The 144,179-nt window shown below is 36.4% G+C and overlaps 5 protein-coding genes and 1 long non-coding RNA gene across 16 annotated transcripts; 3 read left to right on the top strand and 3 right to left on the bottom strand.

Annotated features, from left to right (window-relative positions):
* The first annotated feature begins 27,992 nt into the window (after nucleotides 1–27,992).
* LOC129754402 (uncharacterized) lies at nucleotides 27,993–94,911 on the top strand. Of its 11 annotated transcripts, none has more exons than XM_055750456.1 (7): nucleotides 28,163–28,337; nucleotides 48,387–48,481; nucleotides 48,798–48,890; nucleotides 85,068–85,565; nucleotides 91,431–92,667; nucleotides 92,775–92,796; nucleotides 92,862–94,911. In XM_055750456.1, the coding sequence occupies exons 3-7, from the start codon at nucleotides 48,831–48,833 to the stop codon at nucleotides 92,890–92,892; spliced, it is 1,848 nt and encodes a 615-aa protein (XP_055606431.1). In that variant the 5' UTR covers nucleotides 28,163–28,337; nucleotides 48,387–48,481; nucleotides 48,798–48,830; the 3' UTR covers nucleotides 92,893–94,911. The 11 variants fall into 11 exon arrangements, 10 of the variants coding, with proteins under 10 accessions (XP_055606432.1, XP_055606427.1, XP_055606429.1 ...); XM_055750455.1 differs by having other exon boundaries at nucleotides 48,650–48,890; XM_055750457.1 differs by lacking the exons at nucleotides 28,163–28,337; nucleotides 48,387–48,481 and adding an exon at nucleotides 27,993–28,152.
* A 9,025-nt stretch (nucleotides 94,912–103,936) lies between these two features.
* LOC129756630 (ras-related protein Rab-4B) lies at nucleotides 103,937–115,233 on the bottom strand. Its single transcript, XM_055753546.1, has 3 exons — nucleotides 114,924–115,233; nucleotides 114,594–114,674; nucleotides 103,937–105,301 (listed from the first exon to the last, which is right to left on the bottom strand). Exons 1-3 carry the CDS (start codon nucleotides 114,937–114,939, stop codon nucleotides 104,715–104,717), a joined length of 684 nt encoding a protein of 227 aa, XP_055609521.1. The 5' UTR covers nucleotides 114,940–115,233; the 3' UTR covers nucleotides 103,937–104,714.
* Nucleotides 115,234–116,178: 945 nt separating this feature from the next.
* Nucleotides 116,179–117,965, top strand: LOC129755497 (uncharacterized). Its single transcript, XM_055752020.1, has 2 exons — nucleotides 116,179–116,304; nucleotides 116,378–117,965. Exons 1-2 carry the CDS (start codon nucleotides 116,278–116,280, stop codon nucleotides 117,830–117,832), a joined length of 1,482 nt encoding a protein of 493 aa, XP_055607995.1. The 5' UTR covers nucleotides 116,179–116,277; the 3' UTR covers nucleotides 117,833–117,965.
* LOC129755495 (exocyst complex component 8) lies at nucleotides 117,829–120,505 on the bottom strand. Its single transcript, XM_055752018.1, has 6 exons — nucleotides 120,318–120,505; nucleotides 120,093–120,248; nucleotides 119,825–120,024; nucleotides 119,627–119,763; nucleotides 118,262–119,564; nucleotides 117,829–118,159 (listed from the first exon to the last, which is right to left on the bottom strand). The coding sequence occupies exons 1-6, from the start codon at nucleotides 120,370–120,372 to the stop codon at nucleotides 117,983–117,985; spliced, it is 2,028 nt and encodes a 675-aa protein (XP_055607993.1). The 5' UTR covers nucleotides 120,373–120,505; the 3' UTR covers nucleotides 117,829–117,982.
* A 108-nt stretch (nucleotides 120,506–120,613) lies between these two features.
* Nucleotides 120,614–122,539, top strand: LOC129755496 (N-sulphoglucosamine sulphohydrolase). Its single transcript, XM_055752019.1, has 2 exons — nucleotides 120,614–120,881; nucleotides 120,946–122,539. Exons 1-2 carry the CDS (start codon nucleotides 120,788–120,790, stop codon nucleotides 122,415–122,417), a joined length of 1,566 nt encoding a protein of 521 aa, XP_055607994.1. The 5' UTR covers nucleotides 120,614–120,787; the 3' UTR covers nucleotides 122,418–122,539.
* A 331-nt stretch (nucleotides 122,540–122,870) lies between these two features.
* Nucleotides 122,871–124,511, bottom strand: LOC129757373 (uncharacterized). The gene is made up of 3 exons (XR_008739676.1): nucleotides 124,166–124,511; nucleotides 123,815–124,099; nucleotides 122,871–123,749 (listed from the first exon to the last, which is right to left on the bottom strand). It is a non-coding gene; the product is annotated as an uncharacterized LOC129757373 (long non-coding RNA).
* Nucleotides 124,512–144,179: the final 19,668 nt, after the last annotated feature.

Genomic DNA, 144,179 nt, shown 5'->3' with positions numbered 1-144,179 from the left:
AACATTTCATCTAGGTAGGGCATCCAAATCACAAAAAAAAAATGCACGAGCGAACGACAGACAGAAGACGTAATTTCCGGTTTGATAACAAACTTTTATTTTGGATTTAGTTCTTGTCAAAAAGGAAAATCCGAAAGCACACTGCAATCTCAACGAAATTTATTGTGTAGAGTGAAATACTGATCAGTTTTCTGTGGCCAGTTAGCTTCCCAGATAACCAGAAATCGTAAAGTAGTGTTCATTGTAGATTGTATAAGCATCCAGTTTAGATTGGAATTGTATAAACATCATGTTGTAGCTAAACCTGGTTATATTTTATCGTTTATGGTTTGTATAGTTCATTATATACGATAACATTTTGTTAATCGTATAGAAAGATAAATAAAGTTGTTTTTAATCGCAGTAGAGTTGTATAAAGCTCAATATTTAATCCCACTGCACAATTAAGCAATCTTTCATGCTGGCGATCTATGATGACATATTATTTCCATGACAGGTCGTACAGTAATTGTGAGAACATCGTATAATGGAATTTAAACAATCTGTTCGTACTTGTCATTCAAAGTCTTTTATAGATTGTAATAGAATCGTCTATGAGATAGGTTAATGTTGTATATAAAAAAACGGCATCTATAAATAGATTTAAAGTCCGAAATGAGTCAGTGGTATTTTATACGATCAACAGATTTTTAAACGGAACTCTCAACTGTACATGAACAAATTTGCTTGTTTGTATCAACATAAAATGACGCCGAGGAAGTATCGAAGGACAGGGATCGGAACGTTGTGTGTTCGAGACTAGGGAAAGATTGATCAACAACACATAAAGTTGTATATGATTAAATTTTTTTCGCAGTAAACATTAAATTCTATTGTATTTATGTTCATGGCGATTCATAGTAAAATCGTAATAAGGGAAAAATATAATTGCTTTGGGATACAGTAACAATAAATTGTATTAAATGGTGAAGAAAGTTGTACAAACCTCAGGCTACCTGCAAAAGGAAATTGTAATCAAATTGTAAGACAGGCAATAGAAAGTTGTAAGTTGTGCAATCCTAAGATTTTGTGCAAAGCAAAGTTGCTATCAAATTGTTGAAAACGCAATACAAAGTTTTATATTTTCAAGGTGAGCTAAATTTGGTCCGTATATTGCCTCCACTTTGGTACGTACAGACTCATATAGAATATTCTATACAACTTTTTCAGAATGTACAAAAGTTTGTATATCTCAGAAACAACTGAAATATACAGACCAAAATGTTCACTGGGTTAAGTTTAGGATCAAATTTTACAACACAACACAACTCACTTCAGGCGAATCAATAATTAGTTAAGAAAGTCCTTCATCATCAGTTCGGAGACAACAATTGATTTACCTTTTTGCTGAAAAAAATCATAGAAGATTACTATCATGATTACAAACTACTTTTGATTTACAAAATCCTTAACGTGGAGAAAAATTTTAAAAGAAATAAATTGCAACTACAGGAGCTGAAGAACTACATTTTCAGTACTTTCTTTTCGTTCTAGTTTTTAAACATTTCAACAATTTTTCCTTAATTTTGAAACATGTGAGAATTGTCTCATAGCTGTATTTTAAAGAATTTTTGTTTATATTGTTCAACAAATAACTGAGACATTACTTAGTATTTAACTATTTATTTATTTATTTTTTATTTGACTTTGTTAAGTAACGTTAGAATGAAATTCTATTTAATTGTTACATTTTGTTTTTTTTGTAGAACGTGTGATTCTAATGTCTTCATGACATGTGGTTATAATAATATTATTATTGAAAAATAAGAAAAGTTAAATTTATGAACATAAATGAAAGTGCTCAATCAATTTATTTTTGAAGGATATTTTCGATTTTTCTAAAGTGAGTGAATTAGGCAGAGAGTTCCAGTAGGTTACACCCCTTACAAAAAAGCTATGACCATAAAATACAGTTCGATGACGTGGTAATAAAAATTCAATAAACCTAGTACATCGTAATTTGATTAATTTGTTTAATATATAGGGGAGAATGAGGATACTTGATCCCTGGGGATACTTGATTCCTTAGTTATATCTCGAAACTGGAATGTCTTACAAAGATCAAATGTTCTAGAAAAATGTGCCAAAATTAGCAAAATAACAATGCTTGTAGTTTAAAAAAATTTAACAAAATAATTGTTTGAGTAATTTAACTTTGTTTGAAAAATTTCACAAAATGTAACTTGAAGATCTTTTTTCATCACTTTAAAATGTTCCTTACATGGGAAAATTATGAAAAACATATTTGTTCCAATGCATCAATCGTTCGAGCGTAAAATGAACTTCATAATGCCATATTTTCAAAGCAATGGAAAACTCTCAACTTTTTTCAGAAAAAGTTTTCTAAAATGTTGATTATGGGTACAATTGATCCCCTAGAGTTGGGTACAATTGATCCCCCTTCCAAACGGCATATTCTTCTTCTGAATTGATCGTTATGATTGCTGATTACGAAATTACTAATTTTTATCCAAAAACTAATATTTATCAAACAATTGTCTGGAGAAAAGAGCAAAAATAATTAATTTTCTCTTAATTATAAAAAATAGCGCCTTCAAGTATGCAATGTTATTAGCGTTGAGATAAAGTTATAGAATTTTCTTCTTATGTCTGCTATAAATTGTGAAATGAGAACAAACATGACCAAAATAGTCAATTAACATTCTATCTTGGGGTTTCGTTTGATTTTTATACAAGGACTAGGGCTTCCTGAATAAAAGAAGAAGCTTCAATAGGGGATCAAGTCTCCCCTAACTTCAGAAAAATCGCAATTTTTTTACTCCCACGAAAATGCTTCTAGTTCATCTACGGGTTCAAGTATCGTTTACATTTTGATACAAATTTGACTCATTTTTCATTTTTTACATGTAGTATTTAACTCAAACAAAATTCAAAAAATATAAAATATATAAATATTATGAAAATTTTTGGACCAAGAATTTATTTAAAATCAAATCTTTTGAAAGTGGACTTTTTTCAAAGATCGCGCTTGCGGAACCTCTAAACATGATTTTTTTTAGTCGACCCCATACAAAAGTTTGTTCTGCACTTCCTAATCTACCATTTTGAGGGTGAGCCCCCAGATTCCCAGAAGTTATGCAATTTTGGGTCACCCTAATGTTATAGATCAAAATTTAACCGCACATCCATAGTTTCTTCAGATTAGAACTTTCGAAATATAATTGAACGTCATCTGCGAAAATGTGAATTTTGCAATATTTCAGAACATTTGATAAATCATTTATATACATCGTAAAGAGAATCGGACCCAGTATAGAACCTTGGGGTACCTCTGATGTGATTGGTGAAAAACTAGAGTACTGTTTATTATTGAACACTGACAGAAATCGATTGCATAAATATGATCTGATTAAATTGATCGTGGAAGTTGAACAGCCGAAATTATTGGAAATTTTTTGAAGCAAAACACAACGGCTTATGCAATCGAAAGCTTTGGAAAAGTCTAATAAAATCAGGATAACCGATTGGGATTTATCAAGTTCAACACTTATGTCATCAAACACACTTATCATTGCAGTTTTGGTGCTATGGTTTTGGTGGTATCCAGATTGAAAATCACTAAATAATTTGTTTTCCATCAAGTAACTGCTGATTTGCTTCTTTAAAAAAATTTCGTTCACCTTCGATAATCCGCTTAGAATGCTAATTGGTCGCAAGTTCTCAAAAGTATTGCGAGTTGACTTTTTTCTAATCGGAAGACTTTTGGATGTTTTCCAACTTGTTGGATATTTGTTCGTTGTAATTATTTTGTTGAATAAGTTAGTTAGTTGTTGAATTATGCTAGGGATAATTTTTTTAATAAACTTTTGAGGAATATCGACTAATCCAACAGCGTTTGAATCGATTTCGGACTAACTTACAATAGCATCGGTTTCTTGAATCGGATTAAAAGAAAAAGAGTTCCAACTAGATTGTAAACTCGTCAAGTCAATTGTTGTATTGCTAGTGAATGATTTCAAAAACGTATCATTTAAATTGACAGCTGTAAAATTATTCAAAGGTTTAAAATTATTCAAAGGTTCATCGCTTCAACTTAACTTAGGATCATAAATACTTTACTCAAAAATCCAAACTGAATGATTGTTACTCTTGACCTTAACGTCAATAGTTTTTCATGAAGCTTCCAAAGTGATAATTTTGGAGATCTAAGTAGTCAATGATAGAAAAAGGACGTGTTTGACAGAGGCTCCGAAAATTTCAAGAGTTCTTAGGAACAATCGTGTGGGTGTAGAGAAAAAATAGTACCCCAAATGAGCGAGCTGCAACGATCTTCGATCAAGTGTTTTTTTCCAAACTGCTCTGTGGATCTAGGATATCAAGAGATGGAAATGCACCGTTGAACCTACGATATTTTCAACAAGGAATTGATGGAAGAGTTTGGTGTGATCGATCCTTGATTATTCTTACCAGTTAGGTTCCCGATTCCTGACTCGGACGGTTCCCTCCCGGAATGCTCTTTATTAGAAAAGCTGATACTATCAGCCTGATAGCACAAAGCTAAGTATTTTTTACGTACTTGAGTAAGGTAAGAATTGAATGAGTCACAGTTCTCAAATTGTGATACAATTTTAGCTTTTAGTGGAAATGGAAAACTTTGACTTCATTTTCGTCGGTTTTATTGATTTGAGTTAATTGTTTAGTGATGTTCCTGATTATCGGAAGTAAAATATTGGCAGAAACTTGCAGTTTTGATTGGAATTCAATTTTTTGTAGGATTATAAGCCTTGGATTCCATAATTTTGAAATTTGGCGCAACCTAAAACGGATAATACACTTTTTTGGTAACACAATAGTAATGTTTTCATAAAGTAAAATAAGTTTTGACAAAATTGAAAAGAACTAATCTGATACAAACTTTGTTATGTTTAGATTAAATTTAGTATGTTGATGGTTGAAGAAAAGAAAGACAGTCACCATTGTTTTATTCACAGGGGGTTTTTGCAATGATATCATTTTTTTAAATTTGATTCTTCAATAATAGAACTTAAAAATATAAGAACATTATGCATTTTCAAACTGTTGAGTGTCGTTATGAATCAACAGGAGCGTAGTACAAAGAAATTGGTTTTTCACATCATTACACTAGTCAAAAGTGTATCCTGCTTATATCCTTTTCTCCCAAACCTCTAACCTTGAATTATTTTGCTAGGATGCAGAGGTGACCTCGGTTCTAAAGCGCAAAATTGATCTTTCATCCCTTTTACCTTTTCCAATCTATCCATTGACTACTAGGACGTGGCCGGCACCGTTATTGATGTTCAAAGAGAGAGCATCTGTTTTGTACATTGAGAATGAGCTTTTAATCCCAAGAACCATTCTTTTGACCCTTGTTCAAAATTTGTGGCCTCGGTCAATCACAGAGTAGCAACCATTGGCGACGTGGAATTCGTTCTACTGAGCCACGCCTGCGACAATGGAGTTCGAAATGCATTAAAAGTAATGTGGAAACAATAATGGAATCACCTAATGATAAATAAATTCAAGATGAAGTATTTCGGGTTCCATAGTTGAAAAGTGGATGTGAGTAGTCAGTCAAGCTAAGCTAAGCTAAGCTAAGCTAAGCTTCCAAAGTGATAATTTTCTAAAAATAGGTCAATTTCCAGGTTTTCCATGTTTTTTTTAGTTTCTCTAAGCTGTAGCTTTTGTGAAGCTGCTATTTGTATGGATTGTAAAATTTACATGTTTATAGTAAACTCCATCCTAGGGTGGGTTTTCTTCAGGAGGTTTAATTAAATACAAAAATACCATAGTTTTATACTTAATTTTCATAAGCTAACGAAATAGTGCGTCCCATTCTATCCATATTGTCCAACCACTTATTATTATGTTCATGAGCTTTTAATAGCAAGTTTAATAACCCGGTTTGGGTGAGTGTTCCAAAATAAGCCTTAGGATATAAGTAAAAACTATTTTCGACATTGGTCAAATTTCTATGTAACTTTTTTTCTAATTCCTTGCAAATTAGTTTTTAAGAATTTTATCAAAGCCCATGTTTTAAGTTATTGAATTCATCACAACTATGAAGAAAATCTTTATGGGGGCTTGAAAATGACTTGATTCGGCTCAACTGTGAATAATAAAAACGATATTTTCAATGTTCGATCTCTTATCAGGCTTTTTAAATGAAATGTTAGACATGAATTAGATGTAAGATGTTAAATGTTAGACTTGAATCAAGAGTTAAATAATGAAAATAATAGCAAGGTAGTCAAAAATATGCACCACCGTCCGTGTTTTCTCTTTTCGGAAAATATGTAACAAAGATCAGAAAATAATCATTCGGAAATCCAGCAGATTTACAAAAAAATCAGCAAAAGTCTTTAAATTAATAAATTGATAGAAAATGACACCTTTTTCTAAAAACTTTGAAAGAGGAATATTTTTTATGAAGTTTATATCCAAAAGCCTTTAGATATCCTTCATCTATCAAATATAAAAAAATAAGTAAAAACTTGCAAATGTTACAGTTTTTTGTAGTTTTGAAAAACTAGTTGATGAATGATAAGAATGAAATTTTTTGAATGGCAATCTTTAGCGACAATTTCACTGAATAAAAGGAAAGCAAAACTTCTATGTTCAAACCATATAAATATTTCAGTAGATATAAACTTCCGAATAATCAGAAATTACATTCTTAGTGAGTTTGACAAAAATCTCTTGAGAGTGTATTAGTTATTAGTACACATAAAACTTCAAAACTACCGAAAGAGAAGTTACTTACAAAAATCACCTCGAATATTTTCCACAGTCCTACCAAGGCTGTTACAATCGGTCAAGAGTTGGTCAAACAGAAATGTAATTTATGACTATTTTCACCAAGAATATTTATCTCACAAATCAAAATCAATTAAGATTTCTTCTCTCATCTATGCTGTGCAGTACAATTGCCGAGCTTCCTCTGAGACGAATCATGAAATCACTGATTATGATATAGGGAGTATACCCAGTGCCCAAAAAATGACTTAAACACCTAATGTACAAATAGATACACGTGGGTTCAACTTCAACAATCCAACTTTTAAATCATATTTTAACCTTGAAATAAAAACTGTGGAAGAATAAACGTCATTTTTTCAACTCACACAGATGATCGAGTTCAAGCGCACCCACGATGATGGGTCGCCCAGTGATTGTTGCCGAGGTCATGGGTCAGACATAAATTATTAACGGATTAGGTTCGGAGAGGTTATTTTTTTCAATTCTTTTCTTTTTTTTCTCCCTGTAGGTGCTGCTGGCTAAGCTGCAGGACTATACTCAACACAAACATACTTATTCATCAAAGGGTTTTCTGCTTGAGAGCGTCCAGGTTTCTCATCGTTCCTACCTACCGAGATTCAGGGACCACAACGAAACGATAAAACAAATGATCGTTACGTTAGGTTTGATTCCATATGCGCATAGTCAAGATGGGGTGACTTAAATTATAACACTTCAAAATGCATCAGATAGTTCATTTTAAGGTTTTATAATCTCTAAAAAACATTTAAAATTGGTAATCGCTAACTTTATACTTAACATCTCAATGGCCAAAGGATCTAAATAAATGCAAAATTTTTTTCACCACTCAAAAATTAAGCCATTCTAATGCAGACGTCAAAGCGTAAAGTTAAAGAAAAGCTGCGGGAGTCAAAACGGATGAAATTTCCTGATGCGTTGATCTCTTTCCTTTCGGACAGTTGCTTCCTCTAGTTCTTTTCGTTTCCCCTCCTCCATTTCTTCTCTCCGGCAGCGATTAGGTTCCAATGGTGTTTTGATTGCAGGAGAATTAACATTCCTATTAATTTAATGGCTTATCGAAACCCAGCGCCATTAGGTTGTCTTTTTTTTGTTCCTGACTTCTAAGTCCTACATTTGTATAGATATATGGACTCGACCTAGCACAGAATTTTCGGCTCGTCACGTTCGGCTGATGGCTGGATGGAGGTCATCAACGTCCTGATAGATGAGTTTACAGTTGATAGCGAGCAATGCATTTCAAACCGGTTGAAGGAATGCTGTCTTTGGAGTCGGTTTTTTTTCCTTTCTGACGGGAAATAGACGATTACCGACCGAATCCTTCAATCATGAGAATTATTTAAAGCGAAGATCCGATCGCTGGATGGCGTTCATATGTGGCATGGAAGAAAACTTAAGTGCGTTTAAAATAATTTTGTCAATTTATCGATATTTCAGTTTTAGAATAAACAACCATACCATTTTTGATTACATTAAGTTTGAGAACAATTGGAAACATTATCCAGAACTTCCTTTTAACTTGTGTACTCGTCAACATGCCTAACAGGCAAAATAGAATAGGTTTTATTAAAGTTACACAGAAATCGAAAAATAAAAATCTTTATAATTCAGCTTAGATTAGTTTAGCTTAGCTTAGCTTGGTTCACTACCTTTTTTCAATTACCAAGCAAAAAGGTAAATTTTACCTTTTGGGGATTCACTAATCAAAAAGGTACATTCTACCGGTTTCTCATTCACAGTCTAAAAAGGTTCTGTTCTGGCTTGTCACCAAATAAAAAGAAAAAAAACAACATCATTCAAGATTTGATATTTTTATTTAAGATTGTTGATTGCTTTGGGGATCTACACTGCCGGCCAAAAGTTTGGGATCACCCACTAAAAAACATGCAAATTTTGATCGTTCAAATCTCAGCCGTCTTAGGACATATTGAAAATCTTCAGATCTCATTTGAAAGATAATGAGCAATAGCTATCTCGGAGGTATTTTTCCCAAATATAATGTTTTAGTTTTGAACTTAAAACTTAACCTAAAGTTATAACATTTTCAAACAATCGCACTCTATACTCAAAGCCGCTCATCTCGGGATAGGGTGGACCAAATCTCAAAATTTGAGTGGCATTAGAATTCCTGTTCTTTACTTCTCAAAACACAATCAAAAAAATTTGAGAAAAAATTCAAGAATGTATTTTTAATTAATAAAATATACACTTGAGTTATCGTCCAAAAGTTTGGGATCACCTCTTTGTATGGTGAGTTTGGGATCATTCTTATAAAAACATGCAAATTTGTTTTATTCATATCTTTCTCATCTTACATCGTATTGCAGATCTGAAGGGTTCATTTGGAAGCTTAGGAATTGTTGTTTTTTAATAAATTCATTCAAAAATTATATTTTGAAGTGATAACCATAAAAATATCACCTGAAATTAATTGTTTTTTTGAAAGTTCTCAGATTTTTTTTATAGTTCTCACCTTAAAATATAATTTTTGAATGAATTTATTAAAAACAACAATTCCTAAGCTTCCAAATGAACCCTTCAGCTCTGCAATACGATGTTAGATGAGAAAGATATGAATAAAACAAATTTGCATGTTTTCATAAGAATGATCCCAAACTCACCATACAAAGAGGTGATCCCAAACTTTTGGACGATAACTCGAGTGTCTATTTTATTTATTAAAAATACATTCTTGAATTTTTTCTCAAATTTTTTTGATTGTGTTTTGAGAAGTAAAGAACAGGAATTCTAATGCCACTCAAATTTTGAGATTTGGTCCACCCTATCCCGAGATGATCGGCTTTGAATATTGAGTGCGACTTTTTGAAAATGTTATAACTTTAGGTTAAGTTTTAAGTTCGAAACTAAAACATTATATTTGGGAAAAATACCTCCGAGATAGCTATTGCTCATTATCTTTCAAATGAGATCAGAAGATATTCAATATGTCCTAAGACGGCTGAGATATGAACGATCAAAATTTGCATGTTTTTTAGTGGGTGATCCCAAACTTTTGGCCGGCAGTGTATGTTTGAAATAAGGTTCTTCTTTTAACGATCCGGCTTGGTCAACTTCGTTTTCTGTTTAAACTTTTGCCACGGAGCTTTTGCTTCCTCTTCGTCTCCTTCCGTGCAACCATGGCCGCTGAATCCTTTTAAATTAGTTTGCACATTTATTCTTTTCTGACTCATCCGGCCAGCTCGAGGCTAATATCAATTGTCTGTGGCTGTTCCGACATGATGCTGCATGGGCCAATCTGGAATGGAAGCAAAGTTTATGAAGCACAACCAAATTAAATTTAAACTACATTTAACGTTCTTTCTGATTTTCACATTTCGCGCAACAATGCAATTGTTGCTCAATGAAAAAGCAGCTCAACCTCCATAACCGGTTTCAGACCTCGCCACGAGGTAAATTTTACCTTTCAAAGGTAGAAACTACCTTTTTTTTGGATTTACCTGTTTTCTCAGTGAATTGTATCTTTTTATGCTGCTCCACTCACTTCGCCACAAGGTAAGATTTACCATTTTTGTATTTACCTTTTTTCTAGGTTAACTTTTTTAGTCAGCTCGATTCAGGTAAACTTTACGTCGTTGTGAGGTGCGTTTCACCTCGACGAGGTAAAAGTTACCTTTTTGAACTTCACGAGCATTCACCTTTTTATCCTGGTAAATTTTCCCTTTTTATTATTTTCCGTGTATGTAGATGACGGATTTCGCGCCAACTCGGCACAGTATCTGGCATGACCATCTCAAAATTGAATGAAACATTGTGTGTGTCCTCAAGTAGTTAGGGCACTTGGCATACTTAGTTTTCCCGATAAAGATCTAGACTAAAATTTGAAAAGAGTAAAACTTTTCAAGCCACTTTTTCTTGAAAATTTTTAACTTTAAAAATACAATTCCTACACAAATGTGGTCTACGAGAAAGTTTTAGAAAAATGATAGAATTTAAAAAAAAAATTGAAAATATATTTTAAAATCCTACACTGAGAAAAGTGCATTTTAAAAACTTAAACTCAATTTCCCCAAAAAAAACGCCTTCTCAGAATTTGATGAAATTTTTTTCTAACACGGACAGTAATAATGCCTACAAGTCGTACATACATTGCATCTTGTGCATATTAAAGGGAAACAATTTTTTCTAACTAATACGTTTTCATAATCTTTTTTTTTTTGAAAATCATGTTGTAATTTTTTTCAGTGTAGATTTCCAACCTTTACTTCAAAAACTGCTTTGTTGAATTGATTGTACTTCTTTCGAAGAAATAAGAGCCTCAATTATAATACTTGATGGTAAAAATAAGTAAAATCCTACACTGAAAAAAAACCAACTAAAACCTTAAAGTCGATTTTAAAAAATGGCCATCTCAGAATTCGATGATTGTTTTTTTTTTTTGGTGCTGGGGAATAATGTGGCCACACATATAATCCACATGACACATAATCCACATGACGGCAAAAACAATTTTCACTAAAACTCTCTCATTTCTCATCCATATTATTTATTTTTATTTACATAGTATTCCGTCTCACGACATAACTTGACGAACATAATTCCTAAAATTCACTCGGTCCATGGCAACCGTTCTCCAATTCCTCGGACACCCCACGTTCGCCAGATCACGCTCCACTTGGTCTAACCACCTCGCTCGTTGCGCCCCCGCTCGTCTTGTTCCTACCGCATTCGTAGTGAACACCTGTTTTGCAGGACAGTCGTCCGGCATTCTCGCAACATGTCCCGCCCAGCGTATCCGGCCAGCTTTCACCACCTTCTGGATACTGGGTTCGCCGTAGAGTCGCGCGAGCTCGTTGTTCATCGTTCGCCTCCACACTCCGTTCTCCTGTACGCCACCAAAGATGGTTCTTAACACTCGTCGCTCGAATACTCCGAGTGTACGCAGGTCCTCCTCGAGCAATATCCATGTCTCGTGCCCGTAGAGAACAACCGGTCTAATGAGCGTCATATACAGGTTACACTTCGTGCGAGGGCTAAGTCTTATCGACCGCAGTTGCTTGTGGAGTCCATAGTAGGCACGACTTCCGCTGATAATTCGCCTCCGGATCTCACGGCTGGTGTCATTGTCTGCGGTCACCAGTGAGCCGAGATAGACAAAATCTTCGACTATCTCCAGCTCGTCGCCGTCGATCGTGACCTTGTTATTACTGGACAAGCGGATCCGCAGGCCAGCATGTACTTCGTCTTGGACGTATTAATCATCAACCCAATCCTTCCTGCTTCGCGTTTCAGTTTGCGGTAGATGTCTTCCACCACCTCAGATGATCTGCCGACTATATCAATGTCATCGGCAAAGCAGATAAGTTGACTGGATCTGTTGAAAATCGTGCCCCGCATTTCGCCCACCGCTCGTCGAATAACACCTTCTAGCGCCACGTTGAACATCATGCAGGATAGACCATCACCTTGTCGAAGCCCCCTGCGTGATTCGAATGATCTCGACAATTCACCCGAGATCCGCACACAGCACTGCGTTCCATCCATCGTCGCCTTGATCAGTCTGATCAGCTTCCCGGAAAAGCCGTTCTCGTCCATTATTTTCCATAGCTCGTTACGGTCGATCGTGTCGTATGCGGCTTTGAAGTCGATGAATAGATGGTGCGTGGGGACTTGGTGTTCCCGGCATTTTTGGAGGATTTGCCGTAATGCAAATATCTGGTCCGTCGTTGACCGTCCCTCCATGAAGCCGGCCTGATGACTTCCCACGAATCTGTTTGCTTGTGGCGTTAGGCAGCGGAGTAGGATTCGGGACAGCACTTTGTAGGCGGCATTGAGGACAGTGATCGCTCGGTAGTTCTCACAGTCCAGTTTGTCGCCCTTCTTGAAGATGGGGCATATTACCCCCTCCTTCCACTCCTCCGGTAGCTGTTCTATGTCCCAGGTCCGGACTATCAACCGGTGTAGGCAATCGGCCAACTCAACATTTCTCAACCGATTTCTACCAAATTTATAGTTTTGGAAAGCTTATTTATAATGTAACTCAAAAATGACTTTCAGACAATTTCCAGCTACAATAATTTATTTTAAAGAGTTATTTAAAGTTCTGAAGCAAAAACTTCTTCAGGAAAAAGGCTGTAAATTAGAGATGTACCGAATAGGGGTATTCGGCGAACGGCCGAACGACCTTTTCAATTATTCGGCCAAACGAATATTCGGCCGAATATTCGGTCGAATATTCTGTTGAGTTTTCAATAGAAGTTCCTTGATTTCTACTGCTATTTCTAATAGAAATTTTATTTTTTGTCATCTTATTGTCTTTCATGTTTTTAAGTCGATTATTTCCATCCAGATTTATCAGATCTTTTTTAAGAAGAGATCTCTTTGATCTTCAAAATGCCACCATTAGCTGAAATGACATCAGATGACTCGTCGCTTCTAGGACGTTTATTACAAAAGAGATTGAATTCCATTGAAATCTGGGACAAAACATGTGTTAAGCTATTTGAAATTGCATTATATCGAATTAGATGAATGTCAAATTTTTGCTATTTTTTGTTTCGATTATAGTCGTTTTACCATCTTTATGGCATTCGCGACTTTATCAACGTTGCAGTTGGCGGATCGTTATTGAAAAACTATCCGGTACAACTGTGTTCGATGTTTACTCTTGGGCTCGAACTCGCGGACATCGGCTCAGAAGACAACAGACTTGCCAACTGAGCTATATCACAAGCCCTCAAATTTTTGCTAGATGTCATCAAAATAGCTACCGAAAATAATGATGATTTTTAATCTTAAGCAAACAATACTTTCTACGACACTTATCCAAACGGCCGGGCCGTGTGCGATTTTTTGAAAACTTTCAAAAGCGGGATATCTGAACAGAAACATTATTATTCTCAAACACACAAGAGGAAAAAGAAAAAAAAATACTTGAAATTTAAAGTTTTCATCGAATTACAACAGCATCAACAGTTCAAATCGTATCTAACGAATAAATTGACTCTAAAAAATCGTTTTGTAACAGAAAATTTAAAAAATTTCAAAGAGATATTAAATTTTTCTATTTCTGAATAAGCCCGGGATAAATCCGGAAAATTTAAAAAAAAGTGGCCTCTCGGTCAGATTTAAGTTTTCTTCAATTTCCTATTCGATTTATTGGCAAGCCTGGATATATCAAGAAAATTTGGAATAAATGATAATCAAAGTATATAGCTATCAACAGTGAAAATGCACAGATACATCTAAAATAATAAGTTTTCGATGATTTAAGAGGTTTTTCAACATTACTTTTACAAATTTAATAAATTATCCAACATCAGTTGAAAAATTTGAGAAGTCTTTTTTTGTACAAATTTAAAAAAATAAATATTCGGCCTATTCAGCCTATTCGGCCGAATACCTAGCTCAACTATTCGGTGAGCCGAATATTCGGCTTAACGGTTTTTTGGCGGTATTCGGCGCCGAATATTCGGCCGACCGAATATTCGGTACATCTCTACTGTAAATCAAATCTTAGGTGCTCGAAAAAATTTCACTAAGTGCCTGAGAAAGCTGAAGTTAGAAAAGATATGTTGCATATGGAACTTTTTTTTTTAAATGTAAAAAAGTTGTGTAAAACTCGTACTTTTCAATCAATCAATGACCAAAGCTGTTCCAGTAACAGTGGAAAAATTTAAAAAAGTGAATTTGGCATCTTTAGATTTTAGAAATACGAAACACAAAATTTATGACGACTGAATGTTAAGCGGGCCATAGACTACACAAATGGCCTGTACAAATTCGATGATTCCACGACGATTGTTTGCTCGCCCACACACTATACAAACATATTTCACGCGAACACAAACGATTGCTGGCGAAAACAGCAACAGAAACAAAAAAACCATCTCCACCCCGGCTGGGAGGATGGTTTGTACAAAATATTTCGATCAAGACCGATTTTACTCCAACCGTTTGGGCGCTCATTCAAGCAGTGCCATACACTATGCAAATCGTGTTTACAGCGACAAAATTTCATCGAATTTCATCGAATTTCATCGCATTTGTACAAATGTTGTGTAGTCTGTGGCCCGCTTTACACATATGTGACAATTCCCAGCAAACATATTTGTAGGTATATTTCTCAACTAACTTTGTTATACGCTTCATATGCATTATAGAATCATCGCATAAAACTCGAAAAAACGTCATTTACCTACCAAAATGGAGGCAATATACAAACATATTTTGAAATTCTGACTTAAGCGATAAAAATTATACAAATTGGACGATATTCAACACCTTATTTGTACATCCTGAAAGTATGTGAGAGAGCGCAAGTTTTTCTCTCAATGCATGCAAACCGTTGCCAGCGACAATATTTGCTGCTTCTCTCATTGGACATTTTTTCCAAATAAACCATCTGATTTTAAGCAATCTGGTTACACTGCAGAGAGAGAGAGAACAACAAAGTTGTTTTATCACTTGAATCTCGCGTGGGAGAACAAATTTGCAAACATGGCGGACATTCTTTCATATCCGAATTAAAAAAAATTATACCGACTTTAAGTTTACCATTTTTAACGATCGTTCACTTATTTAGTAGGAATTGCGATTCGCATTAACATTGTTAACGATTTTAGCTTTGATTTCTAATGCGATTGGAAGATTTAATCATTTTATAAAATATGATTTTATTGCAAGAATAAGCTTGAAAGTAAAACCCTGGCATTTTAAAGGTATATACCGGAAAGTATGTTATAACAATTTAAAGGAATATTTTCTGAACCACAGTAGGGGGAGCATAAATCTTCATACTGGTCATTTTTTGAATATAATGTTTATAAAACTTATGAAGACGTGAAGACCAAATTTCGATAAGTGTTATGATAAAAAAACCAAGTTATTACGGTTCAACAATTATCTGCAACTCTGAAGGAACAACCAATAAAAAATACGTTCGAGCAGTTTACGTCAATAAGTGCCGGAGATACTCATAAATTTAAAATAGGAGGTTCACATAAAAATCATAAAACCTTTGAAGATGCCAGTAAATGAATTTGAAATTTAAAAATTTAAGCAAAAACTGAAACCTTGATTGAACAAATAACATCTCACTCATTCACAATCATTGTTCGTATTGAAGTACAGCTGACTGATTTCAACCAAAGCTGCTAAATTTTCAATCTTTGCCATATCACCAAAACTACAAGTTGTAGACAAAATCTGACATCTGAGATTAAATTTCAGGGCGTTGAGCATCAGTTGATTGTCATACCGATCTGGATGTTGAGACATTCATGCAGAAAATAAGTGCTTCGAAATTTTGTGTCCAATTCATTTTTATTTTTTCTTTATATTTTGGATCATTGGGATTTTACGATCTATGTGGTCTTTCATATCACGAATCCACGTCTTGTCAAAACTGAAAGTAGTGAAAAAATTATGTTCTGAAATATTTTTAACAATGATAAGAAATTTTCTGTTTCCATTTGTTGAAGTTTTTCATTTTTATTTTCAAGACATGAGGCAAAATAGCGATTTCTTAATGATTTTTATCGAAACAATCCTTTTAGGATTCAGTTGATAAAAAAAGAGTTTCCCGTGAATGGCTTAGATCACAATGTATCGGGAGTTTCAGATTGATTTTCTCTTATAAGTGTGAAAATATACAACTACAAATTAAAATAAGAAACGTCGTTTTGAATCTTCAGATATGAATAATTTATTTTCAAAATAATTTTGTGAAACTGTTTCTCACCAAATAACAAAACCATAACTTTATATACGTTATCTTCTCTATTCGGTGGCAACGCAGAACATCTCATCTTCTCGATAAGTAAACCCTTCTAGAAAAAATGATGCCTACAATGGTTTACATAATCTCGAACCGGATGAACTCCAGGACCAAACGAACGGTTGAAGTAACCACATAATAGTCATATTTACGTTTATCGACAGCTGGTGTACCAATTCTGCACAAGGGTACATCACTCAGGCATGCCCTAAGACGACTTGATAGCGCCGCCTTGCCTTATGAGTCAACACTAAACAGCTGAAGAAGCCAATTGGCACATTACCATGAGTAAGCAGCAGCAGCAGCAAGCAGCTGATGCAAGTAGGTAGCCAGCCAGTCAGTTCCAACTTTAAACATCCGTGACGGACTCCGACAGAAGGCAGGTTAGCGACAATAATTGGGACAACGTAACACTTCGTCCTCCGACAGTTAACATGTATGGCGCAATTCGGCCCAGATCAATTGTGGGTGTGGGTGGTTGGGAAAGTGGATGTGGATAATAGCAATTTTCAATGATTCATCCGTGTCGCAAGGAGGTCGAACGATAGCGAAACCAATCGTTATTACTCAATAAGGTTGGGCAAGTGAAACTGTCAGCGAAACCAAAATGCCTCGCGCTTTGACATGTGACAGACAGATGATCCTCTCTATGCGATTTTGGGTTCGAAATCGAAAGCAAAATTTATTCGGTTGTGACTCATAGAAGACGATGGCAAAGATGTGGCAAATATGTGTTTTTCAAAAGATTGATGGAGGCGGATGACAGCATCTTTCTTTTCGATCAAGTGAAAGTGGCTTGTATTCGGTAGGCAAATCCGTCGCAGACATTTTTCTAGCACACGGATGACTTCATTATCGATGGGTCGATAATTGAAATTATTATAATCGAATTTGGCGGATGTGAAAGCTGCGGCTGACCTTACGACTTTTGGGTTGAATAAGGCATTTTAAGTTGAATTATGAAATAATAATGATAAAATTTCTAATTTGTTCCATTTCATACGTCAGTGAATTCGTGAATTTATTTAACAGAGAAAGACACATTCCAAACGCCTTTATCAAGAGAACTGAATTAGATTTTAATTGCGAGTTAATGTTTTTTTACCAAAAATGCCTCTACCAAAAAGTAAATCGAAAAAAAAAAATGCACAAAATTGAACACGCTGCTAGCGTTTCTAACGAAACTAGAGTCGATTACATTTGACGAAAAGATGGATGCGACTTCCGACTCATACGCGATATTCCTATGATAGTGTCCACCTAAACAAGACCGACGAAGGAATAATTATTCCCGGCTTCAAAACATACTTCTCATCAAGATTCAGTTCAGCATTATGTTGAACACTTTTTCCAGCCCATGCGTACCCACAATATTTAATTAAACTGGTGCTTGCCAAATCCCGACGTGGGCTGGCTAAAGCAAATAAGTGAATTTCAGAGGCTCATGTCACAATATTAGAGTGTGTCACATTTTAAGAACTCCAAATTGAAGCTGCATTATTATTAGTATTTCAACAGAGAAATTAGTTTGGCATTTTCAGTATTGCCTTTAAAAATTACAAAGTTTCTATTTCAAAATTGGACCTCACAACTTGGACTATCCACTGAACCATCCTAGAATTTCACCTGCGAAAGAAAGACGGGTGTGCGGGTGTTAATTGGACTATGGCAGAGATGAAGTCATGGCTGGCGCAAGAACAGTCGGAGGATGCTTTCACTCAATTCCATCAACTTGGATTTTGGGATGGAGGCGTGACTGGAACCTTCCATACATCTCGGATTCAGCAGCAGCAGCAGCCTCAGTAGGATCATCATCAACATTCACCAATCATCACATCATCGTGTGCGGCGCAGACAGACTTTTCCGTCCAAATCCATCCGCGTGTGTAGACATGGATTGGGTTCGCCCAAACGAACGTCATGCTGTGCTGGCTACGGATTTCACCGATTTGTAATTTATCTTAAGACCTGCCAGCCTGCCAGATAGCTCGAACGTTTGTGAGTTTTGTCAGTTGTCTAACTTCCGCAGCGCGCCATGCCGTCACTTGTCGTTGCCCTTGAATTGGCGCGAACCGAGCAGAAGACTTTCGTAATCAACACCTGGACGGAAATGGGTGGCAGAGGCATCAGATCGTCGAGTATTTCGAATAATTTCAGAAGAATTTTTATTGATACTCTGGTTTAAGAACAATTTGTTAAGTTTATTTCAATCAGTTTATTTCGGCTCGGAGCCAAAACTTTTGCTATTAATCATGTTGGTTTTGTTGCCTAAATTCGAGTTTCTTGCAATTATCGTAAAATAACAGAACAAAATACAGAAACAAATTTCTATGGAAACATTTAGAAATGACGAGAATGCATATAATTTGGAATCAAACCATTCATCAGAATATGTCTCAAAGTGCAAATCGAAAAAAAACTATCCCTTGTCTTTCCAAACAAAAATCAAAACGATTAGATCTTATGCTTTAGCTTGAGTTAAAAGTTGAAATTTGCAAGTTTGAATAAGTGACGTGGTTTTTCACTATTTTGAAGGGTGTCCACGATGAAATTGCCACACACACAAACGCAAATGTGCGCACATTGTCCTTAACCCCCGCCATAAAATTCTGCACAATCTGTGAATCAACCGGTTTTTGCATGTAAACTCATACTTTCTTCAGTTCCTCGACTGTCTTCACTACCTTAGGTCATTTAAGAAGGTGCTGCTTCAAAATAACCCAGAACTTCTCGATGGGGCGGAGCTCCGGAGTGTTGGAAGGGTTGAACATTTTCGGCACGAAATTGACCATTATTGTCCGCATACCACTTCAGCATGTTCTTGGAGTAGTGGCATGAGGCCAAATCCGGCCAGAAGATTGTTGGGACGATGTGAGCCTTCAGAAGAGAAAGCAGCCGCTTCTGGAGGCAATCTTTCATGTACACCTGTTCGTTCATCGTATCCTGGGTCACGAAAGGAAACGGAGTCCCCGCGTGTGCAGATGGCTTGCCAAACCAACGCTGTACTTATCCTTGGCCGTGAAAAACAGGTTGCCAGGTATCTGTTTGAAGTTGGCCTTCTCATATGTTTCGTCGTCCATGATGCAGCATTCAACTTTCGTCAGCATCTTGAGGTACAACTTCCTGACACGGGTTTTGGCGGACTTGTTTTGCTTCTCGTCGCGATTAGGGGTCTTTTGTACCTTGAACGTTCAAATCCCAGCCTTAATTTTGGCCTTCTGGACAAATCTTCGGCTTAGGTGCAGCATCTTAGCCACATCCCGAACGAAGGCGTTCGGGTTTCGGTTGAAGGCCCCAACTACGCGGTTGTGATTTTTGGTGTTGTACGGAATACTTTTTTCTTCACTTCTGGGCATCCGGTCGGTGGTCAATTGTTCCTCGAACCGCTTCATCACTCAAGAAACCATGGAATTCGCGATTCTCAACGTTTTAGCGATGGAACGATGCGAGAGATCCTTGTTCTCGTGATGAATGCGCAAGAGCTGTTCTGTCGACTCCATTTCCGCGAGTTTTGATCACAGGCAACTTGCAGGATGTAAACAATGCACTATGAACAAAATCCACCCAAATTTTCATTAAATTCTATCCATTCAATCTATTGCAAGCAGTTACATATTCAACACAATTTACCTTTTTTTCGTTATACGGTTGCAGATAAGAATTTCAACTATTAAAAAAATGTGAAATTTTAAAAGGATTTTTTTTTTTTATAAAGAGTATTTTAAGGAGCTTAAGCAGTAGGTTTGTATTTTTTATTGAGTAATAGCAGGGCCATACGAAGAAATCGTCCATGGGGGGACTTCGAAATTCAAAGTTTGCTAGAAATAATAACGATACCAAAAATGCACAATATTAAAGGAAATTGATTTCTTAAACCATTTCCTTGCTCATGACCATCACACACACTCGAAAAATAATAAATTTCACTGATACGATCCAAAATAAAAAAAATGTATGTTCCAAATCAATGTTTTTTCCGGTAAGTTATTAATAAAATATTCAAAAATGATAATCCTTATTCTGAACAAGCAATTTAATATCAATGTTTTAAAAAAACCAAAAAATTAATGCAAATTAAAATCTAGAATAAATCCAGAAATAAAGCTTCAGACATGAAAATCAATGCACAGAAATAGAAAACATAAAATATAACACCACATTTAAAAACAAATTCATCACATTCACTGATACAGTGAATCAACTTATCAATCAAAATACTCCATCACCTCGCACTCGTCCCAAACCACCTTGGTCCAATCATCTGCTTAAAACTCTCAAGCGTAAGAGAGCTAGCGCCCTTAAACGTTACTGTAGAGATAAGAATCCATATTCAAAATCTGCCTTCACGTATGCAAGTAATGAATATAGAAAGTACAATCGCCTACTATACTCTAGATATTCGTTGCAAATGCAAACCAACTTAAAACAAAATCCTGAAAAATTCTGGAGATTCGTCAATGAAAAGAAAAAGGAAAGCGGTCTTCCTGCTATGATGTTTCTCGCAGATGAAAGTTGTGAAACTACTGCAGACCAGTGTGAATTATTCGCAAAACATTTCTCAAGTGTTTTTTCCACTGAGAATGTGAATGAGACCAACATTAGGCGTTTGTACCAGCTAACGCACTGAATATTGCTGTGAAACATTGTTCTTTGAGGCAGATTAATAACGCAATAAGGAAACTAAAGCCGTCTTACTCAGCCGTCTTCTGTTCAATCGCTCACTGTCATCATCTACGTTTCCCCTTCTGTGGAAAAATTCTACGATGTTTCCAGTATTCAAAAAAGGGAATAAACAGGACATACAGAACTATCGAGGGATTACATCTTTGTGCGCTGGCTCAAAGTTATTCGAGATATTCATTACCCAAAGCATCCTGAGTCAAATTAAAACGTACATTTCTTTTCCCGGAAGATCGATTTGTACTAACCTCACCCAGTTTACATCATTTTGCTTAAAAAATATTGAAAACGGACTTCTAATTGATACGATATACACAGATCTAAAGGAAGCATTTGATCGTGTGAACCACCACCTGCTATTAGCGAAGCTTGACAAACTCGGTGTTTCACAAGCTTTCATCACTTTGCTAGCGTCCTACCTCCAGAATAGACAAGTGACGGTTAAATTAGGATCTTATGAATCTACTGAACTTTGCAATCCATCTGGCGTGCCACAAGGCAGCAATCTAGGCCCGTTACTTTTCTCGCTCTTTTTTAATGATATACTGCTTAATTTACCGAATGAATGCCGACTTTGCTATGCAGATGACCTGAAGCTTTTCTACAAAATTAAATCCGAAAGCGACTGCACCATACTACAATCCATCATTGATACATTTGAGCATTGGTGCACGATTAATATGCTGACAATTAGTGTGTCAAAATGCGCTGTAATTTCATTCGCACGCAAAACTAATGTAATTCATTGGACATACAGAATCTCTGACGCGGCGCTAGAACGAGTATCCTCGTTTAAGGATCTAGGAGTAATTCTCGACGAAAAAATAACATTTCGTGAGCATTTGAACGGTCTTATATCGAAAGCCAACAGGAATTTGTGATTTATAACAAGACTATCGAAGGAGTTCAAGGACCCATACTGCCTTCGTTCGCTGTACTATTCGCTGGTTCGTTCCCACCTTGAAACAGCTGCAATTGTGTGGTGCCCTCATACAGCATACTGGTCTCAAAGAATCGAAGCAATTCAATCGAGATTTTTGAAGTATGCCCTACGATTTCTTCCATGGAACAACCCAAACGAGCTTCCAGACTACAAACACCGCTGCCTCCTTTTAGACATGGAAACACTCTACGAAAGGCGTGTGATAGCACGTACTATTTTTGTGAAAAAGCTGATCAATGCAGAAATCGACTTTCCAGCATTGCTTAGACAGGTCGATATCAATGTACGCCCTCGTACTTTTAGGAGTTCGGAATTTCATCGGATCAACTTTCAGCGGACCAACTACGGACAACAAGAGCCACTTCGCGCTATGTTTAAGGTGTTTAATTGGTTCTACGAGTCAAACGATTTTCACATGTCCACAGAGACTTTCAAATCAAACATAAGAAAATCTCATCTATTACGCAGCTTCACTCATGTAAATTGTTGATATTTATGATTGTATAGCTTTAAATTACCTTGGCTTGTTAAGAATTCATGTGGACTCAGAATGTCAGATGAAATAATAAGAATAATAATAATAATAATAATAATAATAATGTCTGGTAATCTAGGCGCTCAACCTTGGAACACTATCAAACCGTGACATTAGACTCCTGCAGTCCGTATTTTCAGACCAGAATGTTCTAAAAGTATTAATATCTAAGGATTCTTCGAAAAATCCCAACGTCGTTGGTCTCGAGAATTGCAGTATCACTTGCCACGCCACGCCAATGGCATCTATTTCTTCAATTCATAAGTCTGGAAAGGCTCATCGTTTGGAAAATTACCGACCAATATCCATTCTTTGCTGCTTTTTCAAAGTATTAGAAGTCCTGATGCACGAAAGATTTTATGCTGCAGATGTCTCGCTACTCATGGAGGTCCAGCACGGCTTTATCAATAAAATGTCAAAGTAGACAAACTTAATGTGCTGTGCCAGTGAATTGCACACCGCAACATATAAGAAAATGCAAGTGGACCCAATATAGATCGACTTACCCAAGGCCTTCGATAAAAATCTTCACAGAATCGTCATACTTAGATTAACTTACTCGCTACGGCTGGGGAACCAAATGGTTGTCGTTGTAACTGGTTAATCGTCGTGGTTTTATCAACATTCGTGGAACTCACTCTTCGGTTTTCAAGATGCTGTCTGGTGTACCGCAGGGAAACCACTTAGGACCGCTTATCTTCGTGCTGTTTATTTAGCAAAATTCCTTCAATCACCAAAATTAATGTTTGCTGATGATTTAAAAAAAATCGGAACATAGATTCGATAGTGGATTTCGCTGCGCTTCAAAATAACATCGACTGGCATCGCGCCATACATGGAATGGAAGTCAATGGTGGTAAGTGTAAGTGCATAAGCTTCTTCAGGAATAGAGCCTCAATCGTTTACGACTACGCTGTTAGTGGAAGCTCACCTCCATAAAAGATTTTGGGGTTACTTTTTATCAAAAGCTCACATTTGTTCAGCATGTCGAGACGACTACCCTCAAAGCCTTCGATTTGTTTGGTTTTCTTCGTCGAAATACGTCAAGACCCCTACGCATTGAAAACTTAATTCTGCTCGTTAGTACGCACCGTCTTATAATATGCGGTTTCGTCCACAGCGACACGTGATTGAAAGAATCCCGAAAAAATTCTGCGTTACGCATTACGCCGTTTGCCCTCGCAAGATCCCGTACCGTACGGTTACCTTCTTACATTGAGAGATGTGGCCAACTATCCAAGACGCCTATGAGTCAAAAAAGATACTATCTGCAACGAATGTTCTTCTACGATATTTTGACAAACGCTGTTACTCCGCAACTGCTCCACAGTTTGAACCTCTACGCTCCAGCTCCGATATTTGACAACAACTACGCAATCGGTTGATTTTTTGGTTGCCAATAAGCAAAACGGTTTTTCTACAATATCGCCCTTTAAACCGATGTTGCCAAGCTTTCAACGTTGTCTCGCAATTATTTGACTTTCATATATCCAAATCTTTGTCTTAAAGTGCAATACGTGATGTAAATTAATTTTAATGGTATTGTTTACATATTGGTCAGTAGACAGTTGCCAACGCTTTCAAAATAAAATAAAATAAAATTTAAAATATTAGATGAGGTTGTGACTTTTGTATGGGAAAATCTAAAAAAAAAGTTCAAAGGTTCCTCAAACGCTTTTTTTTTAAAAAAAGTTCTATTTTCAAAAATTTAATTTTGAAAAAAAAATAGAATTTCTTAATTTTCATAAAATAAATATTTTTACTTTTTTTCATTTTTTTTAGATTTAACCCGATACGTCAATATTGAAAAAAGTTCCAGGTTTGTATCAAAATTTTAAATCAACAAGCTTTTCTTTTAAAAAAAAGTGTTTTTGTCAAGTAAATTTATTTTCATTTGATAGAAATGTTTATCAACTGTTAGATTTTTAGAACATCGATACCATCAAGAGATGCGTATTTTTGTACTCTTAAACTTTTTTTTAACAAAGTACATTGATTCTATCAACGCGTGAAGAGATATTTACGTTTAAATCTTTACTAAAAATCATTTTTTTGTGACTTTTTAGGAAATATTGTATTTAATTTACCGAATTCGGCAAACTCACTGAGATGAATTAAGGGAATGTTTGTCTGGATTTAATGTTAAATAAAATTTAACTGACGTCAACAGTGGCCGAGAAGATAGCGTTAAAATCTTCTAACCCAGTTGTCATGAGATCGAATCTCGGTCACGCCGTACATACACCCATAGAAGGGATTGCAAAATCCAATGCCTATTAAGCAAATCTCTGTGCCGAAAATGGGCTGAAGCAAAACAAGAAAAACATTCTATGGGATTTTCATCCTATTGGATAATCCGCCCCAAAAAAAATAGGGAGAATCGAACTCACTGCAACATCTCATCTCGGCTTGCCAGTCCGATATCTTACCCAGTACACCATCCGAGTCGGTTAGCAAACAAAAGTTTATTGTCTTAATGCTTCTACCCCGCCGATTACCAAAAAAAAACGCATCGCATTGGCCTCTGCTTTAGCCGGTGTTTTTTTCAACCCGTTTTGTCTTTGATGGAAAAGGAAACTAGATACTGTTTTCAAATGCCGGCCGGTTTACACACGCACAGCACATCTCATCAAAAAACTGCCAGTTTTTGCAGCGGTTGCAATCAAAGAATTTTTTTTTCTAATGCCGGTTTGCATACACACACACTGCGCTCGCTAAATTATTCGACAATATCCTAGCTGGCAGATTGGTCCATCCTTCTTTGTCTTGTGATAGGATATGGGATATGTTTTATTTGTTTTTTTTTTTTAGACATTGTATATGCGATAGTGCTGGAAGGACAGTGCCAGTTATTGGAAAGCTTGTTTATGTCAGTCCGGCATAGCATCTTATACCGATAATTCCACCTCCAAGGAAGTTCATTATTGGGTGTTTTACTCTTTCTGTGGGCTGGTGGTGTCAACGATCTAAACGTGAATTTTTTCAGTGAGTCTCATACAAAAGTTTATTCTTCATACCATAATCTATCATTTGGGCCTCCAGATTACCGGACATTATGCAATCAACCTTATCTTCAACAACATATTGAAATAATTGAACACAATTTGAGGTACCATTAATAATGAGAATCTGGTAGACAAATCTAAGCAGATATTTCCTCCCCATGACTGCAAACATTTTTTTTAATTGTATCTTTTTGATCTCATCCTAATAAATCTTAAGAGCTTAATCCATGCCTAACTTGTCGAAATTCTTTCCATACACTCAAGGATCGCAAGAAATCAGGCTCATAAATCTTGAGAATTTAACCCATGTAACTTGTCGAAAATTTATTCATATACGCTCAAGGACCGCGAGAAATCTTTGACGAAAACCACCGATATTTGACAACGACTTGACAAAATTTAAGTAACAAGTTAAGTATTTTTGAGCTATTTAATGTTTAGTCTTCAATTTGTAGAGTATAGTTTCATTATTGAGTTTTTAACATTTGAGCTCGTAGCTCAAGGACCCTCAATTTTGGACCTCAAGGACCCTCAATGGGAATTTTCACCATTTGAATTTCTAGTGAAACTGCAAAATAACCTTGTTTGGCTCTAACTTATATGGACATGCACCGATTGCTTCACAAATTGAGTTTTCTTGGTCTAGATGTAACTTCACACATTCGGTTTCAATACCGTAAGACGAGCTACGACCAAAAAGTTATAAGGGGTCCAAGAAAAGTATGTCAATCAGTCAATCACAAAGGTGAGCGGTAGAAACATTTTGTTATTCCAAATTAAGCGCAAAAATAAGGTAGATTGATGTTAGAATAACATATCCTTGAGATGGACATAGCTCTTTCGTACCCTTAACAACTTATTTTGTCGTAACTCGTAGAATCTGACATTCTTTAAGGAAATGTTTCCTGGATTAAGAAAATCAAGTTTTAGAGCAATCGGTACAGGTGCATATAAGTTAAAGCAGTTAATTTAGTAGTTTCGCTAGAACAAATGGTATCAAATTTCCGTACAAACTGAAGGGTTCTTGAGTGACCCTGCAACTACGATCATGCTTTTAACTACAGGAATGTCTTATTCATAAAACAATGAAATGTTAGGAAAAAAGTATCCTCAAATTGCATTATGTAATAAAAAAAAAATGATGACTATTTCATGTAAACTAGAACACGATCAACATTTTTTTAATGCAACAATGGCGCATAACGATAAAGGGCTCATGATCAAACAGTAAAATTAATCACGACGGTGCGATCGGCTCAAGAAACGGTAGCGCTCACGATTAGTCACACCCGGTGCCGGTTGCAAAAGGTCGGCACAGCTCCATTTCAGAATCCGGCATTGCACAATCTCTCGTGGCCTACCCGTGCGCCGCGCAACTAAGCGCCAAAGAGAAAGAAGAAGGCAAGACAAAAATATTACCACTTCAAGAATTCCCCACGCAAATTGCAAAACACATTACCGTAACCGAGCCACCATTTGGCACAACGAGCCCACTAGATGTCATGTCATCTCACAGCCGGAATTTCTCCCGCGCGATCACCAACTCGATTCGCAGCTGCAACCGGATCGGGAAAACCAACACGAAAGCCTTGCGCGAAAACTTTCTCGCCGAAACCTTCGGAACCGGATCAGCGACGATCGGTTCTCACGAGAGCGAACGACTCACCCGAGGACACCCGATCATCGAATGACGACAGCAACCAACAACAGCAACGATAAACGACGTAAATGAAAGTGAAAATTCGAAATTCCACCGCTCGCCCCACACCTCCAAAGAGGCCTGCTTGGTTGGATTGAATTAAAACCTGAAGCGAGTTACGACATCTCAAACTGCGGGCCTGCCTGCCAGCCTACTGTGTCTTTAACAAAACTGAAGAGATCTTCGGGAGGCGATCGTGGAAATTCCATCGGCAGCGCGGCGAGTGACCTTCGTTCGGGTGGTTTGTGAGTGACGAACGAAAAAAGTCCACTCGAGAGAGTTGGGACCCGAGAGAATGGTGGATCCGGTGTTGGTTGGTTGCTGACAACTGACGAGAGTGAGTCACTCACTCGCGGTGGATCCGTGTTTACGCAATCGCTCTACTGACTGTTTGCCAACCGACCGAACAAGGATCCGGCTCGAAGGACCCGCCGTACGGTGCCCCGAAGAGAGTTGGGCTTGTTCTGATGAAATACGAGAGTGACGCCGATCGTGTGTGGAAAAGAAAGTGGGAGCGGGCGCACGCGAACAGGTGAGCTCGGCCGATGATGAGAGTGGGGTCCCGTACCAGGTTAGCGGAACAAATGTACCTACTTTTCGTTTAGTCTGGTATTATTTTTTAACACTGACGGTCCAACTCTCGCGCAGAGCGCAGTCCCACGAGATCAGTTCGGCGAACGTTTTAAGAAAATATTTTCCAGTAGTAAAAATCGAAATCCAACGCGGTTCGAAGTTGTTAGAGCATCGGTACATTTTGTGGTGTGTAGATTTGTTTTTTTTTTTTGGCTCCAAGATTCCTGGATATTTTGCGGCAGGATTTCGAGGAATTTTGGACGAACGATTCTTCAGTGCGTTGTGTGTTACATGTTTTGGGGTAAACGTCCCTGCGAAGTTTCCCTGTGAGACCCAACGGGACGTTTTGGCAGTTTCCTGTGGTTGTCGAAGTAAGTGTTCAGATTGCTTGAAATTTCCAAGGCGCATGATCGCCAAGGTATGGGGCTGCGGGATTTTTTCAGGATAATATTAATTTTACTCAAGACAATCCACAGCTAAGCCAAACACTAATCTACTAAATTGAATCATCAAAAGTGAAATTCTCTTAATTTTACCGACATTCGAACCAAAACTCATCATCAATCTGTTTAGTTTGGGAAACAAGCTCACATCCATCACCCAGCAGGAACTTGGCCACACTTGGTTTGATCGAACAAAGTTGCGGTTTTCGGGTAGTGTGCACGCGGGATCGTTAATCGAGAAGTGAAATTTTACCATATCTGCGCGTGCGACTGGGGTGCGGCGCAATTCTGCTTAAAGCTCAAAGCTTCCGATCAATCAAATCAATCTCTAAACACTGTTGCGTCTGAATGGTGTCCTATTTGGGTGTGGAAGTAGTTAATCAAACAAATTCACAGAAGGCCAGTGCAAAGGGGAATAAATGCGAAAAAATCATTTTGGTGATAGATCTGATCCGAAGACGAAGAAAAAAGAGAGATTTTGTAGGCGAAATTTTCAGTTGGACGGAGGGGCAACCAAAAAAAAAGGTGCAAAAACGGCAAATTCAGTTTTACGGTTTTTTTCTGGGTTCGATCGCTGCGCGCCATCAGGAGGCAAAAGAGCGCGCGCGATCTTGTTCGTCGGTGCTAAATGAGGTACCTGAATTATTTATAAACCTCAGCGATAGATCGTGTGGTTATCTGTGCCTTTTGGCAGCAAGGTGTTTCCCCAAACTAGTGACCTATAAAACTTCGGGATGTGTGCTGAATTTTGTTTTGGACAACAAAACACATGATCGCGGGAGTGTCCCGGAATATTTTATTCGAGTCCAAAACGAGTGGTGGGATCAGCGAAGCATGTTGCGTGAAATGTGATTCGGTGAAATTCGGCTAGTAGACCCTTTTCTGACCTGGTATCATCGCGGCAGATGAGAGCCCTGCCTGCGGCTACCAGGTGCTGAACAGTGTTAGTGTCCACAGTTAAATGACCTCAAAGAAAAAGCCGCAAAACATGAGAGATCGAGAGAGTGAAAGTGTGACATCGGCTGCTTGGTGACACTACTGTTATGAAAATTGTACAAAAACCGACATCCTGGATAATATTGAACTACCTCGGGATAAAAATGGGACCAGCTCTACGAACACGAAACGGTAGTAGCAAACTTTGCGGGCTTCGGAGCAAAAGGAAGACGTTTCGGAGTAAAGAAAAATACCAAGTATCTGTCGCTTGCGGCTGTTAGCGGTGGAAATTGGTGGTAGTAGTGGTGGTGGTGGTGCAAAAAACGAGAAAAATTACAAACAGGTTCACGCTTGGGTGGAAGCGTCTAGTGAAAGTGAAGCCGTATTATAACTGCCCAAGCACACTAACCGGACGAGTTGGAGAAAGAAGTTGCAGAGTATTTACTCTTGCGAAGCTTGGCTTGGGACGACCTGGGGAAGGTGCCTACCTCGTAGAAACTCGATGTGCGAAAGGACCGGTCGACTCCGGACTAAACTACTAACTAACTGTGGATATTTTTATGCTGTAAGTGTGTGGAGCAACTCTGTGGATAGTGATACACATAACAACAGAGGAAAAAAACAACACCGGAGGCACAGAGATTTCGGTTTGGCTTTTTCTCTACCATTCTGTAAATGAGGAGTTGTTAATGCCGTTGTGTCAATGCGAGAAGCGGTTAAGCGCCATACTTTAATGACTCTGGTGGGAAAGCACATGTGGACACTAGCTGCAGCAAGAAATATGCTAATTACGTTTTCAAAGCCGATCATATGGAGATGAGTACCATACCTCAATCGTTCAAAATCATCAAATTATCTCCAAATAAAACGGACAACAAACCGTTTCACTTAAAGTGCGAAAAACTAATTGATGGTTATTTAGAGAACACATATAACACTGGAAACACAAATTAAAAAAAAATGTTGTGACTCAGAATCGGATCAGATAACTATCATATTAAATTTTTATGTTCCTGATTAGTTGAAATTTTTCCTCTGGGAACGCATTATCGCATCACCTCAAAATGATGGGCTATTTCCCAGAATAAAGCTTTTATCGTCTTGTATGATAATTCTTAGAACGAGTTCCGACTTATATGTGATTTGCTGTTCTTAAGGTAAATAAATAAGTTGAGCTGTGTAAGAAATATTTTCAATTAATTTTGACTTTGAATGAAACTCTTTTTCTTTTTATCGAACCACTCTAGAGTTCCTTCAATATGTGGAACAAATTATGCGACTGAAATATTCGATCATGAGTTCCTAAAAGTTATTCAATTCAGACGGATAAATTAAATTTTCAATTTCTATAACTAGTTGAATTCCGCGATGATCTTTTTCTGCTTATAGAAATGAGAAATGATTTTTGGGGTTCGTCACTTTATGAAAAAGCGTTGAAGTCTTTTGTTTTCATTCATTGATAATTGCATGGGTAATGTTCGAATTGCCGAGGAATTTATACAATTTTTATTTCATCTAAAAAAGTACATGACGTTGGCAAGTCAGACCAAATTTGCGTCGAAAAACTTCACTTAAGTTTAAAAATCAGGTATATGAGAAACACAGACAACAGACAAGACAATCGTATTTCATTCTTCACAAATCAGTTTCAGTTCTCTGGAAGCCTGGTAGCCTTCCGTTTTGCTCCACATCACCCAATCACCAAGGCTTCCAATGTAATTCATAATCAACATAAACAAAGTTCGCAAATTTTCCTTTGTTCTGAAGAAAAAATTTCTTATGCTGTAGCTTTTTAGCTCGATTACTTTGGGTTCCTGAATCGCTTGGATGGAAGAAGAGCCATATGAGCTATTTCCTAATGGTAGTGTAGTTAAAGTGACAACTCATATGTATTTCAGTGTAAGTATCTTTGATCTGAAAATTGATCAGTCCGCTGAAATCGGAACGACTCTTTCATTCTCTCTGAAAGCCTGGGTAGTGGATTCAAAATTACCCTTGAGATTTAACAAAGTCTTGAAACATGAATTTGTTCAAAATTCCTGTTCCTATCCTCAGATGATAAAATTTAAGCTGTAAGTTTACTCAAATGAGCTTAACTGGTAACTGTGAAGCTGGACCGAAGATAACTGGTGTTTAAACTAGGGTTACCATATCCCGGGACACCAAAAAGAGTACATTGAGATCATTTGTCCAAAAAGTCAGGAGAAACGTTAAGCAGTAGAACCCCGCTTATCTGAACTCACGTTTTCTTAGCTCCCACGTTATCCCAGCCATTAAGTTGACTTAAGATCCATATATTTATCGAGATTTGCGCCCGGATTGTATGCAAAAAGATTTACAGAAGAACTCCACTTATCCGAGGTAGTCGGGGAGGGACAACCTCAGATAAGTGAAACCTCGAATCATGGCCGTAGGAACGGGGGGGGGTTTTGGGGGTTAAACCCCCCCCATGAGGATCCAAAAAAGCATGCGAGGTACTCTTCACTCCAAATTTTAAATTCAGAACCAAATTATAATAATAGAGTAAGGTGAATCAAGGTTATCAATCTCGAATAAAAACTAATGCCAAGACTTCAAAAATCCATCCCACTTTTTAAAAATTTTCTCACTTGTTCATATAAATTCAGGTCTGAATATCTAATTTTAAATTAAATTAAACCCATTTCGTAGGTTCTGATTCCATAATTCCCATAACCAAAATTGTATTCCTATTTTCGTATTTCGGATTCTGTATCCAGTTTAGAATTGTGGATTTTCAGTTTGATAATCATAAGAAGTTAGAAATAAAAGCTGCTTTGAAGTTCTGGTTGAAATTTGGTTTTGCATTTCACATCAAATTTGAATCACGCTTTCCGAGATTATATGCATTTTCACTATTTTGATAATAGTTTTCCGAATATGAAAAAAAAGATATATATTTAAATTCGAAGTTCTTAAACTTGATTCATACATATAATTCAATCATTTAAAGCTTCAAAATTGCAATCCAAAATTAAAAAAATTAGAATCAGATCATTGCAAATTAATATTTTAATGCTGATTCACAAAACATATTAAAAATAAATAATTTAAATTGAAAATTTAGATTAAACCTAAACTACAGACTATTAATTATAGATCCTTAAATGAGGGCAAAAACTAGGCTCATAAAATTCTGATCTGGAATTAGATTTGGAAATCGTATTTTTTGTACATTTCAGAAATCGTATGGAAATTCGGATACAGATTCAAATTTTGCAATTTTTGAATTCAGGTTCAGAATTCAGATTCGGAATGCAGGTTCAAAATTCAGAAAAAAAACTAGTTGGTAAATAAATTTTACATTCAACATAAATTGTTGAGGAATTCCATAGATCATGAATTTATCACATGGCGGACTAAATACGAGATATCTAGTTTTTTCACTTGCAAAAGTGTTCTTTTTACACTTTGAAGTAAAGCTCAAATGAACTGAATTTTATTGCAAATTATTTTTTTTCGAAAAAACTGAAAACAAGATTTGCCGTAACTTAAAAATGCTAAATTTGTAAAATTTAATCCAGCGGTTTTTGAAATATAGAATGCTGAATTTCGGTGTTTCTCGTCATAGATTTCTTCGCGGTACTTAATGTGTTAAGATTGCTAGTCAATTCAATTTCGAAATTTCAAATTTTTAATCAAAATTTGTTTCTAAGCACAGTTCAGCTGAAAATCACAAATAAAAGGTTCAATTTAAGTTATTTGTTTTATCCGAAAAACCCTAATTTTATTTTAAAAATCATCCACACGATATTCATTATGGAATTGATTCTTCTTTATGATAATTTTTTGCAGTTAAAAAAACATTCTCACCTTATTAACACATTAAGGACGCCCAAAATTCGACATTTATGTTTCAGAAACCAATAGTAAAAATTTTGCTAATTTCATATATTTGAGCAAGGGTAAGTGTTGTGTTAAATTTAGTAGAATGAGGTTTCATTATGAAATTTACGAACGCCAGCATCGATACGAAAAAACAATTCGATAGATAAAATCAATTTACGAACACACCGTTAGGATCAGGTTTTCCATTAAGCAAATTTGATCCGAAAATCTAATGATAATTATCTCCTACTTTTTTTTCTAAAATAACGAATTAATACAAACATTTTTAATATCAAAGTACTTAAAAATGAATAATCATATAGTCACACACCTAATTTGTTTTTTTTTTTGTTTTCGTGCAGTATTGGGCAATAAATCATAGATAAAAATAAGTCACCAAAACCCCCCCCATGAGTCGGTTCTTCCTACGGCCCTGCCTCGAATTATACGAAATACATTGACAAACCCTATCCTCTGGTATTGCATATCATCCAGGCGCATATCTCGGTTTTTGCAAGGATTTTATTTTTCACATGACAATTATAAAATTTCTTTTATAATATTCTTGTACTATACCTAAATTTAAAACAATATGTCAAAATAATTTGTTGTAAGCTGTATACCTTTTGTAGATTTTGCATAAGGTGTGAAACAACTTCATAAAATGGAAGAATTACTTGGTTTTTCTGATCAAATATATTTCAACAATAAAAGAATAAATTCGTTAATATTTCACAAGAAGAAGAGTACGCTCATTTCTCGTTCGAGAAAGAGTACATGAACTCTTAAACAAAACCCAGGAGTGAAATGTCGCTTTTTTGTCAGAAATTTTAATAAATTATATGTTGAATGAAATAAGTATAGTAAATAAGTATAGTATAAGTATACTATATTTCGCAGCTCATTTGGGAAAAATTTCGTTTTGTTTTCAAAATTTATTGAATTAAATTGATGATTATATCGTTTCTGAAAGACTATTCTGTGGTAATTGAACATGATATTAGTAACAATACAGGATTCTAAAATCTAATAAGTTGGAACTAGTTTCAAAAAGCAAATTCCTTTTCTGAAGTATAAAACATTCAAAATTACAATTTTCTTCCCATAACTTGCAATAATATTTCCATACAGATTTGTAAAAGTGTCGAATGCAGCGTATGGTAAATGGTAAATGGTAAATAACGATAACGTCCAATGCTTAGAAGACAATGATTTCCTTAGAATATGTTTTCTCACTTTTACTGCCGTTCCAAGCAAAAGTGTCCCATGTGGCTTTTGGGTCATTTTCACTTTTTTTGCTGGAAACGGTCCCTTTTAGTGTTAACTTTCGAATAAAAACACAAACAAGAATACTTTGTTCTGAACTTATACGAAATTTTCATAAAGGTGGTTTTCTCTATATTGATGTTCCTATGCAAGAATGTCACTAAAGAGAATTCTATGAAGAATGTAAATTTTTTCAAAAATTTTTCTCAAGATGAGTTTCAACTGTTGGATATAATGTTATCCACCGAAAGGAATACTAAAATACTCGGCGGGGGAGGAGCAAGCAGCCTTTTGTGATTTATTAGAACTTTATTTTATTTATTATATATTTAGAACTAAACTTTTCAGCATGCACTATATACTAGATCGATACTCAACTATACCTTTTTATTCACAAAGAGGATCGCATTTCTCGAATAACGTTTAAACTTTATTTTGTGGGAAAAATGAAAATTATACGAGCTTTTAAAATTATAGAAGTATAGCCGTGTGAAAGTTTTTCGTAGAATTATTATCTGTATGCGTTCTGATTCTACGCAAAAGTATCACACAAAAAAATTTTGGCTCTAATTTTCCGTTTGCAGTAGGAAATGTATTTTTTTTTTGGCAGAAAACATTATAAAATGATTAACTTGATTAACTGTTCCCTACGAAGAAAAAAATGTCGGTAAATTTTTAGTTTGAGAGAAAAATTTTAAGCTGAAATTTCAATCGCGTTTTTCTCGCATGCACGATTTGATTTTCCACATGGGACAATTTTGCTTGGCACGGCATTTTAGTTATCCTGTGATTTAGCTTCACAATACTTGTAAATTGAATGGTGACGAATAGTATCATCAGTTCAAACATATTTACGAATCATAGAAAGCCCCCCAAAACATTTTTTTTGTTTCGATTATAGTCGTTTTACCATCTTTATGGCATTCGCGACTTTTTCAACGTTGCAGTTGGCGGATTGTTATTAAAAAACTATCCGGTACAACTGTGTTCGATGTTTACTCTTGGGCTCGAACTCGCGGACATCGGCTCAGGAGATAACAGACTTGCCAACTGAGCTATATCACAAGCCCCTTAAAAAAATGTAGTTTTTAATAAAAAGGAAAAAGCAAATAATGTTCCTGTTTAATAATAAATATTCGCGAAATAATTCAAGATAGAAAAATTGAAACAAAGATTTTGTGATGTATTGTTTAATAAAAATTGTGTTATATTTTTGTTTTCACATGAATTCGTTTTATTTTTCCTTTTTCAGTTGTGTTTTTGTCAAAAATTTGTTGCTATAAAATATGTATAACATAAAGCTCTGTTAACTATTAATAAATATCACTTTGAGTGCGGCCCGCCGAAAAGTTTTCAATTGCAAATTGACCCGTTGCTTCAAAAGGTTGCTCATCCCTGATTTAACACATTGCGGATCAATTACTAGAGTTGTCACTGTCGAAAGTGTAGTACACATGGATAACACACAGCATATCTGACTGAAACTTTCTACTACAAAATTTAATACACCATTTTAGGTAACTCTAAGATATTAATATTGACTTTGCTTTAGTAGTTTCTGAGATATACAATGCCGATTTTTTTTTGTTTCACGACCGAGACTTTGCGGTCCTCAATGTGTTATTCGCAAATTGAAACTTGCAGTTTAAAATGGGATTTAAACACAACACATTTCTGAAGAAATCGGAAGAGCCATCATCCTCATAAAAAATCAAATACTCAATCAGATACAGAGTTTTGCGTAGTGATTAATAATTTTTGAATTTCAGAAATCAAGTTTTCGAAACTTTTAAAAAATATATATTAAATATTTATCAACTGGATTCAAAACTCATGTTCATTTCATATAGATTTTTTTTTTAAAGAATTCAAAGGTAGAATTGGTTTTCTGAGACTAAATATTTAATAAGGAATTAGAATTTTTCTATTCAATTCAGAATTTGTATGGTTGAAATTGCTGGGCGTTTCATTTATCAGAATTGATGTTTTAATTGTAGTTGAAATATTCCAGTATAGAGTAATACACCTCTTCTTCTGGTCTTGGACCCTCATGGAGAGGGGGGTTCCTAAGGCCATGATCTGAATAATAATTTAAATTAACTAATATTAAAAAAAATTAAACAACATAATGCTACGGCCAAGCATTACTATGTAATGTAAACAAAATTTTTGCTTCATTACTGTATAGGCGTTAAGTTTTTTTACGAAAGTCTGCAGCAGCTTTTTTCGATAAGTTAATCTTTGACACGTGAAAATAAACCCAAACTATCTACGTTAGCGTGCCTTACAACTGCTCTATTTCAACTTCAAGATAATGATTTTCAACATGACTCAGGCTATTATCGCATCAACTGACGAAAACCATTTCCCTATCTGGGTACGAACAAAATCCGTGAAACACGCATTGATCTGCCAATATTCCCACCGAAGAAAGTTTTCATTGAATGCCCATTCGTGATACGTAGCTATTTTTCTACCCAAAAAAATCGTTCATGTTGTCGGCACGTAAGTCTCAAAAATATTACTCTCATTAAAGCCGGCTCCATAACGAGACAATAATGTTCACATCAATATCCGAAAAAGTTTTCAAGAAAAATTACAGTGCAGATTTTTCGATGGGTTTTATGCAACAACAGTCCCTAAATCACATTAGCGTGTGCGCACCGCGAGATAAGAAAGTTTTAATTACGGAATCGTGAATCGTGGGCCCATATGAATACGTGGATTAGTGAATGATCATCACATGTAAATTGCACCAGCAGCCGTTAACAGCCAATACACAATCCGCACTTTTCCACACTCACTCTCTGAATTTATAAATCGGTGGGGTTGGTGAAACTTTTTCTTTCACCTTCGGTTTAATGTTTTATCACTTTTGCGTCCGTTTTGGGCTTTTTTAGATTTCCTTCTTTTGGTATCCAAGATATGGCTAAAAGTTTACCTTCTCGACAAGAGAAAGAGATCGTACAGGGTTCAGAGACCTCATCTCGAAACACAAATCATTTCGGGGCCCCGGAGCTGAGGGTCACGTGCTCCGGCCACTTTCGATATGTGACAACGGGGCTGGACAAATTTAATGGGATAATTAGCGGCCCCAAAAGTTGCCCAAAAGCTACAAGGCTAGATTCCGGAAGTTTTCCAATATTGGAACCATAAAAATTTCGAAATCAGACACCATCATCGAGACGATTCAGGAGAAATGTTGACCACCCTGATGAAATTGGTTTTTATTGTTCAAAAAGGTTGGTGATGTTTATGATGATAACGAATAATAAAGTTGAACTACCGGGAAATATTAGGTGTTTAGGTTCGGATATTAGGTGATAATTAAAAAATCGTTAAGTAATTGTCGGGATCAGATAAATGAGAAGAAATGAGAAAAAAATACACTGCAGTCTTTAGATCAAAGATAACTTATAGTTTATAAGTTTAAGAATTTTAAATAAAAAAAATCATTCAAACCCCTTATAGTACAAAAGGGAACATTTTGTGTACGCAAACATATATTTTCATAAATTGACGTCTGAAAAATTTAAACAAAAAGTCATTCACAACCATCACTGGCCGCATGGTTATGGCCAGTCCAAGTTGAAAATTTCTCTTCACCGGTCATGGTACTGTTTTTTTCGGTCAAACAGCGCGCATGAAAGAGCTGGTTGCGCAACTGCAGCGCACCGGCACGCGATTGTGGCGTAAGCTTTGTGCTTTCTTCGATCTCATCATAGGCCGTTTTCTTTGCGTCCCGTGGCCTTTGTTGTTCCCATTTCGCTAGTTAGTCCATGCCAGTGTGATACAACAAATCTGCGCTAATCACACTTGCTTGCTGGCATGCTTACGGTGTGGTCAGTTGGTGGAAACTTCGGGAAGTATGTAGGAAGTTTCCTGCTGCTTTCGGTGGGGATTATTACGGGCTCTTTGAGGTTATTCTCTTGCTCACGCTTAAAGAAATTCGAAGCTAAGCTACCTACTAAAGCTAAATGTGCCTAGCCAGTGCGAGACGAAAAATGGTTACTCCCGAACATAAAACATACATAGAGGTCGGTTATAATGGACAGTACAAAACGGTGCACTTTGTAGACTGTATGTTTCTGATAAAGTTTTTGGCGAAGCTCCAACTAAATCATAACTGACAGGCACGTCCGAAGAAAAGTTATTATTAGTTTTTGCTTTTGAAAAATGAAACGTCCGTTTTCATGATTCACGGATATCCATCATTGAATTTATCTTAAATTTATTGAACCCGATTTGAAAGCTTTTCATCGTTGAATTTATCTTCAACTTATTGGACCCGATAGCGTTCAATATTTTAAGAGTTAGCTGTTTTTATCATTTGCAGTTTGTTGAAATCGGTTAAAAATAAAAACATTAAGACAGGACCGCCTGTCTTTACATTTTTAAGATTAAAATTCCGATTCATAAATATAAGCTAAATAATTGTTGATATCACTTAATACCTGCTTCTCTTTTTTAAACGAAATTCAAAACCTTGAACTCTCAACAAAGAAAAGACTCATGAAAACGAAAGACTTCAACGCTAACTTTTTTAAGCGATAAACAACTTTAACTTGAAAAATGGCCAGAGATGGAATCATACTTACTTACTTACTTACTTAATGATCCCGCGACGATCCTCTTGTGCATAGGGCCGTAGTAAAAGACCTCCACTGTTGACGATCCGGAGCCAGCGTCTTCACCTGGTCCCAGTCAAGATTCTCGTCGACAGTTCGGATTTCAGCGGCTAGGCTCGCCGCCACGAGTTTCTGGGTCTACCTATTCTTCGATGTCCTTCTGGATTCCAATCTAGCGCCTCTCTGCAAATCTCGTTTTCATCTTTCCGCAGCGTGTGCCCAATCCATCTCCACTTACGTTCCCGAATCTCGATTTCTAGCGCCCTTTGATGACACCGGCGATGTTGTCCCTCATTCGAGATCCAGTTGCCAGGCCACCAAGCACGGATGATATTCCGCAGACAGCGGTTTACAAATACTTGCAGTTTTCGCGTCGTCACCGCATATGTGCACCAAGTTTCGCACCCGTACAGCAAGTTGAGTTGAAGATTCGGATTTTTGTTTGTAGAGAGATCTGGCGTGACCGCCAGATGTTTCGGAGACTCGCAAGCGCAAATCGGGCCTTTCTGATCCGGGTCTCGATATCCTTCCTGGTACCACCATCAGGCGTTATCTGGCTACCAAGATACTGGAAGCACTCCACTTTCTCAACTTGTTGCCCAGCGACCATGAAACTGGACGGATTTCCTGTGTTGATCTCCATCGACTTGCTCTTTCCGACATTGATTTTGAGACCTGCTGCCTTGGAACTTTCGGCGAGGTCATCGAGTTTGCTCTGCATGTCTTTTTGTGTTTGGGTGAGCAAAACAATATCGTCAGCCAGGTCAAGGTCGTTCAGTTGCTCCATTGTTGAAGGATTCTACGGCAATCCTCGGTTCGGTGTACAGTCGATCGGATAGAATCATATAGTATTTGATGTTTGTTTATTTTCATCAACAGATCACATATATGTAGATCCAAATGATTGGTTCAAAATTAAAGACGAACTACACGGAATTTACCCTACACTATACTTAAAGCACTAAGGATTCTTCTTCGGAATAATTCCCTCGAAACGTCAAAATCAAAATGATCGCAGAAACGATTAAACGTCCTCAGTGCACCAATGAGCGCTGTATTAACTCCGTAGTTATTCTGTCGAAGAGGAGCAAAGAGCTGTAGATCACGATTCCTCAAGCCTCGAGATCATTCGCTGAGTTGAAGTGCTTCTAGCAGTGCGGAGCAGTCGGTTCTCGACGAAAGCAGATCGCCGACAATAGAGGCCCGTGTTGCGGTCCGGCGGGCCTGCAGCGTGTCGATGTCGATAAGGCGGCAGCGGCTTTCGTTGCTGGGTAGTCGGAACGGGTCTTGCCAGTTCAGGTTCCGGAGAGCGAAGCGCAAAAAACACCTCTGGATGGCCTTGATAAGCTCCGAGCCATTTTGGTAGTAGGGTATGGTGCCCCTGCATATTCGAGGGAAGATCGATCCAAGCTACCGTAAAGACTCCTGAGACAATATCCTTAAAGTCTTTTGTCATGCGGAATAAAAGATCCAAGCATCTAGAAGCTTTATCGACGATGTAGTTTGTGTAGACCTTAAAATCCAACCGTTTGTCCATCGATCACACCAAGGTCTTTCACATGCTCAACTCGTGCAACTGCCTCATGTCCAAGAAAATAATCAGCCGATAGCGGGAGCCGCTTACGTGAAAACGAAATTACCGTGCATTTGTTGCGATTCAAGGGATGGCAATTGACATCACACCAGGCGGCGAATATGTTAAACTGGCTCTTCAAAACGTTGACATCTTCTCGGCTGTTGATGGGTTGAAACAATTTTAAGTCGTCGGCATACGCCAGTTTTGGTCCATCGCGAAGCAGCAGCACGTCGTTGAAGTAGATCAGGAATATTATGGGTCCTAGGTGGCACCCTTGTGGTACTCCAGAAGAGGCAGGGAATTGATTGGAAAATGATTCACCTGATCGTACAATAAGTTTCCGTCCTACCAGGTAGCTATGGAACCATTCCAGTAAAGAGCCGCAAATGCCGATACGATCTAGTTTGGCTATGGCTAATATGTGGTTTACCTTGTCGAAAGCTGCGGTCAGGTCGGTGTAGATTACGTCGGTTTGAGATCCTCTGGCAAAGCTGTCTTGCACGGACGATTTAAACGTCAACAAGTTTATTATCGCAGAGCGCTTAGGCATGAGTCCATGTTGTTCGTTAGAGAAATAAAATTTGCAATACGAGAAAAATGGATCTAATACAACCAGCTCAAACAGTTTGGCGATCGCACACCGCGTACCGCGATAATTGTTAACATTCTTCCTGTTACTTTTTTTGTTGACCGGAAACATGTAAGCCTGTTTCCAAATGGAAGGGTACGTGGATTCCATTAGCGATGCTTGGAAGATTCGTTTTATAGGAGTCAGCATATGTGATATAGTATATCGTTTAAGGAAAGTCGCTGGAATGCCATCCGGACCTGCAGAAACACTGGATTTCAGCTTAGCAGTTGCCTTCAAGATGGTATCGTCATCGATTACGATGTGATGAAAGGAAGTACTCTGATTCAACTGGTCCATGGATATTGAACCAGAATCAAAAGTACTACGGAATTTATCAGCGAAGAGGTTACAAATATCAAATCCGAGGTTGCCGACTTGTATTCCTAAAACATGTAGGACGGTAAGCCCGATTCTTTCCGTTGATCCTTAATGTACTGCCAAAACGATTTGGATCTAGTTTTAAAACCACGCTGAATCCGGATAAGGTAGCCCTGGTAAGAATGCGTGCATACTTTTCATTTGTCGCAACTCTTGCGTGACCCAGGGAATACGTGGGTCAGTGGCTGCTGAGCGTTTTGGTACGTGACGATCGATGATGTAGTTGATGATATGGGAGGGGGATGGGAACTTCATAGCAGAGGCGTTTGGAACGGAAGATTCGAGTTCAGAATTCCAGTCGATGGCGTCAAGCGTTTGTGAAATAGCAGCGAAAGCAGCCGTGCCTGGTGATAAGGAACAAGCTTAACCAGAGGCGCAGGAGCTAGTTCAATCGTAGCCAATTGGAATCCGTCGTTAAAAAAACAAAGATCGAGCAAACGACCATTCTCATTCTCGACGCTGTTAATTTGTCGGAGAGTTGCTGTGCTGAGTGAGTCGAGGATCAAACTGGAGGGCGTAGTAAATGAAAATCTCGCTGGATCAGCAAACAAAAAACCGCACTGGGAGAAACACTATTTAAGTCCGGGCAGGTTGAAGTCGCCAATAATAAGAATGTCGTCCTCGGGAACAGTAAGGGAACACAACCAAGATAGGCCGCGGAAAAACGACTATGCGAAGGTCGTGCTTTTGGCACGATCAGGAGGTAGGTATAAAACCCCGACGAAGAGCTTTCGAGTACCCCGATCGATACGGATCCACACTAATTCCTGATCGTTCCATGATTCGTCGTCGATAGGAGTGGCTGAAAGACCGGATCGGATGGCAATCAGAACTCCCTCGTCGGTGGATTTAGTACTGTTGTGAGGACCTCGGTCCCGCCGGAACACTGTGTAGTCGGAGCTTAAAACCTGACTAGTAAGGGTTTTGTCGTTCAGTCAGGTTTCGGTTAAAGCCACAATATCGTAGCTGGAGCATGAGGTGGCTAGCAGATAATCGTTGACGCAGGAGTTGATACCGCCGACATTTTGGTAGTAGATATTTAGTTGATCTCGTGACCTAACAGACACACCGGATCGTCGTTCACTGGAACAGAAAAATCCATCACGAAGAGGAAGGTCGACGAATGTTGAATACTTGTCTGTCAGTGCAAGCTGGAGAACCTCATCGTCGCAATCGAACTCAGGGCCGGGACGACTAATGCCACTGGCTGGAATCAGCGCGACTAAGTCGAAGGGCTCCGAGGTCCGTAAAGCCTGGCTCGTTGCGTCCCGGTGAATAAGCGAGGAATTGAGGATGCTCATGAAAGGCCGGATGATGTAGGTCGGCGTGGCTGGAATCGGAAATTTCGTCACGCAATGGAAAAGTTCCAACACGAAAAATGTACTTGCCTGGTGAAAATCTATTCGATTCTAAATTGTAAAAAAAATAGTTTTTATATGTGATAACAAAATTTTATATTTTTCATTGATGCTAAGAATATATGTACTAAAATTATTATATTGCTGACATTTGATCTATAATCTTCAACAAGGATCGAAATCTTCTACTCATTATCCGAACCAATATCTTCTCATGAGGGCTTTGAATGGATGTTCGAATATTGTTTGTATTCAATGATTGTCTTCTAAGATCACTCAAAATCCGCTCCAAAAGAAAAATCTAAGCAATCCCAACAATTATTTTTCATTATTTGTGAATTCATGTGTATTTAATTTATGAATACAGTAATTTTTGTAATTTTTGTCATGGTTGTCATTTTTGTAATTTTTGTCATTTTTGTCATTTTTGTCATTCTTATCATTTTTATCATTTTTATCATTTTTATCATTTTTATCATTTTTGTCATTTTCGTCATTTTTGTAATTTTTGTAATTTTTGTAATTTATGTCATTTTAGTCATTTTAGTCATTTTTGTCATTTTTGTCATTTTTGTCATTTTTGTCATTTTTGTCATTTTTGTCATTTTTGTCATTTCTGTCATTTCTGTCATTTCTGTCATTTTTGTCATTTCTGTCATTTATGTCATTTTTGTCATTTTTGTCGTTTTTGTCATTTTTGTCATTTTTGTCATTTTTGTCATTTTTGTCATTTTTGTCATTTTTGTCATTTCTGTCATTTTTGTCATTTTTGTCTTTTTTGTCATTTTTGTCATTTTTGTCATTTTTGTCATTTTTGTCATTTTTGTCATTTTTGTCATTTTTGTCATTTTTGCCATTTTTGCCATTTTTGTCATTTTTGTCATTTTTGTCATTTTTGTCATTTTTGTCATTTTTGTCATTTTTGTCATTTTTGTCATTTTTGTCATTTTTGTCATTTTTGTCATTTTTGTCATTTTTGTCATTTTTGTCATTTTTGTCATTTTTGTCATTTTTGTCATTTTTGTCATTTTTGTCATTTTTGTCATTTTTGTCATTTTTGTCATTTTTGTCATTTTTGTCATTTTTGTCATTTTTGTCATTTTTGTCATTTTTGTCATTTTTGTCATTTTTGTCATTTTTGTCATTTTTGTCATTTTTGTCATTTTTGTCATTTTTGTCAATTTTGTCATTTTTGTCATTTTTGTCATTTTTGTCATTTTTGTCATTTTTGTCATTTTTGTCATTTTTGTCATTTTTGTCATTTTTGTCATTTTTGTCATTTTTGTCATTTTTGTCATTTTTGTCATTTTTGTCATTTTTGTCATTTTTGTCATTTTTGTCATTTTTGTCATTTTTGTCATTTTTGTCATTTTTGTCATTTTTGTCATTTTTGTCATTTTTGTCATTTTTGTCATTTTTGTCATTTTTGTCATTTTTGTCATTTTTGTCATTTTTGTCATTTTTGTCATTTTTGTCATTTTTGTCATTTTTGTCATTTTGGTCATTTTTGTCATTTTTGTCATTTTTGTCATTTTTGTCATTTTTGTCATTTTTGTCATTTTTGTCATTTTTGTCATTTTTGTCATTTTTGTCATTTTTGTCATTTTTGTCATTTTTGTCATTTTTGTCATTTTTGTCATTTTTGTCATTTTTGTCATTTTTGTCATTTTTGTCATTTTTGTCATTTTTGTCATTTTTGTCATTTTTGTCATTTTTGTCATTTTTGTCATTTTTGTCATTTTTGTCATTTTTGTCATTTTTGTCATTTTTGTCATTTTTGTCATTTTTGTCATTTTTGTCATTTTTGTCATTTTTGTCATTTTTGTCATTTTTGGCATTTTTGTGATTTTTGTCATTTTTATCATTTTTTTTTTGTTTTGATTTTATCGGATTTTGACGGTTTAATATGTTTTCGTATGAAAATTCAGCGTTTCAAACAATTAGGCTCTTGAAATTTTCAATTGATTTCATTACCGGAATAAGTCGTGAGTAGTTCGTTTGAGATAGCAAGGGGCCGTCCACATACCACGTGGACAACTTAGGGGGGGGGAGGGGGGTATGGAAATGTCCACGCTTGTCCACGGAGAGGGGGGTAGGGGTTTTGGTCATGTCCACGTGGACATACTTACTTTCAAAATATTTTCTAAAGGTGAATAAATATTATGATGTTTAAATCAATATCTTAAAATTGCAAAGCTTTCCAGTTTAAGTTTGAACAATAAGTAGCTACAAGTGATAAATATGATAAATTAGAAATTTAAAATTTTTAAAATTATTTTATATCAGGGAATTATGATTTTGTTTTTTCAAAATCAGCCATGTCAATAACAAAAGACAAAAAGTGGTGTTTTTTAACTGTCAAATTAAAGGTATTTAAAAAAAAGTGTCTCAAATCTGTCCACGTGGACATCCGGGGAGGGGGGGTAGGGGTTTGCCAAATGTCCACGCTTGTCCACGGAGGGGGAGGGGGGTGTCAAAAATCTCATTTTTCTGTCCACGTGGTATCTGAACGGCCCCCAAGACGAAAAACTTTAAGAGTTTGACGTTTGTTATTGGATAACTCATATATTTAAGAAAACAAAAGACTTCAACGCCATTTTAAAAGCGACTTTCGATTTACTTACTAACTTACATTTTTAAGCATACACAGATCATTATCAAAATATGACTAGTAGTAAAAACGGACAATATCCATAAGTCACTCGTATTATTTCTGAGACCTATCGAGATTTTTTGAACGCGATGAACTAGAAGACGCAAGAATTTCCAAGTCGTTTTGAAAGAACTTTAAGATAAACACGACTCTCTTATGAGGAGACCAAATCAGAAATTTCACGCACAGTTTATGGCTGAGAATTCAGAAGATAGGCTGAAATATAATTCTGCGTTTCGGTTTACATCGAAATTGTATACAGTGTTCTGGAAACATATTCATCGATAACGGAAACATTTTTGCTCTTAAAAAAATCACAAATTACAATCATATTCCAGTAGGTACTAGCTCCGATGCCATTCAAAAAACTTAAAATTGATAAAAAAATATCAATAATATACTATAAAGTCTGCTTCATTTAATATTGGAACACAAACAATTGCGTGTAGTTCAGTCATTTATTAACGAATTCATATTTTGTTTTTCATACAAATGTAGCATTTTCTTTACTCTTTCATAAAAAAAAATTAAAAAAATTATTCATTGCTGTTTCGAAGAAATTCTCGTACTTTTCCCGTAATACGGCACATTAGGCGGCGCACACCCTTTTCGTCCACCGTTTTGGCGATTTGATTCCACCAGTTCTTCATTTGAGTCATGTTCCTAACAAGTTTTCCCTTTGCCTTAAGCCTCCGCTTCGTGATTGCCCAGTATTTCTCTATCGGCCGGAACTGGGGGCAGTTTGGGGGGTTGAGGTCCTTCGGTATTACGCTGACCCCGTTCGTTGCGTACCATTCCATAACCGTTTTGCTGTAATGGCAGCTTGCGAGGTCCGGCCAAAACATTACTGGACGGTCGTGGGCACGAATAAACGGCAGAATCCGTTTCTGTAGGCACTCTTTTTTGTAGACTTCTGATGTCATTGTCTTGTCAGTGAGAAAGACTTTGGTTTTCTGTCCACAACTGCATATCCCCTGCCAAATCATGTACTTGCGGGCGAATTTATCCGCAAACACGAACTTAAATTTTGCAGGTACATCCCCCCGAGCCGTCGCCAAATAAAATTTTTGACCTGGGATTTGCCCGAAGTCCGCCTTCACGTAGGTCTCATCGTCCATCAGAATACATCCGTCGAACTTGGTCAGCACTGGTCGTACAGCTTTCGAGCACGGATTCTGGCCACATTGTTCTGCTTCAGCGTCCGATTTGGCTGTTTGCTGGCTCGGAATGACCTTATTCCTTCCCGGAGACGAATTCGTCGCACCGTACTGTGAGCGGCCTGGAACTTATTGGCCAAATCGCGGTCTGAAAGATTGGGATTCCTCTTGACGGCCTTGATGACTTTCCCACGCAGTTTCCGGTCGACAGTTCCACTCCGACGCTTCGAATGCGGCTTCCGAGCCGTCGTCAATGTTTCCTTGTACTGCTTGATAACACGCCATACGGTATTTCTGGGCATTTTAAGCTGTTTAGCTAGCTTCGATGCCGACAACAATGGATTTTCAAGAAAACTGTGCACAATTTGATCTCTCCGTTCGGCTTCCATGACGGTTGTTTACAAAATGCTATCGTTTGGTGTTATGACATAAATACATGGTGAAAGGTAATGAATTTCCCGACACGTGGGTGATAAAAGTTTCCAAATCCGTCCACTAGGAGCGCCACAATGAGCAAAAGAATTTGTTCCAATATTAAATGAAGCAGACTTTATATGTATGAAAAACACTATCGGTAGGTCCCTTACTCTAATCATGCTTACCGGAATTTTTGAAAAAAAAAATTTTTGGAAGCAATACGAAGACTTTTGGTAATATGGCTACCTACAATCAATTAAAAATACTCTCTTGAATTTTATGAAAATTTGCGCGAAAATTTAATTGAATTGAAAATGTGCACTGATTGTCGTAAAACTTTGGTGCGCCTCATCCTAAATAAGGCAAATCGTGCTCGCACCGTGCTCTAGAAATCAGTTGTTGGCTTATCCCACCTCATCTCTTCACTTTTGTTATGGTTGCAAATTTTTATCTATCCGGGCCACTATACACTGACTGACCAATACATAAATCTGCATCGTTCCCATTATTGTTGTATTCCATATGTTCTGCTTCACTACGTTTACATCGTTTTTCATAACTTACTTACGTTTGCTGTTGCTCATCCTTCTGCTTGTGCTGGGAAACACCTACAGTGTGCTTCAAATTGATTGCATCCAAATCAGATTCACTCGAAAAAAAAGTTTTTCAGATTTTTACATTTTCACCCATATCTACTTGTCATTCTTTTATAAGAAACTTATAAGATTAAAAAAAAATTAAAATCAATATTCGATCCAAAACTGTACCGCATGAAAGTGTTCATTTTAAAGGTTGGCCTCAACAAAACGTCTTAATAGCCTAATTTCGGGACGGGGTTTTCGTGTTGTTGTTTCGGGTCGGCACCAAAACATGAAGAAGCGTCTGCTGAAGGCCAAACTCGCCGGTTTGTTCCGTTAGCGCGTAACTACACTATCTACTGGAACCCCGTTTTTCAGGCCTTAAAGAGCGCTTTTAGCATTTCTGTTTTTACTCCAATTTCTTCAGGTTTATCTACGATTGTAAAATGAGTTATTTACTTTAACTGAAACCTGCTGAACGTTTAGTTTATCTAAATCGTCTAAAATTCAAATACCCATCTGATAATTTCATTTTTATTTTCTTTCTTTTCAGATCGGGAGTTGAAATCAGCCAGTCGTCGAGTAGGATTTCGACTGGCAACGAGTTCTGGAATCGTCGATCTCGAAAACCGGAAGCCCCCTAGAAAGGTGTCTAAAGCTCAGCCGAGAAAGGGCCGTGTGATTTTTTTCTTAAACGTAGTAAAATTTTGCGTGTGACACTTCTGCTCCCCCGAAGCCATCCTCAGCGCCACCTCCAAACTCCTGCTCCTCGAAAATCCTAGCCTCGTTTTTGCGTTGATTCCTTTTTCTCCACAGGATATCTAGTAAATAAATAAATCTCCAAGGGCAAACCAACAACAACAAAAAACCACCCATGTACATACACCGGGCGAAGAAGTGATACGAAATCAGTGCAATAATTTCCGTACGATACTCCTACTCCTCCTACACTTTTTCCCTCTAGGTTTCACAATAGTTTTTAACTAGACAATCCACCATGGGCAGAGAATCGCGATCTCTGGTCGCGACCTTCGTGCTAATCTTCACAGTATTAAAGGTGAGTACAATCAATTTATCATTCCTTTTTCTTATTGGATAACCAAGAAAAAACTTCAAAAAGTACAATTTTAACAATTTGTGAATTTTGAAGAAAAAAATTTCCTTTGTTTAATCTATTGGAGATTACAAACATCAACGACTAAATCTAAAAACTTTCCATGTAAATGTTGAACTTTTATTTGAGCCTTTGCTTGATGAACCAAAACGGAGTTCGAATGTTGCAAGCAAATGGACATAAATAACAACAATTATAGGGACATAAACATGCAATCCAAAACAAACAAAGCAATAAAATTGATTCACTTTGGAGTGTTCAGATTCAATTTCTAGAAAAATAAAGCTTATGTTTTCCTAACAATAAATCAAGATGTATCAACCATAGATGTATATATTAATATTTCAAATATAGACAACTTAAAGCCCTCTGCATAAATTACAAATTCAATGAACTTTTTTTTGGTCGGAGATAATAACTTCATCAATACTAAGGAAAGATGTGGAAAACAAGTTTTGCGACGTAAAAATTGCCCAAATAGTAAAAAAAAATTATCATTTTTTTAGAGGAAGTAATAAAATATTCCAAAAATATCGAAATCAACAAAAAAAATGACAAAAATGACAAAAATGTTAAAAATGTTGAAGATGACAAAAATGTCAGAAAAATCAAAATAATGACAAAAGTGGAAAAAGTGGAAAAAATGACAAAAATTACAAAAATGACAAAAATGACAATACTGAAATATGTGGCAAAAATTACAAAAATGACGCAAATGAAAAAATTATGAAAATGACAAAAATGACGAAAACGACAAAAATGACGTAAATTATCAAAAATGACGAAAATGACAAAAATGACAAACATGACAAAAATGACAAAATTGACAAAAATGACAAAAATGACAAAAATGACAAAACTGGCAAAAATGACAAAAATGACAACAATGGCAAAAATGAAAAAAATGACCGAAACTACAAAAATATCAAAAATAACAAATATGACCAAAATGACAAAAAAAGAAAAAAGAGACAAAATGACAAAAATGGCAAAAATGACAAAAATTATAAAAAGACAAAAATCACATTAATGACAAAAAGGACAAAATTGACAAAAACGACAAAAATTTCAAAAAAATTGACAAAAATAACAAAAATTACAAAAATGACAAAAAAGATAAAAATGACAAAAATGACAAAACTGGCAAAAATGGCAAAAATGACCACAAAGACAAAAATGACCGAAATGACAAAAATTACAAAAATTACAAAAATATCAAAAATAACAAATATAAAAAAATGACAAAAAGAAAAAACAGACAAAATGACCAAAAATCCTAAAATGACAAAAATCATAAAATGACAAAAATCACATTAATGACAAAAAGGACAGAATTGACAAAAATGACAAAAATAAAAAAAATTGACAAAAATGACCAAAAAGACAAAAATTACAAAAATGACAAAAAATGAAAAAAAATGACAAAAATAACAAAAATGACAAAACTAACATGAAAAAAATGACAAAAATGACATAAATGAAAAACTGGCAAAAATGACAAAAATGACCGAAATTACAAAAACATCAAAAATAACAAATATGACAAAAATAACAAAAATGACAAAAATGACAAAAATGACAAAAAAGACAACAATGGCAACAATGACAAAAGTGGCAAAAGTGGTAAAACTGACAAAAATGACAAATTGATAAAAATGACAAAAATGACAAAAATAACAAAAATTACAAAAATACCGAAAATACCAAAAATTACAAAAATAACAAAAATGACAAAACTTACAAAAATTACAAAAGTGAAAAAAATGACAAAATTGACAAAATTGACAAAAATGACAAAAATGACAAAAATGACAAAAATAACAAAAATGACAAAAATGACAAAAATGACAAAAATGAAAAAAATGACAAAACTGACAAAAATGACAAAAATGACAAAAATGACAAAAATGACATAAATAACAAAAGTGACAAAAGTGACAAAAATGACAAAAATGACAAAATTGACAAATATAACAAAATTGACAAAAATGACATAAATGACAAAAATGACAAAACTGGCAAAAACGACAAAAATGACAACAATGACAAAAATGAAAAAAATGACCGAAACTACAAAAATATCAAAAATAACAAATATGACCAAAATGACAAAATAAGAAAAAAGAGACAAAATGACAAAAATCCTAAAATGACAAAAATCATAAAATGACAAAAATCACATTAATGACAAAAAGGACAAAATTGACAAAAACGACATAAATTTCAAAAAAATTGACAAAAATAACAAAAATTACAAAAATGACAAAAATGACAAAAATGATAAAAATGACAAAAATGACAAAACTGGCAAAAATGGCAAAAATGACAACAAAAACAAAAATTACCGAAATGACAAAAATATCAAAAATTACAAAAATATCAAAAATAACAAATATGACAAAAATGACAAAAAAAGAAAAACCAAATGACAAAAAATCATAAAATGACAAAAATCATAAAATGACAAAAATCACATTAATGACAAAAATGACAAAAAGGACAGAACTGACAAAAATAACAAAAAAAATTGACAAAAATTACAAAAATTACAAAAAATGACAAAAATGAAAAAAATGACAAAAATAACAAAAATGACAAACATGACAAAAATGACAAAACTGACATGAAAAAAATTACAAAATTGACAAAAATGACATAAATGACAAAACTGGCAAAAATGACAAAAATGACCGAAATTACAGAAACATCAAAAATAACAAATATGACAAAAATAACAAAAATGACAAAAAAGACAACAATGGCAACAATGACAAAAGTGGCAAAAGTGGTAAAACTGACAAAAATGACAAATTGATAAAAATGACAAAAATTACAAAAATTACAAAAATTTCAAAAATAACAAAAATGACAAAAATTGACAAAATTGACAAAAATTACAAAAATGACAAAAATTACAAAAATGACAAAAATGACAAAAATGACAAAAATGACAAAAATGACAAAAATAACAAAAGTGACAAAAGTGACGAAAATGACAAAAATGACAAAATTGACAAATATAACAAAAATGACAAAAATGAAAAGAAAGACAAAAATGACAAAAATGACCAAAATTACAAAAATGACAAAACTGACAAAAAATGACAAAAATGAAAAAAATGATAAAATGACAAAATTGACAAAAAAATGACAAAAACGATAAAAACGGCAAAAATTACAAAAACGACAAAAAGATAAAAATGACAAAAATGACAATAATGAGAAAAATGACAAAAATACAAAAATGACATAAATGTCAAAAATGACAAAAATGACAAAAACGACAAAAATCATTTAAAAAAAAGACAAAAATGACTTAAACGAAAGAAAGTTTGAAAAATGACAAAAGTTGAGAAAAATAACAAAAATGTCAAAAATGACAAAAATGACAAAATTGACAAAAATGAGAAAATCAACAAAAACGACAAAAATGACAAAAACGACAAAAGTTGACAAAAAGAAAAAAGTAACAACAATGTCAATAATGACAAAAATGATAAAAATGACAAAAATGACAAAAATGACAAAAATGACAGAAATGACAAAAATGACAAAAATGACAAAAATGACAAAAATGACAAAAATTAAAAATGACAAAATGACAAAAATGACCAGAATGATAAAAATGACAAAAAATGACAAAAATGACAAAAATAACAAAAATGAAAAAAAAATTAACAAAAATGACAAAAATGACAAAAATGACAAAAGTGACAAAATTGAAAAAAATGACAAAAATTACAAAAATGACATAAATGTCCAAAATTACAGAAGTGACGAAAATGGCAAAAATGACAAGAATCACAAAAATTATAAAAATGCAAAATTTACAAAATTATTAGAAATGACAACAATAGCAATATAGCAATAATGATAAAAAATGATAAAAATTACCAAAAAATGATAAAAGTCACAGAAATTACAAAACTTTAGAAATATAATAAATTGAAAATATAAAAATTAATGAAAAAATTATTTATAAAAATGATAAAAATCATCAAATGATATAACGTCAATTATAACAATAATGACTAAAATGTTTAAACGACAAAAATGACCATAACGAAAAAGAATGCAACAATGGCGACTATGACAAAAATGGAAAGAAAAATACAAAAATGACAGAAGTTACGAAAATGACAAAACTGAAAAATCTAAAAAATTGACAAATATGATTAAAATCACAAAATTGACGATATCAGTAAATAAACAAAAATGAAAAAAATGGCAAACTGATAAAAATGATGGAAACAAAAATTGATAGAAAAATAAAAAGTTACAAAATTGACAAAAATGACAAAATCAATAATAATGTCCAAAATATTAAAATAAAATAAAAATAAAAAAAAGTACAAAAATTACATTTATTTAAAAAAAATTAAAAAACTTTAAAAAAGACAAATATCACAAAAACTATAAAAAAGAAACAATTACCAAAACAACAAAAAGCCAAAAAAAATATAGAATTGACAAATCATACAAAAGTGAAAAATACGAAAAACATGCCACAAATGGCAACAATGACAAGAATGCCAAAACTAACATATCTGACAGAAATGACAAAATTGACAAAATCAGCCAATAAACAAAAATAACAAAAAAAAAAACAAAATTGACAAAAATCACAAATGACAAAAAATCACAAAATGACAAAAAATCCCAAAATGACAAAAGAGCAAAAATGAAAGAAATGACAATAAGGACAAAAATAACACAAATGACAAAAAACAATTTGACGATAATGCCAAAATGATAAGAATGACAAAAAATACAAAATTTACAAAAATTCAAAACTGACAAAAAAGGCAAACAACCAAAATGATACAAATTACAAAAAAAATCAAAAATGACCGAAAAGGCCAGAGTGACAAAATTGATATAAATTACATGCATGACAAGAATTATATAAATAACAAAAACGGCAAAAATGATAAAAACGACTTTAATATCTTAAACAATAAAAATGAGTTTAAAAAAGAAAAAATGATAAAGATGGCTAAATGGCTAGTGATATAGCTTATTTGGTAAAGCAGTTGCCTCTTGAGCCGATGTCCATGAGTTTGAGCCCAAGAGTAAACATCGAACACAGTTGCACAGCATAGGTTTTCAATAACTGTTCCCCAACTGTATCGTTGATACAAAGTCGCATACAGATGTTAAAACGACTATAATCGAAGCAAAAAATATTTCGTAATAAAAAAAATAACGACAACCAACAAAAATTTAAATATAGCTTAGCTTAGCTTGGTTGACTACTCATATCCACCTTAAATCATTGAACTCGAAATGCTCCATTAACTTTTGCATAGTCACATGTATTCTATTGTAATTGATTCATATTTTTTTTCATAGGGATTGTAGGTATTTGAATATTTATATTTTTAATATTTTTTTCAATCTGTGCATTTCGAATTCCATGATCGCTGGCGTGGCTAAGCGGAACGAATTCTGCATCGCCAATGGTTGCTACTCCGTGATTAATCGAGGCCATCAATTTTGTACAAAGTCCAAAAGAATGGTGCTTGGGATTAGCACTACATTCTCAATGTACAAAACTCATGCTCTCCTATTGTATAAATGATTAATAACTGCGCCGGCCACTTCCTAGTAGTCAATGAGGATAAAGGAAGGAATGTTAGTATGATACTCTTTAGGTTCAACTAGCAACCTCTCGGTCCTGCATACTCCAAAAATAAATTTGAAATAGTCAGAATTAGAGATAAGTCAGTATTACCAGCTATGGAAACCGTCTGTACGTCTGCGAATCTATATTCAAGTATCAAAGGATGGGGTTGTGTTAGTAGAAGAAAGGTAGAGATCAGGATCCATTTTGGTAAATGGTGCGATCATGTTTTTCCTACACCTCCTATGCTCCTAGATATTTCCTAAGGAAATTCCTTATTTATGAGGCAACTGATTAAAGTCTAATAATGATACCTCGAGTGAAGTGTGAAAGAAAAAAATATTATTATCCACATTTCTTCCTAGACAAACTAGCTATTTTTCCTTATCTCGATCCCTGTTTAAGCAAAGAATTTGCAAAACAGCGTTTATGGAAGAAGATTGAAATTAAATTGAATTAATAATATTTCCATTTTTTAAAAGGCAGACACAAATTTTCCAGACTATTTATATTATCATTGCCGTTTTGAAAACTCTTTTATTCTTTGTTTTCCTTCGCCTCATATACTTTAGAAATCCTGCAATTTAAGCTTCAATGTATGAACAGAACGAAGTAATGTTTTGAATAATGATAATTATGAATAGATGACTACATAGTTTGTAGCTAATTATATTCCTAGGGAATTTGTCTTCGCTTCGGTTTCAAAGCATATGTAAATGCATATAAAATTATTTATAAATATTTTTGAACTTATTGCTTAAACAAGATTCAGATAAAAATTTATTAGTAATATTACAGTTATATATGATTAGTTGTATTTATTTTTATATTTTATCAAATATTGATCGAAACGTCCGATTCGATTCGAAAGCATTAGATTGAACTAGAAGGTTTTTGAATCCTAAAAGATCACTATATTCATCATCTGAAGCAATCGTCTCGAGATATGTTTTTCTTGAGTTCTTATTCTGTGGTATTTCATATAGTTTTATACAGGTTATGGAACAAACTGGTTTATTTGAGAAATATTTTCTCTGCGTCTTTAACCAAATTTTAACATAGCCTCAATTGGTTAAAATTCAATTTTATTTAAATATTTACCTAAATAAATGGCCGAATTGTTTTGTTAGAAAATAAACTAAAACTACCCCAAAAACTACTCTTATCCTGTTACACTTGAAATGGACAGCTGATTTTTACAGTCTCCTAATTCATCCAATACTCGATACAAGCTTCATGAAACGCCTGAATGATGACACAAAATGTGCAAGTATCTGTTTCTCGCAAGTACTACGTACCAACTTCAGCGTAATTTTCACATCACAATTGCATCAAAATTATATAAAAAAAAATCATCAGTAGGTGTCCCGGGAAGCATCAAAGAATTGAATTTACTAAGTTTAATCATTTTCAAGAGACAATATTTACGTTCACAATGAATATCACTAGGCAAATGCCTTCTCCCTGAAATTTTATTTAAATACAAAGTCTAGTTCATTTGAGAACCTTATAGATGGCTTGGAATTTTCTGCAATTGATCTAAATAAGCGAGGGTAAACTTCCAGTACTAAGAATAAATCTTAAGAAATCAATGTTTCATCAAAACATGCATCGCGATAAATAAAAAAAAAAATAATAATAAAAAAAATTGAAGAGGAATTTCAACACCTGAATCATCTCAGAAAATTAAATTTAAAGTATTTGAACAAGACTTGAATAATATATAGCAGTGCGAATTGAACCTCGAGAACCGGCATAAAGCTGTTTCTTGTAATATTCAAATCCTCGCTATACTACTTTCTAGACATGAGCACTCCGTAAACGCCTGAATGACGGCTATTTCTTGCGCCTACCAATTAGGATATACTTAGAAAACAAATTGACGTGGTAAAGCAGATTGTATTTCAAGAGATGAAACACATAATCTTTAAATAGAATTTGAATGCTCTAAATGTCGATCCAAAAGATAAAAACACAAAAAATCAATTACAAATAACCCAAACACTAATCAAAACTTTAAAAAGATCCTTAAAAATTATATTAAATGCAGACAACCAACAAAAATTTAAATATAACTAAAAAATTATAAAAAAGACACCAAATTTTCAAAAATTAGAAAAACGACAACAATGCCTAAAGTGATGAATTTTTTTTTCAAAAACGTGTTAATAAATCATTTTGCAAAAATTTTGATGTTCGTAGCTTTATTATTTCGATGAATTACTTTAATTAGCAGGGTACTAAATTGTTTGTTTAAAATAATTTGCTCTTTATTTGGATCCATTCAGGCCCCTCCTATTTAAACTTACGGGGTCCCAACGAGATTCATCATTGTGTATTATTTTCTTGCCTCAGCTGTTTCACACAAACCTCGGCATGGTGATGATTACGTAAAGAGCGCATAACGTCATTTCTTTCTCCCGACGACGTGGTTGGCTTATGAAAGTTGCCGGCGGAGAAAATTACATTTTTATGCTAATTCGTGAGAAAAGTGTTGTAAAACCGTGCTCTATCACGGAGTATCACACACTAATCGAAAAGGCATAAAATTTTAACAACATTGAACGCCGAGGCGTTCATCGACCCTTGAAATATCAACTATGTTTGAATAATACAAAACAAAACCGGGCGGCGCGGCTGCAGTTGTAAATCGCGTGCAAGCGCAAAATAATAATAAAAATTTAAACAAAACAAAACGGGCTCGTGCTCAGCTGCCAAGAAATAGGTATCCGAAGGCAGTCAGCAACCTACCAACTCTTAATATTTCAACCGCCTGAGTGGGTTAAGATCTTTGCGTGATCGCGGATCTTTCCGACTCTGCGACTGCGAATGTCTCGACTCTCCCAGTGAGAGAGAAAGGTGGAAAACTTTCACTTGTGTTTACCTGCATTAGGTATTAATAGGCCCAGAGACCAACAGACCGACCGATGGCTTTGGCCGAGAGACATCAAGCCGACAGGGCCGAAAGTGTTTGCTTAGTCTTCAACTTGAGACCGGAGAAGTGATGGAGTTTGTATTTCCAACTTCCACTTTGCCACTCAATGAATCCGGTCTCGGTAACTATTTGGCTGGCGTTCCATAACCTGCTGATCTTGTTGTGTTAAGCAGTTATAGTAGGGACAATCTGGTTTGTGATCCCCCTTCCCCCTTTTGGTATTTCTGCGTTTAGCGCCTTAATGTGGAGTACGAGTAGGGGTCCTGCGCCTGAATGTGGCCTCTGCTGGTCAGCTGCCCCCGTCGAGAGGCTCGTTTCATCCACCGAACAACTCTCAATGGCATCAATGACTTCATAACAACAAAACCAACATGTGCCGGCGCAGCGGTAGGAATTTGACAAAGTGGCGATTTCATTTGGAAAAGTGATCTCTCGCCTGATGGGCATCCCGATTCGATGTTTGTGCCGGCGCTTCTTCTTTACCAGCAAGTATTCAAGTGCTCACATCTGGGAAATTTGCCGCAACAGGTGTGTTTGTTTTCAGCTTTGATGGCGTTTTGACGACACTGGCAGTATGTGTGGAATGCTCTCTGTACATTCAAATTTTCAAATATTTGCAACAATTCAAGCGTTATTTTAACGGAATCGTGAGAAACTTAGAATGCAATATTTATTGAACACCATCTGGAATGTAAACCTGAGTAATAGACTCAAATAGATAGAGAAGCTATAAAAAGTGAGACATTTTTCCTAAATGAGAAAGACGCCTGATTAGGTAGGGACATTTATTTTTAAATGTGTTATAAAGAATGAATATATCAGAGTGACACGTAACACGAGGCCCCTTGCAAAAATTGGGCCAGATCGGACCAAGGTAAGTGATTACACTACGAGTTTGCATGGAATTTTAAGAAATTTTGTTCGACAAAAACATGAAACACCAATTTTCCATCGAAAGCTTTTTAAGGATAATCTCTTAAGCTTGGCAGATTTCCCGGTTCATCCAGGTTTGCCCGAATATTGAATTAAAAATTTGGGAGAAGTCCGGTCCGACCCGGTTTCCTCGCCTTCCCTGCGTTTCACCCGGACTATTGCACTTTATCCGTCAAAATCAAACTGAGTCAAAGGGTTTTGTAAAAAACAAAATATTTATGGGAACAATTTTTAAGCAAGTTTTATAAAAAAAAAACAAAGAAAGGTTTTTTGGCAGTCTAAACACAATTTTTTAAGTTTTTTTCTTAATTTTTGTAGAGAAATTTCTAAGTTTTAACCGCATTTGCCCGGATTATTCTTCTTCTTCTTCGTCTTCTCACATCAAAATGGCCAGAACTTGTATGCATCCTGGAAAATAAAAAACTTGCGTTCCTTATTTTTCTTTTCAACATAGTATCTGATACATAGAACATGCATTGCAGATACTACAACGGCCAGGCCAATCATGTGATGAAAAACGCGAAAGATACGGGAACAAGGGAGGAATGAAGCGTGGAGTTCTCTGCCAAACGCTTCATAAGATTTCATATATCATATGATTTTATAGGGTTATGTTGTTTGTGATTTCCTTTATATGTAGAATATAAATAAGCAAAAAAAAAACAGAACGGGCTCACCAAATCAAAGGGAAACGATGATTACGGATGATTCAGGACGCAGTCATAGCTTCAACTGCGGTAAAAGTTTCTGGGAACGTAGCTTGACTGGATCAGGTTATGTTGTGGAAACGGCCGGCTTCGCTTCTTCGGAGGAACCGAGGCTAAATAGTAGAGCTTCTTTTGGGTTGGCCACTGGTCAGATCCATTTCTTGAACTTTAACCACCACAAGCTTCTATCTTAAAATATTTCACAAATATCACAAATTTCAAATAAATTCCTGTCAAAAAAACTTGACCGTTTTCTTTGCCCACAGCCTACCAAGTCTCAACCGAATTTGGAAAAATTTTTGGACCAAATTTTGAAATCAAATGCCCGGATTTTATCAGGTTTTTATATAAAATAGCTCGGATACGTGTGAAAAAGTTCTGGCAACCATAAAATAACTGTTAATGAGACGTCAAAATGTTCGACCGCCCCGACCAGAAAACAGGGCTGCATATTATTCTGGAAATGTAAGGTCATTTTTTAACCTTAATAACTTTTTTATTCTTGTTTTAATCAAAATGTGGTCTTCGAATAAATTGTTGCGCTCCCGTGAAATTTAACGATAGCTTTTGGATCACAGAAACTGTGTATAATATGAAATGGTTTGATTGGTTCTTGCGACGAGTTTTAATCTTATATGGAAATCACTACTAGAAAAATAATTTTAGAAGACTAAGCGTGCCTCTATTTTGGTGCAGGGAAAGGGGACTGAATATAAACCCTTACAAAACTACTGCTTTCACTATGAGACGAAAAAATACACTAAAACGTCTAACATTAGATAAGGAAGTGTTAAACCTCGAATGACAAGTGAAATACTTAAGCATAATACTAGACTCAAAACTATTATGGAACCCGCTGATAGAGCATGTAATAGCTATTATAAGACCCAAAATCTCTTATGCCTCCTTAGTATGGTGGACCAAAACTATGCAAATTACGGCCCAGAAAAACTAGCGAAGCTCCAAAGACTAGCAACACGCTAGCTATAACTGGCGCAAAGCGAAGCACACCGAATTAGGCTCTAAATGCACTACTAAATATTCTGCCTCTACATCAATTCATCGAGTTAGAGGTGGAACGTAGTGCCTTGAGACTTTCCAAACACAAAACTCTCTATGAAGGAGATCCTACAGAACACCTCAAAATCCTAGAGAAATTTAAATTAAACTCATTTATTGTGAAAAATGATTACTAGATGGAGCCCATTTTCAACCTAGACATACCATCAATGATAGGGACGTGTGGGAGTCAGGTGAACCTGCGGTTCCTTCCAGATCGATCCTATTTTTCACTGATGGGTCAAAAATGGATAATAGAACTCGGGCAGGGGTTTTCGGACCAAGACTCAGGATCTCAATTTCACTTTAGCCTGTTTGAAAAGGGGAGCTCTAAGTACCTTCACATGTTACTCCAACTAATATGGGAGTGTATAGTTGCACTAAGAAACCTGGCCATAAGGAACAGAGTATCTTTATTCTGAGTACCAGGCCACCGCGATATCCTAGGGAACGAAGAAGCAGACCAACTAGCTAGGGAAGGATCTCAGGGACTGTTGATTGGACCTGAACCTTTCTGCGGAGTATCAAAAAGTGCCTTGACTATGGAGCTCAAGAACCGGGAAAGCACCACTAATGTTTCCAACTGGAAAACAGCGGAGGGAGTAACTCAGGCAAAAAGATTCAATGAAAAAAGCGCACGACTCTCCAAAAATATGTTGAACTTAAGTAAGCACGAGTTTAGTACTTTCACAGGTCTCTTGACCGGACATTTTCCAACAAAACAGCATCTCAAAAGGATAAACATAATTCAAAACGATGACTGTCGGTTCTGCGGGTTCGTAAAAGAAACTGCTGAGGATCGTCTATGCAACTGCTGCGCCCTTCTAAATAGGAGAAAGCGTGAACTTGGGGCAAAGTTAATAAACCCACAAGATATATGGTTGCATAAAAGCCCTTAGAAGGTTATATCATGCATCTTTGATATCATACCCGTTTGGGATAAAATTCTTAGTCAGCAATAAACTGTCACTCCAACCGATAGTAAAGGTGAACCTGAAATCATATATTAACGCGGGGTAAATACCACAATAGATCAACTACCGGTCGCAGAGGGCTCTCCCCTACAAGAAAAAAAAGCGTGCCTGAAGGGTGGGTCTGTACAGGCTGAAAGATGTTAGTCCGAATGGGTTAACAGGCCGAAGGGTTTTCGGTCGAATAGGACGAATAGGATATTTGACCCAAGAACCGAAGAACAGCGAAAAAAGCCCTTTTAGACATTGAACACAAGGAAACCGATAGAGTGCAATTTTTTGCTCAGTGAATCCCAAAAAGGTAAAATTTACCTTTTTTCTAGATGGAAAGAAAAACGGTAAAATTCCCCTTTTTGCTAGGTGAATGAAAAAAGGTAAAATTTACCTCGAAAAGGGAGAGCAAAAAACTACCCTGTAACTAGGTAAAGTTTACCTTTTTAATTTATTTCGTGTATAAATAACAAAAAGCTTAGGCACGTAGCCTTTAGGGAGGCTGAGTCATTCGACCAAAAGTTATGAGACCGAAAGCTATTCGACCGAAAGTCATTCGTCCAATGTACGCAATGCCGAATGGGTTATTAGGCTGAATAGAGCAATAGGCCGGATGGGTTATTTGGCCGACGGTAATCCAGCCGAAGGCTGTAAGGCTTGAAGGACGCAAATCTGAAAGGATGTTATGCCGAATAGTCATCGGGCCGAATCGACGATTCGGCTTAACATGCAGGCACGCGTTAATATGTCTTATCGGCCTAGCATCCATTCGACCTAGCGACTTTTGGGCCTAATATCCATTCGGCCTTATATCTATTTGGCCTAATGACTTTTAGGCAAAATATTCAGGTAAACTTTAGCTCGTTGTGAGGAGAGTTTCACCTAGGTTAGGTAAAAGTTATCTTTTTGGATTTCACAAGCATATACCTTTCTATTTCGGTAAATTTTATTTTTTTATTATTTTCCGTGTATAATGGATATAAGGGTATACATCAGTTGTGACGGGACATCCAACTGAAGATGATTGCGATGGGACTTCCAATCATGAGTAAAAGATTCCAGTTGTGACGGGACATCCAACTGAAGATGATTGCGATGGGACTTCCAATCATGAGTTAAAGATTCCAGTTGTGACGGGACATCCAACTGAAGATGATTGCGATGTGACTTCCAATAATGTGTAAAAGATTCCAGTTGTGACGGGACGAGTGAGTTTGGCAACACGGCGGTGTTGAGAGTTTTTGTTTTCGATGATGGAGAAAATCCTTATTTCATCTAGGAAAAGTGCAGATTAATATCGCGAATAATGTTTAAACAGTGATCGAACTTATGTTACGTGCAATCAGGATCGATTTTCGGTTGATCAGATCCTCTATGGCCGGAATAAATCCTAATGAAATTTTTTCATCACGTGGTTCAAAATTTTTCCCCTGCTCCAATATCCCATGCAGCATTCACAAATGCTTAGTCATCGAAAAAACATCGCACAAATTTTACGTTTTACTAAGATAATTTTTTAAGAGTGTAACGATAAGTCTATCTGCTGCATGGGTTGCATTTTCCTGTTTTGTTTTGTGTTTACGTTTACGTCGGTACGGGTGAAATTCAAAACGGATAAATCTGAAGATTTTCGTCTTCCGGCATTACTTGAGGAATTCGGTTGTAGAACGAGAAACGAAAAAGCACAGAAACCTAGATGGATTAGATAACATCGATCGACACGAGACAAGATTAAAAGAGTCCCGACGGATGATGGCAGTGATCAACTTTTAAGTCAGTCGAGACAGGACGAGACTTGGGAAAATAAGATCCAGCGGATGAAGTACCCATCGATAAAGTCAACTGAAGTCAACAGCTTTCTGGCGTATCCTTTGAAATATTTCAAACTAAATTGTTAGCTTTTAAAATTATTTATATACCATGCATATCTACCTGAGCACTGGCAACTTGCAAGCAGGAGAAACGAACTTTGTTCTTATACTCATCCAGATTCGTGATTGTCATTTAAATTTCTCTGTTTTATTTCATACTGTAATTCTAAGTGAAATTTTTGAACTTTTTGGCCATGATTGCAAATTATTCCGGTAGCCTCACCGGCGCAATTTTTCATATTTACTTTTGAAGTTTTTTCCCGTTTCGGAAGAGCTGTGACGGAATTGTTGACTAAAGTTACAGTGATTGCTTGCTTAAGCTGTAAAAATTTGGAACATAAAACTATTTTTCATGAAAGTAAACGCAAAAAGTTTTCATTTAAAATGTATCCCAAATTAAACTGGAAAAGGATACCCTTACAGGGACTTGCAAATTTGATTTCAGAGATTTTTGTTTAAAGCAATTAAACCCACCGAATGTTAATTTAGAAAAGCACTATTGCCCTTATAGTAACGTTTCCAAAGATATGCTCATACAATGTGGTTCTTATCAAATATTAACTGAATAAAATAAATATGCTTTTTTAACAAATTTATTTTTCAGATTGTTGAAGGTAATTCAATATTTAAATATTTACAATTTAACAACATTATAAGTTTCTCGTTTCGGATTCTTTTTATTCACTCTGGGAATTATTGTGGTTCAAATGCAGGGTGATTGATGATATCTATTTTATTTTGAATGCAATAGTTTCCTTGTTTAAATAGTTACTGACAAATATTTGAATTTAGAGACTTGATAAAGGCTATAAACTTGGATCCAATTGAAAATGATAACGTGATAATGACAATAGTCTGCAACTGATACTAACTTTTCTTTCAACTATAAACACACTTTAAAATGTTGCACAAGGGATGTTCGTTTTTCTTTTGGGGAGACTCTTAGTTGTAACTGTCTGTTGTTTTATTAAATTTCAACACAAAATATCTAATTCTACAGAACCCACATATTACTCGACTATCAACTTGTTAGTCAACAGAAGATCAATAAAAAATTATCTCTATCTGAAGTTCAGTAAATAGTCAAAGCTTATATTGTCCGTATTCGCGTAACAGCCCTTTATGGATAGGAATCACTAACAATATGAAACCGTTATGCGAGTAGAAATTTTAAGTACTCGCATAATTAGTAATTTTTAAATGTTTTTACTATGAAATAAATCGAAGATAAGATTCGACAGTTTCAAGGGTTTTGGGTGTTCCGTCGGCACACTTGTAAATTTATATATGCTAATTAAAAGTTTCTCTCCAGATCGGTATCCTTTTAAATAAACAATATTGGTTCTATTTTAAACAACTGTATACATAACTATATTTTGAGTAATTATCCTTACGTCACATGATTCTAACATGTTATATTTTAAAACGTTATATATTTATACAATTCGACAATAACCTTCAAATATTAAACTGATACTTTTAACTGTGCATAAAGCGCAAATTCAATTTTATCATTGGGATCTTGAAAAAGTACTCAAATTGCTAGTTTAGTTATACATACATACATATTAACTTTTATCCTTTCAGACACGTATCCTTTTAAAACAAAACACCATTTATAACTATTTTTTATAATTCATTCATATAATCGTATTATTCAGACTTTTTGAGTAATTTTCCTTACGGCCATAACTATCGTTTGGGGTAGGGATATTTTCAGAGGGAATGCATCTGGGGATAACCTGAAGAAACTATTGCAAGCGGAGTGGGTTGCCAACCATTGTACGTTTCTGAGGGTTGGATGCCTTCCTTCGACGAACCATCGGCCGTGGAAGCCCTAGAATTTAATTCGAAGGCCAAGCCACACAGACATAGGCAGGACCTTGCTACCGATGGGGGAACCATACATACATACATACATACATAATGGATATAAGGGTATACACGGGCGCCAGTATTGGCGAAAAATTGGCCTCAGCCATAACCTCAAACTTTGATGAGCTGACGGCCTCACCAGTGATGCTAGGCGCGTTACTAAAATCAGTATTTGTTTTTTTTTTAAACTAATTATAATATTTCTGAATTGATTAAATTTTTTAACAATCAACAGCTAATCGTTTGAATTCATTACGGGGCGTCTCTAATAAAATTGATGAAGATAAGCCATCTTCCAGTAATGAATTTTCAAGGTGAATTTAAAACATCTGAAATATATTTTCATGTACTACTCGGTAAAGTAAAAAGAGTTGTTTCTAACTTCTAAACGAATGCAAAATCATTCACTGTTACAAAAAAAAAAAGTAAATTAATAAAAGCCACGTTGATGTTGACTATGAAAATAATAGCCTGCATGCTCTGATTATTTATAACATTTTCGCATAATTCGCTACATCGTTTAAGTGTGCGATACAGACAGTTGTTATTCAGTTCAGATAAATGTTGCGTTTAATTTCATATTCTAATAGAAATCTAGGGGAAAAGTTGCAAATTCTCAGTACTCATGAAAACGTTTTTCAATAAAAATTCAATTTAAAATATAATAATTTTCCAAATATCAATGCACTTGGCAGGGGCTTGTGATATAGCTCAGTTGGCAAGTCTGTTGCTTCCTGAGCCGATGTCCGTGAGTTCGAGCCCAAGAGTAAACATCGAACACAGTTGTACCGGATAAGTTTTTCAATAACGATCCGCCAACTGCAACGCTGATAGAGTCGCGAATGCCATAAAGATGGTAAAACGACTATAATCGAAACAAAAAAAAAAAAAAAAAATGCACTTGGCAGCCCTGACCACCCAAAAAAATCAAAACACGAGCATCTGTGTGTCGCTTTTCCACGGGGCGAATTTGTCGATATTAGTACCGCAAAATCGCGTTTATCGTGCGCCCTTCTCAAAAACTTATTCTGTTCTCCCATGGTTTGAGGTTAGGGCTGAGGCCTCCTGCTAAGGTGGTGTTCGTGTAAAACTGTCAATATATCCTAATAGAAATGCGATTGTAACGTCCCGAATTATCGTACGTTCTAATAGAGATCTACCGAGAATTTGGCTGGCCAAATATCACCCAAAAAACCGTTAGGCCGAATATTTGGCTTACCGAACGAATTCAGTATTCGGCCGAATACACCGATTTTTCTTAAAATTTATACAATACCTTATTTTTCAAGTGTTATTGGATAACTTATTTAATATTCAAAAACTTAAGGAATCCTTAAGGCTTCGTTCATTATCGTGCTGGTGAATGCCGACAAGTAGCTCTTTATACTTAGATCATCGTTTTCCCAGATAATTCTAAATATATATCCGAGCTAGTCCATAAATTCAATGAATTATTCGAGATGAGTTAAATCGGACCTGGATAGGATATCCTGAAATCTTCCCGGAAGTTGTCAGGGTTTATTCTCATTATTTAATAAATTTAAAAAAAAAAACTCAAACTTTTCTTCAACAAGTTTATGTTTTTGCGCCCAAAAACGATTTGGAAAAGTTAGTTTGAAAAATTAACATATTTTTTTAAATCTTTGATAAAGAGTACAAATGTCTACACTATAGTACACTACAGTCTACAGTAAAACTCTTTCATTTTCCTCTAATATGTTTTGGAATAATCACTAGATTTTGTTCAGATTAAGCGATTTTTTCATATTTAAAGAGTAAGCCATGATTTTTGAGCATCGCACGCGTTTTTGTCCTTAATTTTTTAAAATCAATTACAAAAAAAAACTAGAAATTTTAAAATTAAACAGTGGAAAATGATAAATTAAGTGACTGGTGGTTGTTCCCGGAGTGGTTCGCACTTTGTTTCGGCATGCTGAATTTTGGTTGGGAGAGTTCGAAAGGAATTTTAAAGTCAGTTGCTCCGGAGTAGAGGAAAAGTTTTCTAGTCGAAAACTTCCGAGACTTATTTGGTGAGATCAAACCTTTTTCCATTATATTGAACGTTATTTTCCTAAAACACATTGTCATTAGATTAGTGTAGCTATTTTCAAATTATGCTGTAGGTATTTAAGTAATCCATATGAAGGGTTTGGTAGGGAACTCCACGCTTTATTCCTCCCCTTGCTCCAGAATCTTTTGCGGTAATTACCACATGGTTGGCCTGGCCGTAGTTATCTCTGCAATACATGTTTTATGTAACAGAGATAACGTTGAAAAGAAAAATGAAGGACGCAAGTCTATTCATTTTCCAGGATGCTTACACGTTTTGGCTATGTTGGTAAAAGAAGAAGAAGAAGAAGATCAAGCGATTTTTTCATATTTAAAAAATGCCCAGATTTGCTCAGCTATGCAGTAAGTATGTGGTATACTAAAGGAATAAGGATCATTGTTCGTTTTTGCAACAAAATGGAAGATATTTTGCTGAAATTCGACCTTTATCTAATTCTATGTCAAATAAGCCCAAAACTTAATTCTTAATGCAGAATTTTGTAATTTTTTCTGTTAGACAATTTCACTTCGATATATTTTTTATTGAGCTCAACGACAGAAAATTCAAATGAACCAGTTAATATTTTCAAACAATCAACTAATGTATCTTTTTTTTCTCTTTTTGCAGGTTTGTAAACCATCACCTTATAAAAACCAGTAAGTTCACTGCCAAAAACTATGTATTTTATCATTTAAAACCTAGCTCTGATAATGTCAAGAAAATTCAAAATACAGCAATCTCAAGTCTGCATTCCCAATCCAATTTTCATCAAAATACTGAATTCTTGATTCTAGTTCGGATGTATTCTTAATCCAAAATTCAATTTGAAAATGATAAATTTTCTGATAAATGATGATAAATCTTCTGGATTTAAGAAATAGGCGTTGAAATTCGAAAATTATCGAACCGGAAACCCCATCAATAAAGAATGAAAAACATGTTCTCCATGTGGAACAATCATTTTTGAATGGAATCACCAAGTATGGCAATAAAAAAATAAAGATAGCTTCCCGGATCTGAGATCTCGAAGGAAAGTGAAAACCCCAACAATGGGTTATTGTTTCCCCGTTTCAGAGAACTTTTCCGTTTTCACTTTCAAGCACAAAACCACCCAACCAATTTAACGTAAACAGAAACTGGAAACGAGAGCAAGGAAAGGAAAGGAAAAAAAACCTTTCCCAACAAACAGAAAAATAACGTGAAGGGTCTTCTTTTGGTCGGTAGCTACATAATATTATGTAGCAGAGCATTTCTTCGCGGAACAAGATCCCCCTTTTCGATTTCGGAAAAAATAATGTAGGTCATGATGTAACCGTATATCATCACGAAACCGAAACATGTGGTTATTCAAGATGTAGAACGTAAACCGCACTCTCCTTTCCCTTCTTGTGGCTGGAAAGCTTCAGCACAAGTTCTTTCCAAAGACCCATTGCGAAACTGCACTGCCGTTGAGACCCCCAAAAAAGGGAACAATCGAAAAGGTGCTTACCTCTTTTTTGGAGCGTATTAAGTTACACGCAACGTCCGTTTGTCTACCAATTGCACGTTTGGCCTCTCTAAAAGATGGATTTTGAGCTGACACAACAACGGGTGTTACGTATGAAAGTAAGTTTAAAATAAATTCATTTCGGTGCGGGTGTTCCGCAGCGCCTTTGGGTTCCTCGTCTCGAACTGGTCCCTTCGATGAAGTCACTTTCGCTCGATAAGTACCCACATGTGTTCATCACGTGTGGTGGAACAGTTTCGTTTTTATTTGACCGATATAACCTCCCGAAAAATACTGAAAGGGGTGTTCAAATATACAACTTTTTTAAAAGTCTACTGAAAAATTTCATTTTATGAAATAAAACTAAGAAAAAAAAACCTCACATTACATAAATATTAAATTCACCACGTTTTTTTCGGTGAAGTATGCCACCATAACCTAACAAGTGTTGGCACCATTTTCTCTCGATCTCTTTCTAACGGATGTGAGAAAGCAAGAGAAAAAACAACCTATCAACAATGAATGAACTTTCTCCGATTTGCAGACACCAAGCAGTGCTACAAAAATGGTTCTCTGCTGAGGTAATTTTTTCGGTTACCTCATCCGGGTCTCGCGCCTACGATGACGACGACTTCGCTTGAGACCTCTGGAGCCCGGATCGAATGGCTCGACTTGAAATGTGCGGTCACGGTTCTTTTTTTTCTCTGTAACCTTTGGCCATTGTATACTTACATCGGTTATGGCTTGAGATATTATGTTATTGTTGCCTTTTCTTGTTTTGCTTGCGTCTGTTGGTGATTCAGTATTTTCTTTACGTGGGTGTTGAACAGGAATTATTTGATCGTTTTGTATGATAGAGTATTTATGCTTTTGAAAGATGTTTAACGAAAACATTTAGGTAAAATAAGTCTTCTGCTTATGAAAAGTGATAAAATTTTTTAAACAAAGTTTTTAAATGGAAATTATTTTAAAATATTTTTGAAGTAGATGTTCAACTATAATTGCAAAAGTAATAAGAAAATTACTACAACAGAAATAACAAATTTACACAAACTTGAAACAGTATTTTTTGACGATATTTGTTTGAACATTGTACAGATACAGACAATACTTTTCCAAACCTCATTCCAAACCTAGCATAGCACTCATCCAAAAGCGTATAAAACTTTAAATCGCTGCAAGCTTTGTATGAAAAATGTTGAATTCATAATTTGTTACATCTTCCGATTCCCACACTTTATTATGGTAGTATACTCACATGAAAAGCATCTTTGTAAATTTTGGAATCTATGTATGCAGACTTCATTCAGTGCAATCAGTTTTAATTTGGTGTGGAAATTACTATGGGAAAAACAAAAAATTCATTGAAAAATCAATATTTGATGATTTGATAATCCGGGAAAAAAACACTAGATGATATTTTTAGATTTACTACTACAGTTTATGTAAAGAAACTACATACCTAATTTTTGTAACTGAAAGAATATATTTTATATTATTGAAAGCTATTCGAAATAATTTTTATTGATTTAAAGCTTCTACATATGACTAATGCAGACAGGTTAAGCTAAGGATGTCAATAATTTTTGCAGTACGTATCCGGGCCGAACAAATCTGGACAATTTTATATAAAAACGTGGCGAATTTCGGGCATTTGATTTCAAAATTGACGACCAAAAGTTCGGTCAATATTCAGGAAAATTTTGTCAAAACTCAGCAATTACTCAACAAAAATCAAAAAGAAATAATTGAAAAAAAAATTTTCATCAAAACTCGACAGATTTTAAATCATATTCAAGGCTTCCAATACAAAACTTGCTCAAAAAATTTCGTTTTGGAGGCATAAATATTAAAAATTTACAAACGATATTTTTTGTTTGATTTGCCAAATATAGTGAATAAATCCGTGAAAAATCTGGGTATTTCTAAATTTTGAATTAAATATCCGGAAATACCCGGATAAAAACGGCCGATTTGACAAGCTTAGTTAAAACCTAGTAAAGCTTTTTGGCAGAGCCAAGGGCATATTTGACAATAACTAATTTTTATAAATAAAATTCCATAAAAAAATTCAAAACTTGAAATTTTTGCACTTGTTTAGGAATAAACTGAACCATCTCTTATTTTACTTTACAAGCTACTTACTGATCCCGTACAAACTTCGTTTGGCTTTCAATCATTAATAAGTGAAGACGAGTTTAGAAAGTGAATGCGATGCACTTTCCCTAAGATATTGCCTAAACATTCTGCAGTGTGTAACCTTTCCTTTGCAGTTAGGGTATACCATATATGACCCGAACTGTTCCTACTTGAAGCGATAGCTCAGGAACGGTTGATACTAGATACATGAAATATTTTGACTTTTGAGAAGCTCTACCATTTCTCATTTTTAGATTTTCGAATAGAGTTACCTAAGTCCCTCAGCAAAAAAAAAAACAATTAGTCGGTTAGGGCCGTATGAACCCGGATTACGAACCCGGATACTGTTTTGGATAAGAAACCAAAACAACTAAACCGATTTTTATAAACTGTACCACTTTGAAAATGTCCAAAGGTCTGCTAGCGTTAGTTACTCTACTTTGGACCCTTTCAACGGTGGTTTTCAAATAAACATGTTTTTCTCATAAATAGACGAAAGGTTCATATCTTTCAGGAAATTTATTTACAGTTCATGAACTTATCTGCAAGTTTCAACATAGGTTGAATCTGAAAGATTGGCAAAGATATGGATGATCAAAATTTCCATCTTTATACCTATTGTTCTTTTTTTATTTTTGGTACTGAACTGGTACCTTTCATTGGACCTAGAACTAAAATTCCTATTTTTCGAAAATATACCGCTAGATTCATTAAAAATATTATCTTCAATAAAATATAATCATAAAAAAGTATTTCAGCTTTTTACGAAGAAAAACACTTAAATATCTGTTATGAATGAGACACGAACGCCACAAACGTGGTAAAGTGTCTTTAATTAGAGAAAAAAAAATGTTATAAATATCTCAAATATTTTTTCTCCTTGTCAGCTCTATCACCAGAACAATAGCTGAAACTTTTTTTGTGTTTACTTACTTGTAATTTATTTGCGTTAAGCTGACAAAAACTGCTAGAAATGTTCAATATTGGTTCGGAATTATGTCCCAATTAAAAATTCGCACTTTTGTTGAATTGTTGGTACTGAAACAAAATTTTGATGATATAAATAAGGTCTAAAAATGGATCATAAAAGCCTCCTAGATTTGGACCCATTACAAATTTTCAGGGGTTTCCATTGATTTTCATTCATTTTAGGAAAAATATGTAGTATTGTTCATAATCTTCACAGTGAGAGTAATTTCCCTCTAAAATTTAGCTTGGACAGTCAACAAACGGGATTTTTTCCTTATTCACTCTAATTTCTCAAAACGCGCCCTACTATTTGAGCTTAAAACGTTGAATTTTTAAAAACGATAAAAATTTTATCAGAAAGACTTTTTATAGTAAAATTCGGTAAGGTAGGATTCAGGAAGAATTAGAGTTCATTGTGTGCATAGGAGTATCTTTAGCCTATGCTAGCAAAATGAATTATTTACAATTTTCGGCATTTTAGGACTAAAGTAGGCTCTAGCTTCAAAGTAGGAGCACTCACCCTATCAGATGTTTTAAATTAGGGTTATGTTTTTTTTGTCTTCAGAAACCGTGCTCTTGTGCGTTTTTTTTTTCGAAATTCTATGAATAATAACGTCAATTATGCAAAAAAAATGTACAGTTGTTATGGGTACAGGAGCCTATTTATTGAGGTTTAAAGAGGCACTTTTGAGGGCAAACAAACAAACATACGCACAGAAACTGATTTTAATATATATAGTTATAGACGATAAAGCAAGTGACAAAAACGACAAATTACTGAAACTGACAAACATGGAAAACTAAAAAAGTGAAGGATAAAATAACAAGAACGACAAAACTTGAAAACAGATAATAATGACAAAAATGTCAATAACGACAAAAACTACCTAAAAACAAAATTACAAAAATGATGAATATATCAAAAGTGATATAATTAACAAAAAATCCAAAAAATACAAAATTATTAGAAATGATAAACATCGCAAAAAATATATGAATGGCACCGAGTGATAAAAATGACCACAAACAGACATGACCGAAATGACAGAAAAACTGATAACCGAATAAATTGCCAAAACTAATGAAAAGTCGCAAAAATGGCAAAATTATATAATTACAAGACAACACAAAAGAAAAAAAAAATACACAAATGAAAAATGCGTAAATCTAAATGATCAAAAAACTAAACATGACAGAAATGACAAAAACTGTTTAAAACTCAAAAATAAAAAAACGACAGAGGTTACCAAAATATCATTCATGTCAAAAATGATAAAAGAGATGAAAATGACCAAAATGATGAAAACAACAAAAATAAACCCTTATAACAAAAACTATCGAAATGAGCTAAAATTACAAAACTATCGAAATAACAAAACTGAGAAAAATTATCTAAATTACAAAAATGATAAAAATAACCAAAAATTCCAAATAAATTGACGAAATAAATCAAAACTGAAAAAGATTATAAAATATTAAAATTGACAAAAAACATAAAAGGGACAAACATGAAAAAATACAATAATAATGAGAATGACAAAAACGATTAGTATTACAAAAATACCAAATGAAATGACAAAATAAACAGTAAAAAAATCTACAAATATGGCAACACGGTATTTGACAAAAAACTGATCATTTTTATTACTTTTCCCTTGTTTTATTTTATCTGCTAAAATTGCTTTGGTCAATATGTTTTCGTATTTTTCTCGATGTTTCGATCGTTGTATTTATTTTACCTTTGAAATTTTTAATTTTTTGTAATTTTATTATTTTTTTTTTGTAATTTTGGTTGAAAACATGCAAAAACAATCTCGATGTCTTTTTAATAATAACTTGATTATCAAAATATCTCATAAATTTTATCACGTTATAGAAACAACTTCCTTCATGAAACATTATTTTTACGAAAAACATGCTTGGGGAAGGATCAAGAAATATTTTTTTGAAGTTTTGCTTCCAGAATAAATGTTTCTCCGCTTATATATTTAGTAGAGTAGAAGCTATTTTATGGTTGCTGAAAATAAATGTTTTAAATGTTAAACGTTATATCTTATATCTTCAGAGATCATTTAAAATGGAACTGGTTTTGCAACATGACTTTTGACGATGGAAAAATAAAAAAAAAACTTGAAAAACAGGAAACCCTATAGCAAAATTCAAGAACGTTTCCAAGAAGTTTATTATGAAGTGTTTCAATGTAGATTATGTATGTTACAAATTAATCAACTTTGAGTCCGATGAAAAAAGCTTCTCTTATACAGTGATGGAGACAACAAAAGCACAACTATGCGTTTTGCATGTTAAAATATGAATGATAGAAAATCATCAAAATTTTATTTCACAACTTATTTGAAACTGTTCAACGGATAAATCATGCACAAGTTTACTTTTTTTGGACGTAGCAATTGGGGGACAAAAAATATGGAAAAAAGTGTAGTACCTCTTATGTTTTTCTACAACAATCAACATTATTTTTCGAAATTAACTGTGTAAAAGTAAATAATAATGCTTCTACAAACTATTTTAACAGATCCCTGCATTTTGACACGTTTTCCAGCATTACAAATATAATAAAGTATTATAGCTGAAATATCAAATTCCTTAGCGCTAGAGGAGCATCTCTTAAAATTCCATTTATAATCATCAAAACGCTTCCACTTTTACACAGTTAATTTTGAAAAATAATTTTGATTGTTGTTTAAAAAAACACAAGTGCTACTATTCTTATTTCGCGAAGTAAATTTATGCTTGATTTATTCTTTAAACAATTTTAAACAAATTGTAGAAGAAAATTTTGGTGATTTTGAATCATTCATATTTTAACATGCTAAACACATAGTGGTACTAGGGTGATTTGCCAATCGTTGTCCCCTAGCCCATTGTTGCACATCATGATTTAAATTGTCAATATTTCAGCTGTTTTTCAACTTTTCCTCAAAAATAATACTGAATCATGTAATTCGGAATGTTTTTTGATGAAATGAGGCTTTTGTGATATTTTCTGCTGGTAAGTGTGTATTTTACGACAGTTCCAATTTTTCTTGTTTTTTCGCGCGGTTTTCGTGCTAATTATACGGCAAATAAGGTTTTACGTCAGAACAAAACATTTTTCATATCAGTTTTCAATACGAAACGTTTGTTAGATAATTTTAACACAATGATTTTGAAAAAAAAAAATAGGTAATATCCATACTTATCCAGAAAATATGTTGGATCACGCAACAATTCGTCCACTCAATCTCCTCCTGCCCCATTGTTGTACATAATTCCGCTGCAAAATTTGTTTGGAAATCTCAAATTTATAAATTCGTATACCTCCAATAACTTTGTTTTGTTGTTTTTACAGCTAAAAATAGCAATAAAAATTTGGAAGCGATTGATTAAGTCCTGAATGATAACAACGTGTTTTGAATTAGTAAGGAGGCTTGTACGGAAAAATCCACATTTTCATTCAAAAATCATCAGAGATGTACTGAAAGTTTAAAAAACATAATTTTGTATTTTTTAAAATATCTCTTGGTTCTTGCAATACATTGCATGTGAACTAAAACTAAACCTAACTTGTACCCCAGAAATGATATTCGTTGTCATACAAAAAATTCAAAATAGGTAAATATTTTTTAACTTTAGTGTTTTAACATGTAATTTGAAAGCTGGTTAACCGGATGAAAATAAGAATCGAATTATACTGCTTTGCGTAGCCAATAAGTGTGATGATTTAAAACTTTCGCAAATATATGTCATGAAATTATTGAAAGCTTCAGAAAGCAAATCCTGCAATTTTACAATACTTTTCAATGGATTACGATTTTTACTTTGCTTCTTCTCATGCTGGCAAACAATTAATCTTAAGAATGGGCAAAATCAATAATTTAAAACAAAATTCATTTCAAATTTATTTGAATTTCTTGTATATGCGAAAAGTTCTTCCTGCATATAAATTGCATACAAAATTGAACACGTTCATTGACTACATGCAACTAAAACAACTCGAATTGTCTATTGATATGACATGTTTTTTTCTGAATAAGTGGATATTTACGTTTAACTAGTAATTTTAGTAAATTCTTTGCTTTGATTAATTATTTTCCACTCAGAATTTTCACATTTTTTGCACACAATGTTGATTTTTAATAATTATTTCAATAATTCAAAGACACTTTATATATCCATTAGTTTATTTTTTCTACCGTCAAATCTTAAAAATGAAGTTTTGAAATTATTAAACTCGTTGAAAAAACTTATTTATGTATGAAATTCGGGCAAATTGCATTGTCGGAAAAGTGTCAAAGTCAACTCAACTGCATTGGCTTTGAGAGACTACTTTTTTATCAGATTTTTTTTTAAATCTTTTATCCCGACCATTTACTCAACATTTTATGCAAAGAATCTAAAAGCTGTTCTGAAAAAAATTGTTTCTCTAATTTCGTGACGACAAATCTAAAAGAATTTTATTCCATGTCAACAGCGATCCCCTTGAAATTGTTATTAATATTGTCAGAATATTGTACAGGAGGAAAACTACGACCCTTAATCCCAAAAACTAGAAGTCGAAGGTTGGAAGACCCGAAATATTACTTATCTGATGTGCAATTTTCTCAGGAATTCGAATCTGCCATCGAGTTGCCGTCACTGGAGACATCTATGTGGAGCTTTATTTGGCCCTTATCATGCAGAAAAATAAACAGTCATAGCTTTGTGAAACTTAATTTGACCCAAAACAGTTTTTCAGCCGGAAAACTCTTGGGAAGCATTTCTATGTGATGTGATTGTTTCCTGAAGATTGATGAAATGCTACAGAGGTTACATTAATTACAAATAAACCCACATATATGAAAAAGATATTTAAATCAATTAACTTTTCGAAAAAAATTTCTTATACAACATTGTATATCATGAGCACAAATCAGTCAAACGATCTGAAACTTTGGGCGTGGTTGTGTCCATTTTCAAGTTTTAAATTGAAATTCATTATGTAAAAATCGATCGACTTCCAAGTGAGTCCTAAAACATTTGTTTTATAAAATCGCATCTTCTTCATAGGGGTAAAAGTGGGCAAAACAGATCACGTTCTCTAATCTTTTCACCTGTTAATAGCCACTTAAAAATTAAGCATTAAAAACCTTTCAGTTCATTCTATGAGATTTTAAAGACATCAAATTTTATGTTGGTAGGACATATAAAGGGGCAATATATAGGACATATATGGGCAAATTAGGTTAAATAACACTCCACTCAAATGGCTTCGGGTAAATTAAGAGGTGGATTTGAGTTTCTGAGAAAACTTCACGTGTGGTAAATGCTATTCCAGACACTCAAACCGGCGGCTTTGTTTTTTTTTTTGGGGCCGAATTGGAATTTGAAAGTGCATTGGATGGTTTATATGAAGTCATATTTGAAGTCAAAAATATGACTATGACTATGACTATTCTATGCTATGTTGAGCTAGTGTTTTGTTAAAAACAAAAAGGTTGGAGGATCAGGACTAGTCCAACATAGCATAGAATATGGTTATATTTTTTACTTCAAAAACACGAATATTCTTGAAAAAGTCTCAGAATATTAGAGGTGACAACGAGGTTGTCAATAAACAGAAGGACTCTATAAATTTTAAGTCAGCCTACAACTCCATTTTACCTAAGATCAAAACACTAACAGACAAATGTAAACATAACATCAAAAGTAAACAAATAACTACAAACAGTAGTATAGACGATCGCTAGATTAAGTAAGTTAAAAATAGTATAGTAAAATGGTAAATTATAAGAAAATAAATTTAATTTAAGGTCCGCTGAAGAGGAGTGAAAAGCCATAAGTAGCTCGAAACGTTTGGACCAACTGGCAAGTAATTTTGTAGTTATTTATTCGCCTAAAAAAGTCGATAATAAAAACAAACATTATTTTAAGATTTCGTTGATCGTGCGTCGAACTGAAATAATTTTTGAGGGTAAAAAATCAGAACTTTGAGCCTTTTAAAACCGATGGAGCTGAAATTTTGGGCAGCTGAGGTCTGTTTTTTGGGCCAATCTACGAAATGGATATGGTCGGTTTTTGAAGCAAGTTTTGAAATGTTTGAAAATACATAGTTACGCACTTCCAATTTGATTAGTTTTTAAGGGAATTTTTCGGTATTTCGGAATATGTTAGTACTATGACCTTCATCGCTGTATCATTGCTAAATATTAAATCTATTTCATTGAAAAAATCTGTTTTTGAACAGCTCAAATTTAATAGTTTGCAAATGATACAAACTAAAACCTCATCATCTGCACATTCTGCAACTTTCCACAACTCAACATCAAACACTTTAACGACTTAATGCACTACTCAGTGATTGAGATCTGTCCTGCAAAACAGGCCGTCGACGATTGTTTCCGTTTGTATCGCAAATACGTGATCATTATTGAGCAGCAAATCGTGCACATGCTATGGGGATGCAATACAACTGATGCAAATGTGCATAATAATTACAGCAGGAAAAAAACGAAACATGCAAAACTTTCTATGTGCAACTCGTTTTTTTTTCTGCCACAAGTATTATTGGAAACATTTGTTCGCGATATACAATCTTGGGCCTGGCTGGCATTGCACTTTGGCGAAATGATCGTCGATCGCTCGATCATTCAAAGGTTTTTTTTCCAACTGCCACAAGATCACCAAAGAGAAACATGCAGGAGTGAGGTTCGAAAACTTGTTCACAATCTATCCGTTTATCATTCTCCGGATTGTGTTTTTTTTGTGCCCCTACTAAACGCATGTTGTGCACATTATGCTCCTCACCACGAGTAGCTCAACTTCGATGCCCATTTCGCAACTTTCTTTCGAAGCTTGTTACAATTTTCTCCAGCTGTGTGTGATTGAGTGAGGGAAATACTTCGAAGCCTAACTTTCTGCTCGTTACCGATCATCATCAACATCATCGTCGTCGTTGCACCACGTTTGAGTTGTGAAACTGGCCCAGAAAGTTGCCCCAGCGTGATGTGAGAGTGTTATCACTACATTATCCACCCACCCAACCGACCGTAACTCTTATGGGGGTACTCTAGGGAGAGTTTTCTTCGAATTTTGTTTTGGTTTTTTAAAGGAACAACATAGGGTGTGTTTGAAATTTCGACACTTTTACCTTGTCGGCTTATTCATATACCTTCTGTAGATTCAAGCCAGGGAAATTAATCAGGTGTTTTCATTAATGTTTTCTATACCCTCTGATGGTTTCATGATTGATGACTGATGGTAACAAGTGAATTAGCTAGTTTTCCTGAAGACAGACAGGTACATTAGGATTAGTAGATCTCGCACTAATTTCACCTGTCTATTTATCGCACACAGAAATTGTGATGAAATTAAATTTTTAATTTTGATGCCAAATGACTTAGAAATAACTTTGAAAAAAATTTGGTCAAAAATCAACTGGATAAGTTTTTCAATGTCTGTCCGCCAACTGCATCGTTGATATAAGTCATTCGCGACTGAAGATGTTAAAACAACTATAATCGAAACAAAAAAAAATAAAATTTTGATTTTCAGAATTTCCTTTAGTCCCTTTTATGTGATTTTTTAAATTTTAAAGTCGAATAATTTTTTTTAAATAACACCAGATTTTGACGTTTTAATCATTTGTAAGTAAGTCCGGAATTTTCAAATCTTTTTTTTGTCACTTGGAGTTGGAACATCGCGATTGTATACTATTTCATTGCACAAACCTTATAAATCAAGTAATATTTTATTGAAAAATTCAATGAAATCAAGAATACCTACAAAAGATGATAAAACTCCCTTCTTTCACAATTTGTTTTTTTTTTTCTCTTGTAATCTTTCGGATATTTGATTTTTTTCTAAATTCCCCTAAAACACTTTAAACTTCATTTATTGGGGGCATTCGTGTTTTTTGGAAATTTGGAAGAGGGGGGAGGGGGGTGACAAAAGAAGATAATGATATGTGTTCCGCCCGAATTTGGCTTCAAAATTTAAGTTTCGATTTTTTTCGATTTCCTTTGGTGATTTTTGAGGGTCAAATATCGAAAACTGAGGCGCTTTGAGGCATCAAATCGAATCCGATCGGGCTAAAATTTTGTACCAAGTCAGTTTTTTGGGCCAATCTAAAAATTTTCCCCATACACCCATTGAAAACCTAGTGTATGTAGATATATTGGGATGAATTTTAAGGGTTGTTTAAGGTCAATTACTCTTAGAAATGATTGTTTTTTACCGTCACTGTTCATTGCATCGAAAAGAAAATTTGCAATTATTGGATCCAGGATCCTGAAACTTTAGACGACCAATCGATCCGATTAAATGCCGGATGAATTGGTTTATTCAATTGACTCGGTCAATTGATTTGTGTCCTAAATTTTAGGTCTAAGGTCATGCGATATTATCTTAAAAATAAAATTGATCGAAAGGAAAATTAGTCTACATGGAGACGGTCAATCATTTTCAAGGCTGGATGCCACGGAAAGGGGATCGTCCTTGTAAACTGTTCAGTATGTTTGCTTCAATATTATGATAACGCATCAAATTAACCTGTTAAGGGCGTGTGAATTTTGAAAATTGAGTCACCGGTTCTAATCATGCGAATAAGTGCACACATTTAAATTTTTATTGGTACACTTTTTTCGCCTTACTTCTTCTCCTGCAATGTTTTAAACGGCATGTTTAAAATCGACTCAGAATTTATCTGAAAGTGAAAACTGCTTTTGAAAAAAGGGGTGAATTTTAGAATGAAAAATGTCCAGAATTTCAATCGCCAGGAAGCACAACTTCCCAGAATTCTTTTCCCCAGACGAACCATTCCCCAGAAAAAATTTTACCAGAAAGAACTATTACCCAGAAAATTTTCCACCAGAATAAACCATTTCCCAAAATTTGTTTCACCAGAAGGACCATTTTCCAGAAAATTTTTATATGATCGTTCATTTGAATTAAATTGGTTTTTTAAATAATATTCCTCCAATGCAACAACTAACAAGGATAAATAGGAGAACGCCGATCCGCCGTCACGATTATCTAAAACAGATCCATACAATGCTGATAATATCAACCACCATGCATCATAAAATAATCGTCACAGTGGCTTGCTAGAACTCTCATAAGAAGGTTTTTAAAAAAATTGATTTTTTTTTAAAACTCATATTGCAGAACAGAGATAAGTGAAGAAATGATTGTTTTTGAGTCCGCCTTTGATCTGCGAAAAAAGCCGAAAAGTGAAATAGTCTACTGAACATACACCATGCCATAGAACAGGGGTGAGCAATCGCGGCCCTCGAGACTACATTGTGCGGCCCGCGAATCCTTTCTGGAAATGAAATATTTTCTCGAATTTTTCCTACAACAGATCGTTAGTTATCATAAAATATCAGTCAATAAACCGGAAAAAGTTGATATTTCGATGAATTGCTTAAAATGTACTCCACGCGTTTTTGTTTGGACTTATTTCACTATCATACAGATTGGTGACTTTTTCCAAGATATTTTAACATTAAATGTGTTTTTTCAAAGGGATAAGTGCAATATCATTGTCAGAAAAGTAATATTGGAGTTTTTTCTTATTTAAAATACAATTTTCTAAATTTTTCTTGAAGGCTTTCAAATTTAGAATCAATAACTAAAACAAGTCGGCAAAGGAAAATTAAATAATCGGGAGACTATTGCTGAGCACACGATGATGGTTTTTCTATATTTCTGCCAAACATAAAGTTGTACTATAAATTTATTCATCAGATATTTTATTTTAAATAATTATTTTATCAAATTGGACAAACATGCATATTTCGTTGGTAATTGAATTAAAACAAAGCATTAAAATTGCCTAAAAAAACCTATGTTCTTGACAAAATTCATATTTTTTTAAATTTTTATTCGAACCAAAAAATCTGGTGAAATGTTCTCTGATGTCATACCAAACGTTGATAAGTTTAGTCTATTCAATTGATAAATAACAATTCATATTAACAACGTCAAGATTTTTTTAAACTAGCATTGGAAATCATCACCAAATAAATTTAGTTTATAAAATCTTTTTAAAAATGTTCTAAAAACTTACAAAAAAGAATGTAAACTCTGGCCCTAATTCTTAGATAAAATCTTCTTGGGAATCTGTGAAATTGTTATTCCCAGGATTTAAGCAAATTTGATCAACATGTTATGTTAAAAATATTGTCTCTCCAATTGCAGGAAAAAGAGCAAAGCTTCGAGAGCAAATTTGAAATTTGAAAAGACTTTTTGAAAATACGTACAGAAAACCGATATTTATTGGTGTGATATACTTAGATCCAAAAGACTTTTGAATGGAAGTTATGAGTAGGTACCTCCGGTTTAAATAAACAAAAGATCTTGAAAAATTTCTGTTTCATTGAAAAAAATGTGATGCAAATGATGTCCATGTTTAAAAGAACGAATGATTTGAAAAAAGTTCAAGTTAATTAAAAAAAACCAACGTTTTTCAAAACGAAAACAAACCAGTAACGTACCTAATCATTTTAGGCTGATTTTGTCCGGTTTTCATCATATAAAAATGATGTTAAATTTCTTTTTAAAGATGTAAAATAAATAGCATTGATCTTTAAAAAACGAAACAAATTTGTAGTTATTCCGATTCGACTTATATTTCCATACACAGTAAATTATTTTTTTTGCTGGAAATTAGCAAAATTTTGCTGGTTTTTGCCCCGTTGACTTTCCAGCAAAATTTCCTGCAATATGAATTGCTGGAAAAATCAGCAAACATTAATGCTGGATTCTAGCAATTCGAATTGCTGGAAATCAGAAATCCAGATTTCTGGAAACCAGCTATTTCTTTCAGAATATTCGGCAGTATTTTGTATTAAATTTATATTTCAATTCGAAATTAAATATTCAATACTGGATGGGCTATGACAAGAAATAAATAACCATTATTTTCTTCCATTTTTTATTTATGTAATTGTTCCCAGAACCGCATGTTATTTTAATGTACAAAAACCGGGCCTGGGGTGGCAGCTTTGTGCCGAAGTGTTAATCATCCGCCACCTGAAATAGAGTTTTGATTAGTATCTTTCATGAAATAACTACTTATCTATCAAAAACTCACCCTTGACTTGATAACTGATTGCTATAATATAGAAGAAAATAGGAACAATTGTGTTAATCTTATCAAAGTTCGTGAAATAAAGTCTCACCTTGCTTCAGCGTAGACTTCAATTTGACAACTCGATTGCTGATTCTCCAGAAAACTAGATCAATTGCTGGAAAGTCCAGCAATTTGAAAACCGATTGCTGATTTAGAGTTCTGTGGATAATTGACTTGTGTAATTTTAAATGTGTGCGGCCCGCCGAGAAGATTTTCAATAAAAAAAAAAATGGCCCATTGGTTCAAAAGGTTGCTCACCCCTGCCATAGAGGGTTGTCTGCACAGAAAAAATCGATCCCGACAGATTTTTCCAGACCAATTTTTCAAGACCAATTTGCGTACTAATTCAAGCATAGCCATACAAGATACAAATTCTTACCAACAGAATATCATCAAATATCATCTCTTTTGAACAAATGTGGTGTAATGTATGACCCGCTTTAGAAAGAATTGAAAAAAAAACTTTCTTATATACCTCAACATACACTCACAGATCGAACTCTACTCCAAAAATGACATCTTTGGGGTGTTGAAAAATTGGCACAAGATGGTGTGCCAAATTGGCTGTGCATTGCAACCGTTGGGTTAGATGATCTAGCGCAACCGCATTGCTTCTGAAAGAAACAATATAAACATTTTCAAGTCTCTCCATATTCCATCACAAAACAAAGTCGATCTTTCCAAATATTTGAATTTTTATAAGACATGTTTAGAGAGAATCTTACGGACACTGTCTGTCAGTGGCAGGTTTTTTAAGGTAACTAAAATTGAAGTTATAGAATGAATTTGGCTTATGAAGACCATTGGTTCGATATCTCGATTTCATTTTGCATTCAGCATACAATTTCGGCTAATGTTAATTTGAGACGTCTCAAACACCCAAAAATTCGCTCAGAATGCATTGGCAAGCTCATAGAACTCTAGAAACAGGTTATCTGAAGCCATCGAAGTAAATTTGAGATTTGGGGCTCAAAGAACGAGTATGAGTATGAACGAGAACCATTTTAACACACTTCAAAGCAAGTAAAGTGCAGTATAATGTGAGGTGCTTTGTTCATTACAGACACCGATAGTCTGTAAGAAAGGAATAATGACAGCAGACTCAAAAATCAGCATTTTGAAAATACTTTTAGACAAATATTCGAAGTTGTAAAATAATTTTAAGTCACCTTTCGAAGAATTCAACGGTGTATTTCTTAGACCTCTGCTTGTTTTCTCTATCGTGCTGAACCGCTAAGGTTTTTAGCCATATGCTTCTAATTCGTGTTCCTGGTTCATTTTTAAACGTATTTTCAAACAATTTTGCTTTCAAAAGGATCCTTCCTAGAGGTTTTTAGCTTGAAGTTTACGAATCGCGCTCTAAAAAGAATAAACAAATAATAAAACCCTTTTGACCATAATTTGAGCCATTTTTAGACATAATTTTTTCACCAGTCGTTAGTATATCAAAAATACAACAATTTCTCAAAATATTTTGAGTTGATATTCCTTATGTGAAAAAAATACAGGAATTTGAAAATTTTCACGGCAATTGCGTACTTTATTTCGTTCAGTACTGTACTTTTAAGTGGAAATATTGCGTGCATATGATTTATGATTCCATAACCTTTTCTCAACCTAGATTTCAAACAAAAAGTTTAACAAGGGTCGATGCCTAAGTCAATCATCATAAACATGCCTACACTCCTACACACCATCTAAGTTCTAGCAATTATTCTTCAAAGGAAAGAAACATAAACCTTCCAACGACTCGGGGTCACCTGTCCGGGTTTATGTCGACTGCTAACCTAATTTTCCGCCCAAGACTTTGCGCAATCCCATACGCAATAATCCGCCATAAACGCATCCATCTCACCGTAGATGAAAGATCTCAACCGGAGAAAGCGACGAACCTTTGTTGATGATCTGCTCAATAAACGACGTAATCTTACGCAATATTTAGGAAGCTATTTATTACCTACTTCCAACAAATAGCCGCGCAAAAGCCGCAGTCAAAAGAAATATAGATTAGGCCACATTTAGTGATTAAGCAATCTCTTCACTCTTGAAAAGGAAACCGGATTTCTCCGGGCCTCCGTGCATTTTGTTTTGTTTCTCAGCTCAATATTGGTCGGAGCGAGAAAGCGTGTTAATTTGAGCGTAGCATTTCTTTGGAAACGAATTTTTAATTACACGCGTTTTGTTCAGACCGGGCACGATACGATGATGGTGTATGCTCACGCAAACTTCACACTTAAGGTCGATTAATGCCGCCACTTTTCTTCAGTCGGTGGAATTTCAAGTTGGCTTTTTTTTTTCTCTTTTACGTGTTTCCCATATCGTTCCGCTGCACATTGCAGTGAAAATTTGTGACACTTACCTTATTACAACTGTTTTTTTCTTCTTTTTTTCTATACGACAGAATGTCCACTGTGATGCTCCCCTTGTGGACTCGGCCGCCCTTCCCCTGGAACATCGGGCCGTCTATGGGCCGCCAGCACCATCACCAGTATATGGTACGCCTGGTTTGTTGAGTGGCGGCGGCGGCGGCGGAGGCGGAAGTAGCAGCGGTGGAAGCGATGATCCCTGGCCGCTGTCCGGCTCCAACGACAGTCCCCAGATCAAGCACCTGCAGGTGCAATGCGAGAAAACGCACATGCGTGTCAATATCGAATTCGATCGACCCTTCTACGGAATGATCTTCTCGAAGGGATTCTACAGTGATCCGCACTGCGTGCACCTGAAACCGGGCACCGGACACCTGAGCGCCACCTTCGAGATCTTCCTCAATAGCTGTGGCATGAGCAGCTCGGCCAACCATAATGCAGCCAATTTCGGGGCGCCGACGCCCTCCGGAAGCTACGTCGAAAATACCATCATCATCCAGTACGATCCGTACGTGCAGGAAGTGTGGGATCAGGTAAGCTCGTCGTAATGATGGGGCAATCATTGTCCATGATCTCTGGATTCGATATGTGTTGGTTAAAATACTTTGTTTTAAATGTTTGACAAAGTCTCTTAAACTAATAAATCAACGTCAGTTGAGATTGTTGAACAGTTTTAATTTTGCAACACTAACATTTATTTACAAAATAGTATTGCAAACTTAGTGCAATGAAGTCTATCCTTTGTGTTTACTAGGCTAACAACAAAATATCAATTTCACTGCACTAATAAAACCTTAACTGAAGGAAGTTCCAAGAATGACATAAACGTCAAAAAAAATCAAAAATACAAAGTTTAAAACACAGAATAAAAGCATTGCAAATCTAAAAAATGGAAAAAAAATACAAAAAATTATTACAATTCCAAGAAAAACAAAATTAGAAAAAACCTAAAAATTGACATAAAAAATTAAAAATTAAAAATGGCATAACAAAATTTAATTATACTTTACAGAAAAGAAATCATAAAATTTACTAAAATATAACAAAAATCAAAATTAAAGGAAATTTACCATTCAGTACCGATGGATGTTTCTAATTAAATATGCTTGTAATTAAAATCAGAGAGAGTTTGTCTTGTTTTGGTTAGTAAAAACATGAACATATGAAAAAGGCTCAAAATCGCTTTTAGTTGAATGAAAAAGAAAAAAACGGAAATAACACTTTGAAAAAATACACTAAAATAAAATTTTTAATGCACGGAAAATCGCGTCAAAAAACACGAATAAGAGACAACGAATAATCTAGTCCACGGATAATCGAGTTCGACCTGTAGTTAAAGTTTTATTTAGGTTCCAAAAATTGTGTGCTTATCTTTTTCAGTTCTTTACACGTTATTATAAACAGTAATAAATCATGTGAATTCTAAGTTCACTTTTGGCTGAAATAACGGTACTCGAGAGAAATAACGACCATTTCTTGTAAGTACTTAATTTATATTTCTGAACAAACATGAAAAGTTAATTAATATCCATGAAAATTTTTGTGCGTTCTAAGTGACTTACAAAATTCGAAAATCATTTTAAACTACCGTTTGAATTTCTAATGAACTTCTAACGAACTTTTTAGTTCGAAGCAGAACTTCAAAAGACATTTTTAGTTCCACACGGAACCTCTAACAAACTTTTTAGTTCCATGCGGAACTTATATGGAATTTAGGTGATGTTCGAGTTGTGTCGAAATTTTTCATATGAATTTTCAAAAGGAGGATGAGGGAGAAACGTTAAAAATGTGAAAGTTATTTAGGAAATGTATATTTATCAGCACTATTTAGCTCATTAATTAAAATTACATTCACAATTTAAATTGAAATTTAAAAGTTTCTACATATTCCACACCAGTAGGAAAATAGAGATTTCGATTCCGACTCTTCCAATTTGCCTCTTCGATGAAAGCAACTCTCACAGCAACAACAACGACACATCCACCACCTAGAACATGCAGGTTATTGAGACGGGAAATTCATCGATAAGCACGGTGGAAATGTGGGCCGATTGAACTCTCATTTTTCCAATGTTAAATACAGAGAATTTTCTGCATTGAAAAGCGTGCAGTTCTGATGATTTTCTTAAATTTTAATTCCTGGTTTCAGCCAAATAACCTAAAACGTACAAAAATGTGATAAGTGGAAAAACAAAATCAAAAATAAATTAAGTGGAAACAGATTATAACTACCTCCTGTTGCATTTATTCCTGCAGCTCTTTAAAATTGGATTGTTACGGAAATAGCAGCGACTTGTTGACGGCCCACATATTTGAGTTTATTCCTTTTTTGAGCTGCAATTAGCTTAGTTTAGCTTAACTTTGTTGACTTTTGTATTCCTTTTTTGAACTGCTATTTTAGAAAAAAAAAACTTTATGCAATGGGACACAAATGTCACAAAAAAAATAAAAATTCCGTTCGCACACTTACGTTTAATTGATTATTCAAACGGTTATCGTCAACGCATGGTGTGCGAAATTGAAGGCAACGATAGTTTCTTTCCCCCGTGGCCCATAGTACAAAGGTTGAGTGCTCAGCTTTCATCTCGCAGGTTGAGGTTCAAATCTCCATGCAGGAATTTTTTTATATTAAGTGTAAATCTTGTTGAAAACAGAAAAAAAAAATAAAAAAGATTTAAAGGTATGTCAGAATGCAAAGCCAGAAACGGTTAGAACGCTTTTTTATCGCTAGATTTTTTTTATTCTGAGTTTCACTTGGAAGCTGAGTAGCCTTCTACACAGCTTTGCTATGGAATTTGAAAGTATCGATAAGAATTTAAAAATTTCAGGTGAGTTAAACGCTATAGAGCCTTCAATCAGGACTAAGTAAGCTTCTAAGAGACCATTCTATAGAACTTTTGGTTACTTGAGAATTGTGTCCAAATCTTATTAAAATAAAGCATAAACTTTAAAATTATATTTTTCAAGGATTCTACGCGTGTCGAGTTAAAATTACAACAAATATGAAAAAATTACAAAAATTGCATACAAACAAACATAAAAAACGTACTTACGTTACGTTACTTCACAAAAATAACATAATTGACAGAATAAATTTGATAAAAAGACAAAAAAAAAGAAAATAATCAGACATAAATTGAGAAAATTGAAAAAATCACAACACTAACAAAACTTGAAGAAATCTCAAAAACGGCAATAGTGAGTGACTAAATTAACAAAAATAAAAACATTGGAAAATTGACAAAATCTACGAAATTACCAAAACCACAAAATTTTCAAAAATAACAAACATGGCAAGAATACGAGGACCATAAAAATAAAATCACATCAATAACACTATTGTAAAAATAACAAAACTCTCAAAATATACAAAAATACCAAGCAAAACTTAAAACAAATTCAATCCGCAAAACTGATGCTCTCCTTTTTTGAAAGATGAATAACTGCGCCGGCCACGTCCTTTTAGTCAATGGGGAAAAATGAAAGAATGTTAGTATGATACTCTTCAGGTTCAACTAGCAACCTCTTGCTCCTGCATACTGCAAAAAGAATTTCGAAATAGTAAGAACCAGAGATTTTTCTTTTTTCTTCTTTTCCTGGGATTTTCATCCTGTGCGGATGATTCATCCCTCAAAACCAGCGATAAGTTAGTATGATCAGCTATGGAAACCGTTTGTACGTCTGCACGTCTGCGAATGTATATTCAACTATCCAAGGAAGGGGTTGTATTAGTTCATGAAAGGTAGAGATCAGGATCCATTTTGGTAAATGGTACGATCATGTTTTTCCTACAGCTCCTATGCTCCAAAACATTCCCTAAGGAAACTCCTATCCCTGTGAGCAGGGTTGCCAACATTTTTTTTTTTCCAAAAATAATAGACTTGTGAAATAAAATCAGGATACGTCAAAATAACGGAAATTACGCTTAAAGTGATAACCTTTTTTTGGTCGTTTTTTCACTTCATTTTTACTTCAGAAATGGTCTAATTAAGTTCCATATTCCATATTCCGCATTCGCAAAAATTAGGAAAAATCAGGCTTATTTTCCAAAATCAGGGAAATCCAATTGCTTATCAGGTTGTCAGGGGAGCCTCGAAAAATCAGGCAAATCCTGGCACATTGGCATCTCTGCCTGTGAGGCATTCGATAACATTCAATAAATATATAAAGAGTAAAGTATTAAATGAAAATTATTTCAACCATGATTCCTGTTTAAACAAAACAATGCAATAGGGCTTTCCGGGTTGAAGACAAAAAATAACTTTAATGAAATGTATTTTTTTATAATATTCACGTAATTTTTATAACCGATTTTCATGATTATAGACTGTTCCAGAAATTATAAGCACACTTTTAATATAATAAAAAAAATTGTTTTATTAAATTTTATTTATTTTATTTGGCACACTGTATCATTGTTTGTGTCCTACCCAACACTGTACACTTATTTGATGAAAATCTTTAATCATAAGCAAGACTTCGCACTTTTCCTCGAACATGACTCATAAGCTTCTGCACAGTTGCATTAGCCACCATTATCATCACTTTTGGCCAATCCTTTTTTAATTTTCCAATGTCATCAGCTGGTAGCTGGTATTTTCGTAGCTTTGCTTTGGTCAAAGCCCAAAAATTTTCGATTTGCCGTGTCTCAGGGCAATTTGGCGGATTCATGTTTTCCGGCACAAAACAGACCTTTTGGATTTTTTACCACCCTAGTGTGTCTTCGGCGTAATGACATGATGTCAAATCGAGAAAAATATGACGGGTTCATCATGCTGCTTCTGGAGGCACTCCTTGATATAGTTGTGGGTATCGTTTTGGGGATATCCTTATCCTTGCGTACAGTGAAGTATTGTGGCCCAGGAAAGGGTATTATAGTCCAATTTCACATACGTTTCATCGTCCATCATAATGCACCCAGAGCATTGCAAAATATTGAGTCAGACAGTTTCCGGGCTCTCGGTTTGACAGAAGCGGCTTGAGGTTTTAACTGGTTCCGGTACGTCTTGAGCGCAAGTCGTTCTTTAGCACGCATCGCGTTGGACGTCGAAGTCTGCAACTTTTCTCGCCATATCCCGAACGGAAGCCGATGGTTTCTGTTTGTAGGCATCAGTGACCTTTTTGTCGATAGCAGGACTTCCAGGACCAGATTTTCGACCACTCCTCGGTTCATCTTCAAATGTACAATGTTCACCATATTTTTTAATAGCTGTCAGTACCGCTCCGACGCTCACGTCCTCTTCTTTGCAAAATTTCTCAATAAGATTCCACTCACTGTACACCACTTGTGTACGATACTTTTTCTCTTCTCTGGAGTAAGACCATGCATTTTGGAGTTTAACCACAAACTAATTGTTTTTTTTATTTGTTTGATGGTACAGAAAGGATGCAGCTAAAAGAAGTCGAAAAAAAAAATTCAATTCAAAATGACCGTTAATATTAGGTGTGCTTATAATTTCTAACAGTCTATATAATCAATTTGTAAAAAAAACAAAAAAAAACAAAAAAAAAACATATTTAAAGGAATTTTAAAGAGTTTTCAAGAATAACACAGCCATGTAAGTCTGCATTTCAAAACGCAAATTGTTGATTCAAGTGATGGGTAAATAGCCTTAATCACTCCCTCATAATCCAATACAATATGCATATTGAAATTTAGTAGAAAAGTATAAAACACTCTTTACGAAACCAGTATTTGTAGATAATCCTTCTCAGTTACTTATAATAAGTCAATCGTTGGAGAATAACTTCATTATGCTATATTTTCAAAGCAATAATTATCAACTCTATTTTTTTTTTTTTTTTGAGATGGCAAAAAAACCAATCAATGAACCTTTTAACTATCGATTTTGACAAAGCTTAAGGTCCCCTGTATAATGGATTAAATGTCCTTTAATAAAGAACAAAGCTCCCCTATCAAAGATTTTGAATAAAGCTTCTTCTCTCGTTTTCAACTGCTTTTCATCTCTTCTAACCTTCTAACCGTCTGCAATTTCGAAATCTTAAAAGCTTCCGACTAAAAAAACATACTTTTCACCGCGCAAGGTTCACTCGTGGGGAGAATCATGCTTGGTGATCTGCTTTGAAATGATGGGATCAATTCTATCTGACCTGACTGCACCACCTGAAAGTAGTTGATCTATTTGGAAAAAAATCTACTCGCTCATTTTCAACATCTATTCATGTCTTCCAACTTTCTAACTGGCTAAAAATTTTCATAATCTTGAAATGTTCTTACTGTTAAAATTAATTAACAAACATAACAAACGATGATAAAACCATCATATAATGTTTCTAGTTTAATAGAAATAAACGTTCAATTCCAGATTAAGTCAAAATCATAATGAATAAAAACAAAAGGTTGAGAGACCCTTTTCTAACATCTGTTTCAATTTTAGGCTCGTAAGCTCCGGTGCACCTGGTACGATTTCTACGAGAAGGCCGTCACGTTCCGTCCGTTCCAAGTTGATATGCTGCACGCCGTCACTGCCAACTTCTTGGGAGATAACCTCCAATGCTGGATGCAAATCCAGGTCGGAAAGGGACCGTGGGCTTCCGAGGTATCGGGTATTGTGAAGATCGGTCAAACCATGACCATGGTGCTGGCCATCAAGGATGACGAGAACAAGTTCGATATGTTGGTGCGAAACTGTGTCGCTCACGACGGAAAACGTGCCCCAATTCAACTGGTCGACCAACATGGATGCGTCGTGCGACCCAAGATTATGAGCAAGTTCCAGAAGATCAAGAATTTCGGACCGTCAGCGTCGGTCGTGTCGTTCGCATACTTCCAGGCCTTCAAGTTCCCGGATTCGATGAATGTCCACTTCCAGTGTGTGATTCAGGTTTGCCGATACAATTGCCCAGAGCCCAAGTGTGGAAATGATTACGGTCTTCCGGGACTTTCCGGTAATACCCTGTCTGGAGAATATGGAGCCCCTGGAGCTCTAAGTGGAGAATATGGACCACCAGCTCTGCCTGAATACGGAGTTCCTCCAGCGTACCCAGATCCTCGTCACCCATCTGATTCAACTGGTGCTTTCTCGGAAAATCAGGACAGTGTTGTTCCACCACCACAAGCACAAACTTCGGGATCTTCAGCGGAACGCAAAGAAGACCAGAACGTATCGGACGCAGCACAATCGAACCCGAACCAGAATGCCATCAACAATGAAATCCACGATCTACCCCCACCACCACAGCCTGGTCAATCGTATGTGACGGTCACCAAGCGAAAGGACGAAATGGTCAACGATGGCAACCTGGTCAGCTTGGGTGGTCGACCACGTTCCGTCGAAGGTCTCGATGATCTGCGGGGAGCTCGCCGACGACGCGACACCATGACCGTTGTCGTCAAGCCACGAATCTACAAACGTGATGCCCAGGAAATGACCGACGTCAACACCGAACGAGTCATCCAGGTCGTGGCACCGGGAGACGTTAACTTCGCACTGAACAGTGCTGCCAGCAACGAAACCGTAGTGATCCAGTCGCAGCGAACCGTCGATCCCGAAACGATCTGCATGTCGGTGCCGAGTTTTGTCGGTGGTTTGGTAATGCTCCTCTTGGTTCTTGCCGTAGCCTCTCTCGTGGCGGCATTCCTTTTCGTCCGGGTGAGACACTTCGATCGTAAAGGTACGGCACCGACCTTCGTGTCGCAGTTCCTCAAGGTCAACTAACTCCTACCCTGCTAAAACCGATGTTTTCTGGTCTCGTTTTTTTTTTGTTTATTTTTTTCGTAGCTAACCACATGCCACTGTCCAGGTAAAAGTAGGGTCCCGGTACTGACACCCAACACTTTCATCCTAGCATCCATCTTTTTCCTCCAGCAGCTCACACGTGTTCCTGGTGGCACAGTAAAAAAAAGTAAACAGGCAACTGGCTCCGAAATCCTTCCCGCCACCGCTGCTAATCTGCACCACGTTCGCAATGCATGTGGAAGCTTTGCTAATTCTGGTTAACGATATTTGTTAGTTGCTTTTGTTTCAGTTCTTTTTTGTTCTAATTTTACTCAAACAGTGGCATTCTTGTGTGGCGCCCAATCCACTAAGACTACGGCAGCGGGAAATGCTTTCAGTTCCGTGTGGTGGCGTTCAACAACGGTTAAACATTTTCTCACGCGATTTGAACAACGGATGTCACTAGAGTCAAACAAGGTCCAGGAAAGAATTTAAAAAAAAACCAAAATCTCGTTTCAGCACACGCTAGTGACATCTTTGTTCGACTGGCGGCGGTATGGTTCAGGCGGAGCATGGACGGACCCAATGGACCAGCTAACCAAATTCTCATCTTCTCACACACACACGCTAAGTTTCACTAACGAGACCGGAAACTTTCCTAACCTAACATTTACCTACCTTGCTTATAGGACTTCCTACTTCAACTAATCCTCCTAAGTAGTTTGAGTAGCTTATCTTTGGCAGTATTCTTTGCACTTTACATCGATCTTGGTTCCAACAATACAGCCACAATCGAAAAGTGGCGTGAACACCTGGATAAGTTCCTTCTTAAATACTACCGAGGGGACTCATCTAAAACGTGAACTACCCTCGGTTTCGTTCCTCTCTTTCTAAAATATTCTTTAAAAAAAAAACTTTGCAACGAGCGAATAACCCAAAACGAACATCGAAATGACTAAGTAGGTTACGAAGCGAAATCAACGATTTTCACATCCGTCACTATGTTGTAGTATTTTTTTTTTCGTATAGCTTATAGTAGCTAGATCTGGAAACCCGCCGTCCGGATCTATGACGAGTATCTTTGAATCTAAAGAACACTATATTTATTTGTTTAAATTATGACTTCCAGTGTACCTTTCCCCGAGCAAAACTTCCCACAAAACATAACTCGCTAACAACCACTCCTCGATACTCCCCAAGTACTAACTAAAACCGGAAACAACTACTAATCCTAACAACTTAACCATTATATGTCACAACCAATCGACGAACATCCGAAGCGCAGTGTCAGTAGTAGGAACAAGCGCGATCAGCGAGCCCAGCCTAGTAGCAAGGTCCTCGTGGCAAAAGTAGGTGACGAACCTCGATCGAGCTGGGACGCACGTGTATTTATTATGTAGCTTGCGGCAAAATCAACCAATTTAGTTTTAACGTGTAGAAGCAGAATCAGCAGTGTAGCATTGTAGGAACGCGAATCTTTTTTTTTTTGTTTTAGCTTTCTCGCAGCAGGAAATCTATAATCCCCCTTTTTTAAACTATTACTATCGCGCGCAATTAGAAATGTACTAAAGAGTAAAATTTTGTATAAAGGAAGAATGGAAGAAACGGCACCAACTAGTCTAGTCGCCAGATTTTCCCTCCAGTTTTAGTGTTCTGTTATTTTCTTTTTTTTTTAGTTAACACAAAGCTCCACAATTCACAATTCCACCTTTCAAACCCAACAAATGAAAGTTTCTACAATCAATAAAGCAGTATTTACAGTAAAACGTTAGGTAAACGCATTTTCCGGGTTCAATTAAAGCGAAAGACAAAATCTGTTCCAACAAAAACTTCAGCCTAGTGCGCTAGATCAGGCCGAAATAAATATTGATTTTTAAGAAGCGGAAGTTAGTATTATACATAAAAAAACAAATTCAAGTACCGGTTTAATTTCAGGAGAGCAAATCTTAAGGAAAAAAACTAAGGCGAACTTAAAAATATGGAATCTAGGGCAGGTGTTGATGAATCTGATGAACTTAGGGTACATGCGTAGTTGAAAAAAAAATCGGAACAAACAATAATACAAGCTTAAGCTGCAACAAAGACAAAACACTTGATGAGAAAGTAAAAAAAGAGAAAAAAGGTCATCAAAACGAGAATATCTTTGTAAATATTTATTTAATATAAACTAGTTAACTAATAAAGGATAAATATGTGTAAAGCAGAGTAATTATCCATTAAAGCATGATGACATCCTTAAAAAGTCCATAAACCTGTAAAGGTTTTCTACAGAATCCCGGAAAATTTGAGATCAGCTTCGAAATCCGAAATAGTAGTTCCATAAGACAGTTGAAAATTGATTGATAGACAGTAATCTATCATAAAAGTAATGCACATTCCGTTGAAATGTTTTGTGGGTTTTCTCCAGGCCAAAAGGGAATGTTAGAAATTCGGAATGGGTTCACACAAGCAAAAAATGCACCCAATGCCAATGTTATCTTCATTAATGGGATCAACTGTCATCATTAGAGACACAGAAAACATGAAATCGTATCTGAAATCATAATTTTAGTCGTTTACAATGGTGTTGTGAATCGCAATTCAAACTGCATACTGAAAAAATCGTATAAAATGTCGTTTGAAGTCAGTTTAACTTGGATATGACAGAAAATTCATTTTGTTTGTGAATTTGTAACTTTTGGAATGATTCTATTCCTGCGCGAACTTCAAGTCGTCTTCATTCTCTCTGCAACCAGCAGTGCATCTAGATGGCTAAAAATCAGATGGGAATTGAGTAATATTGACCAATAAGAGAATTGGAAAATATTGTCGCTTGCAGGCAACAATTTGAAGGTTATGAGAGCAAAATCTTACGCTCTCTTGAATTTTTCCGTTCGGTACGAATAAGGTGCCGTATAACGCCCAACTAGTGTAGTTTTCGTCCTTTAGAAAGAAATGAAATTTATGTATGTACATATATTGCCTCCACTTTGGTAGGTAAATGCTGTTTTTTCAACTTTCATACGATCATTCTATAATAGATATGGTACGTATATCAAAACAGCTTAAGAATATAGCTACAAAAATGTTTGCTGGGGAGCAGTAACCCCAACAAACATTTTGACTGAACGAAAGCTGAGTTAAAGCATGTTTGCTGCTTCAGCTTAATGGTAGGACAAAAGCAAACTGGAGCGCTATTTCAGCATTTAAAGTGCTTTAAGTGCAGCCAATGAGAGAAGTTGAAGAGTTTTTTTTTTTCAAACACTAGTTCAGCCTTTGTTCAACCATTACAATTGATTTCCTTATGCAGACATTTTTTGAATTTCTTGATTAGCATAATTTACAAGGAAGAATGGCTTGACTGGAAGATTGCATTTCTGGTTCCCAACGTCTGAAAAAATCTATCCATTTGTCATATGCATAATTTGCCTTATAAAGAGAGGTATTTTAAATAGTCGCTTAACCATTAAGGACCGTGAAAAAATTTAAGCTGAGAAACACCTAAATTAGGCACTCTTTATCTCAGAAACAACTCAACTAAATTCCACAAATTAAGTATCTTTGAGTTAATAAGATTTTTTTCATTAATTTTTTCCAATATAATTCATTATTAAAATCCTTCTAAATGTAGCAAACCTGCAGCGAGCGAACAAACGAGATATCTCGTTATTGGACCGCAATGTGTTAAGAACGACAAATTTTCATTGCTTCTCTGACTCCATGGTTGGAAAGGGGATGCCAGACATTGGGCAGACATTTTTTTGGTTGATCCGTTAATTGACGTCTTATGACAGAATTGCTGATTAACTTCTCCAAATCCAGTGGCCTTCTTTCAGCCAGATTGCTGATTAATGTTTAAACCACGATATTTTTTCAGCTTTTATCAGCAAAAAATGTTTATTGGGACGAAGGCTCAGAAAGCAATAATGTAGAAGTGTTTCAAGGGCAGGTTTAGGATGCTGTATTGGTGGTTCTGCCAAATGCTTGCCAACATATTCACTTTGAAAATTAAGCTGTGTTCCTAACAAGTTCAGCGAATAACTTTGGAGTAGTAGTAGTAGTACCTATTTCAAAGCAATGAAGTGGGATAAATTTATTTCATCACAAGTTGGGAAAATATGTATACGCAGAGTAAAATTTTTCAAACATAGTTGGTATGGTTGCTGATTTTCCTTCACCATCACGTTTAAGATTTTATTTGACTACTATTTTAGCTTAAAGGTACTGGAAAAGTTTGACTATCGTCATGGATTTCTGGTCGCGTGACGGATATTATTTTTCAAACCACGGCCATCAAAGCAAGTTGACAGCATCGGTTCCAAGCATTTGTGTATGATTCGAAAATTTTTAAGTATTTGGATTTCTTATTGGGTGATTTGCTAGCGTCGAAAACAAATGAAATTCAGATTAATACTACTATTTAATTGAGGATTTGAAATGTTTTTATAGTCATTTATTTCGATAATTTTGAAAGTCAAATTTACGTGGGATGAGTAAGCCATGACTTGTGGGCAACGCACGCGTTTTTGTTTTCGTCCATAAAATTGTTTAATTAAATTAAAATAAATCTAGAAATTTTAGAACTAAACAGTGGAAAATGATAGCTTAAGTGACTGGCGGTAGTTCTCGGAGTGGTTTGTGCTTTGTTTCGGAATGCTGAATCCTGGTTGGGGGAGTTTGAAAAGAATTTTAAAGTCACCTGGTCCGGACTAGAGCAAGAGGTTTATAGTCGAAAACTTTCAAGGCTTATTTGGTGAGATCCAAACTTTTTCCTTAAATTAAACGTTGTTATTGTATTATTTTCCTAATACACAATGTCATTAGATTAGTGTAGCTATTTCCAAATTATGCTGTAACACATATGAAGCGTTTGGTAGGGAACTCCACGCTTTATTCCTCCCCTTGCTCCAGAATCTTTGCGGTATTTACCACATGGTTGGCCGGCTGTAGTATCTCTGCAATGCATGTTTTATGTAACAGAGATAACGTTGAAAAGAGAAATGAAGGACGCAAGTCTTTTCATTTTCCAGGATGCTTACACGTTTTGGATATGTTGGTGAAAGAAGAAGAAGAAGAAAGTCAAATTACGTGTCCTTTTCGGCGTCATCTTATACCGTATTTGTTTTCACCACCCGAAAGTGTTGCACCTTCCACGCTGAAAACGAGCATGAATCGAGTTTTGCACCCACCTTTGATGGTGTACGTGAAATCGGCAGTGTCAACAGAAAACATCAAGCTGTCAAAAATCCATTACAGCTGGTATTTGTTTTCGTTTGACTTCGAAAATAGAAATGAAATTTACTTTAGTTGATCATTATCTTTTAAATAATATGAAAATTTTAGCATGAATTTATATACTATGTTGAATTGTGAAGATTTCAGATTTATTTTACTTGGTAGATTCGCCTCTGGCTCTGATGATAACTGCAATACCGGCTGATTCTGGGTGGTCTATGTTTGCTGCTGCTAGACTGCAGTTACCCCAGCTTGAAGGTTCCGGTATTTTGAACGTTTATTCCTCGCAAATACCTCGAGTACCTATTTCCGTTTTCAGATGACAAAAGAAAAATTCTTGGAAGTCAAATTGGCGAACTCAGATCGCGGAAATCGGGGGAGAAAATTTTGCTAACAGACCGAAACGAACGAAATTCAAGCTCCCAATGTGGGTGTAGTCTCGAACTACCGTTTTTGAAGGGCAACGGGTGGGAATCCGGGACTTGGCGCAACCGAGCATCGTCACCCTAAGGCACAGCTCGAAGCAGAGTAGCTTCGATGCAGCTGAACGCTTCTTGCTGTGGAGACCAACTTATAGGACCCTCCCAAACAAGAAAACTTTTCGGTTTGGGCGATTCCACCAGATCTTTGGGTTGGCCTATTTGCACTCGGATTTGCTGCTCTTTTTCGGCATAGCCTGGAACAGATTGCAGCAAACCTTCTGGGCACATTTCTTCTTGGTAGCGTTGTTTGCTTTGGAACGTGCCATCCAGGTGAAATTCTCCGCCTCTGTTGGAAACGGCACTGGTATTGAATCCGGAACAAGTTTCCGTTCTTCGGGATAATAAAGAGAAAAAAACAGCTCGGACGCAATTTTTGCGGTATAGAAATAAACCAACCAGCTGATATTTGTTTACAACGGGAAGCATGTGCTGTCAAAATTCATGATAGTATTGGTGAGAGCGCAAGCAACACCGAATATTTTCAGAGTGTTCCACCGTCCACTTTATGGTGCACTACCAGTGGGCTACTTTTCGTGAAAACGAGCATGAAAACAGCAAAAAGTGCACTACCGGTAGTGCCCCGGTGCACCACCACTTGAAAACAAATTCTCCATTAGAATGTTTTTTAATCTATACAATATTCCGTCACAGTCAAAAAGACGACGACGAACTGAAGGTGACTATGATAATTCCGACGCTTCATATAACTGAAGATTGAGGAGAGGTTGTTTGCTTGGTTACTCTTTAGATGGCGTCTGTTTTGAATGCGACTGCTTTAACTTTTCATAGTCACAGTTTTTGGGCTGACGACGGTGATTTTTTTACGCTCTGTATATACGCATGCCTGCACGCAAAATAATTTACACGTCGTGGCTACGTTTAAAAACTTCATAATTTTTATCCAATTGATTCTCGCGTAGCATTTACGAAAAAAATATATGAACACACCCTAATAGACATTTTTGCCTCATGAAGTTCACCTACACTTAACGTGAATTTTTAATGAACTCAACGTAATGTGGTAATGAATATTATTCTTTTTTTTTATCGAATCTAACCGAATTAGGAATAAATTTAAATTGCTAATTACATCAAAATTTCTAGATGTTTTGATCGATTTCACTTTTTCTTTTTATTCTTGTTAATTTAAAATAAAATTTCCGCAGATTTCTGCTAGTCAACTTGATTTGAGAAATCCAGCAAAAACAAAATCAATTAAAATTAAATTTTACCTAAGCCAGATCTTTTAAGTGACTGAGCCAACTGCTTCCATGCATTCCCGGTGAGCTCTTGGAAGGAACGAAGTTGGCCGGCCATAATTTGGTCACTTGGAATCCGGAATTCCACGGGAGCCATCGTATTTCCATTGTCTGTTCTGCCTATATTCCCCATTCTTGTCTGTTTAAATTTTGTTTTCGTTTGCCTGGAAAATAAACCGTAATTAATGAAAAAATCAACAAATGAATTTTATTTCTATTTTCACGGGAAACGGGAACAAGTGAAAAAAGAGAACTACTGCTAATCCCATTAAGATTAGAGATCCCAAACTTTTGGCCGGCAGTGTATGTGTTTTAGAAAAATCCTTGTCAAATCGCTGCGCTTTACTCTTCCTGCTGACATGAGCAAACTGCGAGGCAATCTTTTATGCCTGGACAAGCATCCCAAGCTCCATCTCTAGCAGACTATTCGTTTCTTAGGTTAGTTTTCCAGTTCGCAAGAGGATTGCGTCTTTAGAGACTCTCCTTTTCTTCAGGTTAACTTTCCGCGTTATCCGAGCCACTGGATTCATACAAGGTCCCCATCTTTACCGAGCTACCTACTCGGGAGATATGCAAAACCGAAACAAAACGATAGTGTTTTCGGTGTATTTCGTGTATTCCGAGGTTTCTCTTCCCCCGTCTACCTCGGATTAACAAGATACTACTGTAGCAACTTTTGGGGACTTTCAGACGCGCTTTTTCCATCACGTCAATCACCACCCCATTTTTCTTTAGATCAGGTTTCCAGGTCACCAATTTTTCGAGCCTCCAGGCACGCATTGCCCACTCGCAAGGTCAGCTTTCTAAAATGCCTCCCGGCCTCTTTTTTACTTTAGATCAGCTTCTTAGCAACCTGTTTTGCGGTCTTTCATGTGTTTATTTTTTATCAGGTCAGGATTTTTAACATTATATAAAAGGGTGTTCGGATCAAAAAGTGGTCAGACTGAATTGCGTGTAAATCGAGTATTTATTTATTAAACATCAAAGTATCTTTCGTTTTGAAGTTCATAATGGATAAAAGACGGAAAAAATGCTCAGTTAAGATTCCGGTTGCTCTGGTCCAAATTGGCGAGCCTTTCGTTTGACGCCTGCCATCAGGTTTCGTACAGTCACTGGTACAGATAGCTTGCCAAACGAGATATTTTTTGGGATTAATATGCTTGAAAATGTCTGCCTTCTTTCCCCTCCCGGTTGCTGTATAATACTCTTGTCCAGCAAGCTGTCCGGAGTCTGCCTTGGCGTAGGTTACGTCGTCCATTACCACGCAATGAAACCACAGAGAACAGACGTACAAGCTCGAACAAAAAATCTTCAAAAAATTGTGTGTAAAATTTCAAATGCCGAAATCCAAAAAATACGTTGAAAATTAACTTGAAACAGTGCCATCTATTGCGCCGTTCAAAAGTTACAGATCAAATATTCAGGTACCCAGTTTTCGAAAAGGCGTAATTGTTATTAAACTCATCAATAATTAAACTAATGCCGCTCTAAAATAGACGGGTTCGATTTATTGCTGGAAAAGTTACTTTCGACTGGACAGAATTTCACTGCCTTTATTTTTGCACTGATGAGGCAATTAAAATAACTAAGAGTTTTGGAATAAATTTTTGCACTTCCTGACCGGTTATCGTCAGACGGAAGACAGTCTGCTATATCCATTCAATTAGGAACATTTTTGACGATCAGTATTATCCATCAGAACTGATTATAGACATCTCAAAGCGGGCTACTTTCAAGTATCACTTTTGCATCCCATTGTTCAAAATTCAGTACCTCTACCTTGAAGGAAATAGCTATCTACTTTAATGATATTTTTCCATTATGCAATGTGACGAAAGTGTTACGAAACATCAAAGGGAAACATGAAAAACAGTTCATACGACCTGTTCAAAACTGACTAAAATTTTGTTTTTTTTCTCAGTTTGGCTTTGGCAGTTCTCTTTGGTGTGTTTGGAGACATCTGGTGGCCCAGCCAAAAAACAGAAATTGGTTAAAAACGGTCGTTGTAAATTTTACACAACTTTCGTGGGCTAGCTTGTACGTCTGTTCTCTGTGATGAAACTTTGACAACACAGCTTCCGAGATCTTGTTTTTGCCGTAAGGAATTTCTCATCATTGCGATTTGGAGTTACTATACCTTCTCATAAGTTGACAGTCCAATCGTTTTGTAGCTTCATGCATGGTTGTAGACGATATTTCCAACTTATTTGTGACATCTCGAACGGAGAGGTTAGGGTTGTGCTTGAAAGCGCTAGCCACTCTTCTGTTCGTCACTGCTGCGACCCATCCTCCTTTCGGTTTCCCCCCAATCCAGCCTTTCTAGTTTTCGACAAACGTTCTCCGAACACTTTTACTACTTTGGTGACGGTTGATTTAGCCACATTCAACGATTTTGCTATTTCAGCGTGCGTGTAGTTTGGATTTCCAAGACGCATGTACACAATTTGATTCATAGCATTCATTGCTTGGACGCCATTTTGACAACTAAAGATCTAATGTAAAAATCCAAATAGAAGCATCATTCTACACACATACACCTACAAAATGAGAGGTGTTCAGGTTTTTTATGTGAATCATTAGGAAGAATACGGCGAATTTAAAGTTGACCAGTTTTTGAACCGAATACCCTTTAAGTAAGTCACTTACTTACTTGAGTATTTAAGGATCCAGCGCCGATTCTTCGACAAAGGGCCAAGACGTCTGACCCATGAGCTTACGACCTGGATCCATTGATCCATTGATGAAAGTCAAGAATTTCGACGACGGTTTCAATTTCTGCATCAAAACACTCGTTTAAATCTTTTCTTAGCGTTGTTCAATCCATCTCTACTCATGTTCCCGAATTTCGACATCCAGTTCCTTTCGATGATACCGACGATGTAGTTACATGTTTGAGAAAGCCGCGAGCAGAAGCCCCTGAAACAAAAAGTTTACAAAAGTTGCGGAAGCCGGTATTGCAAATTAGAAAATTATATTCTTGTATCCAGACTCAGTATAGACACTCTAGAAATAACAATCTCGTATGTTGATCGTATAAATATCTGGCTGCACCTATAAACTTTTAAGAACTCTATTCACTTGGTCAATGCCGATGGTTTTTATAACAATTAAAGGATCCAGACAATGTATCAATCAGAGATCGCATTCCCGATATTCACGTCTCATAACGGACGCGATATTCGAAGTTAAAAAAAATTATATCAACAATTCTTTGAGCCTTTCTAAACTACATATTTTGGATAGCCCATTATTTCTGTAGCTGTCACTTTTGAAGCTGTCTTTTTTCGACGTTTAACAAGTAGAAACTACGCCGTTAGTGAAAATTGAACGATATGATACGATTAATGTGGACAATGGTAACATTCAACAAGACGGCGCGCTCCGTGCCACACAAACATCGAAAACATCGTTGTTTCACGGGAAATGTTTTAAGACCGTTAAACCTCACAAAGACAAGGTCTTCGCTCATAGCCCAGCATAGATTCCAGACCTCTATGGGGCTATTGAAGACACAGTGTCGTACTTTTCATAAACTTTCCGTAATTTTCTCACTAATTCTACTAACAATTTTGATACAAAGATTACAAGCCACTTTGTTTCGGAAAATACGTCAAATGAATCTTTTTCATTATATTTTCTTTCTTCCTTATTTCTCAATTATCTGTACTCAGTTCCTCTTCCCTCCTTATTTCTTCTTAAATTCGTGTATCAGTCTATGATCACTACAATAGGACATCGGCTTTGCAAATTGGCTGTGGAAAATTTCATGAAAAGGGTAAGATCCTGTAGGCGAAGTCGTGGGGTTCATTTGGCTGATGTTATTTCGAACCCACCGCATATCTTCCTCTTCATGATGAAATAAATATCCGATAATTTATTTTGAAAAAATAGTTCCTTGAATATCATTATCAAACCTCTTATTGGGAAACTCTGTATATCCGCGGGTCTCAAGGACATTATGCAAATATTTTTCCTTTAAAAATACACGAACTACCAACAGAACGGTATAATTTAAATAATTTTTTTGAACGCTATGCTACTTTAAACTTTGAATTACCTGCTAAAAATCTCTGAACTCTGATTTTTTGTTCGCCTTTTGGCACTAACTATCAGTACCTAAATAAATATGTAAACATATGACTGAGAAAGTTAAATAAACATAAATTAACAGTGAGAAAGCCCTCCACCTAGAATTTATAATAGTTAGGACTATCATCTCAATAGCTGTAGAAGTATTCTTTCAAATCCTAAGAAAAACCAAACGCACACATATTCTACAAGACAATTAATACATATCGTTTATTTCAAGTGTATCCAACTTACAATCAATCGTCTTCGCAAAGGCGGATGGTCAATCGTTTTCATTTCACAATAATCGTTTTATCTCTTTTGTCTAATCCTGATACACTTGCTTTCAATAGAACTTAACTAAGTAGAAGAAATGGAAATGAAAATCAGATATTTAGAATGGATTCATCACTTATCGTACTAAAGTTGCGGCATTTATTTAATTTTTTTATCTGCTTTTTATTCATTTCAAAATATATATTTTTATGTACTATGTAGGTATTTATATATATAGATATCTGTCGGAACGGAAACAAGATTTGTAAATCTTAGAAATAAAAATATGCAGTTTGATTGTGTCATAAAACTCAGAGCGAAGATCAGTATAAAATCACAAACGTTTTTAATTTAAAATTGCATAAAAAATAAGTAATGCAATGTTGCGTTTTGATTGAAAACTCAAATGATTTTTTTTTGTAAATAAATATCAAACAGTTGAATTTATCTCAGTAGAATGCAAATCGGTTGTGTCATGTGTGATCAATTTCAAGAGATTATTTTCTCCCTATCAATGTTTTTGGTGGTGAAGGTCGAACTTCAACAAACAATCGCTAAACATCAAACAGAAACGATAGGACTACAATTATTTATTGTACATAAACATACTCACCTCCAATCACCGTGTGTAAGTAGTCCTTCTAGCTCTAGGACAGTGTAAGCTTACCAGGTAAATATTATGCGGTAGTTTTCTTCGACTTCGCTTACGGGCGACAGCCTCCACCGATACAATCCGGAGTGCGACGTCGTCCTGCTGCGCTCTGCTGTCGACCCCCGGTAAGTCTAGCACCTGCTCCACCGCCTCGCATCGAAGTTGCTCCATACTCGATGCCACTGGCAATCCTTTCCGGATCCAGCTCCCCGGTTTCTATCTTTGCCAAAATGGTTTTCGAGCACTTTAAGAACGCTTCTTCCACATTTTCCCCAGTTTTGGCGCTAGTTTCCAGGAAAATTAGCTCATTTTCCTGGGCAAAATTGCTCGCCTCTAGGAAAGTAACCTCCCGGAGCTCCTCTAAATCTTTCTTGTTACCTACCAATAAAATGCAAATATTTTGGGAGGCCAACGTTCGGGCATCGTTCAACCAGTTCGAAAGCACATTAAAACTGTCCCGAGAAGTGGTGTCGTAGACCAGCAGAGCTCCGGCCGCCCCGCGATAGTAGGACCGCGTGACCGAACGGAATCGCTCCTGGCCGGCTGTGTCCCAGATTTGCAGCTTGATCGACTTCCCGCCGACGTTAATTACCCGGGATCCAAACTCGACACCGATCGTGTGGGAGCTGTCTTCCTTGACTGGAATGGTAGAAATATAATGGTTTTTATTTTAACAGACAACTCTTTTATTAGTCCGAATTCATCATTACACTTATAGACGCTTTTCAAATCGAATTGTTTTTAATTGCAGAATTTTTAAATTGATTTTTATTGATTCATATCTGTTCAACAGACAACAAATTGTGAGAATAAACTCAGGTTTCATTTTGGTACCCTTGCTGTTCATCATGTACACATGTGAATGACATCTTTAAAAAAGCTAAAGCACGGCTCTTTGCAGATGATGCAATCACATTGGGTATAGTGGAATATTTCGACATGCTGAAAAAATATATTTTGCATGACATAGGAATATTCTAGTAGCTTTTATTACTGAAATCACGCGGTAATGAACTTACAAAAAATCATCCATTATGACTTACAAAAGCAATCTGGAAAAGTTTTGTTTTGTAATAATCAAATAGTAAATTGAACACGTTGAAATTACACGGAAAAAAATTGCATGGGTTTTTCTAATACAGAGTCATGATAATTTTACTATATCCATCATTTAGTATTTTTGACCATGATTTAGTATTTTTTACCAAAAATCTGGGCGATAATACTACGACATAGTATTTTTACAATGCTTACTTTGACAGCTCATAGCAATTTCCTCGTAGCTCAATTACCATGCGCATGATATTTTGATATTACACAATTCGTGTTCTTGAAATTACTATGCCCATGGTATTGTTGAAACACCGTCATTTGTGTTGTCAAAAATACTGTACTCATTATATTTCAAAGTAATTTGTGCTTCGGTCGAGTGTTTTTTTTCCGGGTTAGCCGGTCGGGGTCTCGGAACGCGGACAAAATTGTTGCGCAGGAACGTCGATGAGGTGGATATGCTGTTTCAACTAATCAGGTGACCGCGGCGCACTTGGTGTGAGGATTGCAATCAGCGTCATTGTCGAATCGGGAAACGCATTCCCTCGGGTGAGTAGATTGCGTTTTTTTCGTTCCTTCCAATTTACTACTTATAGAATATGCTAAGAAAATCTTTCTTCTAATCTTAAGGTGTTCCATTCGATGCAACCCGAATTCCCTATGCTCATGGCCGTGGGGGCCTCCCTCCCAACCTGCCGCTGAAGATTAACGGAATGATAGCAATTTCCAGAAGAATAATCCTTGCCCACTTTCTGGATCATTGGTCTCAAGATGACTGCCAACGTCCATATCGATTCCAGCGTAAGTACAACAATTATTACCAAATTTGATCTGCTCATTAAGTGTTTTTTTTTTTTCAGAGCCCGACAATTAATCATCAAAGTTATTAGCGGACCATTTTAGTTATTATGGAAAAATAAAACGTAATTTGTTTCAAACTAAATCATTTCTAGATCTCGAAAAAATCACAAAGAGTATTAATCCTATCCTGCTGCAATATAGTTATACCATGGCGCATAGTAATTTTGTTATCAAATCAAGCAACATATACTTATTTATATCATAACACGTACCAATTTTATTATGAAGCATATAAATTTTACCATGCACAATGTAAAAAATACTCATGATTTCATTGACAATTTCACTATGAATCTAGTCAAAATTACTATGCGCAGCCAAAATCAACACAAAGTAAAATTACTATGCGCATGGTAATATCAAGAACAAAACATTATTGACTCAAAAATATGGTTGCGTGTTGTTCATTTAAACCACGGATTTAGTAATTTTACTATGATTTTTTTTTTTGTGTGTACTTGGATTCAGGCTTGGCAAAAGTCATCGTCATTAGTCAAAAAACTGTGACTGTGAAGCCTCTTGATCCGTCAAACTCAATTGACTGTTCCTCAAACGTCATTTCAAACAAGTCACTTCGTTTGCCAGTCACTCATCCCCCAGTTGTTTGAAGCTAGAAGAATTTCATAGTCAAGCATTCACCAATCGCATTCAAACGACCGAAGACGACAAAGAAACGCATTCATTATTATGTAACATTCGTTCCGCGTCGCTTGTAGAAGACAGTCCAGTGCTATCGTGTGCGAGAAGTTTATTAGTTTTTTTGAATCCGGGTATAGTTACCGTAAGAGCAGTCTCGCAGCTACGAGCAAGTGTGATAAATCATTAAAGTTATCCGCGTGTGTTTTACCAAAGTAGAAAGGATTCTTCATCCATCGCATTGTAGACAAGATTCATTAGTACCGTGCATGATCGTCAGCCAGTCAACACAATAGGCCTCGCTGTTGGTTCGAAAACAAATCGGTACAGTGTGTACCAAATAAGTATTATATCACTTTTCAATTTCTTCCAATTCTTTTTTATTTCTATATAATTTTTTTTCCTTGTGTTTTTTGCCACATTTTTTTTCTCTGTTTATTATTGATTTTATAAAGTTTCGTTCTCCACGCTAGCCCGGTATGTCGGAAAGCAACCGACTATCGGATGACGACGGCGAGGATGATGAGCACCCTCCATATCGGGAAGAAATCCCTTCCGAGGAGTCTGAAGATGCACCCATCTAACCGATGTACCTATCGGACACCGAAGATTCCCCTTCCTCCGCTCTCAATCCAGCTCAACAACCCTTTAGATTCGGCATTTCCCTCTCAATGAATGAAACTCTTCCCCGAACATCAAACCAAGCCCTGAAAATGATACAACATCGCAGAAATCTACCCCTCGCCGTTGGGTTTACCAAAATGAATCGACGGGACCCGGGGTAGTCTATTTCCGGCCCAAATCAAAACCTCTCAATACAATTTCAATTTCATAAGATCTCGACCGATCGTACCGTTCCGTAGTCAGCTACCATTCGATGAGTCGCAACAAGATGCGCGTTGTTGTTGGTAGATTGAAGGAAGCAAAGGCCATTGCTTGTGACGAGAGGTTTACGATAGAGTATCGCGTTTACGTTCCCGCTCGTGACGAGGAGTGGTAACCGAGGGGGGTTTGACCGTCGATGATCTCGTGAAGTCTCGTGAAGGTTGGCCGTTCAAAGACCCCGATCTTCCCACGGTCAAGGTGTTGGACGCGCGTCAGTTGAAATCAGGACAAGGCGAGGGGAAAAAACGAACATTTTCCCAGTCGAACTCTTTTCACGTTACCTTTTCCGGCACTGCACTTCCTGATTACGTTACGATCACGAAGGTTCGACTACCTGTGAGACTTTATGTGCCTTCGGTCATGTTCTGCCAGAAGTGCAAGCAGTTGGATCATACGGCCGCCTACTGCTGCAATCAGGAACGCTGTTCTAAGTGCGGGGAGAAGCATGAGGAAGCTTCGTTTACAATACAAGCAACAAGCAGGTGTTCGTATTGCACGGTGGAAGCGTCCCATGCTCTCTCGACGTGTCCGAAGTACACATCGCGCCGGGAAAAATCAAGACTTCTTTAAAATATCGTGTAAGACTGTCCTATAGAGACAAGGTTTTGAAGTCTTTGCCAATCGTTTCAGAAAACCAGTTTTTCCTACTAAGCGAGAATGAGTCCGAAGGGGAGGATTCCACTTTCTGGAAAGTTAAAACCCGAGGCGTTCCTTCAGAATTCAGGCCCATCAGTAGCTAACAGGAATGCAAAAATTCCCAGAGAAACTGCATCTGATCCATCGTCGAATAGTTTTCCCAGCTTTTCGACTGATGTTAAGATGAAATTCTCGGAATTGTTGCATTGATCCTGCACTTTTTCAGCGTACCAGCAGGTTGGAGGACTATGATTAACATGTTTATATCTCTTTTGAGAGAAATCTTGAAAAAGAAAGCTCTCACCATGACACTCATCGCAGAAGCAATATCTTTCGATGATTCTTTAATTCATCCAATGAGGGGAGAGAAATTGTTTCTGTATTGCAATGGAACTGCAGAAGTATTTTACCAAAATTAGACTCATTGAAAATATTGGTACACAATTTGAATTGTGATGTGTTCGCCTTATGCGAAACTTGGCTTGGCTCTCTCCAAACGTAGATTTCACCTTCCACTGCCACAACATTATTCGCCTGGATCGTGATGGTCAAAGAGGGGCGGCGTTCTTTCGGGGATCAAGAAATGCCACTCTTTCTATCGAATTCCACTACAACCATCTCCAGGTATTGAAGTCGTTAGTTGCAAAGCTAGAATAAAAGGTCAAGAGCTTTGTCTAGCCTCGGTGTATATTCCGTCAACTTCAAGCGTGAGCCGATTGCACCATTTATTTAATGGATTTAATACTCACGTAATAACTTTGGGTTAATTTTATGAGCATAAGAAAGTTCACAAGAAAACTTCCACTGCAACACTCAGGAATGTCCGCCCCACTAAAATTGTGGTAAAACGTGAACAGGAATGCTTGGCTATTACAACTTGTGGAGAAGATTTGGATTGCGAATGGATTGAAGAAGAGGAACTAGATTTGGATGATTTCTCAGACATCGTCGCTGATGCCTCGGCTTTTCCGGTCATTGATATGTAAATTCATCAACATAATCCTTAAACTAATGTTTGAAATGTGTTTAAGCAATGATTGAAGGCTGGTTAGAAGTTTGTAACAATTTTTTTCAATACTTTGAATTAAACTGATGAATTTAAAAGAAAAGATACATTTTTAATAAAATATCTAAAGGGTTGAATTTACCTCGGGTTTGGAATGAAAACGTGACTTAATACGAAAAGGGGAGATTTCGGAAGTTGCGACAAGGGGGAAGAGGGGGGGATAATTTTTTTTCCAAATTTGACATTATTAATGGACGGCCCCTAACTTGCAAGTTTGCACACGTATATAGGTACATCGCATCACCGCGCTGCAAGCAAACAACTGGCAGACATGTCGCAATCTTCGGAAATGCTTCTTTCTGTTCGGCTCAAGGGATTTTATCTTCGGGCTTGCAAGTTTGCAAGTGATACTAACTTCGGAGAATCGTTTGAATTTTTCGGAACGTGCAGTCAAAGGATTTTATCGCGCGGTTGACTTTTACTTGCAGACACGTTCGACAAGAAAGAATCAGTTTGCAACTTTGCAAGATGATGTTTTCGTAGCTGACATCGGGCTGTTAGAATCGGCGCTGCATGTTAAATGACGGGATCTCTTTGCACCTCTGATGTGCCCTTTTTTTGTTGATAACATTTCATCGAAAAACGAACATATGTCTTCTATTTTATGAAATTTGTGATTTAACGTGTACAAGAATCCAAAAAATTTCAATTCTTCATACATTCAGTGCATGGTACTTCAGTTTTGTCTCTTCTGTATACATATTCTATAGAATTCTACAAACGATTGATACCAATAGAAAAAAAACTTATTGATTTAAAACGGTATTTTTCGTTACAAAAAATTATTGGCAAACCGTTTATTGGCAAAACTTGTCTATCAAAAAAGGTCAAACAACTAACTTTTAAAAATAGTTTTCAGAAAGGCTTCATCCAGTCAAATTAAACTTTGAAGGCAATCAGCGCTTTTAAATATGCAGTAAGCACACAAACAGTAGCCAATATGTACAACAACAATTTGCTTAAAAGATTCAAATCAAATCAAATCGAATCAAATCAAATCAAATCAAAAGTCATCGAATCGGAAATAAAATTTTGGAAAAAAGGAAATATACACCGCTATACAAAAGTAGTCTTTTTAAAAAATGCATCATTTTATTATGTTTGATATGTTTTCTCAGCATAAAATCAAAAACCTCTATCACTTCGAATAATTTAACAAAATTTAGTCCTCGATTATTCACTGATTAATTACAAGGAACAAAAAAAATTAAAATTGTAAATTTTCAATAGGATAAGAGTTTTCTCTTAAATTTTAAAGAAAAATTCTTAATTGTCATGTAACCAACATAACTCGCAACTAATTGGCGGTATGACAACGGCTTAAGTTATCCTGATTTTCCAGGTTCTCCTTTATATATTGAAATAACATCGCAATATACGATGCAGGATATGGTAACCCTATTCTAGACCATACACACAAAAAAAAGCATAGTAAAATTACTAAATTCGTGGTTTAAATGAACAACAGGCAACCATATTTTTGAGTCAAATATGTTTTGTTGTTTATAATACCTTACGCATAGCTATTTTACTATGTGCTCAATTTGGCTACGCATAGTAAATTCGACTGCGTTTTAGTAAAGTTGTAAATGAAATGATGCATTGTTTTACTTCGTCCCTAGTAAAATTAATATGTTTCATGATGAAACTAGTATGTGTTATGATAAAGATTAGGAGGAGCGAGGAGCTTGATTTAAATAGTAAAATTACTATGTATGTTTGTTTGTTTATTTGCATGCATGCATGCATTACCGTCAAACGGGGCATCATGCAACAGCGGGGTTCGATACAACATTTATATAACACTACATTAAATCAATTTTTTATTTAATGTATTGTAATAAAGTTATCTTTTAATGATCACAAAATGATGATGACATAATTTCTCACATCTTAAGCTAGTTTTCTTAAGTTTTTTATTTTAATGTGAAATTTGAAAAATCGAGCAATAAATGTACAAATTTTAACATTTTTTTATGCCGAAAAAAACTTTACCCAGTATGACGGATCGGCTTGATGATATTACCTACAAACTTTTTAGTGGTTTCCTCATTTTATACCAACATTGTTGGTGTAAAAATATTTTTCGAACAATCACCCAATTTTTTTAAATAAATATTTTTATAGTTCAGTTATGTGTCTGAGGTTAAATGCAACAAAATGCAAATCAAAGAAATACCTTGTAAATCTCGTTTCCATGTGTTGGAATATAAATGTTTTGCATCACGCGTTTGTAAACATTGGAATTTCATTCATCCAAACATTTATTTTAATGATTTCAGCTTTTAGGATTTTTCGTAGTATTATTTAACCCCTAAATGTATGCAGCATCTTCATTTTCAGAAAAAATGTGAAAATTAGTTATTACAGACCCAAAAACTACTGCAATTGGTGTTGTCATGCGTAATGGTCTTTTAGGCATCGCTAATATATTAAAAACTATAAATTTTCGTACGTGTTCATAAGATTTTTCATTAAAAACAAAGTTTGTTGCAAGTTACCCCATTTTCTAAGGAGGGTGAAAATCGCATGTTTTTAGAAAATTAAAAAAAACTGAAGAAACCTATAATTTTTCTAACTACGCCAATTTGATACCCCAGCATCCTTAAAAATTTTGATGCATAAGGGGTAGGATTGATTGTGAACATAAGTTTTTTAGAAGCCATTGAAGTTGAAAATTGTTGCATGTTACCCCAGTTGACGGTATGTCATTATTTGAAACATGAAAATTCACACTTCCGACACACGTCGGTCAATGTTAGTGTGTTCTCCCGATGCTCTGGAATGATTTTCAAAGTTATGAAACTTTAAAGCAGCTCAAAATTAGTTTTTTTACTCACGGGTTTGATGATTATAATGATCCTGAATTAGTGTAAACAACAAGAATGTTTACCATAGTAAAATTATCATACGCACTTATGTTTTTGAGTCAAATATGTTTTGTTTTCAAAAGTACGATGTGCGTAGTATTTTGTTGATATGAATTGGTGCCACAATGTCAAAATTACTATGCGGACGGTAGTTATAATAGAAATTATGATGAAATTATCATGACCATAGTATTTTCGACAACAAACATTGAGAGTTATCGAAAATTACCGGGTATATAGTAATTTCAATATTGTTTCATGCGCACTTTTACAAAATCGATGTTAAACTTTTCGTGGTTGAAAATACTATAGCGCTGAAATGGTAAAATTATCATGACAGCGTCTTTGGGATAACCACTCAATTTTTTTCCGTGTAACGAACGGCTAAGAATATTGATCGAGGTTGCGCTTCTCACAAATTACCTTCATCGAAGTATATTGAAAAGGCCGCTTTGGTTGAACAATTGAAGTTAGACAAAGTAGAAATAATAACATTAACACACAATTAAAGAAGTAAATTATTCACAATAATTATTCTTTATTTATTTTTTTATTAAAAACTAGTATACTTTTAGGCGTTTTGAAATAACTTTTTCATAAAATACATAAATTTAACCAGTTATTTTCATACTTCTCTACTCTAGTGCTAAGTTGCTCGAACAAATAGAATGATTAAATATTTTTGGAGGATTTGCGCCAGCCATTTTGGGTTCAAAACCTATTATCGGTAAAATTCATAAAATTTCCTACTGAAAATGAGTCGTAAGCAAAGTTAATGTTTCGTTGTGCTTTTTCATACCCTGTTAAATTAATGTTTTCAAATTATGACGTTCAGTAAGTAAAGCTAAGCTAAGTGAGTAACATTTTCATAACTACATTCGTGCCCAAAATGTTTATGTGTTACACAACAGAGGCGCATTTTTCATTAAACTGTTTGGCTTCATATGTATTTCATGTATAACTTCAGGCGTTTTCTAACAGTTCTCCAAAACACGCTTCATACGATTGTATACCGATTGGCATAAAGTCATTTGGCATAAAGCCGTTTGCCATAACGCCGTTTGGCATAAAAGTCGTTTGGCATGAAGTCAACTGTCATACGGGATGAATGATTGAACTGTCAATTAAAATCAAATTATCAAAATTATCAGTCGTTCAAATTCCGCAATGCCCACAGTACTTTAAAAAATTTAAATTTTTATCCTGCACACAGTGACAAGTCAATAAAATCCCGAGATTTCCCTGAAGTTGATAACTTACGCGACTTTGTTAATTTTCCAAACAAAAAAAAAGCTATAGAATGACTTACGAAATTCTCATGTCAGATAATTATGTTGTAGACTGCGATTTTTTACGTTTAAACATTTCATGCATCTTATAATTTGATAACATTTCACATAGTGTCTACTCATAAAAGTGTAGCACAGTAGCGGAAACATTAAAAATATTGTGTAAACCGACTTACTGACTAGCACGAGCACTCGAAAGAGAGTGTAATTTTTTAACATCGCTTAATCGATACAACTATCATCACTACAGAATCTCACAGGTTGAGTCATCTGTATATAATTTCAATACGAGTCGTAAGAGCAGTTTCGCGTCTTCCTATATTTGAAAGCTAATTCATATACCTACGAGCTTTATTAAATCAACCTTAAAGGTACCACCCACAAGTTCAAGGACCCAGCTGACCGATACGAGCATGGGTTTCGTTATTATGCAGAACTTCTGCACCAATGCGTTCTCTAGGCCATTTCAATTGTCGATGTGTGAGGCAGATAGGATACTCGAACACAACCTGTCTAGCGAATGAACAACACTTTTATTTCTTAATTTGTTAGTTCGAGTTAAACTCTTGAACTCGATTTATCTGTTACAAATTTATGAACGGAATCATTTAATTCCGATGGAACCCCCGAATACTTACACTTGTTTTCAGTGAAATGATGCAGTAGACACGATTTTCCACTTCCCGCTCGTCCGATGATGAGAAACTTGAACAGATAATCTGCACGGAAGAGATGCAAAAAGTAAAAGTTTAGTCATGGATCTGACTTCTCCGACTTCGCATATTTGGAACTCTAGGAAGTTGGATTTTTATCAAAGCAGTTAATATGCAAGGAAGTTACATTTCGTCCATTTTTTCATATTTCCATCTGATTCAACGCGATTGTGAGCAATAATCTCAAGATCCCGTTGTACGATAATTATACTTGCAAATTAACTCACAACGCACAAACAAGAGCAAAAGACTTACCGTAAAATTCGGACATTTTCGATTTGGTCAGCGATCCGGAACAGGAGAAAAACAGAAGGGAACAAAAGCTTGGCGCCAAGCCACACAGGAAACGGAACAACCTAAAACGAAACACTCGCGAGCACCGGGACTGTTTGCATCCACAATAGTGAAAATATTTTCACACGCAATTTCCGATATTATGTTGGAGCAAAATATTTTTTCCCCTTTTTGCGCGACTCACCAAATGAGCGAACGAACAACAATGTTTTGAAATCTGCTTCTTCTTGTTGCGACTGCTGGTGTTCGACTGTTTTGACAGTTTTAAAACGGTACTTTGACAGCTGGAAGGCAGTGGCGTACGTGAAAAGGCTTTCTTTCGTTTTGAAAAAATAAAGCAAATTTCCGAACTAACATTTTAGTACCACATTGACGTCTTGGTAAATACCAAAAAGCCATTGAAATCGAATGGGAACTGACGTATTGGTTCCAAAAAGTCGGTACGGTCTGTTTTGTATGTGATTTGACAGTTGCTTCTTGATAAAAGCATGTTGGTCCCAGTCCATATATAGGCAACTTGAGCTGTAATTATCGTTTATGAGACAAACTTTGTTGTCTGTCGTTGTTGTTGAAAACCTGAGACAGTCTTCACGGCATGTTCGTAAATTGATTTTTTTCTATCGAAGTGATTTTTTTAACGATGGTGGTGTTCGTAAATTATGAACAAATGTATGAAAAAGCATTATGTAAAGTGATTTTGATATCTATATACCAAAAAATAGATCGATCAATATTTAATGTGTCCCGCATACAATGGAAGATGAAGACGAACCAGTCTCCTAGTGTTGCCGCTTGTTTTATAATTTTTGTTCAATTTATAAAAAATATTTTTTTTTTACAATTATTGTAAAATACCATCACATTTCGGTATCGAATTTTGAATACAACGAATGCGCCAACATCGTCGTTTTCGAGAAAAAACGCGTTCAAAGTTTGACAACTCCATAAGCTCCCAGCAAAAATTTTGTTTTGTTTTCTATATTTCTCGAAAACCAAATATTCTTCAGTTAACGTTGTACACTCAAAATGTAGAGCTTCGAACGTACTTTATCGCTCAGCTGATACCTCCATTTCTTTACATTCGGCGCATTCGCCCTATATAAAATTTACTACCGATTTATTCTCTGAGTGCTGCTCCCTACCTATTAATGAGTTCCTATAAATTCTTTAAAAATGCACTCTTTTTTAAGATCCGTACATTCACAGTGAATTTCATGTTTCAATCAAAATAAAAATAAAAAAGGTATCGAAACATCTCATGCTAAAATTTATCAGATTTTTATTATAAAAATAGTTGGGTTTATTGTAGGCGAACATGGACGCGGATAAACTCAATAGAGAGGTATGTTATACAGTTATAAGAAGTATTTAGTTTCCTACCTTTTCTTTATCTTCACATCATTATGATCATTCAGTTACACATTTTCCGGAACCACGTGAAAATCGCTCGGGAAAACATCATCCACAAACTGGTACGGGACGTTCGATTCTGGAGCGCCAAAGTAAAGGATGGTAGCAATCCCCGTGCGGCGCGTAAGTTGGCCTCCCTAGAACCGTTAATTCCGCATATCCGTACCCAGCCGGCCTCGCAACTGGCTAAAGCAATTATCCGGTTTAACGCTAAGAAGAGTTCGACAGGTAACAGCTCGTTGGAAGATCGAGCTCTGTCCAGATTCTTCGAACACAAAAAGTTACAGCCCGAGGTTCGAGCTCTGATCCGAAGGTTTGGATTATCTAGTAAGATGGAGGTATTGGATAAGTACCTGAAGAATTCCTCTGGCGATCAAGCCAAGAAAAAATCGAAAAAGAAGAAGGGACGATCTAACAAGGGGAAGGGAAAGGAAAGTGTAAAAGCCAAATCGAAAAAGGTTGACCAGGAATCGGACGATCAGGGATTCTGTGAAGGAGACGAACCAGGAAAGCCTAAGGAAGACGAGGAATCAATGGAAATCGAGGAAAATATTTCAGAAGCTTCGGATAACGAATCGGAGAATGGAGCTGGGAAATTTGTAAAAGTAACGCCTGCAAAAAACAAACCTAATAAAAAATTAAAGAATCAAGAGGCTTCTAAAAAGCAGAAAAAGAAATTGGCTGCCAATTCTCCTGAAGATGAACATGATGAAGAAAAAATCATTCAAATTCAGGACAGTTTTTTCGTCACTTCCTCTGGTCAGAGTTATGTCGCAACGGCACCAGCTTTGGACAAAAATTCAGAACAGGAAAAAGTTGAAGAAGAATACGATTGGAAGCGATCGAACAAAAGGAAAAACATCTCCGGGAATGACACTAGAACGTCAACTAAAAAAACTTCGGATACAGATATGCATCCATCTTGGAAAGCAAAGCAACAACAGAAAGGTTTGAAGCCATTCGAAGGAAACCGAAAGGTATTTGGAGATGATGGCAGTAAGTCGCAGTCTAGCAAACGAGTTAAAACTGATCCCCATCCGGAAGACATTCATCCTTCGTGGGCGGCAAAGCAAAAGCAAAGAAGCATTCAACCTTTCGCCGGGAAGAAAATAAACTTCGAATCCAACGAATCGGACGCAGCCTGTTTTCCCAAGCAATCTGCTACTGTGGAACCATTCAAAGTGAAAAGTAAAAGCATTAACGATACCGACTCACGGTTGGAAGATTTACACCCTTCGTGGGCGGCCAAACAGAAGCAGAAGGGTTTGCAGCCCTTCAAGGGGAAGAAAATTGTGTTCGACTCCATCGGTGGTGGGGAGTCGAGCTCCTCGAACGTGAAACAGCACATAAGTAGTCCGGCGGAAGTGCCATCGGACCTGCACCCATCCTGGCTTGCAAAACAGAAGGAGAAAGGTATTCAGGAGTTTCGGGGAAAGAAAATTACCTTCGGCGATGATTAGGTTTTTCACTAAGGCCTAGCTTTTATAATGCCATTAATACAGGTTGGCTTTTTAGAACCGATGCGTTTGTTTAAAGCGGGTTAAACCTTAACGTTTATGGATTAAATATTTGTTTTAGTTGTAACACGTGTTAAGCGTTTGCGTAGGTCTCTAGATGACATCCGTTTTGTAGACACTGCGAGGTTTCGGTTTCGGGGGTCCTCGTAGAAGCGTTGGCACTTCAGCCAGCAGGTCCGGTCGTTGGCCGGAAATCTTCTCAAATCGTTCGACGGCATTCGGCAGCAGCACATCGACCATGTAGGCTTTATTTTTGGAGACGAAGTTGAGCTAGAATTATAGAAGGATAGGAGTATGGTTAGATTAAGCATTTAAATAGGTCACATCGAGTCTTGTGGCCTGTGATACGCTGTTCGATATTCATGAACTTACATCAACGCTTACGCTTGCATGTGGCTTGATAGCATGCTGGGCCACAAACAGATCCTTCAACAATAGCTCGGCATCCAACTTGAGCGAGTCATACTTCGCCAAATAGGCACAGCTGTCAGTTGTGGTCAAAAAGTGACGACAGAAATTCACCGTCGTCTGAGTCAAATTGATCCAAGTGTCCCCGGTCACCAGGGGCTTCAGATCCAAACCAAGCGAATCGAACTCTTTCAGAACATTCCGCAAACCGGACTTTGTCTGCAGATTGTACGGTTGCCAGACATCTTCCGTGCGTCCGATGGAATCCACTAAACGAAATTTGGCTTCCTCCAGAAGTTGTTCCAGCGTCGTCCGCAGTAAACCTTCCATGTGATAGGACAGATCTAATCCGATTTCCGTCAGTTTAAAGCAAGGTTCACGAACGCCTTCCACAACCTTGGCGATCGATTCCAGCTGCGAATCTTTGGTCAGATAGTGCTTGATGAGTTGCGATGCGAAATACTGCAGCTCCATATTACACCACACGATGAGGGCCGAAGTGCATGAAGCTTTACTGCTGAACGCTCGGAGGAATTCACTGGCGACTTGGGCCACATCACAGAAGAACAACTCCGAGACGGCCAGATTGTTTCGCCGAGCTTGGCGCTGCGATCCCCGGATAGCGCTGCTGCAAACCTTTAGCAATATGCCACAAGCTTCCCGAGCTTTTCCCATCTCGACCAGCAACTTTAGAGGTCTTCGACTGGAACGCAAAGCCGCCTGCAGGCTGCGACTTTGAGAGCTGGACAATTCTTGCATGAGCACTGATGAAAGTGTTCCTTTTAAATTTTTTATCTTATCTGTTATCTCCGATGCTGCATGGAATGAACTATCCTTAACCAGGTATTCCTCACACTTTTGCACCAAAGCTAAACTATCCTCAAAGTGGCGTTGCGCTATTTCAGCTTGAATTTCCTCCGGAGCAGAGGACAACCAATCTGGGGCCAGGATTTCCACGACAGCCGCAATCTCCGAAGCAGTGGGACTCAACAGTAGATCATTGCTTTCGATTGATTTCTGTTGGTCAAGTTTTAGAGTGGTAGGAGGTTGTGGCGCTGGACCTTTCTTGTGTTTTAACTGGTTGAATTTAATGGCAACCTCGAATTTGTTAATCCACTCAAGCTTGGATGCAGCATTGACACACTGGAATATCCGAGCTCCATCAGTGGTGATCACGTTGATGGCGTTCTTATTTACCCCATCCAAATCTTTGATGTTGATAACAGCCAGCTTTTTGGTGTCGTACTCAGTGAGGAATTCCAATTTTCTGAAAACGGAAATGGAAGTTAGACTTTTTATTGTTAAAAGTACTTTGAAACCGAAACTAACTTGTCATGTTTAACCTTCGCCAGAACGAGAATTTCATTGAACAGAAACAGATGGATTCGGCATATTGGACGGTAGTCGTTGGTGTCCAGCTCGATGAGTCCTCCCTCGTGGATAAATACTTTATCATCTAGATTACCCTAAAATAGTAAAAATTTTAGAACAATTCCCAATATGACTGGAACCTCTCAATTCCAATACCTTGTATCCAATTAGCGATTCCTTGATGAGCTGGATCGCCTTCTTGTTCTGTTGTTCCTCGTTCACGTTCGGATCCAAGCTCTGATCCTCCTGGATGATGTACTTCTGATCGTCCAGCATCGATTCGTCGCGCAAGGTCGACAGCAAATTGCGCTGCTCGATCAGTATGTGCGACAGTTGGTACATTTCCGATTCCAAATCTGTTGAGGAAGTGTTAAAAGTAACGGTATCATTTGAGAGATACGCAAAAAATCATTCAGCAGCTTACGTGAAATTTCCTTAGCCGTTTCGATGAACTGCATATAATTTTCGTACACATGTTTCTTCAGCGTTGACGAAACCGTGTCGCTGTGCGCTTGAATTTTAGCCTTGGTTTGCTGCAGCTCCGGTCCACCGACGCAATCCTGGACCAGTTCCTTAACATCTGGATTTCATTTAGAAACAATGTTATGATCAACCAATGTATATAAATTGAATATCTTTGGGAACTTACACTTTTCTGCATTGAAGTTCTCCCTCTCGAATACAGCCAGAGCAGATTCCGGCATATTTTCGCGTTGTTTATTTCGCTTTTACGAAAAAATCACAAATTAAACTCTGCTAAAACTTTTTATGATCGCATACAAAATAATCAGTGACGTCATTCGTGTTTTTAACCACTGAAAAAAATTGCACATCGGTTTCTTCAAATTTTGAGCTACCATCTCCGCTAGTCACCGCTGTGAGCTTCTGGCGCTGCAAGTCCATGAGCACCAAAAAGGCCTTTTGTTTAGAAGGCACTCATTGATTCAAAACATGGCCCGCGGGATGTACACAATTTTTTCCCAGCAGCAGCGAAACAGGATACAAAAAGATGTTCACAAAAAAGTGAAAGTATAAAAACCATTAAAACGGTCCAGTTCACCGAAGGACTGTAGTAATACAGTAACGCGTTCAAATAGTGAGTCATCAATCAACAGCGAGATGTCGAAGGTGATACTGGTGATCTTCGTGGTCGGTGTTTTGTGGCTACAAGGATCGGCCGAAGCCGCCCATCGGAATGTTTTGCTGCTACTGGGTAACTACCAAGCTGTTTTAAATGTCCACCGGACAAATATTAAAGAAACCTTAAATTTTTCCAGCTGATGATGGTGGTTTCGAGATTGGCGCATATCGCAATAAGATAGTTCAAACCCCATCGCTGGATGCCCTGGCCAAGGAAAGTTTGATATTCAACAACGCCTATGCATCGGTCAGCAGCTGTTCCCCTTCGAGGGCTTCGATTCTAACCGGTATGCCTGAACACCAGAACGGAATGTACGGATTGCACAACGGCATTCACAACTTCAATGCCCTATCTAACATCAAGGGCCTTTCCAGTGTTCTCGGAAATGCTGGAATTCGAACCGGGCTTATCGGTAAAAAGCACGTTGGCCCTAGCGAAGTTTTCAAGTTCGATTATGAACAGACTGAAGAAAACCACCCGATCAACCAGGTTGGAAGAAACATTACGAACATTAAGCTCTTTGTAAGGGAATTTTTGAACGAGAATAAACAAAAAGATCAACCATTCTTTTTGATGGTGTCTTTCCATGATCCACATCGATGTGGTCATATAACTCCTCAATTCGGTCCGTTCTGTGAACGGTGGGGATCAGGAGAAGAAGGAATGGGTTTAATTCCCGATTGGCACCCCATTTATTACGTTTGGGATGAACTCATCTTGCCGTACTACATCCCGGACACAGAATGGGCCAGGCGAGATGTAGCTGCTCAGTATACAACGATCTCACGTTTGGATCAGGGCGTTGGATTGGTTCTGGACGAACTTAAGAACGCAGGATTTGCAGAAGACACTCTAGTGGTATACACTTCAGATAATGGGCCACCACTTCCAGCAGCCAGGACTAATTTGTACGATCCTGGAATGGCTGAGCCAATGTTTATTCGCTCACCGGATCCGAAAAGCAGAAAGAATCAAGTGACCTACTCCATGACCAGTCACCTGGATCTTCTGCCTACTTTCTTAGATTGGTTCAACGTATCCTATCCAGTAAAAGAAGACCTTTCTCAAGGCGAATCAAATTCTATCGACCAAAAACCTCCTACTCCACAGCTCACCGGTAAATCGCTCCTACCTCTGCTATACGCCGAACCTCCAACTGACCCAGATCAAGCTGTATTTGCCTCTCAATCATACCATGAAGTAACAATGACCTATCCGATGAGAGCCATCCGAACCAGACGCTACAAACTCATTCACAACCTCGCCTATCAGCTACCCTTCCCGATCGATCAAGACTTTGCCGTTTCCTGGACCTTCCAGGACATGCTGAATCGTTCAATCACCAACCAGGATCAGCGGTGGTACAAATCTCTACACCAATACTACAACCGCCCCGAGTGGGAACTTTTCGATCTTAAGCTGGACCCAACGGAGAGTAGGAATCTGGCCGGGAAGAGCTCGTCCAAGCAAACATTCGAACAGCTGCAGAAGCGCCTGTGGGATTGGCAAGCCCTTACGGATGACCCCTTCCGCTGCCTGCCCGGTGGAGTTCTGCTAGATAAGGGCGAATACCTCAATAACGCAACCTGTTTGGCATTGAGGCAGTAGTTCAGTTTGAACATTCGCAATCTTTTCAATAATATCTTAGAGATTATAGTAATAAGCATTTGGGGTACTGAAAATAGAAGTTATATAGCAAATAAAGAATATCATTTTTTTCATGATTTTAATTCCCATATTGAAAAATCTAATCTTTTCCGAAAACGATCAATTATTCTGAAACGAATTAGTTTATTTTAGCAAAGGCGCTTTACTTACTTAAAATAATCATTATTTTAGTTTTTTAAATATTATTATTTTTATTTAAGACACTTAACCATTCACATGGCATTCATGTCTGTAGTTTTTTAATATTTCAATTGACTTGTAACTGAATCTTTGATTGATCTATAACTTTCAGCAAATCGTTATTATTTCACCGATATTTTAGTTGTTCCTATTTCAATAAGACTACACGCTGGGCCATGTTGAACCATTAATGCTTGAAAAATAACCATAATCGAGGTTTAGTGGGTTAAGTCGTTTTATGAGTTTTCAGCAAAAACTCATAAAATGAGATTTTGAAGAGAACTTGGATTATGGTTATTTTTCAAACGTTTTGCATATATGAGTAATGGTTGAAAAACAACCGTTTTATGGGAAAAGGGAATGAAATTCTTTCTTTTGAGAATTATTAGGAAGATTTACGGAATAAATGTGATGTTTTGAAATGTATTATAATCATTAAATTCCATTTTTTTATTTCAATAAGTTAATCTAGAATAACAATAACTATAACTGTACATTCTTGACAAAAACTTTTTTCATTTTTCATTGATAGTTTACAAATTTGATTGAGCTATTATGTATTCCTCTGGCTCTACAGGTAGGGAAATCTTACTACTTGTTTAAAACTGGAACCGCTGTGGGAGACAACGGATATAGTCCTATCTTCTGACATTAATTCAATCAAATTAATCTTATGCAAGGACGAAGTGCTTTTGAAAAAAAATACGCTTGATACGTGCTCCAAGTTGGCTAGTTTCAAATGAGCTGCAAAAAGCCACTTAACTTTCAACAGAAACGTCCATTACTTATTAAAGCTGACTTCAATTTGTTCTACGAGAATATCCAGGCCAGATCCAGACAAATAAAGATTTGTGCATATCCGATAGGATAGCTGTTCGGTTTTTAGTGGGTGTTAGCCTACTGGTTATTGACGAAATTTTTTGATGTTTTCTTGAGAACGCCATCGTTTAGACCACATTTTTCTTCATTAAGCTGTGGATCAAACAATCCTAAGCTCCAGCGGAGGAGCATATCGACCCCTTATTAAATAATCCATTTACGTTGATTTGTTTTTTTTTTAGCTGCTATCGATGGTACGGTACATTACACATCCTGAAACAGATTTGAAGCTCGTGTTATCTGGATCTGGAATTAACTCTCTTCATGTTGATACTCACATTTGTTCCACTAGGGCTGATGATCCTATCTTGATGTTTAAGCTTGAACCCGGCGCCTCGGAACATAATAAAAAGCCGGCCGGAAAAATTTCCATTCCGGTTCCCTTGAAGGACTGTTACTTGCTCGGCTTTGTTTCATTCTAAAAAGCATCTTGGGTGCTACTGCAGTCAAACCGGGATTGTGAATAATACTAAAATTAGATTTCTATCTACTATTGTCCGGATCTTCCTCCAGATCGTTCCACTTATTCCGGAAGATGGAATCTCATAAATTAATGTTTTCACCTGGAAAGAAAAAAAAATATAATCCAGCTTTCTAATTGTTAGAACTTCCTGCCCATGAATACTAACCTTTTCTCCAGCTTTTCTTTTCAAACTTGAGTCCCATGTCCGGCTACTGCCTGTTACAACTGGTTGGGTTTTTCGGTACATTTTTCTGCTGCAGCTTATCTGATTTTCTCAGCAATTTCCCCGATCAATGCGCGTTATAAACAACAAATTAACAGCCGCAGAACAGCGTAGCACAGGCCGAATAAAAAAAATGGTGGAATAAAATTTTTTGAGAATCATTGAAATTTTAACCATTTTTTTGGGGTTTCCATTTAAACTTTGAATATGCTTGAAATGTAACAATTCATTCTGGTTAAAAAATAACAATTTTTGACGTTTTTAGTAAAAAACCATTAAATGGTTCAAAAAAACTCGAAAATGGTTATAAAAAAACGAGCGTGTATGCAGATCCAGTTATTCATTCATTCCTCTTATTTATGATTATTCTAAAGCCAACTTTGCATATGTTTAAAAACTTTTGAGATGAGAAAGATTTGTTATAAATGTGATTTTTTAAATTTAAGTTGAATATTTTATAACCTTTACCTGAATTTTAAAGAATATTTTAAACGAATTCTTTGCTCGGTGTTCTTAAGCCCCTTTGATTTCTCAGTCTGGTCACTCGTTTCATCGGAAGAAATTATTTAACCAATTATCGTTAAAAAGTAACCATTTTCACACCTTTCCGCGTTAAGTTATTTTTTGGTTTCTTCCATAGAAGTCATTTTTTGACTTCTCTTGAGAAGTGGAAATATGGTTACTTTTTAACCGCAAGAAATTATTGCGGAGAAGTTGAAAAACGGTTAATTTTGAACCATATCGCAGAATGGAAGGAAAACAGGTAATTTTTTTCTTAAAAATACTAGAATTGGGATTTCGGATCGAAAGATAAATCATCATCCAGCGTTCTAATACGAATTTATTGGCAATTTCTTAGCACACCTGACCAGGAACACGAAATTTAACTCACCCTTACCGCCGCTCTCAGTTTGGCCGACCGACTCCGGGGATTTCGTTCGACCTCCTCGTCACCCGGAAGCACCACATGTTTGGTCAGTTGCTGCCATCCGGAGCACGGTTTCGTTATACTGTCCATCGCCTGCCGTTCGTGATAAACGGTGTGGCTGGAGTAGCGCAGCGGCAACCGATTGGCCATATCGTTCAACACGTTACCCATGACGTGCCGCTTCACGATAGTGTCCTCGAGCGAGTGGAACGTTATGGTCACCAGTTTGCCACTAAGCTTCAGATATCGCTGGGCCAGCAGCATCCCGTAGTTGATTTCGTTCAGTTCGTTGTTGACAAAGATTCGCAGCGCCTGGAAAGTTTTCATGGCCGGATGGCTTGGTCTTTTAAATTTGTCCAATCGGTGCATTCCCGTTCCGAAGCAGGACTGAACGATGTCGGCCAGCTGGTTTCGATTTTACGCATTGAGTGACGAGCCTCGATTATGGCAATTTTCCTGTACTGTTTTTCTTCCCCGTAAATTTTCAATATCCGGCTCAAATCGGTTTCGTCAATTTTGGCCAAGACTTCAGCGGCCGTTGGACTGTCCTGGCATCGATCCTTATCCATTCGCATATCCAGGGGACCGTTTCTGCTAATTGAAGAACCACGCAGTCCTTCATCAAACTGCATCGAGGAACAACCGAAATCGAATATGAATCCTTCAATGCAATTTTGTTGAATCTTTAATTCTCGCAATTTTGCGGGAAGCTCGGAAAACCTCCCAAGTACAGGTATGATTTGTTTCGGATAACAGGAAGCCAAATCAGTTGCAATCCTAATATGAGCAATTGGATCTCGATCCAATGCAATAATTTTGGCTTCCGGAGCAGTTTTTCAAATTTCTTTGGTGTGACCTCCCGCGCCAAAAGTCATATCAACAAATAGCTCTCCGTTCTGAAGTTTCAAAAACGTGACCGTCTCTCTGGCCATAACCGGAACATGGCCAACATTCGTGGCAAAGTTTCTGCGTAAAACTAATACTACTCTTTGAACACCGCCGGCTAATACCTTCCTCATTGCTTGTTCAAGTATTCCATAAACTCCGATGAAAGCACGTCCCGGCACTGCTCCCCGGACAGCCCGGTGTCAAGCGATTGAAGCGTCCTCGGGTGTACCTTCAGGTGCACGTCGTTAACCAGATTCTCCAACGCTCGATGCTGTCGCGATAGATTTTCGTCGTTCACGGCAATAATGTTGACATTACCCAGCACTCCGGCCAGCTGATCCCGCAGAACCTGTCCCAGATCCCGCCCGATTTTACTCTGATCCACCGGCCAACGATCCAGAAGCTTGAGAAAGTGATTGTAGTACTGGGACATTATACGCACCGACCGGAAGCTGTAAAATAAATTCTTGTATAACTAATAGTTAATTGTAACTGCAAGGCTACGTTAAACACTTCAGAGACAAATTAGGTAGAATACTTACAATAAGTTCTATAACTTTGGCTTCAAAAAACTTTAGTAACCGATTCTAGGGCAGCGGCTTCCAGGCAGTTTTGTTCGCTTCCCGAATGATGTTTGCTTGACTGACGATGATGAACCGCAATCGGAAACAATGAGGATACGCTTCCCCCGAATGGATTTTCGCATAAATGCTGCCATCAATAAACAAGGCAGGTAAACGAACCTAGGACATTGTATATTCATGGACATTGGATTCAACGGGAAACGTAAAATGCGAACTTACCTTGAAACAGCTAAATTTCAAATGTTGGTTCGATCAATCGTTTCACGGTTCAGCCAGCTATGATAATTCTTCACTTTCTTCCGGACACAAAATAATCGGCAAGTTACCTTTAATTTAAGGTAAACCCTCTTTGATCTTCAGGGGAAAGAATACCCACGATTTTCGTCTTTCCGTAGTCAACAAACCTTGAACATGCCAATGGCTTTCGAATCACTTGGGATGTATTCCGACTAAGCCTGACTACTACAATATGTCGAAACAAAAATACCCCCAGAGAGAACCGCAAGATTAGCCACTCTACAACACGGATGTTTCCAGCCAGACCGATTTCGTTTTCGTTTTTTTTTGCAACTTGTCCAAGGGTCACTTAAAATTCGGAATTCGAGGCCTAATTTTCTCACGACTTTTCGAGGGCTCTTCTTTTGATAGCCAGTTCGAGGTAATTTTTAACTTACAAACGAACAGATAAAAAAATACACACGAAACCGAAACTCGCCGCAGCGCTTCAACTTCCTTGTGCCTTCAGGTGCACGTCGTTAACCAGATTCTCCAACGCTCGATGCTGAGATTTTCGTCGTTCACGGCAATAATGTTTACACTACCCAGCACTCCGACCAGCTGATCCCGCAGAAACTGTCCCAGATCCCGCCCGATTTTACTCTGATTCTCCGGCCAACGTTCCAGCAGCTTGAGAAAGCGAGTGTAGTGCTGGGACATTATACGCACCGACCGGAAGCTGTAAAATAAATTCTTGTATAACTAATAATTAATTGTAACTGCAAGGCTACGTTAAGCACTTCAGAGACAAATTAGGTAGAATACTTACAATAAGTTCTATAACTTTGGCTTCAAAAAACCTTTGATAAATGCTGCCGTGTTTGGTATGCACCACGGGTTAGTAATCGATTCTAGGGCAGCGGCTTCCAGGTAGTTTTGTTCGCTTCCCGAATGATGTGGACCATTCGCTGTGCCATGATGCTGATTTCTTCCGACCAGAGCTTTTCGGAGTGGCTTTTTTTTCTCATTTTCGATTGATTTTCACCGGCGGATTTAAACAAAATTTACCAAAACTTGGCAAAAAAATATTGACAGGCTGGAAAAAAAATCCAATAGTTATAAACATGAAATATTGAAAACCGAATACAAGAAAAATTACCAGTCCAAGTTTTCTGCTTCTAGCACTGAATGTACCGGAAGTTTCCTGAGACAGTGATATTCCAGCAGAGACGCCGACCGACCAGCCCCAGCTCCATCCGGATCACAGGAACAGATTTACTTTTAAACATTTTATTCGTTCGCGCTCGGTTTGCTCTACGCGTTAACTCCAAAATGGCGAAGACAAGTTTTTCAACCGTTTTGTGGTTAATACACGAAAACTACCAAAATGGTTAAAATTTCGCGAAGAAAAAATCTTAAAAAATAACCATATTGATAGTTTTGGAGCAAAAACCATAAAATGGTTATTTTGTAACCATAAATGGTTAGATAAAAATGAGCGTGAACGGAAAAATGAAAAGCTGTCAAACGTTTTGCCGTGAGTGCCCTCTGGTTCGCGGATTGTAATTTTGAAATGTAATAATAATAGCGTTTCGCAGTTTTGTAATGGCATTCTGCTTTTTCGGTTAATAATTTTGTCCAAATTTGCGTGTTAATCGTTCGAATGAAATGTTGTGTATCCGGTCCGACAATCGCCGCGTCCTGTGCTACCCGTAAATGGTGAATTCTTAAACCGTGTTGGCTGGGTAAGCCGTATTATAGTCACATCAGAATTTTGACCTGGATCTGAAATGCGAGTTGAGTGTATATTTTTTGCCTCGGTGTTGTGTCTTTTCGAATGTGAATGGCAGTTTTATTTTAACTAAAAAAAAAGCATTCCCGATTGGGAATATATACTACAAAGAATCTATTTGGGTCTGCCAGTGAGAAAAGCGTAAATCGGTGCCGTTATCATAACAGCAGCGGCGGAAATAGTTTGGCAAACAACGCAATACTGCTGACTACAATACGGAATACGGTACCACAGGGTATCTCTGCGAGAGGAAACAATTTGAGGTAAGTGAGACGATCGGATGAAATATGGCGTTCTCTTTTACAAAAAAAAAATAAATGAAAATTTAAAATAAACAACAGAGTATAAAATATTTGGAAATCGTGTTATACCTAGCAAGCTCTTAAATTTAATGTACCAAACAAACAAATTATAAAAGAGTCCGCTTCACATTGAAGGCTAGAAGTTATTTTTGATCTCTATTCCCTTTCTCCGCAATTCCGTTCGACCATCTATTTGTTATGCATGCATCCCGAATAACGCACCTGGCCGATGACGAATTTCGTTGTACGCCTCGCTGCTGCTATTTCTTGCCCCTTGTCCTCCCATTCTACCTACACGGGTTATATTTTATTCGAAAATAAAATGCCACAGTGAAAGGGGAAAGAGAAAGGTGGAAATAATCAACGTGCGCGATCGTCGTTTGACTGACGCTGATCAAACAATAACGAAAATTGACGAATCGGGCAGCCCGTGACGTGACGCTTGCTGTCAATCCATCCGTCCATCTCGAGCAAAACGCTGAATAAAATTGTCCCCCGCTGGCTATTCTGCTTTGGTGTTATTGATCGCAAATTGTCGAAATCGGTAATTTTTTTTACTGAACTTCGGAAATTCTCCGGGAGGTCAGATCTAGCAAAACGATATTTAAAGACAACACTCTTCCTAAAGGGTGATACGTTCAAAATTTGGTCAAGGAAAAACGCGAGTAAATCGGTGAAATCGTTTATTTAAAAAATTAAATTAAATTTCTTTTTCAAGTTTAATTAGTAGGGGAGAGTATCGTGGGGCATGGGGAAACGTGGGCCACTTTTAATATCTCAAATGTGTGTTGAGATAAAAATCTCAAACCAACTGTCATCGTCGTCGCTTTGCTTAACCATATATTTCTATATGTTGTTGACTTAAATACGCATCATGAGCTTCTTTTATTCATTAAGCTTAAAAAATTGCATCTATGGAGAAACTAAAGTTCATAACTAAAATATGCTCATACGCTTATGATCTCAGTTTTTTCATGATCTTTCAAGTTGAAAAGGAGTTTATGATAAAACATCATTAAGTCACACAAACGCAACCAATTTGCAAATCATAGCTTGTGGGAAATCGTGGGCCACACATCTTGAACCACCTATATTTTTATGTTTTTATTCACATTCACTTAAAATACATGTTTTCTATCTGTAAAGTTTTCTTATGCCAAATGAAGAGTTATGGAAAATATTTTGTCCATCCTATATAAGAAATTTTGCTAAAACGTTCGCAAGCCAGGTTTTGGAATCTATTCGATCATACACAGCTCTATTTTTTATTTCATAATCTGAAATTGCTTTAAAATAACGAAATGAATTATGAAATCACAGTTTTGGGTCAACTCATAAGCTTTGCATGTTATTTGGTCGATTTGGATTTAGTGGCCCACGATTCCCCACCATTTTTCAAAATCCAAAAAAATATTGCTTTTTTTAAACAGTAAGAATTTGGGGAAAATAACTTATTGAAAATTTAAAAAAATACCTTATGATACCTTGAAAATGTAGAAAACCATGCCATTTTTTATTTTCATTTTATCTTTTATAATAAAGAAGTTATGGAACAACGAAAAATAGTGGCCCACGATTCCCCACTCTTCCATATGAAATTCAGGAAAAACTTTCAGGCTTCCGCTTTTCCAAATCCGAATTGCCGGGCCTTACGCTTAACCCCTGCCAGATTTTTAACAGCTACCTTGTCCACCTTCTTCGCCACAGAAAGCCAGTTTGCCTTGAACTGCTGCTCGTCCTCAGCAGTTTTTTTGGTCTTCTTTAGGTTCCGCTTGACAATAGTCCAGTATTTCTGAATTGGGCGGAGCTCTGGCGTGTTGGGAGGTTTCTTGTCCTTGGGAACCACCTTCACGTTGTTGGCGGCGTACCACTCCATGGCCTTTTTACCGTAATGGCAAGATACTAAATCCGGCCAAAACAGTACGGAACAACCGTGTTTCTTCAGGAAAGGCAGTAGACGTTTATATAAACACTCTTTCACGTAAATTTCTTGGTTGACAGTCCCGGAAGCTATGAAAATGCTGCTTTTCATGCCACAGGTACAGATGGCTTGCCAAACCAGATATTTATTCGCGAACTTTGACAGTTTCATGTGCTCGAAAATATCTGCTACCTTTCCCCTTCCTTTTGCCGTATAAAACTCCTGTCCCGGAAGCTGCTTGTAATCGGCTTTGACGTAGGTTTCGTCGTCCATTACCACGCAGTCAAACTTCGTCAGCATCGTCGTGTACAGCCTCCGGGATCGCGCTTTGGCCGTCGTATTTTGTTTATCATCGCGATTGGGAGTCACTACCTTCTTGTAAGTCGATAGTCCGGCTCGTTTTTTGGCTCGATGCACGGTTGTAGACGATACACCCAGCTTATTTGCGGCATCTCGGAGAGAGAGGTTAGGGTTTCGCTTGAAACTACCGGTAACTCTCTTTGTCGTCTCAGAACAGAAAAATGAAATTATTGATAACCAGGAGAGAAGATTAGGATGAAAGCTACTTTTTTAAATTTGAGGATTAAAAGTGGTATGTCCATGCGGTCAAAAAATTAGCTGAAATCGGTATAACAGCCTCAATATGAAAGCCTTTCTCATGGAATCGATAACGTATTTAACGAATTCGAGAAGACCGCCCTTTGAAGAAGTCCTTCTCAAACATTATTCTGCAGTATACCGACGCCATATCGGTCGTACGTCGAAGATATCGCAGAATACGCTTCAGGCCATGCCAATGCCTAACAGCTGGACTGGCCTGGTTTTTCCTAAATGCGCTACCCGCAGCACTGATGTTCGATCTCCAAGATGACTGCAAACAACTGATCAAATCGTTGAACGGCTGTTCGGTGATAACATCACCGTCGTTTAGCTACCATAAACAGCTGCCATAAACTGCTACCGTTTAGCTGCCATAAACAGAATGGGTTTCCCTCCCTAACCTCTTTCCGAATCTCTCTCTTTTCCAGGGCTGCTTGATAGTTGCTTTGTATGCTAACCGCAGCATTGATGTTCGGCCTCGAAAACTGCAAACAACCGATCAAATCGTTGAACGGCTGCCTGTGATAACCTTACTTCGTCCAGTCGGAGTCTCGTTCTTTTTCATGTCTGCCATTTCCTTGTCGATGGTGTTCTTCCGGAAAAAGCAGTCCCCTTGGCTCTTCAGCTTGCTGACGATTCAAAGTTGCTCTTCCTCATCATCAGCGGCTACGCTAGCGGCGTAGCGTTGAGTAGCTTCTCTTGTTCGCTGACTGCGTCTTTGGGCCGGTTCGAGATTGACGGAATTTTCATTATCATCGTCATCGCTACTCTCGTAGTCGCTCTCGTCTCGCGCCATACGCCGACTGGCGCCGAAATCGATGATTCGTGGATTCCGGTGGCTGATAGCTTCAGCACGCGACCGAACAGATTTTTTTTAAAGCGTCTTTGGTTTATTTACCGTACAGACTGATGACTTAAAAACTAGGAAATTCTTCTAAAGCCTATTTTAAAACGACGTTTGCACATGTTAAAATTAAACAAATGATACACTAAATTAAACAGTTCACAACACTTGTCAATAGGGTGGTTTTGGCCATAGACAGACGGTGGTGAGGAATTGAAAGAAACTGATGTTGTCGAAGTGTTCTCGTTGGTACATAAATGTTAACGCGTTGTAGAATGTAAGCACAGTCAATACGGTTGGTCAATGTGTCGAATATAAAACCTTGCTGCAGTTCGACGCGTCGCTTTTCGAATGAGGTTAGGCATATCAGAGCACACCTTTCCTCGTACGGTGGGAGTTGGATCGGGTCATTCCAGGGAAGACGCCGTAGAGCGTATCTTGGGAAACATCGTTGAACTCGTTCAAGACGGTGGCATTGTGTGCTTTGAGCTGGAGCCCACACCTGGACGGCGTACTCCAGTATGCTACGTACTGAAGCACAGTATATGGCTTTCAATGCATAAACGTCATCAAAATCTTTGGTGTACCGACGTAGGAATCCGAGAGCAGCAAATCCTTTTGCAGAAGTAAGCGCGACATGTTCTGCAAATGAGAGCCTGTTATCGATCTTCACTCCTAGGTCGAGAATAGACTGCACATTCTCCAGCCTAACCCCGGTTAGTTGATATTCAAAATGAATCGCTCTTCTAGCACGAGAAAAGTTTATAATCTTACACTTTTTTACGTTTGCTAACATTCCGTTTAAGCGGCACCACTCATCTAGTCTAGCGATGTCAGCTTGCACGGCCAGACAGTCATTAGTGTTATGGATCTTTCGGAAAATCTTCAGATCATCGGCGTAGAGGAGTGTATCGGACTGAAATGTTGAGCACAGGTCATTCACGAAGATTATAAACAACAAGGGTCCGAGATGGCTCCCTTGAGGAACTCCAGACGGTGTGGCAAACATTCGTGTTTCGTATCCTGGTGAAAGCCTGACGGTCGGTTAGATATGACGCAATCCACTCGAGTGCCCAAGCCGGGAAACCTAGTCGATTCAGCTTTGCAACCAATATTTTGTGCGGCACACGGTCGAAAGCTTTGGCAAAGTCAATATAAACTGAATCAACCTGACAACCTTTCCCCAGACTTTTATTCAGTGAACTTACGTAGCATATCAAATTAGTAACTCTTGACGAATCCATGTTGATATTCCGAGATCAAAGGTTTAACAGCGGCATACACTCGCTCGTGCATCAGAATTTCTTGCATGTTGCTTTTTGGTAACCCAGAAAATCAACTTCTTGTAGCTTACAGCATCACTCGATGGCTTCAAGAATTAGCAGTACTACGTGAAGGATCACTCGCCCGTAATGCCTCGGAAATCAAGGAATGATTGAAATCGTTGGCAACTAACCGTCGCCTTAACCACCTTCTCCGCAGCACCCGGAACAGCTTCCAAACATCGTATACAAGCTTGCGCATGCTAACCGCAGCGCAGCTACAAAGCACGAGAATAATCCCCTCGACTTGCAGTTTCATGGCTTTTCGCTCCGTTGCTTCAACGCTTTGAGCGCTCCGTAAAACCGAAGGGCAAGGTTCAGCTGCATGCGACCCATCTTTATCCAATGCAGTGCTGAAGTATCTGGCAACTAATCGTCGCCCAAAACATCTCCTCCAAAGCCACAGACAAATTGTACTGTGGGCTTGTATGAGCTCACGCGTACTGATCGTTGCGTGGCTCCACATCACAAGAGTAACCCTCCAATCTTTTCTTTTTCCAATCTCCGATACGGGCTAATCCTCCATCTGGAGCATTAGTACCTGATCAATCCCGGTTGCAGATCCCGAGAGTCCTACTCCCGGCAGTCGGAAATGAGACCATGCTGCTAACCGCAGCGCGGCTCGTGTCGGCATCGAGAGTAACCGGATTCCCCGGCCTCTAACTCCAGTGGCACCTTCTGGCTGATCTGGAGTATCTCCTTTGTGCTGGCGATCCTCTGCGCTCGTGGTCGTCTGTGCTAGGATCAGCTCCTGTATGCTGACCGCAGTGCACAACGAAAGGACGAAAGTAACCCTCTCGGCTATCAGCTCCAACTCCAACCAATTGCTCCGAGGTGGACCTACCGACCTGCGCTGGCGGTCCTTTGGCTGCTGGCTGGCTCTCTCCGGTGGTCTTCTGGCTCGTCTCTGGCTTAGTTTGTCCCTCTGCGCTGGCTGCTGCAGAACTTACTAACCGCAAGTCAAATATACTAACTCATTTTCCAATTTTCCAGATGTATCTGGGCCCATAACCTGATGGAACCCTGTGCAACACCCGTTGTTAGGGCAGAAGATCGTAACCCGTTTTCCATTTCATAGGTCAAGACACGATTTTCAAAGAAGTTTCCTTTTTTGACCATTGTACTAAACAGCGATTTATCGTTGTTCAGCACTTACTCCTGATATGGGCTTAATTTGGTCAAACATGAAAAATTAAAAATATATTGAATATTGGTAATGCGTCGAAGGATGCTACAGTTTGGAGGAGCTAAAACTGTGTGCTCTAAACCGGTATTTGGTTCCAGTACGCTTTAAACTTAAGTGAATAAAATTCTCTTCAGATGAGAATACCAGTGGAATCAACATGGAAAATGCTGTTCTTTAATTAAGTTGATTTTTTCAGATGTACAAACGTTAAATAGATGATTTTTTTCGCTTCACTGTATATTTTCAGTGAAACTTAAGCTGTTTTAAATGAATACCTAACAGGAACAAAAGTTTCGTTTACACAAGACAGCGTGGCATTCGAGTAGCGAAGAGCAACACAAACCCAAATCGGATGAACTTTGAGAGTGAGAGTTGAACGCACGTGGTTGATGGGATGGGAGCAACGAATTATTTCTATCAGCTCTATTTAAGTGGAGTTGGGTGGGGAGAAATCAATGTGCTCCAATCAGCAAAGGAGCGAGCTCCCATTTACGACGGAGCTAATAAATACTTCCATGCTTCCATCCCACCCGAGAGCTTAGCAAATAACTAGCCTATCATTATAAGCCGAGATACTCTACTCGGTACACGCTCTGAGAAGTCGTGATGATCGTAATATCGCGATCGCTGCTTCGTTGCTTGTACCTAAGTTTACTTACGATCAATACCACTTTTGTGGTGGAATCGAGCAAGAGCGAAACGAGAAGGCAGCCATCCAAACCAGTGTGCCTTTTCGCGGTTTATGTTTTCGTAAGTCTACATTTTTAGAGCCGAACGTCGTAGGTACACAGCTATTTGTACGACGGCGAATCAACGAACAGCGTCGACGTGACGGTGAGCCGTGCGGTTTTCGATTTAACTTTGGTTGTATGTGAGAAAGAAAGAAATTTTTAGAAAGTGAAGAGAGAGTTTTTTTTTAAACTATATTAATATTGCGGCCTGAACTTTGTTTCTGGTTCGATAGCCTTTTCGTAGCATGTAGTAATGGTTTCATTTTTTTCATTGATTTTAACAGTTTTGTAAAATGATTTATTCGAAAAATAGAAGCTCACACAAATTGTTATTATAGATTTTCAATGTTGCCTTCAATTGGAGTTTGTAAATTTCATTTGTTTTGAAATAGCTTACACAAATTATTATTCATTGTGATAGCTTTCTAACCTTGATTTTGATTAAAAGTCAGTTTTAATAAAAATGTGTCAGAAAGTTGAAAATTTAATGAAATCGATCAATAGAGGTTCCAAAGTTCAAACCCCTTTTCTGTAGTTGTTTGTTACATGAACGCTTTAAGTTAAATATACTGTCCCATTGAAGTCATTCAAATAACGGCTTATTGAATACATCCTGATTTGCTTTCCGATCACGATACAGTAAAAGCGAAAGCGAAACTTGAAACCGTTTTACTACCGGAGGAGTCGTTATGGTTCCATTATTTCAGCTGCACGGAGTGTTGAGCTAGTTGAGTTCATCGGCAAAAATCTCTTTTCCATTACGGACGGCGTGCGATGCCTCTCAATATTTCATCGATCTCTTGAGGTAAAGTTCATTGATCGTTCATTCCTTTTCCAACAGCGAATGACGACTGGAATTCAACATTTAACAGAGCTCATAAATTTTGTTTTTTTTTTCTACGAATTCGAAAATAGTTTGATGGCAAAAAAATAATCTAACATCCTCTTTCCATTCGAGAAACATTTTACTAACACGCTAATCAGCGCCTATTGGATCGAAATGAGCCGAATTTTGTATGGCCATTGTTTTCATTTTTTTTATGCCTATCGGCTGGTTGCGGTGATGCAATTATTGGTAGGCATCTAAAATAAGACCAAATATCTGCGGCTCGAGTTCCGCGTTCGTTCAAATAAAACTTCACGCATGGCATGGCGGCAACAGCAGCAGCAATCGAATGATACGATCGGGAGCAGGAAATTTAAATGCAATTGAAATTCGATTCACATTTAAATGGGCCCCGTTCCGTGAAGCGAAATCTTTATACACGCAATGGTTGTGCAAGATTTTCCATCCAAACTCCTCCAGGGCAGCTATTTTTTTAAAAAGAAAAAAGGCCACGATAATAGTATCCAACTGATGGTATTTGTCTTGATAAACGAAAAAATTGTGTCAAAGCAATATTGTTACGATCATTAAATATCCTAACAAATAGTTGTTCTAAATTGTATCGTTAAAGTCTTTTGACGATGCAATTTAAAGCTCTGAGGAAAAATAGGCTTCTTCAAAATAACTGAAAAAAATTAGGTATTTAATTGAGGGCCGGCTTGAGTTGAATTGGGTGACCTCAACGGGAGCTAGGGTGGAAACCTTCTTGATTGAATTCCAATTTAAAGGTGACGATCCAGACCGACAGTTTCCTCAAAGCCTTAAAATAAATTTTTTAGATTACCGATGTCAATGCTTGGTAAAATTTGTTTTACCACCCAGGTGAATGCAACAATCACCCTAGCTAGACAACTGTGGAATTTTATATCTGCAGAGTTAACACGTTTTATCACTTTTTCTGGTCCGTCATAACAATTTTTATTCGTATGAGAGTTGACCTGCGAGTCGCTGGTTTAGCATGGACTATCAATCAGATTTAAGCACTGTATATTTGTGAGAATTTCGAATGGCTTCCCTGTTGTGGTATGTTTTGCAAAAATTACAACCCAAACAAAAAATTTAATTGATAGTTGAGCCGTGCGTACTAACTATTACATACTCGCAGATGAAAAACAGGTGTATCTTTGAGACACAATGCATAAACTTTTTAGACCACAGTGCCTGAGAAATTCAAAAATGACTCGAAATCGACTCAGATTAAGGCACCTATTACTTTCCCATGATCTCAAGTATTCTTAACACATTACGGACCTAATACGAGATATCTCGTTTTTCGTTTGGCGCAAGTGTGCTACCCTTATAAGCATAACTCAAATGCTAAACACTTAACTGTGAAACAATATTCTACAAATTTAAACACAACACTTTAGGTAACTCATAGATACTAAAATTGTAGAATTTAATCCATAGGATTCTGAGCAAAAGCAAAAGCCTCAACACATGATCAATGTTTGAATCCATCATTTTATTTACTAAAGTCAATTATCAGTTTCTTAACACGTTCGTCGCCACGCTCATTTTGTAGTTTTGCTAGCCGGGCCCAAAGAAATTTTCAGAGAGAGAAAGCAAAGAGGGAGAACTCCCATAATTGAAACGTGGGGCGAAGCTGAGCGGTTAACTCAAGTAAGAGAGCGTCACCTGCTTTTTGATGTGACGGGCCCCCCCCCAGAAAATACACCCGTCTGCCGAATATGGGTGACGTGGCAACGAACGTGTTAAATAAGAATTTAGTAACTAATCACATTTTGAAACAAAAATTTACCTTTTTTAACTGAAATTGATAAGCACTAAGAAATGATAATCGCGTGAAAAATTCAAAGATTTGTGATCCTTTTACTCTAAACATTAAGTGGCTATCAGATATCAAAATACATACACATGAGCAGGCATCTGTTTTCTATACATTGAAGTAATTTTGATGTTAAAATCTCCTTCAGTTTTAGAGAAAACGCTTTTATTATAACTGTTGTCTGAATTGCCGAACCTCAAACCGTGCGGGCTTAACGCCCCAATTTATGTATGTTTTAGGCCAAATTTCTGTTGTGCTATAATATTCACTGAAAATGCTACAATCTGAAAACTTTCATACGACAAAGCTGAAGTTTTATAAAAATCTATGTTTTTTTTATAATTTTATGGGATAAAACAAAAGATGCTATATTATGAAAGCAGTTAAAAAAAACTTTATCAAATCTGTTTTCAGATCTTCAATTCTCTCTTTAAATGGTAATTAGAGCTTAGGTTCGAAGTTTTAATAATAAAAATCAAACATTTTTTCTAAAAAACCCTTTTATTTCACGATAAAGGCATTTTACAAACATGATGAGGGGCATACAAAAACACTCTCTTATTCCACCTTCCAATAATTAGGCTTAAATTTTTTGTGCTATTCTAGTTCATTTGAATAAGTACCAATCATGTTTTTGTTTTAAGCTTCTTTACGCATAATTTTTTAAAGTCAAAATATTACATCAAAAAGTGTCAAAACCATGTATGAATTTTCTAGTTCTGTTGGACATATGAATGGCTTTCGGTACATACCTGGATACAGTTCCACGTCCATTGCACAATCGGAATCCGAATCACTGACTTCAAACTACAGATTCGAATGAAAAATGATGACAGTTGTTATGCTTCGTAGCTTACTGTTTAGAAATATTTGGGGTTCATGTATGAATTTTTCTTGTTAAGTAGCTCGACTTTAAAATTTGTTTATTTCCAAGAGATTTTCTAAAATTGTAAAAAAAATTGTATGCAACTCGTTCCAAAATTCGATTTTTATAATTTTAAACTAACGACTCGTGCTGAAAAAATGAACTTTTGCAACTTGTTGCATAAATAATGCTTCAGGGAGAACAAAATTTGGAATAAAGTGTTACTTTTTTATATTAAGCCTTGAAATTCTCAACTCAACTAATGAACAATCATAATATAATCAATAATTTTATTAAAATAATGAATCCTGAACTACGGAAATCATAACAATTTTTTTGTTGTTCTGAATAAAGATTATAAAGAGCTTATTGGCCTAATTTTTGAGATTTTTAAATTAAAATAAAAATTCTAATTTGAATCAGAAAAGAATCTTCAAATTCTTTAAAATGATTCGAATCACAAATATTTATAAGAAATTAGGCCCTCAGAGCCAAAGGCTGAATATTCAAAAATGATCGATTTTGAGTTAGCTATACCAATCGATTTTTTTCATATTTTAAACTTTATCCGATGATTTTTCCAGAGTTTTAGAATTTTATTAACATACATGTACGTTCGAAAGCAAAATACAAATTATCGGAAAATATAAGGAAAGTGACACAAACACAGGAAAACGGCCAGAAAAGCTTGTTTTCTCAAAATTGACTTTTATGCCCTTATACCAGGGTTGCCATCCGTCCCGCAAAAGCGGGACAAATTACCAAACAACAAATTTTTATACAATTTACACAAGGTTTCCAACACGGTATTGGATCCGCTGTTTACATGTACGACTCGAAATATATTCTCTAAAATAGCGTGTTAATTCGTAAGAACCGTGAAAAATAACGGCGCATATTGCAAAAACCGTGTAAATAGAAGTCATGTAAGAAATACTGAGTGTAGTGTACTTTCTATGAACAACTTCAGCTGATGGTTTATGTATACGTTTGGCTGTACAATAAAATTTGTTTAAGAGTTTCTAAAATATCCCGCTTTTTTCTGAAAGTATCTGGCAGGCCTACCTTATACCCATTTGGCTCCAACGGTCTCAAATACTAAAATGACGATTTAACCCGTTTAATTTGTTTTATTTCCCCAATTTAGACCCCAGAGCTCAAAATTATGAATATAAATTTATTGGAAAACATTTACCGTCGAGAGTTTTTGAAGTTAAATAGGAATCTGAAATATCCATGTGCCTCACATGTGATAACCAAATTCTGAAAACTATATTTTGTCGTTCATCGTCAAAGATCGGAATCTTTAGTCCTCATGACCAGTTTTGTATCAAAATTAAGAACAACGATAGTGGGAAAATGTTCAGAGCTTATTTTTAAGGTTGTCAAAATTAAGATTAAAATATTATTCATTTTCTTTTGACAAAAAATAGCTGACACATTTTGCAATAATTTGTGTTTGGTTGCGCTTTTGACGTAATTCGTCATTTTCTAACTTAATAAAGCTTGAAGTCGAGTATGTTAGTAACAACGTTGTGAATACAGGAGGGCCGTGAGAAGCTTGTGTGTTCTTCTGAACTACTGAAAAAAGGGTATTCGAACTTATTGATAACCCTGCATGTACTTGGAAATACACAATCTGATGTAAAAGAAAGCCGTTGGACGCCTTGGCGCCAAAGAGGTATAAATGCATAGAAACAACTTGTGAGAAATTTTTGTGTTGCGCGATATTGCATACATTTTTCGATAAGTTATAGTTTTCGGTGAAATAGAAATTAAATTAAAAAAATATATAGTTAATAAATTTCCAAAAATCTGAAAATTTGGCAAAGTACAGCTAAAAATATGATGAATCGCCTGACATTGTAAACTCAAAGTTAATCGTTTTTGTACTTCAGGCCTCAAATAAAATTCGCTATCAGCTGGGACCAATTTTTTGCGAATGGATCTAGTTGGATGACTCGGCAAGCTTTATTATGATAATAACGCTTGTACTTTTGACAAGCACTCACTAATAGTGAACGTCGAGAGCAAATGCAAAGATTTTTCGATACACTCTGATGGTAAGTAAGTATCTTACAGTAACATACTTCATTAGATTGAGTCGGTTTATGGTCATTATTGAATTTCTCAAACCCTGGGTTCTTAAAAGCTTTGTTTTGGTTCAAAATTCATTCATGTTTTTTTTTGCAGCATTTGTTAGTAAAATTTACATGATTCGCGAGTAGGCCTTGCTCGAGTGCGGTCGCGTTTCTTTTCTCCTCGTTGGATTTTATTCATTTCCATGTGTTATTGTGAAAAGGAAATTTATTGATTGAGCAAAATTATCAAACTTTGAATGTTTATTATCAGAGAAAATAACGCAATAGTATTAGTCTGTGTGAAATACAAGATTCCAGTTTAAAACAGGAAATGAGTCAATTCATCCGAGCTCCCTTTGTTGTTGTTCATAGAATACAATCGTTGCCTTTCCGGAAGGAGAAAAATTTGATTTTCAAGTTTTTTAACGAAGGCTACTGAAATGGTGCGCAATCTTAATAGTAGAATGGGAAACAGATCGGCAGCTCTTTGAAAGCTATAATTAATAAGAATAAATAAATTCCCGAAATGTGTCGGAATTTTTACGGCTGTTCTTAAGCCACATTATTTATCAGACCCAAAGCTTTTCGCAGCTTGCAATCAGTGATGGTAAATTTCGCCCGTCACGCTTGACCCGACTTGTTTTGTTTCATCAAACGACTGGCACTGTTCTCAATTGACGGAGACTCACTTCTCGCATGACGGATAAAGCACGACAACAATCAACATTTCTCCATCATCGACTGGCGAAGCTCCTACACATGGTCAAAATTTCTCCTGAGAGTGACTGGCAAATCTCTTCACACTTCGATCGGCTGCTGACGGCAGGTACAACTAATTGAACGACTTGCTGGCAGAGAGCAACAATAACAATAAAAAACTGAAAACGGGCTTGCTGGCAGAAGCAACAATAATAATAAATGCTTTTCTTTTCCGTCTTCGTTCGTCTTCGGCTTGCTGGCAGGAGCAACAATAATAGTAAATGCGTTTCTTTTTCGTCATCTGTCGTTTGAATGCGATTGCTTGACTAGGTTATTCTTTTAGCTTCAAATGACTGGGGAATGAATGACTGACAAACGAAGTGACTGGTCGTTAAGAAACAGTCAATTGAGTTTGACGGACCAAGAGGCTTCACAGTCACAGCTTCACGCCTCATGACGATGACTTTTGCCAAGCCTGCTTGCAATTATGCGGATTTTCGGAAAATCCTAAATCCTAAGGTATTCCACGCACCAGAAATTGTTTAAAAGCAGAAGAATTCGTTACTTAAAAAACTTGATTTTTCTCTTTTATGTGATAAAGATGAGTAGCCTTCCATTGAAGACGTTGTAGTATTCTTTTCAAATAGTACGAGATAAGGATGATGAAAATGTGTAACTACTTTATTATAAACATACAAAAAAAGGATTAGTAGGTGAATCAAGCCAGCCGGAGTAATACTCCGGCAAAATTCTTGAGAAAGTACCTTTTCAGAATTCATTATTTGTTTCCAAAAGTTGGAAGAGAGTACCATGAGCCAAACATGTCCCAAGCTATTGAGAAAAAAAATTCTGACTTTCTGTGACTGTACCAAAATATTCCGTTATGGTTTTCTGTCATGCTATTTCCTTAAATTTCATTGAAAATTCATGATGGATTTGGTCTTTTTTACATTTTAGTTGGGAAAAATCAATTAACATTTCCAATCTTACCATTTTATCTCAATTCAAAGTAAGAAATGTAGATTTTATACTGGCTTAAAAAATATTAATTTTGGAAATCCATTCAAAATTCAAAAACTCTGTGAAATCTTTGAATATTTCAAGACTCTGTGTTCTGTGACACAGATTCTGTGATGAAAATTTGCTCAAAATTCTGTAAAATTACAGATATTTCTGTGGTTTCGGCAACCTTGGTCAGAAGACCTATCAAGCACTGGTGGGTTTAACTACAAATATACATACATACATAATTGTTAAATAAGGTTAACATGAGTCAATTTGAACTTTTAGGTTTGTATGGGAAAACTGAATATTTTGTACTGAAAATTCAACATTATTTTTGTTTGTTCTATTTAACCGAGCCTGCTTATGCACGTCTTTTTTATTTTAACTCAAAATTAAGTACATCGAGGTTCAAAACACATTTCGATTCTATGAACTTAAAGTTATGTACCCTTTTTCCTCCTTGCGATGGTTCAAAATGGAGTTCGAACTGCAAACTCAAAATTGATCCTTTTTTTCCTTCGGCGAGGGAGCAAAGCTGAGTTCGACCTTATGAACTAAAAATTGAACTCTCTTTGTTGGACTGAAAACACTTAGCGAGTTCAGTTCGAACCGGAACAGCAATCAACGAACACGTCGCAAAATTTTGTCGTTCCGGAACAATTACCGGAAGACTATGAAGGAACTTCATAATGGAATGCATGTTCACCGTGTCAGCGTAAAGTTTTGTCCGTCATTGTGAGCGGCTTGGAATGTCCGGAAACTTCCGGATATTAATTGTTTACTTCCCATAGGAAGTAACATCCGGAAGTTTTCTTTGACCGGGAGTGTAAAACTTTCCACCGCTCTGTTATTGCAATGCAATGTACCGGAACAGCAACATCCGGGTACAACAAATTTTAATCATCCTTTAATTCCCTGAAAATAAGCTACCCTCGAAAAAAAGGATAAATTCGAGTTCAGCAGCCGAACTTAGTATTGAATATGCCTATTAGAATTTAGTTTTGCTATTGCCCAGACAAACTCAAAGTTGAGGGAAGCCACTGAAGTGCTGTTTTGAACCAAAACTACCTAATTTTGAGTTTAAAAAAAAAGAGCGTGTGGTTTTGGACCAATTTATAAATTTTTAAAAGGAGTCTTCCACTGAACAACTTTGTCCAAGACTGTAAATTCTTATCTTATTAGGTTTTATGGCTGTTGAATAGAGGTAATTTTTTTTTTGGCATTGAAAAACAATCGATTCAATTGACATCACTGCTGGGGCCTATCGAGGTATTGCGTAACTACTTTGCAAGCAATACCTAGCTATGCACCAGCAGTG

This window comes from Uranotaenia lowii, chromosome 3 (genome assembly GCF_029784155.1).
Source record: "Uranotaenia lowii strain MFRU-FL chromosome 3, ASM2978415v1, whole genome shotgun sequence".
NCBI classification, from domain to species: Eukaryota; Metazoa; Arthropoda; class Insecta; order Diptera; family Culicidae; genus Uranotaenia; species Uranotaenia lowii.
This window is presented reverse-complemented; position numbering and strand designations above follow the sequence as displayed.

Excerpts from the sequence above, each read along its gene's own strand:
- LOC129755495 (XM_055752018.1), bottom strand. The coding sequence starts at position 120,372 with ATGCCGGAATCTGCTCTGGCTGTATTCGAGAGGGAGAACTTCAATGCA. Across the intron at positions 119,764-119,824 it reads AATCGCTAATTGGATACAAG|GGTAATCTAGATGATAAAGT; the intron begins GTATTGGAATTG and ends TTACTATTTTAG. Across the intron at positions 118,160-118,261 it reads ATGCAAGCGTAAGCGTTGAT|CTCAACTTCGTCTCCAAAAA; the intron begins GTAAGTTCATGA and ends CTATAATTCTAG.
- LOC129755496 (XM_055752019.1), top strand. The coding sequence starts at position 120,788 with ATGTCGAAGGTGATACTGGTGATCTTCGTGGTCGGTGTTTTGTGGCTA. Across the intron at positions 120,882-120,945 it reads GAATGTTTTGCTGCTACTGG|CTGATGATGGTGGTTTCGAG; the intron begins GTAACTACCAAG and ends AAATTTTTCCAG.
- LOC129755497 (XM_055752020.1), top strand. The coding sequence starts at position 116,278 with ATGGACGCGGATAAACTCAATAGAGAG. Across the intron at positions 116,305-116,377 it reads CGGATAAACTCAATAGAGAG|TTACACATTTTCCGGAACCA; the intron begins GTATGTTATACA and ends ATGATCATTCAG.
- LOC129756630 (XM_055753546.1), bottom strand. Across the intron at positions 105,302-114,593 it reads TCATTTCACTGAAAACAAGT|TCAAGGAAGACAGCTCCCAC; the intron begins GTAAGTATTCGG and ends CTACCATTCCAG.
- LOC129754402 (XM_055750457.1), top strand. The coding sequence starts at position 48,831 with ATGGGCAGAGAATCGCGATCTCTGGTCGCGACCTTCGTGCTAATCTTC. Across the intron at positions 48,891-85,067 it reads TAATCTTCACAGTATTAAAG|AATGTCCACTGTGATGCTCC; the intron begins GTGAGTACAATC and ends TCTATACGACAG. Across the intron at positions 85,566-91,430 it reads TGCAGGAAGTGTGGGATCAG|GCTCGTAAGCTCCGGTGCAC; the intron begins GTAAGCTCGTCG and ends TTTCAATTTTAG.